At 39.9% G+C, this 144,179-nt stretch overlaps 1 protein-coding gene across 1 annotated transcript; it reads left to right on the top strand.

The window, feature by feature from the left end:
• The first annotated feature begins 67,286 nt into the window (after positions 1–67,286).
• Positions 67,287–130,226, top strand: pcdh17 (protocadherin 17). Its single transcript, XM_063474022.1, has 5 exons — positions 67,287–68,068; positions 68,837–71,633; positions 94,980–95,038; positions 95,430–95,602; positions 125,436–130,226. Exons 2-5 carry the CDS (start codon positions 69,138–69,140, stop codon positions 126,131–126,133), a joined length of 3,426 nt encoding a protein of 1,141 aa, XP_063330092.1. The 5' UTR covers positions 67,287–68,068; positions 68,837–69,137; the 3' UTR covers positions 126,134–130,226.
• The last annotated feature ends 13,953 nt before the right edge of the window (positions 130,227–144,179 follow it).

The following is a 144,179-nucleotide window of genomic DNA, read 5'->3' as shown; positions in this document are numbered from 1 at the left end:
TATGTGGAGCATATTTATTGTATAGTCATGAAAAGTGCGTCGCACAGAAGTTGTTCATACTCACAATTCTTTGAAATTGTTGCATGGAATCAGACTGATGGTTTCCAGACTGGATAATAATGATTAGAAGTTTCTTAGGGAGTTAGAGTTGCTCTCTCTCTTATCTAAAATGCTGATATTTAGGGTCTGGTGCTCTCTTTCCTACTGAGGGATGTGTTGTCATCATGCCAAATTATAAAAAGTGTTCTGTGGCATGCACAAAAAAGACTGCATAGATCTGGCAAAGGATTTAAAAAGAACTCCAAATTATTTGAGGTAAATCGCTTAACCGTCAGAAAAAATAATCTACAAGAGGCATGGTTTCCAAACATCGGCCAATTTGTCTGGGATTGGCTGCCTGAGCAGAGCAGATCATTTGATACAAAAAGTATTCAAGAACACCAAAGTCTCATCACACGATCTGCAGGTAACGCTTTATGAACCACAGAGATTGCAGAAATTTGATGTACTATAAAAGTCTTTTGCTGTCCAAAAGTAAGTACTTCAAACTGATTTACAAGGTACTGTAAATCAGATCTTTTGAAATATTGTCCTCTGAATAGACATATCAAAGCCAAGGAACTAATAGACTTTTCAGGAAATCTTCTGTTTTTAAGACAAAGAAAAATCTCATCGCACTTTGCTTCTTCATTGGTTAGGCAACTTGCCGTCACTTTCACATTATAGCAACTTGCTCATTAGTTACTGCTGCTAAAGGGCATGAGATGATGATAATAATAATAATTTATTGAACAAATGTGTTGTTCTGTTGACCAAATTTGTGTTATTTAAAAATATTACCTTTCTCTCTTGGAACAGTATCAAACAGGATGAAATATTTTTTTGGCCAAATACAGTATAGTTGAAGAGCTACTAATTTTCATGGGACTCACATGACTCTGAAGGTTTGGCATTATCTTTGAGTCTTTATATGGAACCCATTTTTAATCACCTCTCGGCTAATTGTTGTTTTTTATTTTAATTCACATAAAATCTCACTGTAAGTATAAAACCTGCTAATTTAAATGTTTTCACAGCTATAACTGCTGCTTTAAACCAGTGCTGACAGCAACAACCACGTAGCTCTTTTTATACACAGTTGTTGGTTTTAATTGAGCTTGAAAATCACAGATCATTCTCCATGTCCAGAAATAAAAATTGATTTGTGTACAGTATACAGTCTACACTACCATTAGGTAACCAACAATTGTTCTCAAAAATTGTTTGAAAAATCTACAGAATCAAACTGAATGAAGGTTAATAAAGAGAAAGTAATAATAATGTGTGTTCTCATAATGAATAGACATAAAAAGCCTCAGTCTCCCGTCACCATCCCTATTATTTACTTGGTAACTGAAAAGACCAGGCAGCCAATTACAGGGCCCGTCAAACTGTCAATCACTATGAAGCAATTCATAGAAATCAAACAGCAAACTGTCACAGCGATATTATCAGGTGCTGCGGAGAGAGAAAAGGGGATGTTCAAGCACCAATTAGAAGAGCAGGATGTGTTGCTAAGGAGGGATACAATCAATGCTGAGTCTGAAAATGGAAGAAGACTGAAAAGAAATATAACCTACACCCCTGCAATATTTTCCCCAAAACTGGCTGCTCATCTCTTGATTCCCAAAAGTCTAATATAATATTTACATGAAATATGTCACCGCAACATACCACTAGTCAATAGAAATGTACAGTTTCAGTAATATCTATTTAAAGCTGCCAACAACTAATTTTTCAGTTTCTGTGGTGAAAAACACAACCAGTGTAATCCAGTGCAAGCCTAGGCAGTTCACGACTGTTCATAATATTCTGGCCATGGGTAATGTTCTGGCTTGGTTCTCGTAGCTCAACAGACATTCAATGTCCCAGGCCAAAGACCATGAACGAAGAATTGGGCTTAAATGGGCTTAAAAGTTTAAAATTAGGGGCATGACCACATTGATTGACAACTTTGGCAACGCAGTCCTCTATAGCTGTCTACCTGCAGTAGGTCTCACTTCCACTAATTCAAGTCATTTAACTGTATGAGATATAAGAGTGTCCATAAGTGCACGTGGCACCAGGACGCTCTAGGCCGCAGGTCGATGATCGATTTTGTAATTGTATCACCAGACCTGCGACCATATGTTCTGGACACTCGGGTAAAGAGAGGGGCTGAGCTGTCAACTGATCACCACCTGGTGGTGAGTTGGATCAGGTGGCAGGGGAGGACGCTGGATAGACCCGGTGCACCTAATCGTGTAGTGAGGGTGTGCTGGGAACGCCTGGCAGAGGCCCCAATCCGTGAGATCTTCAACGCACACCTCCGGTAGAGCTTCAACAGCATTCCGAGGGAGACTGGGGACATTGAGTCCGAATGGTCCATGTTCAGCATCTCCATTGCCGAAGCTGCTGCATTGAGCTGCGACCGCAAGGTGGTTGGTGCCTGTCGTGGTGGTAATCCCTGAACCAAATGGTGGACACCAGAGGTGAAGGGAGTCACCAGGCTGAAGAAGGAGTCCTATCGGGCTTGGTTAGCCTGTGGGACTTCGGAGGCAGCTGACCGGTACCGACAGGCTAAGCGGAATGCGGCTCTGGCAGTGGCTGAAGCAAAAACTCGGGTGTGGGAGGAGTTCGGAGAGGCCATGGAAAAAGACTTTCGGACTGCCTCGAAGAGATTCTGGCAAACCGTCAGGCGTCTCAGGAGGGGAAAGCGGTGCTCTACCTGCACTGTGTATAGTGCTGGCGGAGCACTGCTGACTTCGACTGAGAAAATTGTCTGGCTGTGGAAGGAATACTTCGAGGACCTCCTTAATCCCACTGACACGTCTTCCGAGGGGGAAGCAGAGTCTGGGGATGAGGGGGATGACCCGCCAATTTCCGGGGGCGAGGTCACTGAGGCAGTTAAACAACTCCTTGATGGCAGAGCCCCTGGTGTGGATGAGGTCCGCCCCGAGTTCCTGAAGGCTCTGGACGTTGTAGGTCTGTCCTGGTTGACACTCCTCTACAATGTTGCATGGAGATCAGGGGCAGTACCCCTGGACTGGCAGACCGGGGTGGTGGCCCCCATCTTTAAGAAGGGGGACCGGAGGGTGTGTTCCAACTATAGGGGGATCACACTCCTCAGCCTCCCTGGGAAAGTCTATGCCAGGGTGCTGGAAAGGAGAGTTCATCCGCTAGTCGAACCTCAGATACAGGAGGAACAATGCGGTTATCGTGCTGGTCGCGGGACACTGGACCAGCTCTTTATCCTCTCAAGGATACTTGAGGGTGCATGGGAGTTTGCCCAACCAGTCTACATGTGTTTTGTGGACCTGGAGAAGGCATTCGACCGTGTCCCGCGGGGTGTCCTGTGGGAGGTGCTGCGGGAGTATGGGGTGTCTGGCCCATTCCTACGGGCCATTCGATCCCTATACAACCATTGCAAGAGCTTGGTTCGCATTGCCGGCAATAAGTCGGACTCGTTCCCGGTGGATGATAGGCTCCGCCAGGGCTGTCCTTTGTCACCGATTCTGTTCATAATTTTTATGGAAAGGATTTCTAGGCGCAGCCAAGTGGTGAAGGGCTTTCACTTCGGTGGCCTCAGAATCTCATCTCTGCTTTTCGCGGATGATGTGGTTTTGTTGGCTTCATCGGGTGATGGCCTTCAGCTCGCACTGGAACAGTTCGCAGCCGAGTGTGAAGCAGCGGGAATGAGGATCAACACCTCCAAATCTGAGGCCATGGTTCTCAGCCGGAAAAAGGGTGGAGTGCCCACTCCGGGTCGGGGATGAGTTCCTGCCCCAAGTGGAGGAGTTCAAGTATCTCGGGATCTTGTTCGCGAGTGATGGGAGAAGGGAGCCGGAGATCGACAGACGGATTGGTGCTGCGGCCGCAGTGATGCAGACGCTGCACTGGTCCGTCGTGGTGAAGAGAGAGCTGAGTGTAAAAGCGAAGCTCTCAATTTACCGGTCGATCTACATCCCTACCCTCACCTATGGCCACGAACTGTGGGTAGTGACCGAAAGAACGAGATCACGGATACAAGCGGCGGAAATGAGCTTCCTCCGAAGGGTGGCTGGCCTCTCCCTTAGAGATAGGGTGAGAAGTTCAGCCATCCGGGAGGGGCTCAGAGTAGAGCCGCTGCTCCTCCACATCAAAAGGAGCCAGCTGAGGTGGTTCGGGCATCTGACAAGGATGCCTCCTGGGCGCCTCCTGGGTGAGGTGTTCCGGGCATGTCCCACCGGGAGGAGGCCCCGGGGCAGACCCAGGACACACTGGAGAGATTATATCTGTCGGCTGGCCTGGGAACACCTTGGTGTTCCCCCAGATAAGCTAGAGGAGGTGGCTGGGGAGAGGGAGGTCTGGGCTTCTCTGCTTAGGCTGCTGCCCCCGCGACCCGGCCCCGGATAAAGCGGAAGAAGACAGATGGATGGATGGATTTGAGAAATAATGTGGCTCACTGTCCATCTGGATCCAACCAATCAGAAGTTTTACCAGTTTGGTGTCTATCTTGCAGCCGATAACTTACCTTTCTACCTTCTCGACTAAATATAATAAAATCTGCTTCCCCCCCAAAAAAGAGATCAGTGTCTACATGGATCGTTATCCTTCAGTCACACTAGATGACTGATTGGTCAGTTACAGTGACCAACTAGCTTCACTGAGGTTGTGTGTGCAACACCCTCAACCTCTAGCTACTGCTACTGATTGCAAGGCAATTGCACTGGTTACCTGGTGGGGGGCAACCTGTCTCCAAACATTTGTGATGGAAATTGGACTCACTGCAGTTATTCTCAGACATATTAGCAAGGATTTGAAAAAAATTACCTTACCGTCTATTTTTGCCTTATTTGCTGTGTTTCCATTTTCCATTTTCCCAGCCAAACATAAAGACATGAGTCATAGCTTTGCAAAGTGCTGTAGCTCATGTTTTCCTCGTGTGCTTTCCACCTGCTGCTCAAATAACTGTTCAACTCTTCTGTGATTACTTGGTCATAAGTGCTCTCATTGCTAGACTGTTGAATCACCTACCTGACATTCTGCATCTGATCATTGAGTTAAGGTCTTACTTAGTAGCTCACTTTTGCTTTTGATCATTTTCTGATAATTAGTCATTCTGCATCTGTTGACTACTCACATGCATCTGTTGGCTGCCATCATTGCTGGGGTGCTTTAGAAACATTACATATCCATTTAAGAGTTGACAGGTGCATTGTAATTGCAATCAAGCCTGTTTGTTTGTTGTTATTTACAAATGTAGAAATTATATTGGTTGCTGGCAAGTCCATGAGGCTTGCTGCTTTGTCCCAATCACCTACAGTATTAGATCAGTCTCATCGTTTTCCCTTAAATTGCTATTGCCTATGTGTTTCTGACTGAGAGCAGAGCTGTGTACTTCAGAAGATGAAGTAGCATGATCAAAAACTGCTGTTTGAAACTGCAGTGCAGTGATAATTAACCTTTCTATGTGTAAGGGAAACAACAGAAAAGCAAGAAGGCTGGGAAAAATGCACTGGAAATGGAAACATGGGTTTGCTTGGAAGCGGGCTGTACGTACATATTTGTGTTTATGTACATGTGTGTATTTGAGTAAGTGACTGCATACCCTAATGCTGTGCTGGCATCATGCTCCTCTCCAGTGTATGCACCCTGTTTACTTTGTTCTTTCCATCTTCTCCGTGCTGTGTTGGCTGCTTTCTCAACTGGTGCCTTTCCAAAAAGAACAGTTTCCAGTGTTAGTGTGCACACAGATCTATCTGTCTGTCCATATGATTCTTAGACAAAATAACAAAATAACAACAAAGTAGCTGTCTGGTAAAACTAACACTGGCTTGTGTGCAGACAGTTTCAGTTTTAGCAACTTTTTTCCCAACTTTTTGGAGTAAAGGGAAATAAATACAGCACTGTCCTGATATCGAAGGTAGTGCCAAATTTATTGCAAGATCTTTCAGTGCAAGGACAAACCTGCCACCGTCTGTGTAACATCTGTACTTGTGTTATTCCCGGTCCTGCCCTGCATATAGAGCCAGGGTTACAGTTTGCAATCCTCATGCAATGTTCATAAATATCTGAATATGAAGCTGAATAATATGGATGGCAATTGGGTGTCATGAAATTTGGATGCTTTTGTCCGGTGAAGATTGTAATGTATGCTGTGGCTGAGTTTTCTTCCAGAAAATGAGAATCCAAATCATTTGTGCAAGCCTGTGATACTATTACTTAAAAATGAAACAACCTCAGATGAGGGCCTGCAAAAAGTGTTCTGGCGTCAGATGTTGCCATTGCTCATTTGATTGAGCAGGTGACCAATGTACTGGGTCTTTGCTTCAGTGTTTCCTCCCCAGACATTTCTCTGCATGTCTCCCCTGTCCACTCTTCACCTTTCTATTCAAGAGAAAAGTTTATTTTAGAAACAGTGCTCTATGCTAGAAACCTAGCAAATGGTGCTATCTAACATTCAGTCAGTTCAGTTTTATTTCTGTAGCACGTATACACAGCAACAGTCACTTCAAGGCATTTTATATCATTGGAACCCCCCCCACCACCACCACCACCAACACCACCACCACCCCCACCACACACACACACACACTCAGCAGGCTAAGCCTAAAGTTTTAAGCCTAATCTTGAAAGTAGAGAGGGCGTCTGTCTCCCAAATTCAAACTGGGAGTTGGTTCCACAGAAGAGGGGCCTGAAAGCTGAAGGCTCTGCCTCCCATCCTGCTTTTAAATACCCCACCCAGAAAGCAGAAGAAAGCCGGCAGTATGGAAGCGAAGACAATAATGCGACCTGATTATTCAAGACCTTGTGAGGAGAAGGACTTTAAATTCAATTCAGAATTTATCAAGGAAACAATGAAGAGAAGCTAATATGGGAGAAATATGGTCTCCATTTTTAGTCGCAGTTATTACTCTCGCTGTAGCGCTCTGGATCAACTAGAGGTCTTTCAGGGAGCTTTTAGAGCAATCTGCTAATTATGAATTACATTAGTCCAGCCTAGAAGTAATAAATGCATGAACTAGCTTGTGTTTAACATTGTAAAAGGATTTGTTTTTAACCCAAACCAAAGAGAATAACTGCGTTCACTGATAAGATTCTGTTGTCCAACAATCAATAACTAAATGAGTACTCATGAGAGCGCGCTGGTATTCTGTTTGTTTTCATATTGCTTAATACAGAGCATATTGTTTAAGATTTGCAACTGAGTGGAGCGCTACTTTTCATTCTGGCTATTTCAGGCCAAGTCGTGATATGCTCTTAACCTTGACTAACGTGGTTCCATTTCATCCAGGCAGAAGACTGATTCATAAGAATTGCTGCTCCACGACTCAGACTTTAATCAAACTTACACAAAAATGATCACCTAATGGGTTTTCACCCAAATTGTGCTTAAGGTCAAGATCACCTTTGTTGTTTTATGGGCAATATCCATATGAACTGTGATGGACTGTGAGCTGGATGAGCTACTACGTCATTGACAGAATTAAATATTGCTATTGGCTTCTCTCAGCCAATAGTTTCTCTAAGCACTGTATTCCTGTGAGTTTCAAATGGACGATCACAGTTATGTTCATTGTTTCCCTTTTATACATTGTGTTGTTTCATGTGTGTGATTCTTTATTCACTTTTCTCTTGTTTCAGGTCCGTCTATCTCTACCTTCCTGTTCCTTCACAAGCTCATGTGCATCTAATTGTCTGTTCTGTGTAGTTAAGTGTTTAGCCTTAGTATTCTGCTATATTACTATATTGTCAGTAGTTGTTGTAGCATTCTCTTCTTAGCTTCCAAGTGGTTTTGAGTTCCTTCGTTTTTCCTCAAGTTAGCATTTTTCACTGATTACCGAGCTAAATCTTTCTCAGTTATAGCCTTTGAACTGCTCTTTCTCCTTGGAGTTGTGCTTTTGAGTCTTTAGTTGAGTATGCCTTTATATCACTTACCATCTAAATGCCAATCAGGTGGTTATTTAAAGTAGCATTTTTTACAACTGTACTAGGATGGTGTATATCACAGGTATTAACCATGGATGGCAGTGTTTATCTATACCAAATGCAATGCCACAATAAATGTGCTAAGGGCTGAAGCTGCTTTGCAACTTCATGACACAATACAGCCTGTGTTGTAATGGCACATCTGACAGAACATTTGCATGGATAGTGCATAACTGACACACCTGTGTGGGACGCCAGTATAAATGAGGCCATTTTACGGTTCTGAATGAGGTTCTGTGCTAATTACTGTACTTTTACATTTGTGTTATAACTATCTTATTTGTCTAGTTTTGTGTTTCCAGGGTTTTCCTGTATTACGTGGGGTGAGAGTTTGCTAATCAGATTGTGCTGGGATTGGTGTGTCAAGGCTACAGCTACAAATTATTGCTGGAGCCAAGATGGCTGCCATGCTTCCTTTTCACTCAACCAGTCATACCAGTGTTTCTGTAACCTGAAGTGTGATGTGTGTTTAGCACGAGTGAGAAGGGATGAGCTGCCATTTCTTTTTCTAACCGTTTTCTCGTGTCTTTCTTGTCTAGTGAGGAAGAGCATCTTGTGTTTTGGTTTGTTACTTCCGGGCAGAATATCTGAGCTCTTTTATTGTTAGATAGTTCTGTTTGTTTGTTATTCTGGCCCTAGCTCACCCCGATGTAATTTTTATTTTATACTTTTTTTGTGAATGTGCTGAACAGTAAATACAATATTAATTTTTTTACTTGGAAGGTTATTTCCTTGACTGCTTGGGACTTGGGGAAGTGTATCGGCTCCTTAGATTGGATGTAACAATTCAAATAAACCTTCATTTTTCAATTGTAAAGATTTTTTTTTGACATGTGGCGTAATCAAATATGCCAATCAAATATGTGGAGCCATCCACTCTGGTGACCCTTCTTAATGCATGCTGATGAAACTAAGATTAGCACTGTGGCTGAATGGGTGATTCTTTTTCTTCTTCAAAAAAAAAAAAACAAACCCTGATGTTTAAGCTCGTCAAAACTTATGACATCAGGGTCCAGTTTGACCTCAGGCAGGTGAATTAACTCAATAAACACCACCTAGTATTACAGCCGTTCCCTGTAATACCAGATTCTTATAACACTAGCACACTTTAGTTTCACTGGAAATAGTGAAAATCATGTATTAAACTGATTTGATTTTGAGTATTAATATAGCTCTTTTATTTTTTTTATTTCATGTTTAATATTGTTGCAGTTTTATGCCTCGTCAGCAAGTTCAGTCCTTGGTAAACCAAGAGAACCTGTTAGAGAATACCAGATCCTGGAAACTGAGGAAGTTGCCCCCTGAATCGAGATGGGAAAACAATCAGCTCACCAAATGTAGGTTCCCATGCTGTACATGTGAAGTCTAATAATAGGGGACTGACCAACATGATAGCAAACACGAAACTGGTGTTGTAGTTTCCATACAACAATGCTCACTGTGAAAGATTCTTTTTTCCCCTCCAGTTAGGAAGATTCACACAGATTGCTGAAAACATCTTAACACCGACACTCGACAGCCCTATTGCAATGGAAGATAAATACACACCCTTGCTGTGTAATTGCACCAACAGACAGGCAGCTCCAGATGGCTAAGAGGGAGGCTCATGAGTACAATCAGCAGCACATTTGTCAGTGTTGAATAATTGTGTTAATATATAATTCATTGTGTTGCAAATTCATAGACAGTAATCTTCTGTAATTTTCTGTGATTTCATGGATTTTTTTTTTCCAGGGGTTGGTATAACTGGGATCCAAACTTTTTTGTTTTTTACTGACAGGATCAATAAGTTGTGCATTTAGCAATACTCTGCTGCATACCTGGATTGCAAAAAATAATTATTCGAGTTACCGTGCCATTCTCCTATGATCTCTGGTATCATCAAGGCATTTTTACCCTGACGACTGCCGCTCACTGGATATTTTCTCTCTCCCCCCCTCCCTCTTTTCCCTCTGTAAACCCCAGAGATGGTTGTGTGGGAAAACCCCAGTAGATTAGCAGTTTCTGAGATACTCAAACCAGCCCATCTGGCACAAACAACCTTGCAGTGTTCAAAGTCATTTAAATCACCTTTTTGTCTCCATTCTGATACTCAGCTTAACCTTTAGTAATTCCTCTTGACCATGACTACATGTGTCAATGCCATATGATTGGCTGATTAGATGTTTGCATTAACTTAATTAAAAAGGGTATACCTAATGAAGTGACTGTGAGCAAGTGTTATAACCTGTGACATTTTAATATCTATACGCATCTACTTGAAAGGTTTCTTCTTCTCCTCTTTTCCTCTTTTCTTGTGTTTGATAGAAAAACCAGCTGGCAGACACTCTAAGAACCAGCAATGTGTTATTGTCAGAAGCAAAGAAATCTTCATGATAAGGATTGCTGCTTTTATCTCTTTTTAAACGTTTTTTTTTCTGCACAACAAATAAATAAGTTAAAAAATTTCCATGTTAAATAAATTGCCTTCAGATACTGTAACCTTTTTCTGTTATACACTTTAACTTTCTTTTACCTTGTCTTATTATCCTTCTTAATGTAATTGATTTATATAGTTTACATTACATATATGTCCATAGCACATCCCTTGCTGGAATAATAAGACAAGCCATCGCTGATATCAGACATAGCAAAGCCTACTTTAATGCAGAACATCCCCCTGTTAAACTATGCCAAAACCTCCCTTAGTCCCTGTCCAATAGTCTCAATACTGTACTCTTGGGGGGAAAATGTGGTTTGCAGAGCTGTCATTGTTAAATCACTACTGATAGAATGAACTGTAATACCCGTAAAAAGGTCTCTTATAGCAAAATGTTCAGCTTTCTTCAAATCCGCTGGAATTCTACCTCCTAAATTGGTATACCGAACAGACAGCACAGCTTTTGAGAAACAATTCCAAGAGGGGATTATATAACATTTGTTAAGGGTATTAATCATTTTCTTTAAACCCCTGTTGTGCGTGGCAATGATGGGAACCCTATCTTTTGGCAAGTAATAAGTGATGGCCTCTGTGCTCTGTGTGCGTCTTGGAGTTTCACAGCCCCAGAGGTACATTACAGTTTCTCTTCTACTCCCTTTGTAAAAATACGAAGATGACCTTTAAAGGAAGAGGGGTTTTTTCAGTTTAGTTTATGAACCTAAATTCTAAAGTGTGTATGTATATTGTTTAGTGTGAATGTTAATTCTAGCAACATGTAGGCAACATGATTGGACGTAAGAAGAAGAGTGTTTTGGAGATCAGCGTGGAGACTTTCACAACTTTGTGACAGTTCACACAGGCACACAGCTTAATAATTCAAAAATATTTAAAAAAAAATGCAATGAAAACACAGGATTTCATCATGTACATACATGACACCATAACAAGAATCAAGGAAATCTCTGTAAGCAAGGGACAAGCTAAAAAAGCAACACTGGCTTTAACTGATCTCCAGGCCCTCACTACCTTAAAAACTGACAAGAATCTACTGTAAGGAAACACTTTTAAACACCACTGTCAGTGAACATGTTTTGTTGCTGTAGAGAGGTTATTTTTTCTGGTTGGATCTCAGTAAAACAAAGTATGCTGTAATTTTCAGTGAGCTTGTATTGTTTGAAAAACATTTTCTCTGGGAAAACATCTACATTTTCTTTGTGTTGTTTTCATTTAAATGTAGGGTTTAAATGAGCCGCAAATCAGAAAAATATCTTTTTATCTACATTTTACACAGAATCACTGCTAGGAAAAGAAAGAGCTCCTGCAAAGACTCTGTATGGGTTCACACCAAACTGGGGATGACGATGAAAAAATAGATGCACTCAACACAGCCTGGCAGATTATTAGTGTTAGACAAGTTACTTGAACACTGTAATCAATTACTCAAGGAACTTGAATCCACACCCACACAACACATCTTTATTTAGGAATAGATACAGCACATTACATTTTAACGGACAGAAAATCCTACAATTTCATATAAATTACTAATATTCCTAAACTAGATTATTCTGTGATAACATGTGAGCACTGAGTTCATCAGACACACACTCCACAACTCACATGAATATGAATGCATTCATTTATTTAATTAATATTTGCCAGATCATCTATATAATAGACTGCTCTATCCACTCAACAAAGAATGACCAAACTGATGTCAGCACTACATCAAATTCCCAACAGGACAGAGATCAAGGCAACCCCCAAGTGTCAAACAGAGAGTTAGTGGGATTAGTCATGTAATCGCTGAATTTCATGCTGTAATCCCTCACATTACTCACTACTCAAAAAAGTAATTGTAACAAAGCCACAGCAGACCCGGGTGCACGTTCATGCTTTGCAGCATACTTTCATACTTTGGCGGTTGCTGTACATCCACACACAGAGCTGCAGCTCTCCCGCTGTCAGCTCAACATAACAACAACCACTATCACAGGACACGGTGCAATACTTAAGTTGGCGGGCCATGCAGGTGCGTCCGCCTTCCCTGCACGGCACCGCAGGCCACGCCCCACCACAGTAATACTATTACAACACAGTATTATTAAATGTCTTACTGCCCAACAGTTGCGCCAATACCATTTAGTCACACTTTATTGTCTCCGTGTGAGGATGGAGCAGAGGTTGCATCCAACATACAGCACAAGGGAGCAACGCATGGATTAACATGACCACCCAGCCTTTGGTTTTCAAGGTGAAGTGAGGAAGAGGTAAGATAACCATTTTGTGCAATAGATGTGCCACTATATACCCAATCGTATCTACCAGGAGCATACGTAGAAACTAACAGAGCTCTAACAAACACACAATAGAGATGTGCATGACACCAGAGAACCATTCAAGAAAAGCAAAGGAAAACTTCAAAGCTGAAATAGACCTAATCAGGTAAGGGTTCAGTCCTATGTCTGTGATACTATACTTATACTTAAATCTTTAATGGAATCAAAGGGAATAACAGCAGACTAGACCTAAAAGAAATCATGCAGTAGCTGACCTGAGCATGGTTGCCTGAAAAAAGCCAGGGTGTTGACCTGATCTTAAAAAAAATCAGCTGATGTTTCAAGCTATGAATAAGAGGTTCAGGCAGGTTAAAGGCACCTTTTGTAATGCCTAAACCGCTTATGTGGACTAGTAGAGTGCACAGATCACTTACTCACTTTCTTGCTTTGTCAAAGTCAGAGTTGGCAATAGGCTCTCTTTAAGGAGAACAACTTAAGGGAAAACTTTAATGAGATCATATGGCTCACAACAGTGAGACCTGAGCACCTCAAGGAACTCCCACTGGAGGCCAGAAGGTTGAACAGTTCTTTCACAGGCAGAAATCATTTATAGAAGGGGATGACTGAACAATGGCCTCTGACCAAAACCGCAATGGCTGAAAGAAAACGCTGATAGGTATGCCTTATAGATAGAAAGTGACAGGCCTCTATCGGTAAAAGCTGGATGAAAGACAATTTTTTTTTCGAGAATGCATAAATAACCTTAGAGGTAGACATGAGTGCTGTATATTTCTATAGCACACTTTTTTGCACTCTTTAGCTTTCATTATTTAATTTACATTTATGCTCAACTGAACAGACAGTATAATCTGAAATAAATCTTTTTCCATTAGGACAATGTCCATCCATCCATCCAGTTTACTGCTTATCCAATACTGGGCTGCAGTGGGGCTAGATCCTATGACAGTCTGTCACAGGGCACAAGAGAAATCCAATCATTCCACTCACATTCATATCTATGGTCAATTTAGAATTAGCATGCATATCTCCGGCAGGAACCCAGAGTAGCAAGAGAGAACCCACACAGACATGGGGAGAGCACAGTGATTCCACACAGAAAAGTAGCAGGAAGTCAGCGGACTCAAACCCTGTGAGGTGACAGTGATTCACTGTGCCACACTTGGACATAGCTTTTAAATTCTTAAAATATGAAGAAAGATCATTTCTTTTATGAAGATGGTTCTTAAAATTGAATAATAATACTGTCTTAGATATATTTGCATATGAAGGGACAGTCCTCTTGGAAAATATACACAAAATTTAAGCTGAGCACGTACAGCATCTGGGTACCGGTTCATAGAAAAGACCGTTTTGCATAGTAAACAAAGATAAAACAGTACCTGCTAGCATTGTTATTTATTGTCAAATCCTCCACCTGCAATGACTCACTTTTTAGCACAACGTGACCACTGTTTTCTTGGTGTTCGCATTTACAAAACAGCAGTATATTTGTTTTTGTGTTTTTTTAAATTACTATCATCTATGATTAAGTTCTACTTTATGTGGGTAGTCATGCTTTAACATGTCAGAAATGTATTGAAAAAATGCTATATTTGTACATTTTTATTAATTTCTTGGGATTCTTGCTACAAAAGAGGAATATTCTATAAAACGACAGTATGGTCAACTGCATTAAAGGATAAAGTGGAGTGTTAATAACCAGAAAATCGATACATAGAGTATGTATTGATCCTAATAAGGAACAAAAGAAATCATTACATATAATTGAAGTGCAATTATGATATGATAAACTTTTACTAAGCTCTTTTTCAGTGTTTAAGAGTCTCTTAAAATGTACAAATTTATTAACTTTATAAAGTCATTATTAACAAATATGTAATCTGCCAACAGAATGTATTGCTATGGCTCTCACAGTTGCTTTATTACATGTTAAAATATGCATATTACAAAAAACATTAACATAAATTACTATCCAATAGGAGTAGTAAAAAGTAAATACAGATTAATATATGGGGGTTTCTTTATGTTTAAGTTCAAAATGAGGATATGCAATAAATCTTTTGCTGCAATTATGTGTCTGTGAACCACTGACAGCCTAGGATGTAGGTGGTATGCTGGAACTTTATCACCAGTGCACCTTGAGCTGAAATGAATGAAATCCCTCAGTTGTGGCCTCAGGGCCTGAAAAACAATCTGGACCTCAGAGGTGACAGCCCATGGATAAATAATGTAAATACTGGGAGACAACCTTTTATTGAAGTTTTTTGTGTGAGGTGACTAAGAATGACTACAGTGAGCATCCCACTGCCATGGGATGCAGTGCTGTCACGGCACAGTGTGAAGGGCCTCGAGTGACATTTGTCACTGAGACTGACTAGCATTCCAAATGAAGCATATAACCTTTGTGAAATGATAATCAATCATGCTTCATCAACTTTTCCCAACACCAAACCACAACATAACACTGTGTAAACAGATGATTTATTCTAGTAAAGTCATAGCCGTCATCTTGGTTAACTTTGGGTTGTGTTCCATTACTTCGCCTTAAAGCTGCTGTGAACAAATTTGCTGAATCTAGAAACAATATTGGATGTATTCTTATTATTTATGTGACATACACGTACACGTCTGTTGAACGGTACTCAGGAGAGACAACTACAAATTCAACCTTTGCTCAATATAAAGATTGCTGAAGATTTGCAAAAGATTAATAGAGCAAAAACTTTTTTTCCAAACATTTACAAATGTTGACGCACAAGTACGAGCTAGAAAAGAACAACACTTTAAAACAACTGTGACTGTCATCGATGCTTGATTTCACAGTAAGTAACCTCTGCTAGTGCATTCACTTTGTGGGCGTCCACTGACTGCTTGTGGCACACTTTTTAAAAGATTTATGAGAGAATAGCTGCGCCTGTAGCACAAATACTGCAGCGACTAAGGACAAAAGCCACCTGGTTGGAAGTTTCTCTTTTGATGAAGTCCAAAGAAAATATTTTTTTGCAACCACTGACTATGAAAATAAAACAAACTGAATTATGTGTGATTCAAACGTTGCAGTGTTCCAAGTACATCGTTTCAGTATATAATTTGATATATGATTGGATATGTATATTGTTTTTAATGGTGGCTGTTAGTGTTCAGACAGTGCACGAGTACAAATTACAATGAATATCTGACTGACATTCTAAAATCAGGTTAAGCTTTAAGATAAAGTGAGTTTTAAAAATGCCACAGAGCTAAATCTGTTATTGGAAGTGAAATTATTGTTTCAGTCAAGATAAATCTAGTCAGATCTATTCCAGATCCGCATATTTAACCATATTTAAACAATGATCCACTATGAAAGAAGAGCCACTTATAATTCCCTGCATGGCAGCTTGGCATGTTGCTTTGTACAGCTACTCTGACGTATTATTTTTCATTCAGAATTTATCAACACGTCAGCCTTTTATCTTCTTTCAGAAGGGCCGATAAACATACCAACACAACATATAACAATTTTGCATCAAATGCATCTATAGACACATGTCATAAAAACATGACCAGTTTGATTAAGGAGCTTTGCCAGCCTCTGTGATTAACTATAAAATAACCAGCTTAACTTACTACTACCACAAATAAGAAGCCTGGTGTACTGATTGTTACTATTTAGTCTCATCATTAGGAGACAGCTAAACCATATCATTTCCCGTGCTGAGTCTAATCAGCGTCCATTCTCTCATTTTCCCTAGATGTTGCTGAACAAAAGCTTCAGAAGACACAGGTTCAAACAAGAAAGGACGTACCATTCTACCGCAGTTTATTATTGCCTATTCACACATCAATCCTGGAAGTCACCTTCAATACTTCAAAAAGGCCTCTAGTGAAAATGATGCTGTGCACAACTGAAAAAAAGAGATATATGTATATATGTATCATAAGAAATACTAAAGAATAACGAATGAAGCATCCGACTTGATAAATTGGCTTTGGCGAATTCCTCCCCAAGTAATTTTTCTGGAACGCTTATTGTTATACAGACTTGTTGAATAGGGATCTGGGCTCGCCTCTGGAGAGATCCCTGATTTAATTGAACTGCATTCAGTGGCTCTTTTTCATTTTTACTTTTTAGTCTGAGGTTATTCTGATGCTAGGTCATATGTGGCCATTTTGCTTTTTTTGTAATGTAATACAATGAGAAGTAATCGCGATTCAAGTGTATTCAGGTGTACGCAGAACTTCAATGTGACTGATTTTATAGCTCAAGGCTAGCATGCAGGTTAAATAATTCATGAACTTAATTTGCAGGCTGGAAAAGCTCACACACACTAATAACATCAGCCTTGTTTACAGAGTTATGAATCACTTTCTGTTTTTTTTGTTTGTTTTTAACATTCAGACACAGCGTTTTTTTCCCCAGCAATTTTTCACTGCTTAAATGCAGCATGCTAACATGCATAATTTGAAAACACTCAAATTTAATCTCTGGCCACAATTTTAAAGTGGCACAAAAAACAGAAAGTGTAAAACAGTTTTTTTTTTAATTTGTTTTTTTTTTGTATTTCAGTTCCAAACGCAGAATCTATGTATATATGTGTGTGTATATATATATATATATAAGTATCTTGTGCAACGCCAGCTGCAAAAAAAACTATAACAAATATACTACAAGCATAAAATAATTATTGGAAAGAGAGTACATTTTTTACTTACTCCCTAGCCAGCAGATGCATTTAAAGCAGCATAAACAATCAACATCTATTCTTTCCAAATCAGGAGCATCAGTAAGCCAGCCTGCATCGATCTTACTTGATTGAATTTCATTTAATTGCTGTAAATTAGTAGAAGTGATTCTTGGAGTATCGGTTGTCCACATCTGCTGTACTGTTCCTTCAGATTATTAGATTCCTGAAGCCCCTGAGTGCCGTGCCATTATGCATGGGTATCCATCGTGTTTACATTTTTGTAAATCACATGGAAATAACTTTAAGCTGCAACAAAGTAACCCCATTGAACATGTACGTTATGACTCAGTACTTTCTGATGTAGGAAAATGATGGATTACAATGGATCACCTATCCAGAATCTCACAGGTGTTCTGTCACATTTTACATCCTGATATTACTATTTGTGAAGAAAGCTGCAGTGGAAATAAAACTGAAACAGCTCACCTTGGTGCAGTTATGCACCAAGCTTAATCAGATCTGTACTTATATATTTCAGTCATAATGGTACAAATAGGAATACATGGCATCTACAGAATCTGCAGATCAGAGGTGTTTTATAAACAGGTGATTCAACATTTAAGCAATGACATGGTACTTTACATGCTACATTTTGTAATGTACAGTTGTAATCATGGTTTCATGATTGAGATAGCTGTTTTAAATAGCTAATGTCAGTGCCGCAACTAGCTAATAGGGAATTTATCCATCACCATATCCTAAAATTACTCCAAAGACTAAAATTGACACATTCTGCAAAAGGACGTTTTAGAATTCTAAACACTTTTTTTGTGAATCTATTTTAATGTATGGTAAAATATTCAATAAATGTACCAAAAAAATGCAAAACATAAAAATGTGAAAATGACTTAGTAGGTCAGTCGTTAAGATTGTTGCACAATTTAGCTCATGCTAGATTGTATTAGCCTATTCCCTGTTTGAAAGTTTTTGTATTACAGCTTTTCACCTGTTGTAACACACATACGTTTTACTGTTAATGCATAATGCAGTAAATGTTTTCATAAAGTATACAGTAACTAGCTAAAGTATTTTTGAGGGATAAACAATGTACATAGCTACCATGAGATCATAGATTGGGTTTTGAACTCTGATTTGAAGCCTGGAGATTAGCATTTATCATCTAACAAACAACAACTTTTCAAGCATAAATTATTAGCCAGTCAGCATACATGGATGATAATCTCCAATTCTGAAACATGGTATGATTTTATTTTTCATTAAATATGACCTAAAATGAGTAAACTCATAAACTTAGGTGAGAAAATGAAGGTGAGCTATACTTTTGTTACTATAAACACTATTCTTTTTCTCATCTGAAACAAATTATATAGTTTTTAAACATCACTAAAATCTTATCTTTCTCCTAACCATATCCTCCATCTAGCACAAATAATCCTTTGCAGTTTAAGAATAACATTAGAAGCAAACGCGGAGCTAAAATAGGGCTAAGGTTGTGATCACTGTGATCAAATCTATTTCAGGCCTGTTTATAAGCTAATCTAGTTTTTAGTGGGATTTTACTGTTATCAAGAACTGAATAGGAGATAAAAATAAGCATTATAAAACACTGAATTGGGGTCATTAAAAAACTATAAGACTATTTATCACATGCTGAATTTAATAAGTATGACAAAATGGTCAAAATCTCAACCTGATGTTGCATTTAGATTAGTGTAGGGGATGTGTCTGAACTGGCATGTTCTCATCAGCTCAGTTTTGTTACTGTGGTAATTCAATAGGTATTTAACCTCTGCAGTGGCTGATTGTATTTATGCCATTTGTTTTTGTGTACTGCTCAGAGATACTTTGCTTCAAAGCCTTTCAGATGCTCAAACACTGCCTGCATCATGAGAGCCAAAGGACACGATCACATGCAGCATGAATTCGACCCCAGGTAATTTTAGAATCTTTTATGATTTTTATAGAAAGGAGTGAGAAGACACAAGAGAACAATTGAAAGTCATTCAGATGACAGGGTAGTCACAGAATGATTGAAGATCTTTACTACTGATAGGTTTCTTGAAGATAATGAAAATGGGAGGAACATAAGTTCTGATTACTTGAACAGTCAAGAAAGACTATGAAAATCAACCTGGATTACATTGTCCAAATATTCCCAAATTTAACTGTATACGCATTTTATTTCATAAATGCACTTTTCCTGATTTTGGCTCTGAATACCACCAGCCAGCCCACACCTGTCCAAAAGCTTTTGAGTAAACTCTTCTGAAAATACGCCATTGGATACAATTGTACATGTAATAAGCTTCATGCTCTCTACTCTCTGTGGTGTCTGGTTACATTTTGCAAATGTGTTTTTTTCTTTCTGGCAGTAGCTATCCTAGCTACATTGTTAAATTAGGTTGTCAAATACTATGTTGCCTCCTAATGAAACACACATAACACTAGTTTCACTTTTGTTCGCCGTGTTCCTACAACACTTACAGCTGTGCTTAGCTTATGATAAAGAAGAGTCACATCTAATCCAGCGTTTACTTGCTTATGGTTGTGGTAAATTGCCGGAATAATCACATCAGTACTACACAGATAGAGCTGCAGTACACGTTAACTGTTCTTGGTCTGACAATACAGAATAACATTATAGGCATCAGTGCCAATTTTCAAACCTGGACTCAGTTATAACTGGTCACATACTGCTGCTTAGTCAGGACCTGCATGCATCACATTGCAAACACTGTATACCCCTTTAGCACCATTTTACAATGCATAGGTCTGAGAGACTTAAATACAGTGCAATCAGCATTTAAAATCATTACAACAATAGGAGAGGCAAATGTGGTACGCTAGCACTATCACGGTCATGTAGAAAGTGGAGTTGCCTTGGATTAGGTGCTTAACTTTGTGAAGGTTTGTGTTTTCATCCAAACCACAATCTATTTGTAAATCTAACTGAGTGGTTTTGGTTAAAACCAAACAGCAGCAGAACAAGGAAAGTAATAAAAAAAACTAAACTCAATTCAAAGTGTAAAATTACTCTGTGTGTCTCTGTAACACTCCTGTCTCTTGGCTGGAAGCACTATGACTGTGACACTGGAAATGCACTAATGCAGTACTCCCTATATTTAGACAGAGACTGAGAATTTGAATTCAATAAACGTCACATTTATTGACAATGTCATTCATACAAGTGCTTGAAAAAAGGCTTTATGGAACTTGGGTGGCAGCAGGTGACAGGTTTCTAGAAAACAGAAATAAAGAGGTAAATAATATTGTCATGTCAAAAAGTTATACCAGACAGACGGCAGGGTATGCAATAATCCTTATCTGTCATTTTTGTCCTTTATTTTTCACATAAAGATTTTAAACTTCCAAAAAGTAGAGCTCTTTCATGGATGTCTACTTGGATCTGTATGACTATATTAGAGTTTGATTTATTAAACACCAAATTTGTTATTGAAAAACAGTACATTTAACATAATTCTTGAAAAACTAGTAACTTTTATATGTTTTTCTGAAGCTTTTGTTGCTTTCTCCTTCTGGTGATTGAAAGATTGCATTGAAAACAGGAACATTAAAAATAAAATGGAGTCAGCTAAATTTACGTCTTTTTTATTAAACCAATTATAATTTAATTATTTTAGGAATTATGCATGATTAAAACATTTTTTAAATTAAGATTAAAACCTGAAGTAACCACTGCCATATCCCCAGGGGCTATTTCTACACCCGTTTCAGAAACACTGCACCTCTGTGCAAGACTTGCTGATAAACTTTAGGCAACAAACAATTATGACAGCAGAGGAACTTCAGAATGATGGATAGGCAGCATAGAAACAATGTGCCTTCTTCAATACAATATAAATGATTTGTACTGTACCATAATGAGAGAGAGCTCTGGCACACCAGAGGCCAAATAGTTTGGATTAAATGGAATCTAAAATAGGTCAGCTTTTGCCTCCGTGGTCAGATTTAATCAGAGTTAAACTTTTCATAAGATAGAGTGTAATGCCACCTTCAAAATCTATCTAATTTAAAGGAATTACTCATCAGGCCCTGGTCAATTATTTGCTTTTATCAATATCCGCTATCTAAGTTATACTGCATCAGCTTATTTGAATTTCATAACCAAACACTAATATTCTCCCTCATAAGATCATATGAATATTATGTAAAAGGCTTCAGGGAGATCGCACTGCAATGTGAGTTGCTTTCTCTGAAATGGCAGAACGCTTGGAAGGTGCAAATTTTCTTTCCCCAGAGGTGTAGAGGCCAGCAATCCTTTACCTTCATTATAGAGCCGATGCAATGATGAACTCTTTGTCTTGGAGGCAAGTCATTTAACCTCGTCTTACCCCAACCATTCACTTTGTCACTGCACACTCATGCCATGGAAATGCCAGAGGAGTGGTGGCGCAATGAATGTCATATGAAAGTCAGGGGACTGAGAGAAATTAAGTTGTCAGTTCAAGATAAATTTTCCATAATGGAGTTTGTGATTAGAAGGTATTACACAAAGCGCATGACCACTGGGGACTTAATCATATGGAAATGCAGTAGAAGATAATGAAGACAAAGTGGCAGAGGACAGAACAAAAAAAGAACAAGAAGATTCCTGGCTAATAATGACATAATGTTGAACACTGGCAAATGCTGAAAGGCTTTTTTTATTCCATTGTAACTTTAGCAATATTTGTTATTCACAAAGTAGTAACTGAAAAATACGGGCAGACACAAATAATACCCCGAGTAATGTTACAGCTACAGCTCTGATCTTACCTCTGAACAGCAAAACGGTACGTCTACAGAATAGCAAAATAGATAAATAAAATTATTAATGTGACATGAAATATAAAATCGCACTGAAGTGTTTTTGTGTGAATTACTACTTAAAAGTTTATCTGTAATAATAGCCTCAGTTCCCACTCGTGCAAAATTCAACAGATTTTCCAGAAAATGTAGCCGTGAGATTAAAGGGCGAGGTCAAGAGACCGAAGGGTTAAGCAGTCACCATGGTAACTTGGTCCGCTGAGTCAACAGAATGGTTGTAGCAACTGATAAAAAAAAAGGTGTTACTTCCTGCAGTGCCCCACACTGGCCAAATAATACCTTCCTTGATGATGTGACTTCTGGGACGATCTCAGGAAGGAGTACGTGCTAAGTCTATACACAAAAAAGTTGCTGATATATTCTGTGACTACACGTCTTGCTTGTCTGATGATACTTTTGAAATTTTGGTGATGATTGAAAAATATTCATGTTTTTCACAGCATTTTTCCAAAAATCAGCTGGAACCCTGGAGCTCATAACAGGGCTAACACACTTTTGAGAGCTCAACCATCCCCTAGTTGTCAAAAACCTTTTGAACTTCTTCAAAATGGGCACCTGAACTCAGGTACCAAGATATGACTTACCTATGACTCACTACTGGGCAACTTTCCTGCTGAACACTTTCAGAAATCAAAAACCCGCTAGATAACTATTGTGAATCTTAGTCATCTGTCAATTTTGGTAAAGATTGGAAAAAAATCACGTCCACTGAAAAATGTTCTGTGTTGTGCTTAAAACATCCCAGTGGAAAATAATGATGAGTTGCACTGAACTCAGGCATGTGGTTCAAAAGTTATGCACATAAAAGCACCTATATATAACCTTCACCCACTGGTGGCCCTTATACACTTAAACGAAACTTAGTTGAGAAAGAATTAGACTTTCATAGCATATGGTTGTCTCGGGGCCGCCAACGAAGAAGATAAAGAAAGAAATTAGGAAGAAAAAATGGAAATATGGCCGCTTAAGCTGTTTCACGCTTGACCTCCAATGGATGCATGTTTCCATCCACTTGTATAATGTGAATATAAGGAGTTGGCTGCACTGACATAATGAACTGTAAGCAATAAATCTCTATTTTTCTATTGCTGAAACCTTAGCAGAAGACGAAGGCACTGTGAAATTTATTTGTGTTATTTCAGCTATTGTTTGAATATTTTGAGTTTCTCATGCTTTTTTTGTGTGAATTGATGATTTCACAAGGGTATGGCTCCGTGTTATAAATATTTACATTTTTTGTCCGTGTAAGCACTTATTTTTCTATTAGCATAGCAAACAAAGAGGTCCTCACCTGCTGTCCTCTTTGTTGTATCAAATGAACTGCATCAACATTAAGAAAAAAAATATGTTCCATTAATTTTACTATTTTTTCATTTTTATTTGCATAGTGCAGTCAAATCTCAGTTGATGATTATCGCTTCCTTTTTGTTATAAATTTAAAGAGTTTTATACAAAGGTAAAATAGGGCAAAGGCAAAAACACAGGAGCCTGTTTATTCCAAGTAGATGACACATTTTAAAATCTTGAGCACATTTAACACTTTTCTTTTCTTCGTTTTTTTTAATACACCAAAGTCCTTTTGTCATTTGGATTGGCCATCTAAACATTTTCAGATTTCAGAAGGGTGGTATCAGCAACAAGCATTTATCAGTCTACTCAGAGTAGATGTGAGAGAATGAACACATTAATCATTGTTATCATGACTGCTACTAGTATCAGTCCACTACAGTATGTGGGCTGCATAAATGTGAGGAGGTGTAAAAAGAGATGCGCAGTGTAGCCTATTAAATAACCAGGTTCACAAGAGAAAAGCTGTACCTTTGTAGGTGTGTATTACCAGGTTATTCCATTATCACGAAATAATGTGTGCGAGAACAAAAGAGGGAAAAAAAGAGAGTTCATGGAGGTTATTATAAAAAATATAAATTGTCACGTTATTTGCCTTGATAATAGAGATGCAAGAGGGTTAGTCTGAAAACACTGCAAAGGAAAAAATACCCTTGCTGAGCATCTCAGTCTTTTCAACTCGCATGCTGAAATATACTTGCAAGGCAACTGGAATGAGATCAGCACTTACCCGAAAGAGTTAAAGCGGCGCCTGAGGCTATCCTTCTAAGAGAAGCTGAAGTGTTGTTTGAAGTCATTCCAAATAAGAATTGTCTCCTAATTTAATGTCTTCAAATCTTTTTATTTTGTCATCGTCCATTTTGCATCAGTATTTTGTTTTTTACACAAAATATAAAATCTTACAGAAAAAGATGTGTGCTATTTTCACTTGTTTTTGGGGTTTTTTGAATCTCTGGAATATGGCCCAGTCAAACTTGCCAAAGTGAATCCTTAATCCAGCATTTTTAATGAAATATCAACAAACTTCACCAAAAAAAGAAACGACAACAAATTGCTGGTTTTCTGATCTAAAATGCAGCAAAGAAAACAAACTTGCTTATGCTTGTTAGACGTTCTGCTTCGCATCAATTACTTGCACCACAGCCAAGATAACCTTTGTAAATCTTAATTTTAAGATCATGCTTGAGCACTGCTACACATTGTGTTTGGATGCACCTCACAGAGGTTGATTATGTACCTCTGTATCTGTTTGAATGTTGGTCTGTATGTTTTATTGTCTGCTTGATGGTCAGCTTGATGTCTTGCAGGTACAGTGGTGAACTCTTTTAATCCATTCAGAAGTGACTAGAAAACTGGAGAATGAGGGCATTCTGGTGGAGACTGGATGCTGGAACTGGTCCTTAAAATAAGGTAGGTACAGAGTGTGATGCAAATGTGTGAAGAGGCAAGTTCAAACCCTCCTTGAAGATCTTTCAGAAGAGCAATGTTAGTAAGCTAATAAAGGCTAATAACACTGATAAAAGCACCAATGCTTTTTAAAATTTATTTATTATTGAAAAACAACAAAATCATAATACACGATATGATGACATTATTTTTCAGAAAAACATGTAAACCTGTTTCAACTCATGACTACGTCATGATAATGAACAATGTGCAATGTTCTTCTTCTTTTAGCTGCTCCCCCCACATCTGATGATGCACCCACTGTCTTCATCTCACTCTATCCCTATTGAGGATGCTAGGGATAGAGTCAGGATAGGATAGAGTTTCTGTCCCACCAACACTCTGCATGTCCTCCTGAATCCACTCTGCGATCTTCCTCTTTTCCTTCTGCATGGCAGCTCCATCCAAATTCCTCCTTTTCTCTCACTGATTCCTAACACACCTTTTCCCTTTCTTCTTCCTTTCCAGCCAAACACAGAACAATCTCTACCAGCCCCCTGTTGGCCAACAGAACCAGAGGGCATTGTTATTAACCCAGGCCCTGACCAATCCAGTATGGAAATCCCATTCTTTATGATCAACATGTTTGTTTTGGCTAATATTTTATGCTGTTCCTCTCCATTTATACTAGTCCATTTATACTAGTACACTGGCTCGTGGCCCGCCGTGGCTGTGATGAACAATGTGGAACATGCACTCTGTTTATTCATTCACAAAAGAGACTAGAGGAACAAAATCAGACTGAGACTTCACACCTTGATCAAGGCTACAAATTCCCACCATGCCATGCATGAACCAGGTTTCCTGCATCCTGTAGGTTCTTGTAGATTAGTTTGTGACATATTTTTTGTATAGGTATGATGTTGACTGTCCAATTATGACTTGCAGTCATACAGAATCATTCAAGGCAAGCCCTAATGTGTGGGAAAATGTTCATGTACATCTGACTTTTTGAGTAATCCTGCTAACAAACAAGCAAAAAAAACCAAAAAGGAATACTGAATATATTTCAAGGGCAATTATTAAGGGAAGCTTGAAAAACTATAACAAATTCCAAGTTATACTATGAACACAAAAGTAGATCCTATATTCAAAGTAGTACATGGATAAAAGCACATGGATGAAAAATTAAAATACTCGTGGGTGAATTTAATTTATCTGCTTCAGTGTGTTTATGTGCATGTTAACATGTCACACACATTTCAAGTTTTCTTAGAAACATGTCAAAACAGGAGCAGTTGTGTTATTAGTGATGCAGTCTCTGATTTTATTGATGTGACAAGCCAAAATGTGTGATATGAAAAAAAAAATCTACACAGGTCTTATATTAGAGAGACGACTCAATAAAAGTTACATTGTAGATTAAAATCCAAAGTACAGTTGATGGATTTTCAAAAAAACAGGAAACATTCAATCACTTTAATTATACAAATGCTTTACGTGTAGATCAATATTATACAAACCTCCAGGCTGTAGCTGTCATGCCAAATCCATCATCTGGTAGATGTCACTAAGCCGAAACAAATGCTATAAAAAAGCATATGAGCATGGGGAAAAGTAAAAATGTAAAAATGCTCCATGCACAGCATTTCTCATTTCTTATGAATGAGCAGAAATCTGATTTGTAATGGTAACCAGAGTAAAACAGGTTACATGTTAAAATTCCCTCATTTTGTCTTTGAAAAGCCAAGTTTCCCAAGATGCACAAAAAGCCCTTTGAATATTAAGTGACTAATGTGTAATAAACACAAGCAATATCAATATAAATCTTATCAAGTCTGCTGAATAAGAAATGTGTTGTTTGCAAAATGTATTCATTAGGACTTGTGCTGCCTAAAGTGCTTAATGTAGCAGGCATGATGGCAAAAGCTTAGCATGGCTTAGGACACAATTTCAGCATTTATTGCGTCATTAAAATTTACTTGCTCGGGGCAAGGTCACTCCTTTTTAAAAATATTCTGGAGAGGTCATGAAAAAATAGTTAGGGTCATTAAAATTTAATCAGGTCTCCATTCCCACAGGTATTGCAAAAGTTTTATGAACAACCCCGTGCTATCAGATGTGCTATATATCACAAATAGCCTGAGGAAATATGACGCTGCGATGTACCTCATTCAAAACATACACCGACCAGCCACATTTTAAAAACCACTGAGAGGTGTAGTATATGGGAATAACATTGATTAGCTTACTAGAGTGGAAGCTACCAATTTTGGGGTTGCATTAGGCAACAAGTGAACAGTTGAAGTTGAATTTTTTAGAAGGTAGAAAAATGGGCAAATGTGTTAAGTGTTATCATGGCTAGAGAACTCTGTCAGAGCAAATTCAAAACTGATTGATACTGTGATGTGGGTTGTATTCAGTAGTTGAGAGGAGGTGGCAGAAACACTCAAAACCACACTGGTACTGGGAATTCCACAGTGCTTGTCCTTTAATAAACACACTCTTCGCCAACCTTACAAGGAACGGTTGAACAGCTGCTGTCTTAGCATGCATGAAGCGAGTAGTGTTCATACAACCTGTAATGTTACTTTGAGTTAGGGAGGTAAAGATATCTCAGTCCATGCGTCATTGTGCAAGCACGCTTCTCCCACACTCTACAGAGGGCAGTGGGGCATACTTGTGACATCACTAAACATTAAATTAGGTTGTCTTAAAGAGACACCACACAATAGCGACTGTTACAATACCTTACAAAAGTGGTCCAAAGAATCACAAAGCATGAACTGGTGAAATAATAATGGGCACCAAAGTCTCAGTTATGCAGCTGAAGAGCAAAACCTGGCTGCTGTGGTCCATTTCCTGAAATCCTTAATGTTGGCAATGGTATAAAGATGGCAGAACAAACATACCAGTGCAGGATGTTGCACAGAGGGCTACATAGCCAGAGTGCCCTGGATGACCGCTGCCCACTGCTGAAAATACCTACACATGAATGTCAGAACTGGAGCATGGAGCAATGCAAGAAGGTGTCTGTGTAATAAATCATGTTTTCTTCATGTGCATCATTTATCTCAGAAAGACAAAGAAGCAGATTCCACATAGAGAAAGTATGAGATCTGCAATGTTCTGCTAGAAAACCTGTCCATTGATCTTGATACTACACTGTGACACAAAGCACCTACATAAACACAGATTATACACAGCCCTTTATGGGAACAGTATTCCCTGATGACTGTGGCCGTGGTAATGCGCTGTACTACACTGCAAAACAGTTTGAGGAACAAAGAAATCAAAGTGTTGATGGCCTTCAAATTTCTCAGAACTCAGACTGAGCTCCTGCATGAAGCAGGGACAAAAAAGAAACTTAGAGGACTAAAATGATCTGCTTATAATGTCTTAGAGCGTTATAACACAGAACACCAAGGGCACAAATAGCTCATTCTAATAGTTTTAATTAATACTTGACATATGAACTATTTCAGCATTTGTATAGCAATGATGTAAATGTAAATATAAAAATGTAACTGAAAGAGAAGAGTACATGCCGCATGGATATATAGCCGTAATCCGCTACAGTATGTTATGTTAGTATGTTTTGTGCTGTTCTGTAGAATAGGACAAACATGTTCAGTATCGTATGCTAATCACTGTTTAAAAACGATGTGCAAGTGATGCTTAACTTTACTTTTGTATGCTTGTTGCTCAAGTCTAATTGGGTGAAATAATCTCACTGCAGATCCAGGGCATAATAAGATTAAACATTACCATCAGAAGTGGACTTTTCCAGACTATCAGATTTACACTCCAGTCCCATGCGACCTGTTTATTTTCAATTAGGTTTTGAAAATGAAAAATGTTCTGGCAGAGTGTGGGGGTGGAACAACACCTCTCTGAAAGTCTGCCATGGCCTGCTGCTCATGTTCACACTCATCCTCTGTAGGAACTCCCACTTCCCGAATACAAGCACACACACCAACTACATATTCTGGATTTGCATTTAATTTTATGAAAGACAGCAGTGAGATATGTACAGTCTATAAGCATACAGAAATAAATGGCATATACTTCAGTTAAGCTTGAGGTGGTATAGCTGATGTGGATGAGAGGTTAAAGGTGAGTGAATGAATATTTAACACTCTAAACACTAAATAAAAAAACTCTGAATCTCCCAAAGAACAAGGATGCCTGCAATCAAGTTAAATGTCTTAACATTTGCTGTCTGAACCAAAACATTAGCAGCAAAGAAAAGTACTTCACCAGAGCTGAATAAATGAGTATTATCAACTTGGCAATGTTTGCCACGTCACACAAAATAAACTAATGTGAAGTCTGTGGTGTCTGAACAAGAAAAAAAAAAGACAAAGAAAATTGTTTATCATTTCACAGTTTTGCTCCTCTTGCTGTGGGCATGGTCAGTTGAATTACTTGACTGACTCGATATAATTTAGAACTTGAAATACACTATACTGCCAAAAAATATTTGCTCATCTGCCTTCACATGTATGTGAATTTCAGTGACATCCCATTCTTAATCTATGCAACAGCTTCAACTCTTCTGAGAAGGTTTTCCACAAAGTTTAGGAGTGTTTATGGGAATTTTTGAGCATTCTTCCATAGGCACATTTGTGAGGTCAGACACTGATGTTGGACAAAAAGGCCTGCCTCACAGTGTCCGCTCTAACTCATCCCAAAGGTGTTCTGTCAGGTTGAGGTCAGGACTCTGTGCAGGAGAGTCAATTTCTTCTGCACCAAACTCACTCATCCATGTCTTTATGGGCCTTGCTTTGTGCTCTGGTGTGTAGTCATGTTGGAACAGTAAGGGACCATCCCCAAACTGTTTCCTATGTTGAAGCATTAAGAGTTGCTTTCACTGGAACTAAGGCTATGTTCACACTGCAGGTCTTAATGCTCAATTCCGATTTTTTGATCAAATCTGATATTTTGTCTGCTTGTTCACACTACAAATAAAATGTGACAGCAAACGCGCTCTAGTGTGAACCCTCAAAGCGGCCCGCATGCGCAAAAGAAGACGTCACACACAACGCGTTCTGTTTAGACCCAGACCCAACAGTATTGTTTGACCGATGGCCCTTAATATAAAGACTTGTTTCGGACTTTACGTTTCCCAATTTTGCTTTAAGTTATAAAGTTATTTTGTTATTTACATATGGCCTAATAATTATCCTTATTGCTGTTTTAGAGAGGAGCGGTGCTTCAAAGGATAGTTGCAGATTTCTGTAAGAATCTGCAGATTATACAGAACAAATAAAATGTTCACGTTTCTCCAACGTTGTCTTCCCAACAGTTTCACTGGATGGCCAAGAAGTGTTCACGATGTCTTATCGGGTGCTTCTCCGGCGCTGATAATTGGCGTCTGTCTTGTGTCAGTGACGTAGAAGACGGATTTAATGCGACATGACCATTCAAAAAGCAGTCGCCTTCTGAAACATCAGATATGTATCGGATTCAGTACCACATACGAAAGTGACCCAGATCGGATTTGAAAATATCGGATTTGTGCCGTTCACACTGTCATACCATGATCGGATATGGGTTGCACAGGGTCAAAAAAGTCGGATTTGATGCACTTTCGCCTGCAGTGTGAACGTAGCCTAAGGGTTCAAGCCTAACTCTTGAAGAATAGCCCCACACCATAATCCATCCCTCCACCAAACTTTACACCTGGCACAATAGAGCCAGAGAAGTACTCATGGCAACCACCAAACCCAGACTCATCTATTGGATTGCCAGATGGAGAAGCATGATTCACCACTCCATGATTCACCACTTTGTGTCTGAGTTGCTGTCCTTCCAAGTCACTTCCACTTTGTTAAAAATACCAGAAACAGTTGACTGTGGAATATCTAATAGTGTGGAAATTTCACAACTAGACTTGAACAGGTAGGATTTTATCACAGTACCACGATGGAATTCACTGATTCCTGAGAGCAACCAAACCTTTCACAGATGTTTGTAAGAAACAGACTGCGTGCCTAGGTTCTTGATTTTATATATCTGTGGCTGTGGATGTGACTGTAACACCTGACTTCAATGATTTGGATGGTTGAGTGAATACATTTGGCAAATATTAGCAATATGAGCTAAACTGAAGAAATCTAGCTATGTGGTTGCTGAAATGTTCTATCTATGGTCTATTTGGTATCCTAGAGTAAAATCAAGATTGTTTTATGTAACTGCATGTATGTCACTGACTGGGATTGATCAGTTGCCAGTGAAGGATCTCCATTTCTGTCGTAAAAGCTAGACCACAGGAGGTTACTGCAGCAAACAAAAAATGGCCACTAGGCATTTAAGAAAAGCTTAGTGGCCATTTGCTGCAGTTTAGTTTTGTATAGCTCATTCAGTTCTCATCGCTAAATGACTCGCATCAGAAATATCCAACATGACTGCAATAATTGTGTTTACTCAGGAAGAATTGTATCAGGGGAGCTAGGTAGGACTACTTAGAGCTGATTAGTGAACAGCTTCTGGTAGTATTCATTACATATTCTGAAATACCTTGACTGACTTCATGTTAGCAACATGCCCAACTGGTCAGGAAGGTATGAAACATATTTCCTCTCCTTTTTTTTTGAGAGCGAGCTTAAATCATTTCAATTGACGTAATTATTGAAACAAACTATTATAGCGGGCTGAATTAATGTGAACCACTGGAGGGTGTTTCAGATACCCTTTGGCAGCAGAGCAATGAAGTAGTTTCAGTTCAGTTCAGTTTCAATTAAAAGTTTGTGTTGTGTTGAAGCAAAGGATGAAAATAGTTCATAGGCAGATGGAAAATAACCAGAAAAATCAAAAGAAAACTAGAGAAATTAATGTATTTGGCGATTAGACTCCTATGACCAAGACTGAAACCACGCAGTGAGGAAGCTGATTGGCCTAAAGAACTTGGGTAAGAAGATGATTGGACTACAGTAATGATGACAGTATTGAGATTGACAGCGTGGGAAAGTGGTAGTGATGTAAAGAACAGAAAAGCAGCCTAACACCCAGGAAAGCAGGCAGATGAGTGATTACAGATCGTCCTTATTGAACTTGTCCATAAGCTTCATATAGTTCAAGTGTATAGTGTAAGTCTCTATAGGTCTGAGGTAAATAAGAACTAGCAAGTGTTATGCCTTATTCCCACTTTAGCTATTCATTTGATATCTATCCACTAGTGGTGGAGCAGAACCTGAATACGGTATTCGGAAAGGCACAAATAACGTGTTTTTTACAAATACTTATTTCGAACAAATACTTTAAAAAAATATTTGTATTCGGGAACAAGAAAAACTTAATATCAAAAAGCTGAGTTTCCTTATGAGACCGCAGTACATGACCGGATGAGTGAGTGACGTGTGAAAGAGGTGACTGACACGGGCTGCTCCACACAGCAACAGAGAAGGCTCGACTGAGCGTAAAAGACTGAACTTCATCACTATTTTTGTTGAATAGGTTTTTTTGTACCTTAACAATGATGAAGCAGTTTATAACTTTAGCAAAGATCGGGAGATTATTCCATTACGCTGCATTATTAACATCTGCAGTTGGGTGCTCTCATGTTCGTTCTGTTTACATAGCTTTGTTAGTTCGCTCATTTAGACAATAGGCTGTTGACAGAGTAACGTTAACGTTCAGTTTAAAAGGTTAAAACAATGCTTGTGTAGTTGTGGCGAGTTATAACTTGTGGGAGTTATATGGTACGTTTAAGTTACTCTGTCTTTTGCAGATAGCAAGATGTAGACTATAGGCTAGTTAACCTTAGCATAGCTTCCCGTCACTCATTAACTTAGCTGAAACTCCCCACATGGATTTGGGCAACCAATAGAAAAGAGTGTTGCTGCTGCTGAGCCACCTCTTGGTCCTCCACCAGCCAAAAAACTTCTCAAGTTCTGTGTGGAAGCATTTCACAGTCAGTGCTGCAGATGAAACCAAAGTGATATGTAATGCGTGCAAAAGTCAAATCAGCAGTAGCAGATATATCAAACATCTGTCAACATCTGCTATGCATAATCACATGCACTTAAAGCATCCTCTCCTGGTACTATCTGCCAACTCCCCCCACCAGCACCAATTCATAATCACAACCATGTTCTGCCCCTGCAAGTCAGTTTCGCTGTCTGTTCAGCGTTCTCCAACAAGGACGGGTGGTGGTGGGGTTCATAATGTTCACAATGGTATTTTATTAGTTGTTGGTTTCAACCATGGATGAGGCAATGGCTGTTATGTTATTTTCTTTTCAATGACGTTCCTTGTTACATGTTAATTGCTGGATTTATGGAAAAACATCAACTAATACTGCATATCCATAATTATTATAGTGGATATAATTAAAGAATACTTACACTATAACGTTAATTAGAAGTGTAAAGCCAAAAAACTGGATTTTTAAGCCTATTTTGAATTTTACTCGAATACAAATACAAATACAAATACTTTTCCCCCCTCAACAAATACAAATACAGATACAAATACCAGCTGCTTTGCACATCTCTACTATACACTTATGTTAACTAATTACATACAGTCGTTGCATGTCAGCGCGTAAATGTTTGTTCATGCTGGAACCAAAACTAAACTTCTGATGTGCATGAGTCTCTCTCTCCCTCATGCACTATTTTTCTGTGTTTGGGCCACACATTATAGAATAGAATAGCCCTTTATTGTCATTGTACATTGACAATGAAATTTATGTGTACAACAAAATTTATGGATTAAATTAAATTAAATTAAATTATGGAGGGTGGATAACCTCCTCTTCCGCCAGATGGCGATGCTATTGTTCATCAGGGGGGTGATAGGATAGTTGGGCTATAGAACAAATTGCTCAACCCTAATGTAGTCATTCGTGCATTACAGAACTCCTTCAATCATCTGTTCATTGGGCAGACAGATAAAAACAAAAATCAGCAACATGCCCTTTTCCTAGGGTGTAGGCATGTAGCCTAAGGTTCATATTATATGCTGATAAATACAGTATGGGACAATTCTTCTGAGGTCATCCTGCAGAGTAAAGCAAAAGTAATGTAACTAGTAGTGTAACAAATGACTTCACTTAATAAGCAGTACTTTTAAAAACACTAAATAATTGTCAGTGCTTAAATTTTTTTAGTAAAAGCTTCATGCTGGTTTTGATTGACAAGTTGGTACCATATGGGCATTTAGCGCCCTTCAGTTTTACAGTGCCATCTAACTCTCACTCACATGTAGGGTTGTCAAAAAAATAAACGTAGATATTAATCAAAACTACACATGAATATTGAATAGGATACACATTTGCAAAAGTATTGATGTCCTTGCTTCCTCTAGTCGACACACAGCTTCACACAGTGCCTGCAGACAACACTTTAGCAGGAAATTCAGAGGTCAGTAAAGCTCCCGTTTCAACAATACTTAAGTCTTGAACACTTTTCATAAATGTTAGTCTAGGTACTCATAACATTAGCTGTTAGCAATTACCTGATAGCCACATTAGCAATCTGTTAGCATTAACACAGTGGCTAGAAGACTATAGTTAGATAACAGATGAATAATTACGAAATACTGAGCTGTGACAGAGCGAATTACAGATGCACCGAGAACTGGTTGGGTTGCTGTACTAAGCAGCGGGGGAATCAAAGCTGAACTGAGCAGAGTGTCCAGAGTGTGGAGAACTAATCTGAGCAAATAAAGAGTGAAACGCGGAGCAGAGCAGCTGAAAAGGGTGGATTTCATGCCTGAGGGGCAGAGTTGAGGAGAAGAGCCGCAGACTGAGGCTGAGCAGTGGGAACGATGGATGAGAGAGAGGCTGCAGACAGACGCGGACAAGATGATCAACTTTAACTATTCTGCTCTTACAATAATTTATTAAAATGTGTTTCTTATTTTGTTGTAGCCAGCTGTGTGGTCAGTTTTAAAATGCAGGCGGTGACCAGTTTAGTCTTTCAGTATTTTTTTTATACCACACTTAATCCAAAATTAATGTTTAACTTGTTCATAATGCTGTTCTTCTTCACTAATTCAATTATTTAGATGTATTAGGTATTAGATTGGGTATTTAGATGTATTGTGTTGTCTTTTTTACCCTTTGTTTAGGTTCCAATAGAAACACTGCTCCAAAAATTGAAAGTAATGTCAGTGGTCGAGGTGTTCCTGCAGGTGATCAGGCTCCAAGGTGCGGGGCAGAGAGCACAAAAGGATGCCGAGCCTTCAGGCCAACCTCATGAAATCTGCTTCTGATTATTTGGTCAGAGACATTCACACCAATGGCCTGTTGGAGGTAATTTTCTAGAGCTCTGGCAGTGTTCATTATGCTCATCCTTGCACAAAGGAGCAGATAGCAGTCCTACTGATAGGTTAAGGACCTTTCCGGCCATCTCCATTCGTCCTAGAGTAACTGTCTATCCCTTGGAATCTGCTCCATGCTCTTGAGACTGTTCTGGGAGATGCAGCAAACCTTCTCCCAATGGCACATATTGCTGTGCCATCCTGGAGGAGTTGGACTACCTTTGCAACTTGTGTAAGGTACAGATATCACCTCATGCCCTAGCCAAATACAACACTAGTGAAAAAACAGTCAGAAAAAATGAGGAGAGGAAAAAATATCAGTTTACTCTACCTGTAAAAGCATTCCTGTTAACTTCATTAACACCAAAGCACCTAAAACTGATTAACAACCCTGTTCTACCAAACTAATGACATCAATGCCCTAAAAGATGAATTGACTTCCTTGGTATCAGTATCATGTTTGAAACTCTACTCACATGTCCAGTTTCAAAACACCACAATGGCAAAAACAGCCATATTTTAGATATAGATTCTGTTTTATTCTGGCAAGTTTAGTTTACTTCACTAACAAAATGACTGTATGTTGTAAAATGAGCATGATTTTTAAGTGCTTTTTAAAAAAAAGGGAAATAAAAGATGTGAACACTTTAATTTGTCCATCTAAGAGGTCTGAGACATTGCTAGACAAACGTATCAGTGTGCCTCAATTCCTGCATGCTCATGCAACCAAATCCACGTGAAAGTGGAAATCTCACTGAAAGAGCAATGCTTGGCCTCTCTCAGCCTCTATTGATCTGTTCCCTAGATGAGGGCAAGGTGAAGGACACAGCCCTCAATTGGGTACAAGGAAGATGGCAGAAAGAGGAAGAGGACGATGACAGATAGAGGTAAAGTGCTGCAGGAGAAAGAGAAGCAAGCAGACTGGAGAAAAGCTGTGGAGGTGGAGGAGAGAGAGAGAGAAAGGATCTGCAGGGGGCTGACTAACAATGGATGTGCAGCAAGGAATTTAGCGTAAAACAGACAGTGAGATGTATTTCAACTGGATTCAGTTTGCAGATTTAAGTAATGTTTCGTCTCTGCACCGCTTTATTCAATTCTGTACACGTCTTGTCTCACACACTGATCTACTAGTACGTCTACACCAACAAAAGTGTGTTTTATTGATGGCAAAAGCTCATCTCTACACTCTAGAGTGTCAGGGCATCAATGAAAATACATCACAGAGAGGAAGCAGTCAACTTCAGCCTCCACACTGACAATAAATCTGAGGGTGAGAGGGCCTTGTAGGATATGTGGAAAAAAAAAAATACCTCATTCTCGCTGATGAGAAAGGTATGTGACGCAAAAGGACACTCCATCTAAAATGGGCTTCTGTCAGCACAGAAATGAAGGAGTTGGAGCGACAGTAGAAAGGAGAGAGGGAGATTAGCAGTGGATATGAGAAGGACAACAGATGAGCGGTTGTCTCCGCAGCTGAATCATATTCTCCGAGCCTATCAACAAGACACTTGGAGAATATATAGTTGAGTCCAGTCTGGGGATTAAAAAAAGAAGGGGGTTGAACAACTGAGAAATAGATGTAAAAGGGAGAAATGTTGAAGAGGAAAATAACAGCTTCCATTGCAGACTGAGGGAGAAGGAGAGCACTGAAAATCAGCTGGAAGATGAATTTCTGTTGGCCTTGAGTTCCGCAGGCAATCCAACTCTGAGCCGACCTCTGCATGTCTTACCATTTTACTTACCTGTTTTATTTGTGGTAGCAATTTATGCATTTTCTGTTGTGGCCCATTTTCTGTTTCTCTGCTTCAAAGCAGTCAAAATGTCTCCAATGTAAACTGAAGGCTCAAACACCATTATTTTAGCACGTCCGACACACAGATTTGATTTAGCTTCCTTAAATGAATATATCAAAAAAAAAAAAAGGATTAAAAGTAGAGGTAATATTGTGCACCCTGCAATTTCTGGACGAAGGAAGAAAAAAAGATGCTTTTAGCTGTTGTGCTATTTAAATGTGTTGACTGCTGTATGCTTGCTGGGAACGAAGCATATTTTCACAAGTTTTGGTCTAATGTGGTGACACTTTATTTAATTCTATTCAGGTGCTACATGTACCTGGAACTGTCCAAGCCTGGGATTGCAAATGACTTCAAGCCTTTTTATCTAATGCATGGCTGACTGAAAGGAACAGGATTACAGGTTTATAAAAGTGTAGAGAATATGTTCCTTCTTTTCAGTCTAAAGAGTTTCGGATGTATGCACGTGTCACCAAAACTTGTTGGTGTACAAGGTCTCTTTTCAAACATTTACACTTTTAAACTGAAAAGCAAATAATGGATCATTCAGTTTGTGGAATTTATAAACATAACGTTTGGGTGCTGTCTGCTCTTGGGAAAGACATGCAATTAGTGGGGTTAGGCCAATTAATGATTCTAAATTGCCCACAGGTGTGAACCATCTGTTCAGGGTGTCTCGCCCTATGGCACCCTGGATTGGCTCCAGCCCTCCCACAACTCTTGAATTGGGTCAGCAGAAGAGGATGGATGAATAGTACTCCAGGAACTCGTCTTTATCAAAGCGTTGAGAGTAGGGACACACTGCTGGCGCTCTGCCATGATGGAAAATATCTGAGATCCTCAAGACCCATTTGGACATTACAACTGAATGCACAGTGCATAAACGTTCATGCTGCTGTTTGAGGTCATGATGTAGTGCATAAACAATGGAAACTCCAGAAGAAAATCACTTAAGTTTGGTGTGTGTTGAGATTGCTATGTCTTCTGCTAAGTTACTAGCACACTGTTCCAATAATTTCTTCCCTTTTATTCAGTTGAATCTACAACAAAAAAGCCAACAATGAAACAGTTTGAAATAAAATAGTATTTTTGCACCAAAAAGGTGATCCGAAAAGAGCTATTAGCAGAAAACCTGGCATTTTTCAGCATGATCCACAATATGTCCTTAAGAAATTGAGGAAAATAGACAAGAGGAAGACAAAAGAAGAAGTGGAAGAAAAAAAGAAAAGAAAAACATCTACAGGAGATGAACAGTATCTGAAAGAAATGAAAAGTCCTTAAAAAATAGGAAAACATCCAGCAAAAACCTGACACGGGACCTGAGAGATGCAATTAGCCCTTCACTTGATCCATCTACTATTCACTAAAGCCTCATCAGAAATGAGCTCAGTGGAAGAGTGGCTGTCATTCTTAAGGAAGGGAAACAGGAAGAAAAGGCTGAGCTATGTCAACAAAAAAAGAAGAGTGGCAACAGGTCTTACAAAGTGATGAATCCAAATCTGAAATTCCTCACAGAGAACAGAGCCAACATCCAAAGAAGAGCTTTGAATGTCCTCCAAGTAGGAGAACTATTGCTGATGCCTACTTAACAAAATTAGAAGAAAGCTTTAAAAACAGAGTTTAGGGTGCGTTGAAAAACAAAAGTGGTCAGACCAAATACAGCTCCTTAGAGCTGTGTTTCTTTTTAGCCTTATATAATGTATTTCTATTCATACTTGCAAATGTTTCAATAAATCGCCGCTCATTGCTTTTCCTGGCAAATCTAAAGAAATAAGAGTTGGATGAAGATTTTATGCACAGCCACTTACCTCAGATGAACTGCTTGGTAGTAAACATGTGAAAAGATGTTCATTTAGGGCAGCTCAGATAAAATTATTACACAATATAGTACAAGTGAAAAGGTGTTGCTTTATTAAAAGCCCTTCTTTCAGATCAGGCCTGCTAACTATAGTGCCAGAATATTACAACATATTAACATTCTCATTTAAGCCGTGTCCAATTTAATTAGATCAGAGCAAAGAACCTGAGAAGTGAAGTCCATAAATTAGACTCAAAACTCAAAACCATTTAAAAGCATTTCTTTTCCACCAAAGCGAGAAAAAGGAGTTGGCGAGCTGATCCTGTGCCTTAAACCATTTTACAGCAGCCATGTCACAAAGCTCCCTTGGCACACGGTGATTTGTAATTTGTAATTACAAGAATTGATTAAAATGACCTCACTGGGTTACAATTTTTTTTTTTTTTAAATCCAATTATTTAGACCGCTGAGGCCTTCAGTTGACAGATTGCAAATCTGCATTGCATATCTGGGAGAAGGGACACGCACACAGCCATCTCTTTGCAGGGGTCAAATGCTACAAATATACTGTCTCCCTTGTAGAAAACTGTCTCATCTCCATGCATGTCTGAAACCAGCTTTGACTTCCTCATATTCACTCATGATACCTGCCAAGTAAGGTATCGCCGTCCCTCTCCAAAGCCTCTCTTTAATATTCTATTCCTATCAAACAAAAAAGAGACCGGATAAAAAATTGATTCAGGCTGAACACAAAGGCAGAGGTGAGGGAGCTGTATCCATCACTGGCAGCCATTACATTTGTCACCAATTACTAATAGCTCTCAAAATGTCACTCTCCTTTGGTTTTAATCACATCCTGGAGTAACGCTACTCAATTTGTTTCTTAGTTTGTTGCCACAGACTCTCAGTTTGTCGACAGGCTGGCACGCTGTGAGTTATGTGACCCCATTTCAGAGCTGCGATAACTAATAGACTTGCATCAAAATTCATATCTCTTCTAAGGGCCTAAATTATTTGTGTAGCTTTTACCGCGCAAATTAAATCTTACAAAGATGTGTGTTTTGCTGCGTGGCTCCATCTATCTTAGTCCGCAGCAGTAATTAGATTATCACTCAGTTGATGAGCTTCTATCACACGGCCACCCATTTAGTCAACTACAGTATACACACGCACGCGCGCACACACACACACACACGCACAGTTATAAACACAAACACAAACAAAAATCCCACTCAGGCCCATGTTTAGATGATGAATAGTGAATCATATACATGTATGTGCCCAAGTTTTGTCTCCAAAAATAAACAATTGAGATGCTGATTTGTTGCCATGTAGCTTATGTTCTTTAATTAATTTGATCATTACCCAAAACCTAACTCAGGAAAGCCCTGAGCTGCACACAGTGTGACATGCACGGTATAATATGCATGAATTGAACTGTGCCTAGCGGTTGAGAGGGAAAAGAGAAAAGCAGATTGCAAGGGCGAAAGAAAAGTAAATGACAGAAATAAAGAGGAGGTGGCGTAGTTAGAGAAGTTATTGATGAATGTGGCTATTGATGAGTCACTCTGTTTCCAACCAGTCCGGCCATCCTTCAGACCGACTTTAATCAGACTAAGCTTAATTGATAATCAAAACAGCAGCAAAGAGTAAGAGACCGTTTAAGTCCCGGCTGTGTCATATTTTCAGGAACGCGGAATAATTGGGCAAAATTAAAGTTTAGGCAGCTCATTATAAGTATTGCAATTCTTCAGCACCATGAAAAAAAAAGAAAATCCTACTTCTGTGAATTCAAAAGCCTGTTTGGAAGGGAAATCGTGTTCGCAAATGTCAGTTTCCCTTTTATTTGATTGTATCAGAAGATTATCTAAAGCTTCCATAAGCAAAAGGAATATTCAGCAAAGACTTCACATTTGTGCCACATTAATATCTGAAAACACTCTGAAGACACAGTGTAGGTCAACACCGGGGATAATGAATAACAGAAATGTAACAAGGAAAAGAAAAAAAGATCTGCAGTTGAAAGGTTAGCGCTTGCAGATAAAACTTTAAAGTAAGATTTTATTCAGAGCAAAAGAAAGTAAAGAGCACTCAATGCCCCCCATCCCCTCCCCCCCAAAAAACCCTCCTCTAATCTAATCTACTTGGAAGCAAAAGAAGACGAAGGCTTGGATCACATCTTTCAGACAAGCACTGGGGTCTGATCTGAGTATGTAACTTATTCAGGGCGTCATCCCTGTTTCACAGCTGGCTTACAAAACAATCTATCTTCAAACACTGGACAATCTGCCTCGCCTTTTCATGCTGTTCTGTACACACGAGCGAAGAGAAATGCAGGGATGGGGATGGAGGGGGTGGAGGGGGTGACACATTAGAGGAAGAGATTAGAATGATGTTATCTACATCTGTGCATAGCCCTATCCAAACTATTAATCAAAGATTCATTTTCCTCCTTCATCATGAGGACTGTTAAATCCTTTAGGAGATGAGAGAATTACTACATCTTTACCTCTGTAAGCTCTTCAATTCTGCAGATTTAAAACAGCATAGTGTCAAAGCTTGCAACCGACCAGCAGCCTCACTTTGTTCTAAAAGCATTAGTCTCTTAATCTCTCCCTTCTTTTTGTGTGTGTGGCAACAGGAGTGTTGAAACTAAGCCACGACTACTCGCAAAGTTAAGATCGTGAATAAATCACATCCACTCAAGCAGCTTATAGCCGCTGCAAGATTGCAGCGAGCGCCATATGCGAAAGAGTCCACTTCATCTTGTTTATCAAATGTACAAAAGGATCCGGTTTTATGGATATTTTGCATAATGTTGTGAAAAGCCAAAACACCTGTCTGTGTTTACTGATCGCCAGGTTGTTAGAGTGATGGTAAAGCTTCCTATACACAAGACAAACAAGTGCTGCTGCCTTCCTGATTCCTGTGAGGCTGTTTTTATAGCAATTGTTGAACCAGTCTTAGCTGGAATAAATCCATAAATGTAGCTGCGCTGTTTCTACCATGCAGCAGTTTGTTAATAATGTTTGCAACAGTCTGTGTAGCCGAACCAATAATTGCCAATTGGAATATGTTGGTTGGGAGCACCTTGAAAGTGATTGTTTTAGTCACAAACTGTGATATGACTCTGTTAACATGTCAGCGCTACACACAAGGACAATTATTTCTATTGGCCATGCACATATGGGGTAGTTAGTCAGCCAATTACGAGCGGGCGCCTCTGTCCTAGATCTTGAAGGATAATAGAGGCAGTAATTATGATGTGTTCATTTTAATGTGGTTTTATTGACAAGCATGGTAGCAGCGCTGCCTTCGCCCCCAATTGCAGCTGCTTGTGAAAACAGCTTTGAGTCAAATACAATGTCATATCTAATTGAGTTGCAAACAGACACAGGTGTAAAAAAAGTGCAGAGGTATGCCGAAATGCAATTCAGCTGTATCAAATAAACTGTAATGGAGACGTTAAAAAGGCGCAGTAATACGATAAACAAATCAAATATCACACGCGTACATTAGAAAAACACTTTTTTTATGACCCTGGCAGACGCGAAAGAAAGAAGATGAAGGATCAAAGCTTCTTAGAGGAGAATTCACCCATTTATGTTTTTTTAAAAGCCGGTTTTCAAACGGTGTCCGTTATTTTGCTTTTTGATTTATTCACTTGTTTAAAATATTCAGTAGAAAGGGCCTTTAAGGTCAAATGGTCATATTCTGGTCATGTTCGTTTCAAAACAATGTAAGTAAACCAAAAAAGAAATGAAAGATGCGCTCTCAACTGTCTTTTCATTCACCGTTTTCCCTCTCCTTCCTTATGCTTCCTATTAACATCTTTATAGACACTATGATCAGTCTGACACTCTCTTTATCACTGCACTTCACTCTGGACAGTACGTCTTTAACATCCTTTTATATCACACGTCTTCATTTCCGTCCTTTTCTTGTCCCTTAAATCTTTTTATATCCATTCCTCCAGCTTCCTGACCCCCCCTCTCCACTTCCTCCTTTTGTTTTTCCCCTCCCTTCCCCCCCGAGACGTTAAGGTCACGGTCAACCATTTATAACCATGTGCTTTAAATGCTGCTAAGTCTTATCTCTGAATGCTTTATGGACGCTTCATGACTGACGGCATAAAGCCACAGTACTCTACTGCCAGAGCTACAGCTCTTTATATCTCTCCTTCTCTGTCGTCCTTTCTGTCTGTCTGTGCGACTGTGTCTTTCATTCTCTCTCTGGATGGTACTTGTGGTACGCAGTGCATCATGCATCAACCCCACTTCTCAGCACACAGGTAGGCGCGTTACAGCCGAGGCTCTGACAAATAGAGATAGGGATGGCCGATCACATGATTCAGCCAGCCCACATCCCGTGTGCTCCCTTTCGAAGGACACTGACGTCATGGGCAGAGTCAGAGCTGGTGCAATGGCTGTGTCAATGTCACCTTATGTTCTGCTTAGCTGTTAGCGTAGTGTGGTGGGAGCCGCCGTTGCTGTCGTTACTGGCCTGGCAGCCTTGAATGTAGCGCGGTGGAAGCAGCAGAGTGAGTGACAAGTCATCCTAAACTGCCACTTTAAAACCTGCTGTGGCTAATGATGTGTATCTACAAGTGACACGTGTGCGTGAGTCTGTGTGTGTGTGTCTGCACATGTTAAGTGCTTGTGCACCATTACGTCTATGGGTATCACTTTTAATGTGTTTTCATTTAGTTTAGCAATAAAGACATTGTCCATTAACCTCCTAATATAAATTTAATCTATTTTAACCCTTTGGTAAAGGTCAAACCACAAGAATAATCTAAATAATGACCACATAATGTTGTTTTGCCTGCAATTCTTCTTCCATTTCATGAGGATGCCATCCATTTATAATATATATTATAGTCAAGTACATGTTCATGCTGAACAAATATGTTTTTTAGCCTCAAGGAGTGAGTGTTTAGTTACCCATAAAAACTCGATTGTCTGATTGCGAACTGACAAAAGTAGTAAGAAAAAGAAATAGGTGATCTCCATCCTGTGTGTTTTGAATTACAGGTACTGTTTTTTCTTATAAAGTGTAACACTCTTTCTATATAGTATGTATTCATTCATTTTTTTGCGTGCATCTCTTGTATAGTAATGTGGAAGCATGTGTGTTTTAAAAACAAAAACAAAGGGTATCGTGTGAAGCCTAATTGCATCATTATCATTAGCAGTAGTACTAGTAGTAGCAGTATTATTACTATTATTAATAATGCTATTGTCAGGGACACACTCAACATCAAAAAGAAAGCAATCGATAGACGAGTACAGCATCTCTTTATGTCTGTGTGCATACGTGCACATGTGTTGGTAAGATGCGAAGATATATGGGCAGCACATGCACATTCATATACGCCTGTGCGTCTGTGTGGTGGGAATACTAAATAACTGTAGCGAAAAGCCCTCGAGCCACTGTCAAAATTATCTTCTGTAGCAAGTCCCTGTAGCGCTGCTTGGCTCTATCAAGGGCCTGTGGGTTGGACTCACAGTTGTGCCTCTGCTTGAAACTTGGACAATCTCACCCATAAACTTACCGCATCCATTGCAGGCAACACTGGTGCAAAACAAATAAGTAGATCAACAGTCCTGAAGTCAAATTTAACAAATCAGTTATGGCAGCTTGTATGGGCCTGTTTCTCCCTGTCTCTTTCTATTTCTGCTTCGCCATACCCAGTTGCCAGGATACCACTGTGTAATGCACAGTCCTAATTGTTTTGACTGAATAACAAGCTGTTTAATAAAGGCACCTTGTACAATGTTGTGATTCACGTCATGCACAAGCTCAGTGGATTAATTTGAGGAAGGAGTGTAGGTGCTAGTTGGTGGAGTCTCTATATGTTCCTCTAAGTCAAAACAGCTATACGCAAGAGACCATCTTGCGATAGGCTTACAGCAGCAGCAATGCCAATGAGCTGTCGGACCACGCTCATCATCAGGCACACACTTGTAAAGTTGTATGACTATGTAACCCTTCCCACACACACACACACACACGTACACACTGCAACCTTGAACTTTTCACAATGCTACATGAGAATGCAAATGTCCAAATCAGGGGGGACATCTTATAGATTTTACCCTACGAGTTCCCTTAAACAAAGTCAGCACAATGTCAGATCATTCCCAGGTGAAAGTAGCACAGGTAACTGTCCCATGAATTCACAGTGAGCAGTGGGCATCATGTGGGCTGTCTCATGTAAACTCTTCACACATACACAGCTCTCTTGTCTAAAGCAAGCACACTATCCTCAGTAGTGAGAATCTATCTAAGGTGGAGAATCCTCTGCTGTGTGCTACGTGTGGGAAAGGGCAAATGCTGACAATGTCCTGACTTGATTCTCCTGACATTGTCCCAAGATCGTGTTTGAAAGCAGTATTTTCTTTTTGCCGCTGTGTTGCTATTGTCTGTGTGTGTCCATGGACAGACAGACAGACCTATGACCACCTGCTAAAGTAATATTTCTGGGATATCTCCTTTGTGGTTCTTCCCACAGCAGACACACTGTTTTTTCACTCACAAGGTGAAAATAATGCCAGTCTCACTGCTGTGGCTGTTAATAAAAAGGTACGTCTGTTATGTTAGTCATCTCAAACCCAACATGAGTGCAGAACACTCCTAATGTGCACACATGCACTCTCTCATCTGTTCCACTTTTTGACTTGTCCTTTGTAAAGACATTGTCTCAAGCATTGTCTTATCTCATCTTATCCTATCTTATGCAAAAACAGTCACCTCGAGGCACTTTATGTTGTAAGGTAAAGACTCTAATGATACAGAGAAACAACAATCAAACGACCAACTGGGAGGAAGCACTCGGCGACAGTGGGGAGGAAAAATTCCCTTTCAACAGGAAGAAACCTCCAGGGAATCAGACTCAGGGAGGAGCAGCCATCTGCTCCTTAAAGCATTTTCCAATTAAAAACAACATTACATTTCTAGGAAACAAAAGTCCATATGTTTAGTCCATATGTCGATATTTTACATAGGTTTACTACAAAATTTCTACATGAAATTGAAGTAAAAAAAATAAATAAATAAAAAAAATCTATTTTTAGACATTGGACTTCATAAGTTATACCTTGCTAGTACCAGGTTAGAGCCCTTTTTTTCAGATGGCAGTATTACCAGGTCCTAAACTAGGTAAACTAGCCTAAATATTACCAGTCTGTACCACAGGCTGGAAGTAAATAAGGCCAGCCCACTTATAGCCCAGGGAGGACAGTGGCGAGCTGTCCTATGAAGGACAGGTCCCTTCTATCATTAAGATGTCATTAGCAGATGATAGCAGACCTTGGCTGCCAGTTGAAGTTCCCCAGAGAGACCACCATAACGTCACTGGGTCCAGATCATGTTCTAGTACATGGTCATCATTATGGCAGAGCTGACTGTTCTTCTAATAAATATTCCATTCAAATAAAATATTATTTGTACCTTATATATTTAAAAATGCAAAGATGAGAACCTCTATTCTTGTTTATAATGAAAACCTGCTGTTACTGTTGGCCTAGAAGATAATGTGGTTCTATTGTTTCTATGCAGTAACAAAAATTCTTATGATTAATTACAAATGCTTTCCTTTTTGTGGTGAATTGGGTCTCAGTGGTGCAAATACAACTTATGTATCATATGAAATCAAAGGGCATGAGGAAAGGCACTACTAGCCTTTCTTATTTTGTTGATGAAGAGCCAGCTAGCACAAGACAATGTGCATCCCGGTGTATTTATAAAACATTAAATGTTTTCACACAAAGGATTACACAGGCTAATTGTTAAGTTTCTCAATTTTACCAAATTATTGTGGCAGCAGGATAAAAGTATCTATAAAAATGTTCCTGTTTTGTTCAATTTTTGTCAAAAAAAAAAAATCACAGATGCTGACATATTTTACTGAATCATTCATTTATTGTTACTCTTTCCAATTGCTAATGGAAATAATAGTCTTTGGTGTAATTTTTAAGCAATGTCTTCTTAGAAAAAAAGTTTAACATTTTTTTAGAAGAGAAACATAAACAATGTGCATATTTATGTCTCTAATAAATAATGTAACCTTGTATTTAGAACACCATATGATTAAATTATAAAATAAGTGTAGTTGATTCACCCACTGGCAATTAACAGTGTGAAGTGACAAGAGCAGAGGCATTAACCGTTGCCACTGCACTTATAGTATGTCATCATTTTATAAAAAGCCTGATTAATTTGTCATATGAAAATTAAAACAAGGTTACATGGCAACGTTGAAATGTGACATGTTTGTATAAGCACATGCTATGTCACGACATCGGGTTGAGGAGGATGCTCCCTCAATAATAAGTAATAACTTAACCCTTCTAACCCTGTAACATTGTTTTTGAAAACAAAAAAAATAAACAAATATGCGAATTAACAGTAACCTAACAAATAAGTCACACAGAAATTTCAGCCTAAAGCTACTGAACATAACACTGGCATTTTGAGCAGCAGTGAGCAGCAGTGTAATCCAGAGCAACAGGATCGAAATCTGCAAACAGTTGATTACATCTACACAAAATGCACAACAATTAATAAGTTCAACAAATCTAAATGATATACCATTATAGACTCACACAGACAAAATTAAGGAAATCTGCCCTACAGTGAGTCTTTATATTGCAGAGACCCTATTAAGAATAAAATGGGTGTACAGTATAACCTTACTCGTGAGAAAATACAGAACTGAGGCTGTTGAGAGAATCACCATCCATACATCCATCCAGCCATTCATTCATTCTTTGTCTTGTGGTTCTTTGAAGTTTATTAATAGTGGCAGCAGGTTAAACAGGGAATTCCAGATGTCCTTCTACCAAGCAGCATTACAAAGTTCCAAGAGGAACTTTGTAATGCTGCTTTCTGAGGTGTTCCAGTTCCAGATAAGATATAAAATCTCTCCCAAGGTCTCCCCCTTGTTGGGCGTGCCTGGAAAACCTCCAAGTGGGCCTGGAGACTTTCTGAGATCCAAACCACCTCGTGGCTCTACTCCTAGCTCCCTCTGTATGTCTGGGCTCATTCTGTCTCTAAACTCAAACAAAAGGGAATCACCAACTGTGATGTGTAAGAACTTTTGTCATGTTCATTCATACATAAAGATGGAAAAGGGGATGGAGGGTAGAATTTATTACCAATACCAAGGATTATGATGTCACTATTTTATATGAATCATCCCTAAAAGCACATGTCTGAATAAGCAAGGATCAAAATTTCTGGTACCAGAAATGTCCTGGTTTCTTTTTTGCATTGTTATTTCAATTGACCAATGAGAAGGAGTAATGTGACTGAAGAAAAATGGTGTATATGGAGTGCAAAAAAGGGAACACGTTTGATAAAATGATATTGTAAAATTATCCCACTTTACTTGAGTAGTTAACCCTTAATTATACTTCATAAATGTGTTTTTATGATGTGGGATTGAGGATACTGTATGAGGCATTACCTTGCTGGGCATTTACACCAATAAAAGTACAATGCTTTAAATGTTTAATGCACTACATAAAGTAGTGCATTAAACTGCACTTGCTAATGGTGCTCAGTGTAGTGTGCTACATAAAGACAGAGCCACTGAAGAGATTGAAGTAAATCTGTATAGTGTTGCGCCAATGGAAAATTACTTCCTGTTTATATATGTCAGTAAGTTTGAGGCTGCAGATGCAAGTGCAAGTGCTGCATGCAAATGACCAGGGTGCCTCTGCCTGGGCTCCATGGGGGATGCTAATGTGAGCATCAAGCTTTCTTTAGAATGCAAGTCAGACTCAATTGACGTGCACGCAAACATGAACTTATACCTGAAGAGGGTAAAGCTGTTATTCAGATGAATCTGAACCAATCATCATGTGACGGGATTGCAGACTTTGCCCTTGCAGAGTCAGGTGCTTCCTACGGCAGCTTTAGAAAAAACAGCAACTTTCTAACTTGTCACTTTAAAGTCAGCTTCTTTGTATTTATTATGTTTGCACAAGAGTAGTTTTTGTTCATTAGAGCCGTGAGCAATATATTCTTTAACCCTCTTACACTGGCATCAATTTGAAAGTACACATATATATATATATATATATATATATATATATATATATATATATATATATATATATATATATATATATATACATATATATAGTGAGAGATAGATAGACAGACAGACAGATAGATAGATATGAAAAACGAGAAGAATTATCAATGTGACTCTCTTGTTAAACAGACTAGAGACTTCTTTATATAAAATGCAATAGTGGCAATGTAAAGTTCATGACAGGTAGTTCTGCAGCCATAGTTAATGTAGCCTTGGTGCTTTGACAGAATGTGTTTCTATTAGATATACTCCAGGGATTTTCAGTATCCTCTCTTTCTAATGAAATGTCTCGAAATGTTGAAGTCATAGTTTGTGAATCACTCCTCCACTCACAGTCCCACACTCACATTACATGGACTGTGGGACTGTACTGGAAGTAGCTACTGAGGCACTGCAGCACATTTTCTTCTTCTTCTTTTTTTTTTTTTTGTCTGTGTGTTTTTTTGTTACGATGCCATAAGGAAAGTGACTGAAATTATTTCACATTTTGCATTTTGTTGTTGCATTCACATTCACAGCAACAATTCTAGGATCTGAAAACTTAAAAAAAAAAAAACACTTCTTGTGGAGATTTTATGATTTTTTGCAAGAATGGGAAAAATAGATGCAAGCTTAAATAACTCTCCATCATTGTTCGGAATGCTAAAATGGACTTTCATTCTACCTCGGGTACACACAGACACAGAAACATGCACATCTATGTAGCCACACCAGAACCAGAGCCACTGTTTCACTGCTCTACTAAAATAGTTAAAACTGTTTCTGTAACCTTACTGATGCAGAATTCTTTACATCTTTGGTTTATTAAATTGTAACCAATAAAGTTTTTCCTGAGTGTAATTTTCACAGTGCTATATTTTTAAGATATATTTAAAAACTAGGAATATAAGTTAATAATTAAATCAGGGATGCATCTGCTTTTACAGTGTTAGAAATTCTGTTTTTACTAATAAAAACAATATTTATGATTTAAAGTCTGGAATCAAGGTGTGTTCTGTTGTGCTACAGTCACCAAAGGGAGAGCAGTGGTTGGGAACCAGGTCTGCATTCACTCATGATCAGGAGCTGTGTTTATAGCAACTTGGTGCATCATGACAGGGATGAAATAGCAATAAGATGAGGTCTGTCTGCCATCAATCTGCGACATTCATTAACTGTGTTTAACTGTAATAAAACTGTAAAAACTGTGAAACTGCTGCTTCACATTTAACAGAAATTCACATTAATTTAAGTCCAACTAGACTCTCATGGATTTGAAACAGAAATGTCTTCATAAAAAGCAAAAAGCTACTAATATAAGTATTTCCAATCGGTCTGTTGGGGTCTGACAGCAGAAGGACTGGAGGCCACTGATATGACCAAAGAACCAATTCTGATGTACATGATACATTTTAAAATGTTTTTATGATCAAAAAGATTTTGGGTAAGTTGTAGCCTTTTGGGTAAAGTATTGTTTTTTTCCTAAACAGCTTTGGCACATTTATTTACCGAGAATAACTAAATATTATTACGTATCACAGTGAATAGTGTTTATCTCAGTTGCTTTGGCATATTTATTTGAACATTTTTGAAGTTCTGAAGATACGTTTCCCAAAGCAGCTCGTTCATGCAGCGAAACACTAGACATAATCTGTAAAAGACTGTAAAACCTTAAACTTCAAATCCATTTGTCAAAAAGACATTTTTGCATCAGCGAATGCTTTTACTAACAAAATGACAAATTCCTTGAATGCTGTGTAAACTATAGTGGTCAAAATGTTTATGCATTCTGACAGAAAGAGTGGACTCCAGAAGTGTCCTCATCTTATTAAAATTTTCCAAATATTTTGTCCTGCATATTTTCTCTGACACTTTTTCCTCCAGCAAAACTATAATTACTGATATTGCATATCAAAGTGATTACTTTAAAGGGTAGAAGGTTTTATATTCTACTTTGATTCTTGCTCATTTCTTTTGTCTTTCTCTTGCTGCACTGCCACACATCCTTACTCCTCTTCCTCTTCGTGGGCAGACGTTTGGCCACATACAATGTTCATCTCAGCAGGCTGCTCTATGTTCCAATTTGTTAGAACTCTGTTGCACTCAAGTTCAATAAAGATGTTTTACTACTATGGCTTATACTTTTTACTTCACTTCATGATTTTAATGATTACATGGGCTATTGATACGTTGATATTGGCATATGATAACTAATTTGCACATGATAAATATAAATTAATGAACTGAAGGCATAGAAACTAACATTTGATCAATCCATAGACGGTTGTTCTTAGTCATTTGCCCAAATGGAACGACATAAAGAATAAACTGAGAAAACTTTTGGGTTTTTTTTTATTGCAAGTTTGAGCTGTTTGGGGAAATCTGTTTAGAACATTAAGCATGTTGCATCAAAGCAAGTGAAAGAAACTTTCTGCAAATGAGGCTTAATCTCTGACCTTTAAACATTTAACGGAGGAACCACTTCACATCTATATGTGCATTACACAAGAATGATGATGATGCACTGTGCATTATGCATCGCTGTGTGTAACACAGCACTTTGAAAGCAAAAATAGTCTAAGCTGAAGCGCATTCCTCTAATGTGCATTTAAAAATATCTCTGCAACACTGCAGGATGGATTTAGTTGCCCATTATAGTGCAGTGGATCCACAAAAGTCAAAATATCAAAACAGTGGGGAAAAAAACTCACAAAATACACATGAATCAAGTCTTAACTGAGATCAAACTCTTTTAGGGCTTCAATTCCATAACAGGAAAAAAAATATAACAACTTATTTCCTAGAGATTTTTTTTCCTAGATAACAATAGCCAAACGAGCTGATCTAAGAGCAGCAAAGCCAATATTGTCACAGTCATGGATAACCTATATTGAAGCTCTCAATAAGTCCTCTATTGATTTTTATTCTGTTCTCTGAAGATCTCAGAGTATCATGTGTCAGCCTGCACACTGAAAAGACAGCGAGACAATTTCTGTTCAGTTATTGCAGAGACAAAGGATAAAACCAAAGTTACCACAAGTACAAACAATGAATCACAACCCAACATGTACAAAATACCTGACAATGGCAGTAATTCTGTTTAAAAGCACAGGTAATCCAATAAGGGCCCAGGTGGGCTAAAAGGCATCTTTGCAGGAGTGTGCCTTTGCTTTGACAGAGAGACAAGGATTACAGCAGTCCAAACACCTGGCCTTTCAGTCCTGGAAGAGAAGCTATAAATCAAGTGAGGTCACCATTTACTCTGCTCTCTTGTTTTCATCCCTGTCATATATACCCATTCACTTTAGATTGGTGTACTGAGTTTGCACTTGTACTGAACCTGTTAAGTACGTACTGGGACTAAGGAGGGTATGCTTTTGTGATCTATCTATCTATCTATCTATCTATCTATCTATCTATCTATCTATCTATCTATCTATCTATCTATCTATCTATCTATCTATCTATCTATCTATCTATCTATCTATCTATCTAGCTATCTATCTAGCTATCTATCTATCTAGCTATCTAGCTATCTATCTATCTAGCTATCTATCTATCTAGCTATCTAGCTATCTATCTGTTGCATGATAGATAGATAGAGGTGTGGTCTTCTGCTGCTGTAACGCATCAGCTTCAGGGTTTGAAATATTGTGCATCCATAGATGCTCTTAAGTTACAAATGTTTTTTTGAGTTATTGCTATCTTCCTATCAAGCAGTCTGTCCATTCTATTCTCTTTGTATCAACAAAGCATTTTCACCCAGAGAACTGCTGCTCACAGGATATTTTCTCTTTTTTTGAACCATTCTCTGTAAACCCTAGTGGTGGTTGTGTGGGAAAACCACAGCAGATCAGCAGTTTCTGAAATACTGAGACTAGTGCATCTGGCACTGACCACCACACCACGTTCAAAGTCTCTTAAATCATCTTTCTAATTCTTGGTTTGAACTTAAACAGCTGCTTGATGATGTCTGAGATATTTGTATTAAGGAGAAATTGATCAGGTGTATCTAATTAAGTGGTTGGTAAGTGTGTTTGCTTAAATGTTTCTTTCTTTCTTCCTTCCTTTTTCTGTGGGTTGAATCTATTAAAATTTGATACAAGTCTTAATTTAGTTTACAAAGGTGAACTATTTTTGTTTATCTCAGTCATTTTGCATATGTACACACTATAATAACAATAATAGCCATCTGTGCAGAGTGCACCTGGATATGTCTTCAAAAGCATCTTTGGTGTCTCTCTTGTAACCAGCAGGAAACCTTTAAACAAAAAAGTGCATCTTATTTGCTTTTTAAATTTTCATTTTTGAATAAATTATTGCTGGATTTGTATAAAGCAGATAAATTCTTCCACATAAATATTTTATGCTTTACCTTACTGTTTATACAGTAGAAGCTGCTTTTTTAATTTTCTGTTTTGTTTGGACTTGTATGTTAGAAGTTAGAAATGTTAATTTTGAATAGAAGGATGTTTGGAGAAGACTTAGGAGTGTGGGAATAAAATTACACAAGCTTTGCAGACAGGGATTCTGAAAGACTGACTCACTCTAATGGAAGGCGGCCTTTAATGAGAAGTACTAGTGATTGTAGCTGGTAATATAAGGAAAGACAAAGGAGGATTGAAAAGTCAAGGGTCACACATGTTCATCTCTTTGGCTTCTATTTTTTATTAATATGGTGGTGTGCTGTGCTCTGGGAGCTATTTGCATTATGCTCCTGCATCAGAGAAGAGACTCATTTTCTGCCTCTTTTACGCAAGACCTGGGGAAACAGATGCTGAAGGGCTGCATCATGCGCATGTATTTTTGAGGACCGGGTTGGGAGTGTAAAGGATGATGCTGTCGAGGGATAATGTGTGTTTTCGGTTGCTAAGGAACTGTCTGGCAGACCGTCAGAATAAGAGAGAAAGATCAATATTTTTAAAAACAAAACATTTTTAGGATTTAAAAAGAGAAAGAAAAAATTCAGTAAAATCGATGATGATGACTCATTAGACTCCTCACAAAAGAATCTCAAATGAAAGACGGAAGTGAGACTGCGTTCTCTGATTTTGAATTTTCTGGTTTAAATCCCTTTTCATCAGTGTTCTTGTAAAAACAATGCTGTTATTTCTAGTTTGAGTAGAGCTGGAGAACTGTACACATCATACATTGCTGATTACAAATTCTACCTGTTACAGACGTCCTGTATTCTCAGTTTCTTTCTTTACACTTATTTGTTTTCTTAAGTTTTTTGTTGTCTTGTTGTTGAGGCTTAGTGCTCCAGTGTCCATTTAAAACACTGGACATAATGTATGCACACTACAATAGCATATATTATTAAAGAAAGAAAGAGCTATATGAAGAAAGGGCTCTTCTACTTTAAGTGTTTTGATGACATTTTAAAAAAGCTGTCTGTAATGTAACAGACAAAAGCACATAAACATTGCTCCTACAGATTGTGACAACTGAATGAATAAATGAATGAATGAGCTTTGTTATTATTATTTTATACATAGTACAATGAAATTTGGTTTGACTTCTCCCAGGACAAAAAACAGTAAATAAATAAAATGAATAAATAAAGAGAATAATTAAAAATAGGTAAGTAATTAGAGGTAAAAGATAAACTTAAACTTGGCAGCAAATCTAAAAGAAAGAAGTGACTTAAGCAGCAAACTTAACAAGCATCAACAACAGAGGAGAAAAACAGCGTCACTGTATATGATTTGGATGATGTAAAGTGGCACATCAAAAGAAAGAAAAGAAAGGCAGCAGGAGAAGAAGGTGCAATTAAAAAATAACACTTCGTTAAATTTGTGTTGGGTAAGTAGGTTTTTATTATTCTAATCCTTATTAAACAGCACTTAACTGCACAATGTAGGTGGCTATAGAATTATTGCTTAGATGGTTTACCTACAAGAATATGTAATTCTGTCCGCCAACAAATGCAAAATCTCCCAACGCAAACACAACCAAAACAGGAAGAAGATGTGTTTGTTCTCCACATGTAGCTTAAACGGTGACAAGAAAAAGTCCTACTGTCAAAAGAGGGAAAGAAGGCAAAAGGAGAAAGTGACAGAAACCTTGAGTAAAACAACAGAAAACTGTGGGGGGCATTCACCCAGTAGACAGAGCTCCAGGATTTGAGATAGCTCAAAGTTCAGCATTATTTCCATGTGATGGATAAATAACAAAACCTGCCCACTTATTAGTCTAATATACAAAAAAAAAAAAAATCTTTGCAGTTGCACGGGCAAAGGTGTGCAGGAGAAGTTGTGAGTTGCCAGAATAAGCACAATAAACCATCAGTATTTAGGTGGTGAAGTGATACTGCAACATTTTATGTGCTCGTCCATTTACTTTCACTGTTGTGTATCAAAATGCATATCATGCACCTTTGAGGGTAAAAAAAAAGATCATTTCCTAACAGAGTGACAAATCCGGTGCATCTCAATAAGAGAAAGGGAGTTTGGCAGCCACTGTTCGGTAATCACATGTAAATTATTTTTTAACAACACATCAGAAATATAACAAAACACTGCCAAAATGTCCTATAGGAGATCTGAATTGTCTCAGTGGTTCTGTTAATGAGTTTCTGTGCCATTCAACATTACTGATCATTTCCACCATCTTTTTAGCTAAATAACAAGGCTATAACTGGCTCAGTTAAGCAAATAAAATATATAAGGTTAAAGTATATGTGCTAAAAAAAAAAAAAAGTGGCTATGATCAAAAACAAAACCACACGGTCTCATATTTTTACAGTAATTCTGCCCATTGAACTATTCTGACCACCTTTTTATGAGCCTGTGGGAGGCTCTAATAAGGAGGTCACTGGTATCTTTAGTTTTGGTTTGGTTTTTTTTAAACGAGATGTGGTTTGTCACTAAAATGTAAAAGCAGGTAGTTTAAAATGTTTGATTCCTTAGTTTTTTTAAAAAAGAGAGAAAGTTAATAGCGTCATCCTGACATAGACACAAGGACAAGACAGGAGGCTGAATACCTGAATCCTGGCAAACGGAAACCACAACAACTAACGAGGCTGTGCTGAAAACAGCAGAACTGAGACGGGTAATTTCTGGCAGAGGGAGGCGTGAAAAGTGAACTAAAGACTCAGCAAACAGGAAACACTAACAGTCTGGCAACAAGTGAAGTCAGTGATTAGACATGATAAGTTATTGGCTGGAACCTCCAGCTGACTGCAGCCTTCACGCTGGCTTGGGCAAAGGAGAAAGAGAGAGAGAGCACACAGCAAGAGTAGCCTGTGAGCAAGATCAGCACCATGGAGAGAGCTAGAGTGCAGCGTGTTGACATGAGGTCTCTGTCTAAACTGGCTATGAAACTTCAAAGCAAAGACACACAGCAGCATATCACAGTAGCTCTTAAAGTTTCAAAAATAAAAACTGATAAAGACCTATACAGTTTGGTGTTTCTTGTTTAGATGTCATTCAATTTTATGGGAAGTCTCCTTATCAAAAGCATCTGTCCTGATTCATAATATACATATAGGAAAAATAAACTACTCTGGAGTATTCTGTGTCAGTGTGTTGGCTGAAAATGCAGCGTTTCAAACTGCAGAGATTAAAACAAAACCTTGTCTGTGAACAGAAACCAGCATCCCCATTAGGTTTGCCATACTTTCGTAAATTAATTTCTCGGAGTTACGGCTGTGTTTTCGACAAATAAGCTACCTAGGCCTCCAATAATTTGCAAATTCAGTTTTTTTTCAGTCTACATGTTTCCCTGCTTTCTCTCTTTGCCTTTTATCTCCTACTCTCTCCATGTGTGTCCATAATAAGACCCCAAAAAATATCACGCTGTGATTTCATGCCTCCTTCTTCCTTTTGTACTAGCAGAAGACTACAATTACATGCAGTGTCCTTAAATTGCTATGTTTACTCATGCTTCTAGCGTGGCCCTCATCAGAGGTCTTAGAGGACTAGAGATGAAAAAAAAAATGGTAGACTGAAAGAGAGAAATGAAAGGGGCACAGAAAAAGTAGTCAGTTCATCCAAATACATGTTGTGAGTTAGAACCACTTATATGTGTTGCTTTCTTATTCGTCTTCTATGTTTTACAACACAGACAGTCTTTCACATAGGATATTTTTTCCAGTTTTTGTAGCCATGTTTGCTTGTTAATAATTTTTAGTAGGAATAATTTCTAATATTATATTATATTTCTTATTAATTTAACCCAACAATAACCGACTGCACCAACATAGAGCAGTCAGATTCTTATATCAAGGAACTGTAATGCACAAATCTGAAAAGAATTTGAATAAGAAGTAATTACTGTTACTCAAATGTCAAATTATTCTTACAGTGTTGAGTTTTTAACACTTGGCAGTGAAAATGGACTTAAACGTGAAAGCTACCGAACAGAAATGGCAGTGAGGCGCTGGTTTTACAAGATCCCAGACAGATTCAATATTTAATCTGCTGAAGTTCAGTCTGCTGCTACCAATCCTGCGCTCAAAGAAACACAACCAAATTATAAGTCGGACCTTCCAAAAATGGAATTAGTTTTAAACATGGACACAAACATCCCCATCTTCATGAGCAACACAAACCAGAAAATTTCTGCTAATCATGGAAGGTGAGTGCCGTGGCATGTGCTCAGAAAAGCTGGTTATGTGCATTGACGTCTTTGATGGTCTGGAGATGGGTTCGTGACTTTTAGAAGAAAGGCTTATTAGCAGTCTCTAAATACCCCGGCAAATGGGTTCATCTATTATATAAACATGGAGTACTGGCAATTTCTAACAGGTAAAGGGGGATTTAAAAAGGACACATTTGAAGATAAATGCCTGAACACACTGGAAGTGAATTCATAATTTACTTGACATTCAGAATTCTTTATTATCTGGCTAATTAGCTCTAGTTTTTTCTTAATCACAGCACTTATCTGCAAGGCATGACGATAGTGTACCAGAATAGACAATTTAATTCATTTTCTGAGATCCTATTTTATCTCTGCTGATATACATTATGGTAGCACAGCTCATAATAACATACACTCACTGGTGACCTTGTTCGTAACACGTGAAATGTAAAGCAAAGTACAGCAACAGTCTTTTCGTGGCAGTTTTGCTTGATGGGTGATATTAAGTCGGGAGTGCTTTATGTTTTATTGAGGTCATATTCTCTGCAGTGTGGGGTGAAACTGTTCCTAATATTTTGACCAAAGGCAAAATAGAGAATGTGGTTGTGTTATTAAAGGTCTTCTAAATAAAGTGGCTGTCAGTGAAGCAGCGTAGCACTCATGTGTATTCATGCAGTTGGACACAAGAGGCTCAGAAAGGCTCTTCTAGGCTTACCACTAGATGGTGTTAATGTGTTTGCCTTTCCGCTCCTCTCGGCAGATGGATGTTCCATCTCTAATACTTGGGCCGTTAATGTTAAAGATGCAAATGAAACAGAATCGTTTAAAATGTCTGTAGTGAATGTGATGAAGGACGGAGAGAAAAGACATGACAGGGCTGTGTGAGCTGTGTGCATCTTCTGCATCCACAAAAGGAGGAAAAAGGGGAATGTGCGGTTGCCATAGACAACCAGATATTAAAGTAAAGGTGCAAAGTATAGAGTGCTTTGTTTTGTTTTTTTCCAGCTGATGAGGACTGTGTGGATGCTGAAAACACGGGGAATGGATAATGCAAACAGCATAAATTGAATCATTGTAAATAAGCTATTATTACTCAGTCCATTCATCTTAGGCGAGTGCGAGCAGCTCTGGTTCAGTAAATCACTCAGATGCTTGTGGGGAATGCACTGAATGTAAGCACCGCAGCTGATGCTAGTTTGTGTGTGAAACATCACATTTAAGTAGCACCTGTAGGCTCTTTATGAAGTCAAAAGGTTGTCTCCTGCTGTTGTTTACAGTTACTGATGATGAACACAACCCATATGCATACTTCAAGGCCTTGAGAGTGTACAAAGACTTGCAGCAGTTCAGAGGGAATCAGGTGGTGCACTTTAACTTGAGCGTGATGCACATCTAAGCGCGAGCGCCGGGCTGCTCCATCAGGGATGGGCAGCAATCTTTGTTTTGCTTTCAGGCCCTTTGATATCTCCTGGTGGGAAGGTGGAGGGGCAGGCGTTTGCAAGTAGAAGACAGAGGGGGAAAAAACACACATACAAGTGAGAGATGGGAAGGGAGACAAGGCGAGTGGGGGCTGGTATCACATCTTGCTTAACACGAAGCAAAAAAAAGAAAAGCCTCCTGTTTTGCCTTTACTGTCCAGGATCATAGCACAGAGCCACAGTGGATTACTCAGTACAAGTGTTAGCTTGCTGTTATTTATATACTGTGGAGAGTGAGATGATGAATGTAAAAAAGATGCAGTCTTGTAAACTCGGGTAGTGTACGTATAAAACATTTGACTCTGATACCAGTGAAGCCACGTTATGAACCTTAATGCAACTTTGCTTTTCCTCTGTTTATGGAACATTTCAACATATTTCAATCCTAAACTGCATAGAAAACACGGGTAACACCACCCATGGGTTTATGAGGTTCCATACTGAAGCCATCATTCAAGGATTATGACATTTTTTGGCCCGGTGCATGAATGACTAAGTTAGCAATCAGCGAGGAGCATCCATAACCTTTACGGTTGAAGCAGACTTTGACTCACCGAAACTGGAAAACAGACTCCTTGGGCAGTCGATATTGTCAGATATTTGCATTAAAAATGGCGTGAAAGCCACCGCTGTCACCAACACGGTCGAGAAGTCACAATCAGTGACTTGCTTTAGAAGATAGACGGCAGCTACACCTTTAATCACTACCTGTGCAGTTGTACCAGGCTGTCAACTGTTGTTCTGCTGTAACATTGGACCTTTTAACATGGGACTCTATGGGGACTGACTCTCCACTGAAGCCTACCCCAAGTGGCCAGTTCAGGAACTGTCTTATCTCTCACTTTATTTACTTTTTCAGGATAATTTTTAACAGCTATGACCCTTAAGACACAATCAAAAAATATTTAAAAATCGAAATGAATGATAACACTGCTTTGGATTTGTGGGGTATCCTATTAAGCAGATGTTTGCTGTTTGTTAACCAGCTGGCCTTTTGTATTTGAAATGGGAGAAAACATAAGTCTTCCTCTTTTTACTGCTGTCCCACATCACCTACAATGCTCCAGGTTATATTTGAAATCAGTAAAACTGCCTCATTGATGTATTCAAAAAATCAAATCAAACCACAAAAACAAAACAAAAAATGCCAAAAAAAATTCTTTTGTAGCTTCTATTTGATAAACATAAAGCTTTACCTATTTAAATTGTAAAGATGGTGAATACCTTTTCAGAGTGATTTGAGAATTCATTCTTTCAGCTGCTGTATATGCAATGAACTCCCTCCTGATTCCTCTTGAGAGCAAGGCAGCTTGATGTGTTGAAGGAACCAAGCTGAGTCACTCTGCATTAATCTCCATACAAGTTCACTGACAATAAAAAAAGAGGTTCCAGAAACATTTCAAAGGTCTGCAGAGCTTATCACTGACTCCACACTGCAGTGTTACCCCATCACCTTTAATGGTTGAGGGGGAGGTTACTCTATATGGGTGTTTGTCTGTGTGTCAAGCCACTGACATGCAAGCTGACCGAAGTGACTGCGGACCAGATGGACCCTGATGTGGATGGCTTGATCAAGTGGAGCATTATCAGACCACCCACTCCGGCTGACATAAGCTGTGAGGGATAAGCGTATTAGGAGGCAGGGGGTCCACGGGGACTATGGAGACACTTCAGAGTAATAAACTCATCAGGAGAGAGACAGATACACCTGTTCACTACAGGGTGACTGAGACAGAGGTCGCAGAGAGGGAAGCAGAGGTAGGAGTGGTCGCTGTAGTGCGCAGACAGGGGAAAAAAAGGAAGAAGCAAGAAGTAGCAGTTGAGACAGCGATAAAAAGGAAGAGACAGACATTCTTAGCTACAGAGGGTGATACTGTGAACATCCCTAGAGTCAAAATCGCCTTAGACAAGACAAATTGAGCTGGCCCAGTTGAGTCCAAGTCAAGCCAAACACCAAAGAGGAAATCTCAAATCCTGCCTGCAAATCCCCAATGTGTTAAAGTCAAAATGACAGCGCTACCCAGAAGTGGTGTTGAGTAAAATAGCACAATTAAGATATCTGGGCTTAATTCTGAGATCAGTCATTAGATATCCAGCATGATTAATAGTCACTGCACCTGAAACTGCTTGGTTGACACAAAACCGTGAGCCATTAAAACAAAATGTGAGCCATGTGAGATGTGCTTCTTTGTCTTAAATGAAAAGTTACGGCAATAATGCAGCAGCTCTGCTTTGACAGACATGGGCAGCTACACATACTGGCAGGCATGTAACAGCGAGAGAGAACAAAGATGATCAAGTCCAGATATGGTGAGATGAAATGTGAAATAGAGGGAGAGACAAATCCTCTCCCTCACGCCAATACAGTAAACCCTATTCACGACAAATATAGACACTCTACTGGGTCACCTATATAAAATTGGTTGGTAATTTTCAACAATCCTACAACACTTGTTCTGTCTGAATTTCCAGAAATAATGCAGTGACCCACATGATTCTATCTCGGCAGTAGAAAATCACTTTGACCTATTTTGATGTAAAGTAGTCCATGTTCTTATTTCTGTCCTTTACAATATAAATTAGATTAAGCGGATGAAATGGAGGAACAAGTCTGGACATATTCTTGAACAGTATAGACATTATTCAGTGTCACTGAGAAACACGTCTCCCTCCGAGCAAGAATCTAAGGAAACAACACCATCCCAAATTAGTATTATCTTAGACTGAGATAAGATGGTAAGATTGAGCATTAAACATATAAAGCTGTGCTGGCAAGTTTTTTTTAACACTGGCAGAAGTATCAGTATCGGTATATCAAATGATCTAGTTTATTGTTTCAGCACAGTGTATGAGTCAAGTGATAAAAAGCAGTCCATTTGTGCTGTGTGTATATATATTCCTGAAATACTTATGGTTCTTGAATGCACTCAAAGTTAGACTGAGAAAGTATAGTGACAGTCATTTTTCAACAGTGCTTGACATGATATGTGATACTAAGCTTGATGTTTTTAAACTTTTTTTGACTGATAGAGTCCTTTTAATGGCTCTATGGACTAAAATACAAAACTAAAACATGCATATTTTTGACTTTTTTTAATGTGTTACATTTAAGAGCAAGAAAGATAATAGGTTGAAAAAATAATCAGGATTTTCAGATCTGTATTCAACATCAATTTGTGCCTTTAAACAGCTTTAATTATAGACTACACACAGTATCACTTTCTTAAGGCCATTTTATGCATTATTTGCCAGATGCATCATTAGTGCGAACATTCGAATTGCTATCATTTGAATATCACCATCTTTATTGTGATGTCCTTGCTGTTGTGAAACAAACATGTGGGAATGATGGTTTATTAGAGTGAGCAGTTTTAAATTGTCAGCATTCCAGAAAAGAAAAGGAAAGAAAAAACTCAGTCCTGCTAATAAGTGTTGATGAAACGCTTTTGCCTGTGACTTGTTTCTCATGGGGCTACTCTGTCACATCGGTAAGCCCTTTATGCCGTCTAATAAACACACGATTGTTGCTTTAATTAATCTCTGCTAATATTAATAAGCAAAACCACAGCTTCCCAAGGTTGGAAGCTGTAAGTGGTTGTATCGGTTGTTTTGTTATGTATTCCACAAATTTTCTTTTCACTTTGAAGTGAATAAAAGTCATTGTGCAGGCGTGTGTATATAGGATCAAAGGTATATAGATATGCTGGGAGTAACTAGCTACATGTAGCATATACAAGCAAAATAAACTGTAATTGGTTGAAAACATATTAATTTGGGTTAGTAGTCCAAATACTCTTTGTTTGAAACTGGTTAATATGAGCATCCACCACTGTAACAGTATACATGGAGAGTCCATTTGAATGTCTGTGTTTGCAAATTTTGCCTTTGTGATCTTTAGCTTTTTTGTATGTTTGCCTCTACAGGCATGATATTTGAGCAAGAAAGGAGCTCGGCAAGAAAAACATGTTACGAGAATCATTTCTTCCACACATCATGCTGCTAACCAGAAGCTTTCTCTGCGTCTAGACAGTCCCCATTCACTGCCAGAGATTGCGTCTTTTGTTAAACTTGACTCGACTTTTCTCGGATAGTCAAATCTTTTTTCTTCTGTACAGGGCTCCTACATTACTGCCCGATTAAAGCCCGCCTGGCAAAACTGAAATGCTCAAAATTGAACTTGAGGAAACGTCAACAGGAGGAGGACATTTTGACTTTCTTACCCACATCCAAACACTTGTTAGACAAAATTATGAAAATGAATCACATGTACTCAGTTATTTGATGAAGTCTTTTAAATAGATGCAATGAAGATTACTCGTTAGAGTAACCCTGTTCAAATTCATAATAAGCGCACCAAGGTCTATAACTGTGGCCATTATTTTCATTAAGACCTGTCCAAACAATGAGCGTTGATTTTAGGAATCTATATTTAAAAAAAATCACATGTTCTGACAAACATTATTCCAATAAAACAGTGGTTATAGCTAATGTAAAATTACAGAGCATCTGTGTTATTTTCCTATCAGAAAAAAACAAACAAAAAACCCCCTGAGAACTCATTGTTGTTTTTCAAGCTGCTTCACAAGTGAAAATCTCAAAACAAACAAAAAAGCTTTTTCACTGATAAGGCAGAATCATTTACGAGCATTGATCAGGAAATATTTCTCGACACGTACAAACACTGAACATTTGGTCGACAAACACATTAAACCAAAGAGAAAACAGGCACACAAACAGATTCAGATTGTGCTCAACCACAGTAAAAGAAGCGTTTGTTACACACCGCCCATTTACTGATGAATTAGAAATCAGTAATTAGAAATTCACTATTTTTGTCTATGATCTCGTTTGCATAAATCACTGCTTTGCTTCAGGTTTGATGATACTCCAGGTCAGGGAGCTGCTCTTGCAAGGTGAACAAACAGAAACAGTGTTTCCCGTGGCCCAAGCATTACAGAAGTGAGTTAAGCCCACATTGTCCATCTTGCTGAATGGATCAATGGTATCTGACACTGCCGTCCCGCTCTCCTCATGACACGGTTGTAGAACATGGGTTGGACGAGGCACAGCTTTGGTATCTAAAATGAACTTCTTACATCAGGGCTGAGCTTTAAATTACATTTATTAAGACTCAGTGACTCACTGTGAATTTAAAAATGTTATCTCCTTTTCAAAATTCATGGTGTCCTTTTCTTTGACTTTTTCACCCTGCTTTTTCAATACGGCCAGAATTTACCTTAAAAATAACAACGTGTGCATTGCCTGTTTCATTTGAAGCATACACACACTTTACCTTTAGATACCAAGGTATTGAGAAAAAACTGCCTGTAGACAGAGAATAAATAGACAAAAACAAATGAAGCTGAAAGGGTATTATTTTATGTTGCGCATTTTTTTTATAGTTTTTTTGCTGTTCAATTTGAGGATATGTTGTGCCGTTAAAGTGCAGAGAGCTACCGCTTCAACAGCCTCTTTTAGACACTCAGGGATTAACTTGTAAAATATACAGTATTTGGGGTCAAATGCAGGTTGAACTAACTTTCAGTAAAGCGGATCTCATGCAAGCGACCTGTTGGAAAGAGATTAATATTTATAGAGCAGCAAGACTGGGTGGGTGCTGTAGCTAATGTACAGTGCCGAAGGCTTATCTCTTTGAAAAACAAAGGAGACACATTTCCTTAAAAAACATCATCAGTGCGAAGCTCTAAGCTTTCATACCGTCATGTGAGTAAAAACAAAGCCTTACTGATAGAGCGTTCACCCAATATGGCCATACAGTGGGCTGATAGATACACAGGAAACCAGCTTTTCTCTCCTGCTGAACCCCAGCAAAGTCATGTAAACACCCCCTCTCCCTTATATGTGGCGAACCAGATGAACAGCGTAAAGAAGAAAAAGAAGAAGAGAGACATAGATACAGATGGCAACATGGCAAGAATTTATGTGGGAGACAAACAACAGCCGAGTAAAAAGTAGCAGTGACAGAGGTGACAGTTTGCTGCTGGAAAAAACTCTCCATGTGTAAAAGTCAGCTCTGATTTTTTTTCTCCATTCTTCTTCTGACAGAGGTAGCAGAGAAAAAGAACAAACTCTGGCTTCATGCGCTCCATTTTCATGGTTTAAATTTCTTTGTAGTGGTAGGAGTGTAAAACTTTTCATTGTTGGGGGGGGGAGAAGAGAGGTGAATCAGACTATAGGAAAAGGAGGAAAAGGGAATTTAAAAAAATGGGTTAAACAGTGTGGCAGGAAGAGGCCTTCTTCCTCTTATTATCACCTGAAGAAAGGCTATTGCCATTAGATTGAAATTTAATTTACAAAATAGGGTTTTAATGCAGCTGTTCACCAGCAGCCCATTCCAAATACGGTTTCTGTCAGTGCATTTCCTGAGGGCCATTTAATTGGGCTAATGAAGAAAGCTGCTAATGGCTGGGTTTATCTCTGGCAGCACTGGCGACATTTCATCAAGGCAGGTGATTTTCCAGACATTGTTCGAGCTCACTACGTAGCATTTCATAGCTGAAAAGCAAAATAAAGCAATCATTTTATTTAGGAAAATTATGAAAAACCCAACGGTGAAGACAATGCGGTCTTGAGGAAAACAACTAATTCGACTTCAGTTCAAAAGCAGGCTGAATTATGTAGAAATTATTTCAGAGAATGCTGCTAATCAATCGACTTTAAAGAAGAAGAAGAAGAAAAAAACTGGCTTGGTACAAGTCCACCACGTCAACTCTTAATTCTGTGAACACCCACATGAGAAAGTTTAAAGGAGGCCACAGTGAGGGAGTGAAAATATGCACCACAGATCCACACACACACACAAACACACACAGCGCACAGATAGAGACAATGATGTGACATTTACCTTCATCAGTTATCAACATCTTGACATTAGTACATCAAACCTGCTGTTTAATAATGAGCTTTGGTCGCCATCTGACTGAACGTATCTGACACTTTTGTCATTCCCCCCGTCAGGGAGAAAGGTCAGCGGGAAAGTCAAAGAGGTTGAGACCCATGTATATACATGATTATATTGAGCAAAGCTGACGTGTTGAAATAGCAACACCAAATGAAAGGTTTAGTAAAGCCCTGGCGAAGCAGAAGCTCTGCTGGCGCTGAAGTGATGATGAAGCGATAGTTGAGCCAAAAGTACCACTGAAAATTCTTGACCTGTAATCTGCCGTTTTTGCAGATACACACCAGTTACTAACCGTGGGACGGATGATGACGAGCAACAGTGTGACACAGTGGGTTGGTTGGAAAACTTTTTATTACTTTTTTCTAATCAGTTTTTCTGAATGCATGTCCTGAACCAGCTAAGGTGGAAGTGTCTCTGAGTTAGCCTGCAGTTAAAAACTAATTGTATTATTAATATTGTTGAATCTGAATATTGCCTGAGTTAGTTGTCTGGGATGCTGCTAGGGAGAAAGGCTTTAAAAAAATAATAATGCACATCACATTTTCCTAAAGTCTGAAATGATTTATTTAAATTCCTTATTTTGTCTAGCACACATTTAAAAGCACAGATAGTCAACATACTCTTACTTATGACTGAACAGCTTAGCCCTTGTTCCACTGCTTAGGGGACATTTACTGTTAATTCTTCTCGTTAGAAACAGCCATGACAGTTCACTGTCACTATCGAATAGGCTGCCTGCTGCAGTTCTTAATTCAAAATGTATCATAAATTCCCATCATACAGTTGCCTAGACATTTAGCAGCTTTAATTACATAGGAAATGATTAAGGCAATCTCTGCTGCTTCTCAGGTGGCACGGCAAATAAAGCCTCTAGCTAGAACTTTAAATAAAAACCGCGAAAGTAGACCGGTAATTGCGAAGTGTAGTAAGTAGCTCCTAAAACGTGCACTTCCCAAACACTCACAATCCCTCTTAAGAAAACTAAGACAGTTGTGCACCAAAGAAGTAAACTGGCGCTTTTACGTCGGGATCAGGGAGGTCTCTGCTCTCTGTACCAGAGAAATTTACTTCCACTGGATTCAAATCTGTCGTCTTGTTATTTTTTGATGCTCTAACGGACACTTCCAACCACTTCATCCTGGCCCCAGTGCATATGTCGGCGAGCCTGCCCGCCCCCAACGCACCGTTTCCTTTATTGTAAACAACAATGAAGTGCGGTTTGAAAAAAAACCCATCCGCCACCGGTGAACTGCAAGCCACCAATCATTTGTAGTCAGTACCCACAGCGGCTTTTGAATCCCCTCCTTCTCTTCCCACCTCTTCAAATTCATTGGCTGCCAGAGGAGTAGCGACAATGTTTAATGCACCATGCGGTGTCCGGAGTTCAGTCAGTGAGAGGAAGCGCTCCGTGGGCTTAGGGCTGTGCTGCGTGCGCGAAATAGTAAATAACGACTGTGCGTGCGTGCTGAAGGAAATCACACATTTTCTGACAGATATAGGGGAGACTTGTGCCGGAATGCGGCGTTGTTGCTGACCACCTCCTCAGCAGCTGTCTCTCTGTGTATCTGTGTATATATATATATGTGTGTGTGTGTGCATGTGTGTGTGCGTGGACTTTGACGGGGACGACGGGCAAGGACAAAAATGCCACTACGGGAATCAGTAACTCTGTGCTGTCTCGAACGGCGGAAAAAACACTGACTACCTTTCAAATATTCACTTTGGATCTACCTTACCACACATCTGGATTTTTCCCCTCCTTTCTTCTTCTTCTTCTTCTTCTTCTTCGTAGAGTATTTCTCAGTTTCCCTTCCTGAAGAACGGTGACTCACTGCAGGCAGAAGGCGAGCCGCTGCATCCTAATCAGACAGCGGAGAGGACTTCAGCTCATTGACATTACAGTCATACTTTTCTGGAGCACTTTTTTTTTTTTATTTCCACTGCGCTGCACTGTAGCCTGCGTGTGCATTGGAGGCTTGTGGCTTTCCCCCCTCTCTCCCTCTTCACAAAGAGGAGAAGGAGGATACGGGTGGCACCTACCGAAGTGGGCTAAGGAGACGAAACTCTCCCTAAACCCTGCTGGAACTGACTGCTTTTAATTTTTGTCTTTCTCCTTTTGTTGTTATTATCTTTTTTTCTTTTTTTGTACAGTTCTATCCTTGGACTATTTGCGCAGTTTCTTTTGGTAAGTTATATATTTGACATCATTTGACATCTCTTCTCTTATTTTTCCACTGTCTGTTGCTCGTTTCCAAACCTTATCTCGCAACCATCCCCATGCATGCGGATGCAACAGCTTCTTCTTCGTCTTCTTCCAAGGAGCGATGAATCTCTCTCACAGAAAGAGGGAGAAAGAGAGGCAGAGAGCACGAGTGGAGAGAATTACACGGCTGTGCTGAGATGTTGGCAGCTCATTTCTGAATTTTTATAAGGCTCATTTTAAATATCCGGATTATGCGGATTTGTTAATGCGTGTAAGAGGCTCATTTTATACACACTTATTCAAATAGCCGCCACAATAGGCCGTGTTCAGTTGTACGCCTGCAGTGATACCACATTATTAAAGTTGCCCTATTGCAGTTTGAGTTCTCCTAATGTGTGAATGGGCCATTATTGCGCTCGGGTCAGGTAGTCCATTGTACATTAGAGATAGATTGAAAAAAATGCACTGAGGATGTGGTATTTATGGAGTAAATAAGCTACAAGGAGAATCATTATTTGCCCATGTATTTTATGCTGCGTGGAGTGTCTTCCCAAGGTTAACTAATTGACAAGCTTCCTCCGTAAATGTGGAGATGAATTACACATGAGCTTTGTTTCATTTTTGGCTCAGAGGTGGATCTGATTTCTTACTGGCAGAATGGCCAGTGCGGCTCAGTGTCTTTTCATTTGAGTGGCTAATTGATTCATGTATATTATAACATCTATATCTTGTTTCTGTTTTCCTTCTTAGGTGGTTTTTGAACACTTTGCAGTGACTATTCTGTTTGGAGACTGGATCCCGATTATTGCTCAGATGAGTCTGGATGCTCAGCTGAATATAAATTAGGTGCTCAGCGCCACAGATTGCTCGCAGAGGAAGAGAGCGACAGAGCAAAAACAATCCACAAAGACAAATGTCAAGGCCTCGCATGATGAACAGAACTCTTTATTTTGTCCTGGATAACAGAAATACCACATTTGAGCAAAATATCAACAGTTAAAAGGAGGGGCTAATCTCAACACAGATCATAGCAGCTTTTAACTGAGTGGAGATGTATCTTTCTATTTTCTTTTTCCTGCTCTTGTGGGCTCAAGCCCTGACATTGAAAAACTTGAATTACTCTGTCCCAGAGGAGCAGGGTCCGGGTACAGTGATTGGGAACATTGCCAAAGATGCCAGACTTGGAATTGAACAGACTGGGCAGGGAGGACAGGGTAAGAAAGCCAACTTCAGAGTGCTGGAGAACTCAGCCCCGCATCTCATCGACGTGGACCCACAAAGCGGATTGCTGTATACGAAACAGCGCATCGACAGGGAAACATTGTGTAAGAGAAACCCCAAGTGCCAGCTCTCAATGGAAGTGTTTGCCAACGACAAGGAGATATGCATGATCAAGATAGATATTCAGGACATCAATGACAACTCACCTACGTTTCCTTCGGATCAGATTGATATTGACATTTCTGAAAATGCAGTCCCAGGGACACGCTTTCCCCTGACCAGTGCACATGACCCAGATGCAGGGGAAAACGGCCTGAAAACCTATCAAATAACACGCGATGACTACAATCTCTTTTCTTTGGAGGTAAAATCCCGTGGTGACGGGACTAAATTCCCAGAATTAGTTATTCAACGACCACTAGACCGGGAAGAAAGAAGCCATCACACCCTTATATTGTCAGCCACTGATGGGGGTGAATATCCTAGGTCAGGCACCATGCAGATAAATGTTAAAGTTATTGATTCCAATGATAACAGCCCTGTGTTTGATCAGCCCTCGTATGTTGTGGAAATTCCTGAAAATTCACCTCCTGGAAAAGTCTTGATTGATCTAAATGCCACCGATCCTGATGAGGGGAACAATGGACAAGTAGTCTATTCCTTTAGTGGCTATGCTCCAGAGAGAATCCGGGAGCTTTTCTCCATAGATTCAAGAACAGGAGTCATAAAGATTCAGGGTGAAATTGACTATGAAGAAAGCCCAGTTATTGAGATTGACGTCCAGGCAAAGGATCTAGGTCCCAATCCAATCCCAGGCCATTGTAAAGTGACCGTTAAAGTGCTTGACAGGAATGATAACTGGCCATCTATAGGCTTTGTGTCTGTGAGACAGGGGGCCATCAGTGAGGCAGCTCCTCCAGGCACTGTCATTGCTCTGGTCCGTGTCACAGACAAGGACTCGGGCAGGAATGGGCAGCTTCAATGCAGAGTCCTAGGTAATGTACCTTTTAAACTCGAAGAGAACTATGACAACTTTTACACAGTGGTGACAGACAGGCCCTTGGATAGAGAGATGCAGGATGAATACAATGTCACCATTGTGGCCAAAGACAACGGCATACCTCCTCTGAACTCCACAAAATCCTTCACAGTAAAGATCCTGGATGAGAATGACAATACTCCTCGCTTTACCAAGTCAGTCTACCTTCTTCAGATTCCTGAGAACAACATACCTGGGGAATACCTGGGGTCAGTTCTGGCACATGACCCAGACCTTGGGCAAAATGGCACCGTGTACTACAGCATAATTAACTCCAATGTTAGTGGGGGTGATGTCAACACCTATGTTAATGTGAATGCTGCTAATGGAGCCATCTATGCTGTCCGATCTTTTAACTATGAGCAAATAAAATATTTTGACTTCAAGGTTCTGGCTAAGGATTCGGGATCTCCGCACTTGGAGAGCAATGCTACAGTGCGCATCAGTGTTCTGGATGTCAATGACAACATCCCTGTCATAGTTTTGCCGCTTCTTCAGAATGATACCGCTGAAATCCACGTGCCACGTAATGTTGGCGTTGGCTACATTGTCACCACAGTGAGGGCGGTAGACAATGACTACGGTGAAAGTGGGCGGCTTACCTATGAGATATCAGATGGCAATGAGGAGCATCTCTTTGAGATTGATCCAGTGACCGGTGAGGTACGAACGGCCCACCCATTCTGGGACGACGTGAGCCCCATTGTTGAGCTGATCATTCGAGTATCAGACCATGGCAAGCCGACTCTGACCGCTGCCGCCAGGCTCATCATCAAGGCCTCCAATGGACGACCTCCTGATGGACTGCCGCACATGAAGGACAATCAGAACTGGGACATGTCTTTGCCTCTTATTGTAACTCTTAGCATCATATCTATCATGCTTTTGGCTGCCATGGTGACCATAGCTATCAAGTGCAAGCGGGAAAACAAGGAGATTCGCACTTACAATTGTCGCATTGCAGAGTACTCGCACCCTCAGCTGGGGAAAGGGAAGAAGAAGAAGATTAACAAGAACGACATCATGCTGGTGCAGAGCGAGGTGGAGGAGCGGGATGCCATGAATGTGATGAATGTGGTAAGCAGCCCTTCCTTGGCCACCTCTCCCATGTACTTTGACTACCAGACACGCCTGCCACTCAGCTCACCAAGGTCAGAGGTCATGTACCTCAAGCCCACTGCCAATAACCTCAGCGTGCCCCAAGGCCACGTGGGATGCCACACCAGCTTCACAGGCCCAGTCACCAGCACCACAGACACACCTACTAACCGCATGTCCATCATACAGGTAAGAGAAATTGCACTCCTTCACTGTTGTGCCACCATTTTTACGTCACAGGACTCACAAAGGTCCCACTTCCTGTATCAGCCCCTCACCCCTTGTTTTATAAAATGAAAGAAAAAAAAAAGACAAGGACAGGCAGAGAGGCCCAGAAGCACTGAGACAAAGACAAGAAAGGAAGAGGGGGGGTGAGCATTAGAAGGATTAAACAGTCATTCTGGTGCTCTCATAGAACAGAGCCAGTGACATCAACACAAATCGGTTGTGCTTGGAATATGTCACGGCAGGCTTTTGAAATCAGTTTTCAGTCGCTGTCATCTCATTGCTGTGGAGTCAAGAGCTTAGCGTGTGTTATAAGCAGGTATATATCCTATTTTGGACCATTGTCATAATTCCAAAGAAATGTTCTTGCTTTAATCCAAAAAATTGCATCTAGATCCGTTTTGTTTAAATGATTTTTACCTGAATATTTTCTAAATTTAAACATATACAGAGTGACAGCAACAGATGTCTTAAAGTGATAGTGAAGCTCCTCCAAGCAGTGACTGATGCTTTTTCTTTTTTTCTTTTCTCCCTTTTCTTTTGGTGAGACATGAAATTCTATAGCTATATGAGGTTTATTCTAGTGGGTTTTAATTCCTAGAGATTAGGAGATTGTACCTATTTTCACAGCTACTTTATAAGTATTTGAGCGGAGTACTGGGTGTATAAGCCTCTAATGTGATAACTTCTCTGTGTCTTTGGCCTTAAGCCCATTAAAAGTCTGTCGTGTCAGACAAGGATTAGAGCCTGCTTAAGACATTGGTATGTAATGCTGGGGATAATGGGCAGTCGTGGCACAGTTTACCCTTATTACGATATTTACCCGTTATTCTGGCCAAAGCGGCCGCCCACCCTGATTCTGGTTCTGTAAGTTTCTTCCTGCTAAAAGAACCTTCCCCACTCTCTCCAAGTGCTTGTTGGTTTTTCAGCTGACAATGCTATGCTCTGGTGCCATGACCTTAATGTGTTAAGTGCCTTGAGAGAACATATGCTATGATTTGACACTGAATTTTATATCATAGTCTTATACTGCTTGACACTGTTAGGGCATGACATTTTTGCCAGTTGCACTTTATTAATTTTTAGCTTTTTTTTTTATTTTATTTTTTTTTACATTTTTTGCTTCCCCGCTGCTTTCAGTGGACGAGGACTTGATCGTGACGGTGATCAGATGTGACATATTCCCACCAGGGAGGAAGACCACTGTCTGTTGTTCTCACTCTCAGCCTCATCCCTGCTTCTATTATGAACCAGCTGCACAGGGCAAGGGTCAGCAAAAAGATCGTTAAGGCTTCCTAATCAGAGAGAGAGAATAATTGCTGGGCCTTTCTGCAGGCTGTTTCTCTGCTAATGTAGTGATGATGAATTGGACAACACGAGGCTGTCTCACACACAGACACACACACACACACACAGTTTGAGAGCTTCCTTTTCGCTCTTTATTCAGACTGTCAAAGGGGAAACTAGCAGGAAAGGCAACAACACATTCCTTGGTGTCTTGTTTACAGACGGTCCCCTTCGACGCATCAGGCGTTCAGGGTGCTCTATTGTATTATTCAACAGAAACCTGTGTAGAGGGAGATGGCCTGAGGCATTAAGTTTCTTCAGAGGCTTTACAGAAGCGTATCTCATTCCTCCCTCCTCCCTACTCTATCCTCACTTCTCCCTGCGCGTGGACAGTAAGTAACCTGAGTCGGCTAGCGTGGCTATGCGAAAAATGTCAGGAAACAAAGACAGAATTCCCCTTCTATCGATCCCAAGGCCTCTCAGCCCATCTGTCACTACAGTTGTCACAAGTGAGAGGCTATATGGGAAAAAAATAAATAAGGAGATGGATTAACTTGGTGAGCATATCGCATGGTCAATCACTTTCACAAGGGCACCTCAGTGCCGCTGTCTTCATCTGTACATACAGGTTTACCAAACTTGTTCCAAGTAGAGCCGCTGTAGTTGTCTTCAACTTCCAGTCTTTCTCCATACTCCTGTTGGCCTCTAATGATGTTTTATAGCAGTGAGCTGGCAGAAAGGCTAGGGTTGGTTTCTAGCTGGGAGAAGGGAATAATATGAACACATCAGCAGAGCTCTGCTGACCTTATCATTGTCACCACAGTGCCAGATTCATTTGTAGAGAGAATTCCTGGAATAAGAAGATGGATGATATGTAATGATGCCTAATTTTGCTTAAGGCGTTGAAGGGAATTACTTTGCGTAGAATCAAGGTTAAGACCAGTCTGCAGCAAATTGTCTCAGTGTTCGGGAAGAAGGAATTACTTTCCATCACTTCACAGTTAGCCCAAGTCCAATCTGTCACGAACATGCTTTAGGCAGCCATGTGCACCTAGTATGCACGTTCCTCTTTTCTTTTCATTTCTTTTACTTTTTTGAACAGCTGACATCATCACTGTAACCAAACAGTTAAAGACACCCTGTGTCATGGCGTTTAAACGGCCCATATTTTATCATATTGATTTGTTTTGAGTTTTGACTGTTTCTAATTAGATTCACCACAAAACTCTAATTAAACAGATTCTTGTCTTAGTGGGAGACCGTTCGCGTTAATAAGGTACAAGTAATACAAAGGCAAAAAAAAAAGAAAAGAAAAGAAAAGGGGGTGTCAGGAAGGCTATAAGAGCTGCCTTTAGGTGGCGGCATTCTGCCTTGTGTGGGGTGACGGGGAGTAACGGGGCTCCAATCTCTGCTGACTTGACATTGTCACTTGTCATTTGCAAAGAAGACTCCCTGCTGCTCTAATAAGAAATGCCAGCCATTCATACACATGAAACATAGCATAATTTTTTTTCCTTGTGGATTTGCCAGGCGAGCAGCCGCACTTCTTTGAGTGACAATATCTGAATTTATGGAATTTTGGGATTGAGTTCACACACAATAAAAAGATCCAAAATCCTATTCGGTGAATTAAATATTCCTGGAATAAAAACAAACGCCAAGTGTGGTGACTGTGATCATTTGAAAAGCGTACTTACTAAGAAGAAGAAACAAACAAATAAAATAAAAAATCACTGTTTTCATCTGTTTAGACTGAGCACATACCTGCCAGCAATGTAGCCGGAGCAGATGTTGAAAATTGATGCTTCGAGGAATGGTCTTACTCTGCATAATTTAGGGAGATTGTGTGAGTGTGTGTGGATGTGTGTGGGTTTAACATCATTGTGTATTCCAGGCGTGTGATTTAAGCCTTTAGCTGGCAGGCTCCGTGACAGAGCCCCTACTCTTTTATGAGCGTGACAATCTTGTATTTGTCCGAACGTTGAAACGCCCTTCCTCCAAGAAACGCGCGCGCTCGTGCACCCAAACACACAGATGCACGTGTGAGGACTGTTTTTGAGGATTCCGCTGAAAAGTCTTATCAAAGCCTCCGCTGTGCATTGTATTGAAATTGCTCCCACACCTCAGTGGCCACTGAGGCAGTGAATAGAAAAGCACTCTTTATTTCATTTCTCTCCCTTCATCTTTAGATAACTACTTTCCTCCGGAGCTTTCTGTTGGAACAAGTTTGGTAAACCTGTACGCACTGAAACCTTGATCGACAGCATAGCAACCGGATGCGCAGGCAGTCATTTCAGGAATGGGAGACAGTTAAAAAAAAAAAAAACTTTTTGCAATTTGTGTGCATTTGTCCCCCAGTTGAGCCTCTGAGTCACTGGGCAAGATTAGTTTTATTTGAGCTTGCCAGTCCTTAAAAAATATCAGCTTACCTCAGGGTGTATCTTCATATTTCCTCAAATAAACCTGCTGTTACTGTACATAACGCTACACACTGAAAATCTGAATTATTAATAAGTGGTTTTATTTTTTTTCTTCATCTCCCCAAAGCTCATATGATAGATACCAGTAGAGCGTTGCCTGAGGGAAGAGCTGTAAATTAGGACATCTCTCTTAAGCCAAAACACAGAAACGCTTTTGTTTATTAGTTGCCATTATTGGCATTTTCATCTGTGGTGTTTGCAAAGGTGCGCGCTTCAACAGCGTTGCTGTAGCAGCTCTTGTAATGCACAGAACAGCAGCTATGTTTGCATCCTCTTTCATTAATAAATCATTTAACAAATCAGAGGAAAGCGGAAGATGTCACGATAAGCATCGACGGTCTCTGGCTACGTATTTGTGGAACTGGGCGGAAGACGGTGGGCAAGAACGCCGGCCAAGATGGAAACAGAAGACGCAGACTTTCTGACAGAAGCAGAATTTGAGCGTTCGTTCGCTTCGTTCCTGTCCTTACGGTGCGTTTCGTTTTCCCCTCTGCTTGTGGGGCTGTGACGCTTTTAGATTTTTAGAAAAGTTACCTGAAAGACTTTAGAAAAGTCCGGTGTGGTAGTAACGCACACATCTGATGTCTTTGTCTTCCTCGCTCACTGTTAATGTTATCTTTAGACACAGAAAACATCACACAGACTCACAGGCATAAAACTTCCATTCGTGTAATTAACAGTTCATTGCAAATATAGATGCTACGAGTATCCGGTGAATTTGCTTGAGATTTCACTGCAGCTGTAGAAGTCAATGTTTTATTTATTGCAAGTTTTCAAAAATCCAAGTAACCCTGCTGAATAATTGAAATGCTGGCCCCTGACTATATGCTCACCGCTACACACACGCACTCCTTCTCTGTAACTTAAACTCAAGTCAAATCAAACTGTGGATCAAACTGAAATGGATATAGAAGAGACAAAAACAATGTGCTGTATGTAAAGAGTGCCATGTTTTGGTGTTATTTAGATGTCCTTTTAGCCAGCTGCTGTGCCTGTGCGCTGCGTAATTTCATTATTTTTAACAGACCCAGCGGGGTGACAGTGCAAGGCAATGGAAGAATTGTATTCTCTTTTTTTTTGCGAGGGTAGAGAAAGAGACAGGATATGAAAACACAAGTTGAGCTCTGTGATAGCCAAATTGGCCGGACACATTAAACCAATTTGCTTGGTTCAGTAGGAAGCAGCCTATTGGAGATGACATGGGCATGATAATAAGACTGTGGCCTGTCAGTAGACATCCACTCCTTAGTTATTGTGTGTTTGTGTGTGCCTCTATGTGTGTTTGTGTGTAATAGAGGTGGAGTGGATGAGCAGCACTCTTCTGCCTAATTCCCTGACACCAGAGCTTCATCTTATCATGTCATTCCATTGAGCAGCAAGTGCCGTTGATTAGCTTGGTTTACTTTTCATATGCGGGCTGGCGAGTCCTTTGCGACTTATTAATTACTCTGCTGTTCTGTAATTACAAGGCTGCTGAGACCATGAGCTGATGTTGGCTGCCGTTGTGTCTTATTTTCCTGACCACGCTGACACTGGCAGATGCACGCCTACACCGTGGATGCTGTCACTTTACAATCTTTCTACTGTAAGGTGTTCTTTTTTTAAAGAGAATACCCTCCGATGTGTCATATTTCATAAAAGGAGGGGGAGAAAAAAAAGGATGACGGAAGATTGCGATAAATAAACATTTGTGCATGTCCCTAGTTACCTTGTTGCTGCTGGCATTGTGCTCAAACAAGTCAGGCACAAGGAGCCAACCAGGTATTAACAGAGCTCCCAAACAAACGAGAACACAACATAAAGCATAACCTTCACAGTGGAGGAATCTAGCATTCAGCTACCATGTGTCTACCTGTGTTTGTGGGGGGGTTTGTGTGCGTGCACACACATACCCTCAGAGCTACCACCGGCTGTGCTCTGAAGCACCGGTCTTGCTGGTTCCCTCAGATTGGAATGGGCTTCCCTGTAGTGGCCGCCTGCCCCCTGAAGACTCTTAGATCCCTCCTGGGGTCTTTAGACTTAACGTTTTAGGCAGCGGGGAGTCTCAGCCGCAGCAATAGATGGGTATAGATAAAAGTGACCACACAGTAATGCGCGCTAACATACACAAGCACACCGACGGCTGCGTGCTGCACACGGCGTGGCAATGCATTCTTTGAGCTGCCAGCAGCTGGGTCTCCTTGCTGTAAATCAAACACTTTCAAAGTCAAACAAAGTAGAACTCGCTCGCTCCGCTGTGTCTTGGCGCCGGTCCAACCGGAGAGAGCTTTTATTTCTGCCACATCTTCCTTCACCGTGCCCCCTAGGCATGTGCTGCAGAAACAACACGCAGCCGAAAGAATGAGTTATGCGAATCTGTTCTCACCTTCTATCTCATTAGTATTAGAGGAGTGATTTATCCCGCTCGCCTCTCTCCTTCTCTCTCTCTCTCCCCATGTCCTTGCCTTTTACAGTTCAGCACTTCCACAGCTACATTAGTAATGAGATTAATTGATTGGAGGGATACACAATGAGTACCGTTTTATTTCCTCTAAATTCACCTAACTGCGTGTCAAAAACAATCTGTTTCCAAACAACTTCTTTCCCTTTACGCAATCACTACTGATTGGGAGAGTACATTACACTCTTCCCAATCAGGAAATTACAATTTGCTGCAATATGAGGAGCATCTTTTTTGTTTTTTGTTTCCTCACTCTGCCAGTCTCTGTTTTTTGCGTGCACGTGCTGTGAATGTCTCTGCGAACGTCTGACGCTCTAATAAGAGCGATCCAGAGATCCCACTGTCTCTTCTGTTCCAGCTTATCTGTAGCGCAGTTTGAAATCTGACTCCCATGTCTAAAGCCCTGCGCGCGTCTGAAGGGAATTGACAGCCGCTGTGTTTTGCAGTGGCTGTTATGTGTTTGTGGCAACAGAGGCGAATGAGTCGGCGCTCTCAGATGTTATTGTCTAAACAAAAGGCCCTTTAAGTGGTGGGCACACAAGATTTGTTGTCAGACGTCGCCTCTGCCTGCTCTTCGGGGTAGCGACGGCGATGCAGAGTGCTAATGGTGTATTGAAAATGGGATATTTGGCCGGTCTCATCTTTTTCTATTGTACTACACAGATGTACTCAATTGGCCCCCCTCTCTGGGTTTATGTCTTAGAGAGAAATCTTTTTGGGGCCTTTAGCATACAGATCAATTGCTGGTTTGCTCCATTTCTTATTGATTTTTGCTCTGTTTGGTACTGAAATACTGTTTTTCATTATCTATTGCTCTGAGCATTGTTTAGTAAAAGAAGAACTTGCGCTCGCTCTTCCCTGGCTTTCCCGTGCTTTCTTTCTCTCCCCATTTTAGGGTTCCCTTTCTTTCTGCTCTTGTCATCTCTGATAAGCGTCCCGATTGCTCATGTTACTGACGACCCAAGCCAAATTCATAATGATGAGATTATCTTGTCAACAGTACAGGGTGTATATGTCTGGCGTATTGATCTGCGCACTGTCCTAATAAATGAAGTACCACGATGGAAGCGTTGGCTCAGTGATGACTCTGAATGCGTCTTGCTTTTTATACATTCTCAACGCTGCTGAGATGATAAATGGAACTTTGTCTCCTTTTCTCCTGTTTCCTCTCTTCTCCTTCTCCCTCTCCCCTCGTCTCTACTCCCTGGATTGATGGGGTAAAACGTCTCTCTTCACACACACACACACACATGCACATACACACTGTCTAAAAATGCGTCCTCTTCTGAGGTCACGTTGACACGCTGAGTCGATGTACTCCCAGGTGGAGAGACATGGGTGCAGCCGTGGGAGAAACCAATCAGGTAGTCTGCAAGGGAGGGTGAGAGCGGGGAGGAAACAAATTACCAGCGCTGGTGCCAGGGCCTATGAGAGTGTGTGTGCGTGTGTGTGTGTGCGCTTGCCTCTGCGTGTGTCTTTAAATGACTGTGGTTTGAAGGGGAGTTCATCTATGCATTTGAAGAGAAGGTCAGTGGGGTTTAGAGCGCGAGATTATGTGCGATTGTTTCTTCTGTGGGCTAGCTGATTAATACTAAAGCTGCTCTGACAGATTCTTAATGCACCATAGACACACTTAAAAGAGAGCGAGAGAAACCAGCGTCCGGAGCTTTGACAACGGAGCATTATCCTAAAGCCTTTTCTGTCAGCCTTTACCCAGGTGCACGGACAGTATCCTTTCTGTCTTCCACTTCTTCCTTGGCTAAGCTGCCTTACCCCCGCTTACCCGATACATGTACAGTAGATAGGTCACCTTGAAGTGAAACATAGTCCATCTGCAGCAGACAGGGAGAACCCAGGTGTGTGTATGTGCACTTGTGCATGTATTGATATTAGACATATGCAGGCGTTCTGTGCCTTTTTTTCTGTGTGTGTATTTATGAATCTGCGTCTGGCCTTGGTTTGGTGCTTTGGGGAAATATCTAAAATCCTTTCATCCACAGAATGGCTCTTCCTCCATCAATTCAAACGGAATAATTTGCTCTTTAATGATTTTGTTCACAAGCACTCAGCTTCTGTCTTGTTAACCCACAAACAAGACCACAATTTGTGATGGCTTGTTTTAGCACTAAATTACAAAAAAAGCTTTTTCTTTCTTTCTTTTTTTTCCCTAAACAAAAATAGAATACATGTTGGATAAGTACAAGATGAGCGGGTTTAATAATATTAGTTGGAAAATGTGAACATAAGCTGAAGTCAAACACTAGCTTATTACAAATGACTCCAAAAGCTGAAGGATACAGACTTGGTGAGTTTATTTTATGAATGCCTTTTATGTATTCTTGAGTGTTTGCCCTACTCTGCAGATATTTCTAGTTACTTGTGTAAATCCCCATTATTTAATTATATTAAAGATATTAAAGAAGAATTATTTTCTTCCCCCTTTAGAATGAATTTTGCATAATAATTGCAGCAGTTCCTGACAATATTACCAAAATATTAGCTGGAGCCTCATTTTGACTGTGTGCCATATACAAGTATTTTAACTAGGGCTAGGTGATATGCCTAAAAAACTGCTTTTGTCATTGTCATATGAAACATGCGGGTGAGGGTGGGGCTATCCTGGGGCAGTTTACAGTTTCAATGTGGTCACTTTAAACATAAACACATGGAGATGGTAACTTACATAGCCTTTGTCTCTGGCTGTTGCTATTTGCTAGCTATTTCTTGCTATAGCAAACAGACTGTTTGCTTAACTTAGCTTAACAACTGTGCTTGGCTGGACTGGCTCTGTGCATCCCTTTCAATGTTATCACCCCTTTAATAGTTATTATCAGTAATCATACACTCAAAAGCAAACTTTTTAGGTACACTTTGGTAGTACCGGGTTGGGGACAATTTTGCCTTCAGGCCTGCCTTAAATTCGTTATGGCACAGATTCCAAAAAGTGCTAGAAGCACACTTCAGAGAGATTTCTGTTCGTATTGACATGCTGCAGATTTGTCAGCTGCACATCCATGATATCAGTCTCCTGTTCCACCACATCCCAAAGGTGCTCTATTGGATTGAGATCTGATGACTGTGGAGGCAATTTGAGTGCAGTGAACTCATTGTCATGTTCAGGAAACCAGTTTGAGATGATTTGAGCTTTGTGACATTTTGTGTTATGCTGTTTGAAGCAGCCATCTGAAGACTGGTCCACTGTGGTTATAGTGGGATGGACTAAACCACCAACAACGCTCATTTGGTACTAAGGGACCCAAAGTGTAGCAAAAAAAACAAAAACAAAACAATCCCTGCAAACATTACACAACAAACACCAATCTGAACTGCAAGACAGGTTAGATCCATGCTTTCATGCTCTTTACACCAAATCCAACTTTCTGTTGTCTAATTTTGGTGAGCCGGTGTGGTCTTTTGCTGCCGATGCTCATTTGCTTCAAGTTTCAACATGTTGTGTTTTCAGAGATGCTTTTCTGCACACCTTGGTTATATCAAGTGGATTTTTGAGTTAATGTTGCCTTCCTATCACCTCCAAGCAGCCTGGCTATTCTCCTCTGATCTCTGATATCAACAAGGCATTTTCACCCAGAGAACTCACTGCTCACTGGATATTTTCTCTTTTCACAACCTTTTTCTTCAAACCCAAGACATGGTGGTGTGGAGAAAGTCTCAGTAGATCAGCAGTTTCTGAGGTACTCAGACCAGCCATATCCAGAATTGCTTAAATCACCTTTCTTCCCCATTCTGATGCTCAAGTTGAGCTTCAGGAGACCAGGCTGCAGGCCTAAATGCACTGAATTGCCGTGATTGGTTGATTCGATAGCTGAACATTCGAGTCTTGTTGTCACCATAAAGTTCATATTTAGTGAACAGACATTAGGGGGCTGTCAGTCTTCTGAACCAAAACAAACAAGCATATTTATCAAGCTGTCAGACTTTTTACTTCAAATTGAAAAGTGCTTAGTGCTCAAATACTATATTCCTGCTCTTTCCTACACTTACATATGAACAGTGTGTTACCTCTGCTTTAGATTTTCGGGCTGACTTGGCGTTGGAATAATGAGTTAAGGAAGGTCAAAGCTGACTCATGACTTCAGTTAACTGCAGAGCTTTTGTAACTATTGATGAGTAAGTACTGAATGATTAGTATCTAGTGCATAAAGATCATCATACACTACACACCTTTTCTTTTTTCCATGCTTTCCCTTCACTTTCAAAGGTGTATAAATAATGTAGCTTTAGCTAAAGTCCTCTATCTCCCATTCCTCATTCACTTTTCTTTTACCCCAAGTTCACATATTTTCCTTTATCAATAATAATAAGACTGGTCCCAGCTGTAAGCTTCCCAGACCAGCTGGTTAGTCTACATAAAATGTCTCAAGCATTGAGGGAAAACAACACTGCTATTTTAGAAAGCTGGCAAACTGCTGCGTTAAGGGTTTTTGTGTGTTGGAATAAATATGTATGCCAAAAGCCACATTTATCATTTACTCCTGAGGCTAAACTGCCACAGATGTGGATTGTGTTGATAGAAGAACAAACATGCCGTGTTGTGACGCCCCTCCTCTTCAGAAAAGTTTTCTGCGAGCTGGCTGCAGAGATGGCAGCTGAGACTGAATTGCCTGCTGAATTGTTGCCATTGTTGTTGTATTTATAAACAGCAGTGCTGGTAGGAACTCCATCCATACAGTAATACTGCAGAAGATGACTGCAAATTTAACAAGGCCGTTAATTTTTGAGTAAGATTAGAACGAGGCGTACTTTTTGGAAAATAGAGATATGGTCACAACATGTTCCAGTCTGCCTCTTTTTTTTTTTTTCAGGGAGGCTGTAATTTAGGGCAATTTTATTTAATTTCCAGGTCCTATATAATTATTTTTGGCTTGGTATTTGACTGCCAACTACCGAACAGGCTGCCTCATTATACTGCTCTGCACATAACTGCGAGTGCACTTCATTATTCTGGCTCCAGAATAGTATATGAATACACACTTGTCTCAGTCACCACTTCATTCACATACATTCACTGCACACTTTATTAGGGGAACCTGTTGAGCTGCTCGTTAATGCAAATATCTAATCAGCCAATCACATGATAGCAACTGAGCATCAGAATGGGGAAGAAAGGTGATTTAAGAGACTCTGAACCTGCCTGTTGGTAACAGATGGGCTGGTCTGAGTATTTCACAAACCGCTGATCTACTGGGATTTTCCTGCACAGCCATCTCTAGGTTTTACAGAGAATGGTCTAAAAGAAATAAAACGATACAATATCACAGAGCTGATACAAATGCAGCATTAACTCAAATAACCACTCAATACAACCATGGTGTGCAGAAGAGCATCTTGATACAGAAGACCACACTGGGTGCCACTCATGTCAGCTAAGACCAGGAAAACTGAGGCTACAGGTCATAGTGGCTCACCAAAAACGTCCTATTATTTTATCTTTTCCACGGCAAAATACAGTAAAGACTATAAAAACTGAGATGAGAAAACAATTTAATCTCAAACCTCCTCAGCCTACACTTAGAATACCAGATCAAGGATATAAACATACTCAGAAATGACTGATATGTTTTCTCAGTAATATATAAAAATAAGCTGTCATTTTGTCTAATACACCGAGTACACTAATAACATTGGGGTTATGTGTTAATAAGCTGCCATACGGTTAACAAAGGATATAAATGGTTGCTAGGTAGCATAGCATAGAATTTCCCAACAGATCCTCTAATGGTGTATCTGATCTTTTGAAATGACACATTATTTATCTGATCAGATGAATGGAGTATTGTTGGTGCTGAGTCTCAGATTCTGCAGTTTTCTGCATTTGGATGGCACGTTTTAGAATTTGGTGTAAACTATGTGAAAGCATGAATCAATCCTGACTCCCGCCAACAGGCTGGTGGTGTTTTAATGGCACTTTGGGCCCCTTAGTACCAACTGAGGATTGTTTAAACACTACAGTCTCACCACAGTATTGTTGCTGAGCAAACTCATCACTCTGTGATCGCAGTTTACCCATCTTCTTATGGGCTCACATCAGGCAATGGAGGCAATTAAATCAGGAGGAATCGTGGCAGTTCAGAAGAAAAAATTGGGTATATCCCAGTATGAGCAAGATGTACCTTATTCCTAAATGTATATGACATGATATGATAATGCAATTAAATAAACATGCTGAAAATTGGTGTTTGTTTTTGGAATGACATCACTAAAGGCACACTTACTGGTTAATAAATGTATTCCTTCACTAGATTCACTGTATTCCACACAGACACAGACACGCACACATTTTCCCACAGTGGGACATTTATACTGACTTAGATTCATTTTTGGCAGACCTACCCTACTCGCCTAATCATAACTTCTGTGGACCTTTGAGACACAGTGTGCCAGCAACACCACTGAGCTCTGAAACCAATAATTTTAAATGGCTTAAGCTACACCACAACAGTTTGTCGCTGTGTTGACCAAAGCACACCTGCAGCAAGCGTTGTCATGAGGTTGTGCACTCACAGTGGTCAGCGCTCAAATTGCTTGAACTTTGACCTCTGTGCATGGTGTCCAATACTTCAGGGCCATTTAAAACAATGGCAAAAGTGGAGTAAAAGCTGATATGAAAGCCTTCAGTTATGAGTTTGTGTTTGTATCAAAACAGTGGTAGGAAAATCCAAGTTTCAGTCCATGTGGGCATATCAAGCAAACACAATCTGTTGGCTAGTAACAGCTTGGATTTATTATATAGTTTATAATACAATAATCTACCTATATAGGTCTGAGTTTCTCAACTTGAGTTAAAGATATGCAGTTTTCATATGGACTATTTTATTGAATTTGTTACTTAGGTGCCCTAGACCTTTGTAAATATAGCCTTAAACTGAATTTTGCACTTTAAAAGTGAATTCATTTAAGTTAAGTTTATGCTAACCTGCTTTTGTCCCCAAAAGATTGGTAGGTACTCATAATGTGGCTGTGTAAACAGTCTTATGTCCTCACAACATGAATAATACAATGACACACACACACATGCACAGATGAACACATACACTGATACCCTGACACATGTAGAGACCAATTCCCCGGTCTGGTAGAAGAGGATTATGGCAGACTTCTCACTCAATTCCAAAACCCCACGGTCAGTCATAGGAATTCACTCAATTTGAATTTAGTTTGCAGCTTGTTAGGATGTGAATTGTGCCAATGCCACCCTTATGAAACTGGAATTAATTTTACTGCTTGAATATCCCACTTGCATGGCATTTCAGCAATCCCACATTTGGTTTGCCTAAAGACAAATGTACAGCAGCTGGTGAGCAGGCAGTGCAATTTTACAATATTGCATTCTTAGGGTTTCTTTTTTGTTTCTTATGTTTGAAAAATATGTCTAGAATGATTCTGTTTTGGGGGGATGTTATAGGTAAAAAAAAAAAAAGATTAAAAAAATGACAAAACTGTCGTACCTCTGATTGGCAGCATTTGCTAATGCCTAATAGAGTAACTACCCCACATGGTATTATAGTACTACTAGTATCGCACTACTGCCTTTTAAGGTGTGCACCTGTATACACAAAACCTCCAGTGTCTGGATTTCAAGATTTCTAACATGTATAGAAAGAGGATGCTTTTATTAAACATTAAATATTTATTAAGAGTCATTTGCATTTCCCTCATTGATGGTCTGATCAGATCAATCTTCTTTATGAATGGAGCATTTTTGCATCTTCTATTCTGCAATACATGCATGTTTTTTATAGATTTTTTTTTCTGTAACACTCATCTTGAATTCCTGTGATTTGATTTCATACCACAGATGCATCATAAAGTGGGTCACATTCAAATTGGTTTCATTTACTTTCATTTAGGAAAAGGAATGAAAAAAAAGAGACGCTGACAGTTTGCCATAGTACAGAGCATCTGTCGTGTGTTGCCAGTGTGACAGATAATTTTAATCTTTCCCCAAGGGGATGTTGGTCAGCATTATTGTTGTTTATGAGAAATGTTGTTCTTTTTAGTTAGATAAGGATGATTCACTCAGTAAGGGCTTAATCAGCCAATTAATAAAACAATTACATGCAAAGGAATTAAAAACTGGTAATTATATTTATATATATGTATTATAATTTTGCGGTAAACAGATTGTTCTCTATCACTGCGTATTAAGACAAGCCGTCTGTGGCGTTTTGTTTATGCAGGATGTAGTTTACCCTATCGTTTGATTTTTCATGCATTATAAAACAGGCTGGGTTGTCAGATCTCCTGTACCTGTGAGAGTGTGTGTGTGAAGTTTGTGTGTAAGTGCGAGCCGGGGAAACAAGTTCAAGGATATGCACTCTCTCCAGAGGTTTGCATTTTCTTATTGTGCGTGAGTTGATTCTCAAGATGATAATGACAGGCTTAAGAATAAGATTTTAACAATGCTTTGTTGACCATCTCTTAGACTCGGGCTGTGTTTATCCCCCAGAGTGTTCTTTTCATGCTCTTTAAAAGTAATTTAGTCTGGAAAATTAAACGACAAACATTATTACAAATAGATGAATGTGCTTTACAAAAGCAGCTCTTAGAACTGATAGACTCTTTCATAGCTGTTACTCTTAAAGGCAGATGCAGCAATCCCAGTTGCACATAAAGATCCTACCTTAGAAATGCTACCAAAGTAGTCATTTGTAGACAGAAGAGAAAATTATATATATTATGTACTTGCTGAGGCTCTTCTTCAAATGGAATGATATATCATCAGTAATAACACAGGCTGTCTTTCTATTTTTCTTCTCACCTATCGTTGATTTTAGTCTTTTATACTATGGTGTGGTTTGAATAACAATTCATCTCTTTCTTTTCTGTTTTCTGATTTCTTTTCAGTGCAGCGTTTCTTAAATAAAGACTAAGAATAATAATTTAAAAAAGCCCTTGTGCCAGTTGGGCGACTCCGTGCACTCTGCTGGGCCCCTAATAGTTTCTCTAATGCTGCTGTATGGTCAACCAAAAATAATAGACAATCAATCAGAGTGGTTGCATACAAATTATGAATATTGTGTGTTTGCTGGCGAGGAATGAATATGCAAGGGAGAGGTCACGCTGTTTATGCGACTATACATAAAAGCCTCTAAAGTGCTACTTAGCCCTATTTAATGAAGAAAAGCCCCCACTCCCACTAAATGAATATGAACAATAAATATAAAAATATATAAATGATAAGAATAAAAAGAAATGCATTTGTTATGAATAATGAATTGCGGCAAACCATGATTAATAAGATGAGACTATTGAGTTGGATTAGAGCTGTCTGAGTCACCAGCTACATAATAAACCAGCAATTTTACAAAAAGCCCTGTAGTAGTTTTAATAAAACACAGTCACAGTATTTCAAGGCAGTGGCACCTTTAACACAGTGGCCAAGTTTATTCAGCCCGAGTTTATTAGATTCATGGTACCGAAGTGGAGTTCAGTACAAGAGATTGGAAGGCTGTTGGTAAAGATGCTTTAAATGACAAATCACTACAAGTGGGACAAATAATCAATATATTCTGAGATAAGCCCCACTGATATGTTTTCGTTGTGCTGCCACTGATTTCACAAGATGTACTCTGCTTTCTTCTCTTCCTTTAGAATTTCTGAAAAAAAAATCAAATAAAATGAAACCTCTTTCATAATGCGTGGTCAAAAAGGATGCAGCATTGTGAATGCAGGAAATACATATAGTAATGTTCAAAATTCTTCAGTCAACCTTCATTTCTTTATGATTTGATAGAAAAATGGGAAATAGCTGCTGTGATTTATTGAAATACACGCAAACATAGATGTTAATACAGCATATAAGACAAAAACAGAGCCTGTACAATTGTTACGAGCTTGACAGTCAATATTTGGTATGACCACATTTATTCTTCAACACAGCCTGAACTCTCTTAGGTATGCTTTCTTGTAATTTCTATAAGTAGTCTTCAGGAATAGTTAGTAGTAGTAGTACTTTTCTGCATTCATATTTGTCAATCCAGCCATCCAGTGGTCCAACACCACTGGTTGAAATGCAGCCCCAAACCAGTCTCCACCATGTTTTACAGATACCCGTAGATGCTTACTGTTGATCTCTTCTGTGCATATTGTTTAAACCGAAAACTTTAAATTTGGATTCGGCCTCCATAAGACTTGCCACTGATTCTCAGACCAGTTCTTGTGTAATTTGGTATACCTCAGCCTTCTATCAGTTGCTTCTTGACACTCCCCTCCCAATGAGACAATTTCTGATGAGACTTTTTTGAAAGAGTAGATGGATAAACTGAAGGGCCAGATGCATTTCTCAGGTCCTGAGTCAGGTCTAGGGCTGTGCGATATGACTAAAATCTCATATCCCAATATAAGACGATAACGATATATCTCAAAATTGTGCATTTTTGTTCCTTCTCATCCGTAAACTCTCTCCATACGCTTTCACGCGATTCTTGTGTAGGTAGTTGAAGAGGTTTGTCGTGTTTGAACCTGTGGTGGGGATCAGTTTGTGGCAAAATTTGCATAGTACAGTTTTCTGTCCAAACCATGTCCATGCTACAGAAGTAGCCCCTCGTTTAGGAATAAGGTCCTCGATTTGTTGTGACTGGTCCTTCTGTTTGGAGCTACCTGGTTCTGCCTCATCTTCACTGTCCATGCTGGTATTCTCTGTGCCTGCATCCACGTGGTGACCATCTAAACGATGAAAAAATATTGCGATACCATGAAACAAACAATAGTGTATAATACGAAACGATAGATGTTTTAATTTTGTCATCCGATATATTTCGTCATATCGCACAGCCCTAGTCAGGTCTTTGTTGTTTTTTCCCCCCTGTTTTTTTTAAGGCTGCGGTTTTCAGATACTATTCATCTGCTGTGCGTAGTTTTCAGGGTCACCACTTCTTCTTTTGTCTTTCACTGCTCCACTTTTCTCAAATGCACACCATAATGAGACATGCCACATTTTTAGCTAATAGCTCTTTGAGAATTACCTTGTTGGAGCAGAAATACTGTTTTATGTCTGTGACACTGTGTTATCTTTGGCTTTTTTTAAAATAGATTTTTATCAAGTCAACTAAACAAATTGCCTTTTCGCAACGTTTCTACTGGTAACAAAGTGGTTAAAGATACAATTTAAAACTGGTTCTTTGCTAATGTGTCTGCTTTGTGTAGACAAAACACTGATTCTTTTCTTCACTTAGGTGCCCTTTTTTGTACTTGAATGATTCATAGGTCAGTGTTGTGGCTTAAACAAAATGGTCAGGTACAAGGACTGAGCTGAAGTTAGTGAAAAAGCAGCTAGTGTCAAAAGAAATAACTTTGAAAAGACCTTCAGAAAGTCTTTAAAATGTTGGCTCCTTGGAAGCAAAATATCAAACCTGCTTCCCAATATATTCTGATAATCGATGTGTTTTTGTTTTCATAAGAAAAGACAACCACAGGGCTTCTTTTCATGTGTACACATAATCAGCATATCTGTAAAATTAAAGTAGCTGAATTCAAGGGTTGCTGTACTAGAGGTGTGGCAAAATAAACAACAACAGGCTAGGTGTGAATGCCCCTTCCTGATGATTCACAGCACTGCATAAAGAAACCTTTTTTTAGCCTTTTCTCTGCTTTATACAGAGGGCTGCTGAGCACGCATGCTTGATTTTAGCTGTGCCTCGTGTCATTTATACAGCTGCACTCGCTCACACTTGGGAGACACCAGTTTAACTACTGCTTTGAACTTCTGTCAACAGCACGGCTCACCCGGGCACCTTAGAATTATGCTAGAGGTTGTATTTAAGTGTTTGAGTGCCGCTGACATGTGGTAGAAATGCAACCAGCGGAGAAATTTACAGAGTTTTTTCCTTTTTGCTTGTTATTCTGAGGTAGAGCGACTTCAAAATAATTGCAAAGGATTTTTCTTTTGTACCCGTATACATGAGATGATTTGAGACCTCCATATAAGTGTGATTTCCCCTCCCCAAAAGAACTAAATCAATGGCACATATTTTTAATTTGATACAATTTAATTAATAATTACATTATTACAATTACATTTTTTTAGGTCAGAAGGTTAAATAAAAACTCAGGTTTCCCCCCCAAATTTAAATTTTCTAGCAATTATTTCATGGTTGAGGCTTTACGGGGCTAAATCAAAGCCAAACTAAAAGCACTTACATTTAAAAAAAGATGTAGAGTTGAAGAGTGGAATCAGATAGGTCCGTGTGCAACATACCATAAAACGTTGCAAAAGATGTTTTCCCTTAGAGAAAGCCTTCATAGTCATATCGAAAGGCATATTTTCAGCCTGCGTATCGTGCCTACGCCACATATGTCTAAAGAATGCCATGTCACCTTGAAATCCAAAATTGTCTTAATGTGAAAAATTCTTCTTTCAAAGACTATTTTATGATGATGTTTATACATTAGAGCAGCCCAATACCAGGGGGGAGGGAGGGTATGACATTTTGCGTAGTAATGTGTAAAACTATAAGAAGCTTCTCTGTATAACTGAAGGAGCGCTATTAGTAAAGATTTAATCGTTCTGACTATATTAATGAGGGCGGTTTTGTAGATGACTGTATCTGCATACAAAATGCATCTCGTTTCATCTGGAATTGTAATTTTTTACTGAAATTTTTTTTGAATGCAGTGCCTCATTTCTTCAGACATAATGCTGTAAATGACTTTAAAGCACCAAACTCTGGAGACAAAGCCCCTCTGTGCCTCTGGCTGAGGGACTGTCATTATTGCTTCCTTACTCAGGAGTGAAGCTATTTCCTCCTCCACTGCCAGTCTCTGTGGTGTCGAGGGAAGAGCGGCACGCAGAATGCTGTCGAAAAAGGTGGAAGCTTTGTGGCAGAGTTGTAATGCGTAGCACTCGCACAACGTGCTTGTGGAAGGGGGATGCTGCAGATACGCACCCCTCTCTGATGCTGCGTACGCTGCTTCTTCTGTCTGTGGTGGAGAAACCTGCAACCTGAACTCTAGTGTAAAATAACCTGAGTCTGATATGGTAAAAGGCTCTGCCATCGTTGGTGTACTATGATTGTTTTTATTCTCTCTTGTTCCTTGTTCATTAGACTATGTACACACAGAGCCTGCATGTCACTCACCATTCCCTGTGTGTTTGGTTGTCAAAGTTAAAAAACAAATAGAAAAACTGTATCAAAAAACCTTTAAATTTGCAATGTTATATCGGGCGACCTTCTCTTGGAGATTAGTCACAGAAAGTAACAGTCCAGTGTTTTTTTTTTTTTGTATTGGTTGATTGTCTCTAGGAAGATATTTGGATGTTAAGTTGATCTGACCCCTTGTGCATCTGAGCCAGTTGATTATCATTGCAGTGTAATTATTGTCTCCACCCCTTTCTTAGGATGTTTTTCACTTTGCTTTTATGCCTTTCGTTTTCAGTTTTTAGCCAAAGGAGTGATGGGCGAGGCGTCCACCGTCTGCCTGTTCCTGTCACTTTACCTCCTGGGTAAAGTTAAGATGTTGGTGAAACTTGCACACAATGATCAACTAATTAGCCTTTATCACTCAAGGTTGCATTTGTTGCTTCCAAGGAATCACTGCTCCCCTACAGGATTGGTCAGATTTTAGTGAAATGAGATAAGTTTGTTGTGGACATTGCTGTTTGCCAGCCTCCTTGACTTCTCGCTGGATTTTAGTTCTTATTGGTGGGCGCAATAGAGCCAAAAGACAACAAAACCTGTAACTCTGTGTTTGCACTTTACACATTGCAATAACCTCTAAATTGTGATGAGTCATGAACCGAAAGAGCTACTATGTTACTGACGTTCTGGGTTTTTTTTGTGTGTTTTGTTTTCATGTATTTCCAGCTTCCACTGCACAAAAATGATCTGTTCCTTTAATTTTCTCTGTTTTACATGTTTTTTTTCTGTATAGCTTTAGCTAATCCGCTCTAAGTTTTCCAGTAGGAATGATGTCACTCAGATACATAGCAACGCACAATAACAGAGGGTTTATCTTTTAGCTTACAGAGAAGGGGTTGAGTAGGAGCCACTCGCACTGCCTGATGTGAAGAAATGCATGTGCTCACAAGCATACACTGAATGAGAATAATGTGTGTTTGTGTGTGCGTGTGTGCGTGTGTGTGTTTTTCTGGCAGACAGTAAAGGACAAATGCATGTATCATACCTAACAGGGTAGGTGGAGGGAGGGGGTGTACTCTTGTTCCTGTGAATAAAAGAGAGCAATCCAGTGATGTGTGAAAGAGAATCTGCAATTTGTCCTCGTTCACCATTCCTACCTAAGATATCAAATACACACGCAAACACACACAAAGGCCGATATGCACAAATATAGCCCCATAGAAATGAAGAGTGCCCCAAAATGCACCAGCATGCCCTGAGAATAGAATAGCACTCCAATATGCTCGTCCCATTTGTCTCAATCGGCCGGCTGTCTGAGCGGTCAGTCTTGGGACCTCAATGGGAATACAGAATAGAGTGCAGCTTTTTACACTTACTCAGCCTCACTGTACTCAGTATCTTTCTGACCTCTGTGGCCTTGCTACATGGAGCAGATACAACGCATCATTCACTACAAATCGACAACATGCTTTTGCAATTTTCATCCACGCTACCAAACAACCTAACCTCTGATCATATCTGCACAAAGTAGATCGACCCAGAACTACTGAATTCATCTCGCGTTAAATGGGTTCAGTGCTTCTCTGAGCCTTTAAGGTGTAAAACTCATATTTTAGGCCAGTAAATGAGTCAGATTTTTAACCCTCATAGGCCAAATATACAGATACTGCAGTTTTGGTCAGTTTAGTTCCACTCAATTTACTTTGATTTTTTTTCCTTTTTATTCAGTTCACTTCAGATCACTTTCACTAGGTTTCACATTTGGGAAACACGCAGTATGAAACAGTCAGCTGCATTTGTAATGTTAAACTAATTAATTAACTCTTTGATACAGCGTTTAATAATACTACTAGAAATCATAACAGTAAGATAACAGACATGATCCACTTTTTATCACCTTCCCTCAGATTATCCTGTATTCATTGCGGGCGCTGACCGGCTCAGTACAAAGCATCTCGTGCCGGCTATTATCGACCCATTAATTGGAAAGGGGCCCATTGTAGTGAAAGGGTTGGGCAGTACAGACAGACAGGAAGAGATGGAGCCTTAAGATCAGCCTGGAATAGTTGGCAGGAAACAGGGTCCTATGAAGTGGCTTAATGTGCTTTTTATTGGCTCGTGCGGGGTGGAGCATGTACTTTAGGTGTGAAATGTCTCTTTTCCCTTTTTGATAACAAACAAAACAAAATACTATCGTATTTACCGTGCAATGGGGATGTGCATTTCCATTCATCATGCTAATCAAAGCAAATTTAATGCTAATGTACAACAGACCGTTGACATTTCAAGGTTTTTTGGTTCATGTGGATGACAAAAAAGAACTTTTTGATTCTGTTGTAATAATGAAAAAGTAAAAGTTCTGTTCACAAGGATATTATTTGTTTTGTGTGCACAGGTGTGGAAAGTAAATTAAACCATATAACCGGCAGGAAAACTATTTTCTGTTAATGTCCTTTCCTCCTGCTCAGTGCTAACAGAGCTGAGTTGATTGAAAAATATGCCCAAGGTTGATACCCTGGTCATAAAAGTACAGAAGGGGCACATCAATATAAAAACTCCCAACTCTCTTTTCCAAAAAAAAGAAAGAAAAAAGAAACGCAGGCTGTTATCATTTCAATGCCAAACGATTTCATTCATTCTTCTCCTTACTTCGTGGTCAGATTCCAGTCTTTGATATATTCTGTGGGTGTTTTCTTTTAGTATTGGTTGAAGGCTGAGGCGGAATAAAGTGTTTAGGTAGAGATAAAGGTGCTGGTGAAAGCATGGAAGGTCAAAGAACTGAGGTGGCCCGCCTGACCTTCACACACCCTTTTTCATACCGAGCCACCGCTGCGCACGGATGACATTGAAATACTCTATCGACTGTGAGTCAAGCTGTGCATGTGAAAAACTCTGGCACAAGTAGACATTACTCACTAAACATGACATTTAACCGCCACGAATTCAAGACACAGAGAGTTGTGCACAACACAGGGTAATTATTTGTGTTGCTGTGATGAATACAGCTACAACACTATGAAAGCTATATCTCTCAAAGACATTTGTTTCCGCCATTCCTCCCTACCTGAGCATTGCAGGGACTTTGTTTATATCCTCGCAATAATTTTGCCTAAATATAAGCACATAACTTTCCCTCTCCCTGTGTTTTTGCTGAGAAGTCTATATATCTTGCAAGTTTTTTTTCATCTTTTGTAAGGTTGTTAGCTATTTCTGGAAATTCCAGAAAACACATGAAGATTTTCCTTTAACATGATCAAAACCACGACACTGATCTACCCTGTAAAACTTCAAATCATACGGTGCTTTATCCTGTTTATGCAGTAGGGCTTCTACCAGTATTTCATTATACCGCTATGCTTTATCACAGACGTCATTCTGTTTCTTTGCATCCATGTGCGTAAGAGCATGTGCATGTGTTTTAGTTTCCTATTGATTCACGTTAGTAGAAGGCCCCTGTGTACGATCGGGTTACCCATATGAAATAAAGCACCACAGGGTCCAGCGTATGCAAGATGCGGTTCCTCACAAACAATTTATTTTTGTGCACAAAAATAGAAAAGACAAAAAAAAGTGCAGGATATTCTTAGAGTGTCAGCAGATTCCCGTGGAGATGTTGTTAAAGGAACAAGGAGCAAATAGCATTTTAAATTCTGCACAAGCAGTCCGACTAGGACTCCAGAACCGTATCGGCAATGTTCTCTATTTTCATCAAGACTGTTGTCCTAGCGCTCATTGATTATATGATGTCTGCCAGATTTGATGTTCAGCTCTGTGGTTTACTCTCAAATGGCTAATTAGCCTGCCTTATGTGGTTAATGAAATGCTCAAACCTTGGCCATGAAGGGCTCCCTTTTTTTAATTTTATAGCTTTTATCACCCCTAATCTGTCCTCTGCCTTATTTTTTTATGCATAATTAATCATATGTCACTAGGAATTCTTGTTTCACAGCAGGACTCATTTCTTTCGTGCTTACAACATACTTTTGTCTCTCTCTCTTCTCCACAGACGGACAATTTCCCCACGGAGCCTAATTATATGGGTAGCAGACAACAGTTTGTTCAAAGGTAAGAGTTGGGATCTGTGGCCTTGACTAGACATCAGACCCTTGTTTTTGTTTTTTTCAGCTTTATTTTATTCCCCACAAACTACTTTAACATTAACTATGCTGAAAATGAACTGTAGTGAGTAATAAAAGGAAGAAGATGGTCGTGTACATTTAATTAGCTTGAAAGTCGGTCACTAAAAATATTCTGTGTTACTAGCAAAGCTAGTGCAGTATTTTTAGAAGCGTTTTATTACATCCTAAATCCTTAAATCATTATAATAATGTTCCTTGCTTGGCATTCAAGAATGGTGTCTCTAAACTTCCTTGGAGGGTTAAAAAACACCCACTAAGAAATCCTCCACCACACTCAGCACTCACAGTCCTTTTTTTTTATTTGTTTGTTTGTGTAGTAGTTCAACATTCAAAGACCCTGAGCGAGCAAGCCTCAGAGACAGCGGTCATGGTGACAGCGACCAGGCTGACAGTGACCAGGACACCAACAAAGGCTCCTGCTGTGATATGTCTGCAAAAGAAGCCCTCAAGCTGAAGGCTGCAGGCGTGAAACCACCACCTCTGGAGCAAGGTGAGCCCTTACCAGAAAAAAATGTGATTACACGAGAAATAAAGGAGCGTCGTGCAGGCCAACACACTTGAATGAGAAAAAAAAAAAAAGGACTCTCAATTCGTTTTCTGTGCTCAGCTCAAGTTATTTGTATTAATGGTTGAGCTTTTGACTTGCCTGAGCGCTCCCAATCTGAACTTATACTTGGCTACTTTATTTCCCCTACTTTGTTCTCTGCACTTTTCACATTTAAAGTGCATGGGGGTGTGCGGTTGTATCGGAGGGTGTGAGCGAGTGTGCATTCTATACACGTCCTCAGTTTATCAAAGCAGACAAGCCCATTATGTTTTTATAAGCCCAACTACTTCAGCTTCTCCATTTAGTCCCCCTTCCTCGAGCACCCGTCTCTGAAACTTTGATAATGTAACATGGAAAATGACTTAGTGAGCGGCAGGCGATGTAGCTTTGTAGTGCGGTGATTAAATATGAATAATTATTCTAAGCGCTGCGGGTCAGGCAGATTACACATGACATGTGTAGAACAATAACTCCCCAGATATGAGTTGTTGCGGTCCCTCGCACCCCAGCGACCTCGCATGATTCGTGCAGGGTCAGGGGAAGGAAGCAGGAAGTAAAGATCACACACGGGTGTGGAGTAAGTTGATAGGGTGGGAGGTGAAATTCTCCCTGCAGTTTCAGCCAGTCGTGTACATCGGCGTGCATCATTACCTGCTAGGAAAAACACAGATTCCCACAGAGATACAAATTTCCCAAGTCTGGCTGACAGGATCCAGAAGTACAGTCCTGTATCCTGAACATGGATTCTCAATAATGACGCTATTAATCCAGGGAACAGACGGGCTGTTTTTACTTCTTGCGGAAGGACAATGACAATTTGTGCAACACTCTGTGCTGCAATATGCATGTCTCACTAGATAGCGTTTTTTTTTTCCTTTTCACTGGTTTTTAGAATGGGAAAAAAAGCCCACACATGTTGGCAAGAGAAATTGGCCAATTAAAAAGCTCCATATGTTTCTCATTTTGAAAATGTTCTCATTTAATTGTCCAAGAGGGACTAAATGGATCGCATTTCTACACACAAGACACATGACAAAGGGAGACGAGAGAGTTTGGGGCATTAGTCGGCGTGCAAAAGCTGTTGCTGGTGGTGTCGGGCGAATGCGCGCTGGCCCGGTCGGCCTTTGCGCCAGCTGCGACCCGTCCTTCCGCCCTTCCTGCGTGTTGCTTCGATCAGGAATGTCTTGTTCTCGTACAAAAGATCATCGCATCAATACGCACATATACGCGCGAAGGCCAGCGGTGCTGGAAGCTTCTCGCTCACTTTATTCTCACCCTCTGCTCTGTTTTCAGCCCCGCTCCATGACTTTCGTTACACTTCTCTACCGCTCCTTGTTTGGGGAAATCGATTGATGTGAGATTAGACAGTTAACTGGCTGCAGCTGGCTGTGTTTTGCCAATAACATGCAGGCTTAGCTAGGCTTGTGGGGGAGGGCTGGAGCAGGAGGCCAAGCCCTGGTGCTGGAGTGGTAGTGAGAAGTGAGGTGTGGTAAACATCGCTCTGGCGGTGTTCCAGCTTGTCTTTATTAACATGCAAAAATACCAGTTGAATGCTGAAAGGCCTCGCTGTGAGTTAAACCGCACCTAAATATTACACGATGCAGTCATGGTCAGTCACTCTCAGTGCTACTGTTGTCTTTATTGGTACTGAATCATTTTATGCCTAACTGATGAGACTTTCTTTTTAAAAAATAACAAAAAATCAAAGAATAAAGGCAATAGAGGAAACTCAAACGTGAACTATTAAAAGGGAATATGATGTGGCTACATTCAGGTACTGCCTAATATTTAAATAAAACTGTGTGCGTGTGTGTGTGTGTGCACACTCTCGTGCTCCACATGGAAGGACACAGGTCTGTCTATTATCAGATGGGAGAAAAAAAGAAGAAAGAAAAGGGAGATTGTCATTGGTCACTGTCTCTGGGGTCGTATTCCTGCAGGCTTATTTTCTTCAGATCTCAGCACTTAGCATCTCCTTCATAGGTCTCTCTCTCTCCCTCTCTGCCCCCCTCCTCTCCTTCCCTCGTTCATCCCATCTTAAGTCCTCTGTTTCCCTCTAAGCGTAGCCCTCCCAATTACTCTCTGTAGCTCTCTCTGCTTTCCTGCCAGAACACTGCGGCCTCATTCACTGGCTCCGTATAAACAGAACTACAAGTGCACAAAGCATGTAGTTCAAGTCCCAATCAATTCCCAACCCTGTTTTAGTCATAGCCCCTATACTTGCTAGGTTGTAGCCTACAGCGTATCTACAACTGTGTCTTTGTTTTTTATTTTAATTTCTATTTTTAACATTCTCGTTGGCTTTTTTCCTCCTTTCTCCTCTTTTTCAGTAACAGCCACGAGTAACATACATTAACCTCGTACCGTGCGTGCAATCCATCGCCTCCTCTGATGCTCAGTGTTCAGCAGTATCCTGCTAGACAACATAATCTGGACATCTTCGCACCACAGATCACTCTCAAATTGATTAATTAGCTCCGCAAAAGTGGTAACAATGTATTAATTAAGCTTAAGTATATTAAATGCATTTTTTGCCAGTTTTAAACGCCGATTAATTGATGCTCCAGCGTGCCTGCAGCAGACATTAATGTGGGCTTGTCTGGCTCTAGCGGAGTGGCTGGCAGCACATCGCTCGCCTCTGTGGAGATGACTGCCACAGTCGCTATCACGAACAGACAGGCGGCAGTGGTGTTGGGAGATGTTACCCACTGATATAGCTGTCCGAGCAAATGGAGAAAGAGAGAGAGAGAGAGCTGATGATGGAGGAAGAGCAGAAAGAATAGAAGGGGACGGATGCTGTTTAACTGTACCAGCTGACCTATCCTAATTAGCTGCGACTGGATTATGATAATCAAAACGCCTCCTGCCTTGTTTTAAAGAGAGAAACTCGAGTGTGACAGAAGAGGAGGGGGTGGGGGGCAGGGGGAGGATATGATACTACAAGGACAGTGTGGGTACAGTGAGGGAAGACAGCGAGAGACGTGTTTCTGTGACGGCATGGTAGAAAGCGATGAAATGTACTTTCCTCTGTTATTTGTTGAGGGGTGATAAAAAATCCCCACCCCCACAGCATCCCACAGCTCGTGAATGTCTCAGAATAAGGGGAAATGTCAGACTTTTGTCAATTTTTCGCACGCACACAAACTCCTGGCACAAATATGACTAAACAGTGATGTAAGTGCACGCACAGATCTGCTACATAAATAAATGATGATGCCGTATTTAGCTCTTCGTTTCCAAGATGGTTGTCTTCTCTGTAGGTGTTCAGCAATTTATGGTGATGAGAAGAGAGTGAGTCCTGGGAGCTGGGAGGCGAACAGTTTATATGTATATATATATAATGGGTACATTTTATGAAATTGGATTACCTCCCTGGTGGATTTTAAACATTTTCCTTGCCTAAAAAGTTGGTAAGGGATCAAGAACGTTACAATTAGAACCCAAGAAATTTGAAGTTGGTCAGCATTGGCTTCAGATTGACTTCATCTTTATTGTCAGTACTCATACTATGTCTTGGTCAAGGTATTTGCTGCTACAGTGGCTTAGTAGATGGCTAAATAGACAGTTGAATAGGTAAAAACATACTCTGTTATGTTATGTGAACATAATGTGCAGTATGCGGGGAATATCTGCGATATCAGAATAAAAGTATAAAATGAATTCCTTACTTTTATACATATAGGATATCATACTATATAACTATGCCTCCTTGTCTATAAAGCACATTATACATCACTTATTTTAATCATTAAAAAAACTGAGTCCTCACTATGGCCTTGCAACACTTTGGAGATAAAAAATAAAAGAGGGCATGACTTTACATTTTTACGTCCGAAACAATCAGGAGAAAATGAAGTCTTTTAAAAGTTATGTTGTCGAATAATAAGCTTTCTCTTCCATTGCACACTGGGAACAAACTAACTATTCAGACTTCAATCCATCTTAAATATTCACCCATCTTCCCCCCGTGGCAGCCTTAATCTTAAGACTCCTGCGTTACTGTATTTTTTCAAAGGGTCTTGATTCCCCACAATCTCAGCCTTTTTCCTTTTTTTTTTCCTTTTTATTCGGAGCAATTAATTTTGAATCGCGAGTGAACCTTTTGATAAAAGAAAATGCAATTCCAAGATTAATTGACTGGTCAGAAGTCTGATCAGATGCCCTTTTCACACTTGTAGCCATGGCAACCTCTATCCTTCTCACTCTGGCCTTCAATAAACCTTTATCTGACTCGTGGAAAAGGCCGTTCCATTCAGCATCATTCATATTTCATGGACAGATAAATGCAGACATGTTTTTCATAGGGTGGGTAGATGTGTATTACATCTCTAATTTGAATCCTTCTGAAATTGTATTCAGAATGCAGCTCAGTAAGAACACTATCTGTTCGCTATGTGCACGTACATTATTGATACAAATAGTGAACTTTGGCTAGTAAACAGCGCTTATTGTGCTTAATCATGATCACAGTGTTTATGTCATTTGAAGATATTCATATTTAGCCTTTATTGTGGCCAACTAATTCTACAAGGAACAAAAACACTGCGCACACATATTACTGAGATGTCATTGTTTTCTTGGTTGTATTTGTTAGTGCAAAATTTTATTATAAACAGTTATGGTGAATTACGGTTTGTCACAGATGAGTTCATGCCACTCTTTTTTTAAAATAATAATTCTTTTGTGGGTTTCCTTTTAGGGATGAATTATTGCTTAGAATAAAAGTAAAGTTTTCAGTCAAAGTAAGAGAAAGACGGAGCAATCAGAAAGAAAAAAAAAGTTCAGACGCTGTGCAATAAAAAAAAAAAGTCAAACTGCTGAAAGACAAGCTGCTTGAAGATGCATCCTTCTTCTTGAAACATTTCCGCCGGGCATTGAATCCAAATTGGAGTCTTGATGAAATCACGGCACAGCCAGAATGTGACTCCGATTTATCGGATGAAACTAAAAAGCAACAGAAACGAGGGAGCTGAAAAATGATGACTCAGTATCAGAAAACGTGGTTAATGGTTCACATTCCTATTACTAGATCCTCCATACCTGTGATATTTCTACACAGTGTAGCCTGCACTTAACTTAGAACCCTCGCCCAGTACTCTGTTTGTCCTGCATGAGCTGCTCATTAAAGGTTTAACAGGCAAAGGGAAAAATGAATATTACAATTGGATATACTCACACAAAGGGCAGCTGTAATCCTTCTGGCCTGTCAAATAGTGGGCTGCTTAGGTGTGAGGGGTTTCGGGCTATCCTATAACCTTCACTGCCATTATGCTCAGAATAAATATTTGAGCTTTAGAACTCGCTGGTTTTCAAACCTGCTCTTAATATCACAACTTAATGTGGATCAAATTTTTCTGCAAATTCATCTTCATACCTCTTATAAGTCTTAACGTGCAGTCAGAACATTTGTACATAATCAGCTACAACAAATGCAGTATAATAGTTTCAATATGCAGTACTGTGCAGAAGCATTAAGCTTTCTGCACAGTACTGCTACTGCTGAGCCTTTCATGTATGTTTCATTTTTTCTGCCTTTTAACTCATTTTCAGTCCAGTTCTTGTATCTGACCTTTGTTTAAAGCAATTACCACCGAGCTATAAATCATTTTGAATAAAAAAAGTACCTAATTCAATGAATGAACTAGTGTTGTGTCTATATAAAATAGACAACTTAGCAAGAACCAATTTTAAATTGTATCTTTAGACACATTGTTACCAGCAGCCTGTCACAAAAGCACATATTTTCCTCCCATGTCTTTAGCTGAATGAAAAATGCCAGTTTGACAGGCACAAAATAGCATTTGTCAACCAACAAGGTGATTCCCAAAGAGCTATTAACTGGAAACTTGGCATCTCTCAGCGTGGCGTCCAGTGTGTCATAAAAAATTGAGAAAACTGGACCAGTGGAGGATGAAAAAAAAGTAGTGGAAGGCCTAAAAAATATCTTCCACATTTGATCAGTACCTGAAAACCAGAAGAAACAGGGAAAAAAAGTCACCAAGGACCTGACATAGGACCTGAGAGATGCAAATGGCCTTTCACTCGATCCATTTAGTACTGTTCAGTGAAGCCTCATCAGATTGTCTCAGTACAAGTTTGGCAGTCAACAAGCCATTCTTAGGGAGAAAAGGGAGAAAAGGCTGAGGTGTGACAAGTTACACAAGAACTGGACTAAAGTGCTAAATCTAAATTAGAAGCCTTTGATTCAAATCATCATATGTTTGTACGATGGAGGTCAGGAGAGATACAGCAGTGACTGTTGGGAGCTGCATTATAGCCAGTGGTGCTGGAGATCTTGTCAAAATTGATGAAATTGCAGATGCAGAAAAGTACCATCAGATTTTGATCCACCATGCAATACCATCTGGAAAGCATCTGATCAGCAACAGCTTCATTTTTAAGCATGGCAATGATCCCAAACACACTGCAAGTGCAGTAAAAAAACATATGTGACTAGAAAAATACACAATTGAACACCATCAGTGATGGACTGGCCTCCCCACAACCAACATTATAGAAACAGTTTGGCTTTTGTAGGCTTTAAGAAGCATGAAGAATACTCCTGAAGACTGATTTTGCATCATATTCTGTATTTCAATGTATGTTTGCACATATATGTGTTTCAGTAAATGAAAATGGAAACGCATATATATACATAAAGCAAAACTTTAGTGTGTACCCTGAGAGAAAGGGCATTGTTAATATGTTATTCTTCACACGATGTTAAAGTCTTTTTTCCTGCAGGTTAATGGACAAACATCTGCTGAGAGAGAGGCTTCGTCTGAGACTGTTGTAATTAGTCAGTTTGCAAACATTACTCCAAACAGGTAGCATATGGAGGAGTCATAGTTTCGTGTGATGCCGTCACATCTGTCTTTTTAAACATGATTAATTGAGGCCATCAAGGTATGTTTACACCCAGTGCTTTGTGTCTACACCAGCAGAGACATGCATGTACATGGTTCTGATGAACTCTTGCAGCGTGAGAGCTCTTTTTTATGCCTGTTGGCTCTTTTCGTGAGTAATCAGTAATTTAAAAAATAACAACAACAAAAAAACAAGCAGAGTTTTAGTTTCTCCTTATTAAGTATCTGTCCTGTCTTAGTATCAGACCACTAGAGAATCCATTTATAAGTGTGTAGCATGGCCTTGGGTAGTAGATTAGAAAATCGACCGTCATCTGAAAACAGCAGATGCTCGTGTTTCTTCTTACTGTTTGTGCAAGCCATTGAGAAGCGAGGATTTGTCTTTCATCTTCTCGTGCTCCTCGTCTTCTCAGCTTTCTGTGTCCTGTCCCTGACTGGGCTGATAGTCTGATTCATGGCAGCATCACCAGCTACTTCCCTGGTGGGGAAAATGAGAACCATCAGCAATCTGGACTTCTCACTCAAAGTCAAATAAGATTTGTGAGTGTTTGTGTGCTCATACACATGTGCCAGATCCTGTGTTCACCCCGTTCTTAGAGGATGTGGCGGTATCGCACAGCAGTGAGGCGATTTGCAGCTAAGCTAGTGGAATCCTGTTGAAAGCCTAAAATCTTGTGGGGTGAAGGGGGGGGGGAATATCACAGTCTTAGGATTTCTTCTCTCTCATTACGGGAGATTGAAAGGGATTATTCTATTTTCCTCAATACACAAAGTTTTATTAAATTCCACTGTTATGATTGCAGTTCACGAAGGGTAATGTCCGTTCTTGTGTCCTTCCTCTCGAGCTGGAGCTGATGAGCTTGGCTGCAGGAGTGCGAGTTCCACCTCTAAACCTGGGCCCGACTGCATGGCGCATCACCCCCTGATCCTCATTCAGCTAGTGAAGCCTCTCTCAAGCACTGTGGCACCACAGTGTTGGAGAGGATTGATGAATATCTCAGACTCTTACCATTCGGGCCGTAAATCTCTGACATTATCCCTTTCCCCTGGTAGCCGCAATGAATAATTACGGCATGTTTATGGAAGCAGTGAGTAAAAATATGTCTTATTTCATTCTAAGCACCATTATAACCTCTCGACATAGCATGATTGGACTTCTGATCTTAAAAACTCTGCAGGAAAAAAAGAAAAGAAAAACAACACAGGGAATGCGTTTCTCCCACTGAACCTGAATGCTTACAGGTGCCCCGGCCCCTCTCTCCTCGCACCGCCGTGTAATGAGAACATGACAGGGCATTAATCCAAGTGTGTGCCCGCTCATAATACATCGAGAGGACACACAAAGCCGTTAAACACTGTGAGAATGTTACTGGAAGCTTGATGAAAAAAATGTAGGTGCCCTAAGTATAGGGATTAGAGTCATGGAGATTTAAACATAATCACACTTCAACCATATTGTTAGGGCTTCATCCACTGTCAGGCCAACTGCAAAACCTCAGGGATGATACCGAGTATTAAAACACTCATCTGTTAACCCAGAACTGCTTCTATCTTCTTTGTTTTGTATCAGACGCCACACCTGGCAGATGAATTTGTATGCGTTTGTTTTACTGCCTCATTTGAGCGTAATAGAGCTCAGAAAGCTGGGCTGGGCGGTTTGAATAGTTTGCATGTTTCATATTTACAGTTTATACACGCACACAGTCTTGCTTGCTGTAAACACACTAGTAGTTCATATCATCATCGTCGTGGTCACCATCCAGGGAGGGTAGGCTTCCATTCTGCAAACGTAACAAAAAAAATAACTGCCACACGTGTTTGCACTCTACACACCATCACTCACCCTGTGTGCGTGCACGAGAGAGAGAGACGCAATCCAGTTATTTATCAGTTCCATCATCGTGACAGACGTGTCTCCTCTCCTAGTTGTTCTCTTTGTAATCACATGAACAACAACCTTGTAGATGTAGTGTCTGTACTGTAAATTAAATTAACATTGTGTGCCTGAGCCCCATGGCTGTGCAGCTCTTTTCTTTTTTTCTTTTTTTTTTCCAGGCGATAACCTCTCCCTGGAAATTAAATTTGCGATTACAACAAACACAATTAGGGTATTATCTTTTCTAACTTTTGATTCAAAGATATTTTAAGATAGAAGATCTCGCACACTAAATTTCAGGGGTTCTGGGGTTTTTTCAGCTCCTGGGTGGCACGTGGAGTATACATTTAGCGAAAAACATCCGACAGGCTAAACGGTTATTCGGAAGTGGTGTGTGTCTGTTAGATGCACAGACTGAAGGGCAGCAATAACTCCTGTCACCCTGGTTTGTAAAAGGCTGATTTAGTGGGTTTTAGAGCGGGCAGTGTATTACAGTCGGACCGTCCTTGTGGCTTTCTTTTTCTGCATTAAAAACAAAATCATCGATCATTGTGTGACACTGAATTGTGGGCTGCGAAATGACCATTTTTTCCCTCCACTCCCCCAACTATCCAAAAGTTAAACAAAAGAACAGTTACGAGGCAAGTTTGTTGTCACAGCGCCACTCTTGGATATGTGCTGCAGAGCAGCAGCAGAATTGTTCCAGTATCTGCTCTCAGTGGGTGAAACATGTTGTCCAGCACAGCAGTAGGGAGGATACTACGGAGCAGATTATAATGATACAGAACATCGTCACTCCCTGGACCAGAGCCACTCCGCGGCCATCTGTCCTCTTTCCATGGACAGCCGGGCATTTGTGCTTTTGTGTGTGTGTGCGTGTGTGTGTGTTAGAGAGTTTCCGATGTAATTCTAGACATTAACCAAGCTCTTTTACATATGCTTTGATAGCCTCTGCTTCCCCCCTATCATTTTTCAGCCGTATACATGACCATCTTTTCATCTCTCTCTCTCTCTCTCAGCGCTCTCTCGCGTACACCTCTGGGTTTCCAGTTTTGAGGCACGCTAGGGTTTTACAAAGTAAAAATATCTAACTTGTACTGTTAATGAGCAAGGCGCTGCTTGTTTTGCTGCTCTTCAAATCATTATACATTAGATTCAAATGCAAATTAATTAACTGACTAATTGACGGTTGTCATTCTTTGCAGTGCTTACAGGCAAAAGATGAGTTTGTTAGTGGGGGAAAAACAGTCCTTGAAGGTTCACTGCTGTTGCAGATATCTGTTGCTATCTTGGCACTCAGAGCAGTGCTGGCCTCGGGAGTTTTTGCCTTTTCGTTTTTGTGGTAATTTATGACCTACTTCCACTTTGGAAACATTTTTACGCCGGTGAAATATCCAGATTTGATTTGATTTATTTTTTATTTTTTGAGGCCAAAGTTAAATCTTTTATATGCCATTTTACAATAGCTTCCTTTAACTCTTTCTAAGTCAGCAAGCACCTGCAAAGAAGTATAAAAACCCCAAACAGTTATTTATGAAAGTAAATCTGACCTTACCTGTCATTAAAGAAAGCTCCTAAACTTCAGGAACATCCTGTATAACTAGTATTAACCCTACATGCTGTTACCTGTCAGTCGTTATGCTCTTAAATGCACTGCACACGAACTTAATGATAGGGCTTAATATAATTTCTACTGTGCTGTTCCTTTGCTAGGGACAACACAAGGTGAAAGTAAAAACTCGCTCTCTGCAGCTGCGGCATGGCCAGACAGTGAGTCGCAAACACCAAATGAAAAGCAATTGTTTGCACGGAGATAATGATAATGTCCAGAGCTGTTGTAAAAAAAAATACAGTTGAAGGCCTCAGCGGAGTATATGTGAATAGAATATGATAGTGAGTGACAAAGTAAAGGTTATGTTTTTACCTTAAGTTAACATCTATCAGACTGCTTAAAAAGAATACTGATTTGATTAAACTCCCACCTCCAGCGAGCGTGATCGCTTTCAAATCACGAGGAGCTAAAGAGCTGAGAGGATAAAGGCTATAAAATTTGAGACACATTACAAAGGTCACAGGAAGTGACATGTGACAGTTCATATTTTAGTTTTTACAATAATTTTAATTGTATTTACATGCTGTGTTTTTGCACTTTTTTTTGTCTTCAGTAAAATACTAGAAATTGGAAGTTTTGCCTTTGATAGCGTGTCGCAACAGCAAGAGTTGCCCGTTCTGGGTACAGTTCATATTTTTAATGGGCTGAGGATTATTCTATGCTTTACTCTAGCCCAACTTTATGCTATGGCTTTAAATGAAGCACATATAACATCTGCCTTCGTTACAGAGTGACTGACGGAAAGACACAGCTTTTACCTTTAAGCGGGGCCGTATTACATATGTCAAATTCACACCTCTAGCCAGTTCACACAAGTAGAGATGCCCGTTCTCTTGTCAGCTTTAACAATATCGTGGGAGGTGAAGCTATGGGTTGCAGAGATCTTTCTTTTTTTCCACATGACTTTGTTTCTGATCTCACCATCCTGCCATCTCTTAATGAATTCTTGTCTTATTTAAGGCAGAAGCTCCGGTGCTGGATTCAGAGACTGCAGATATTGCTGCATTTTTTTTTTCTACAGTGATATCTGCTTTTACTGACAATAATAGTCTGAACACTGAATCCCTCATTTCTAACAGGTGCATAGTTTATTTGAGGTTCCTGGTCTGAGTTGGTGTATGTTTTGCATGTTTCATGTCCTCTGAAACGTAATCATTACAGCGGATATCTTGTCTTCTGAAAGTATTTAACTTAAAAACACAGACCCGGCTTAAAGAGGGCATCTAAACATCATGTTATAGTACCAGTGGTTTTGTGCGTGTGTGATTTAATAGGGTGGTCACAATCAGTTGACTAAAATGTTTTGTGAGATTTGGATGCCACAGTGCTATATAGTTGGACTTGTATTGTGCTCAGTTATAAAATATTGAGTGGAGTACCAATATAAATTATGAAAACAACAAATGACAGATTGTTTGATCAATTCTGTGCAGTCGGCTACAAAGTGGGCGAATTACTCCGCTTTGATTATGTGAAAATTCCTGCAGTGAATTCTGCACATCTTCCTCTGAATCACTGAGATGCGAGTGCGAGTGCCCCTCTGTCTGGGCTATTTTCTTGGCTGATGTAAATGAATATCTGTGGTGCCCTGGGGCATTGTTTCCCCATGTTACACAGCATCAGGAACCAGGGAGATAAATGGGCTTGGCCTGTCCAAGGCATCGGGACTTCTTCTCTGCTCAACCATAACTAGTAATGTCCTTTCATCCTCTGCCTGCAGTGCTATAGATAATGGAGTATTTGAAGAAGAGGAAATGCTAAAACAAACAGACGAGATGTGGTTTATGTGATGGCAGTGGATGGGAAAATCAAAAATGTCAGAGGAGAAGCAAATGTGATATAATATAGAGAAATAGCACTGGGGTTTGAATGCATGAAATATATATATATAGAGAGAGACATATTTAAATGGATTAAAATATAGGAAATCTAAGAAACAGCTGCAGAAAAGGAAGGAAGAATATCTCAGGCAGTTGTAAATAATCAGAGGATGAGAAAATCTCATGGGTGGTTGGATGGAAAGATGGATGAAGAGGGGCGGGACAGCAGGCAGGCTCCATGGGAGATTGGCTTAAGTAGCATGGTGCCTGGCTCCCCTGCAGTCACTGAGCCTCAAGTTCAAATTCAAAAGAAAGAAAACCTGTCAAAGCAAACACATGCCCTTCTAACACACGCCTAAACCCAATCACATGCACACAAAATCAGGAAGTTCTTTGGTGTCACTGTAGCAGCATAAAAAGAAAGAGCCCTGATAAATGTGGGATGAACCATTTGTAACATAAATGTAACTTTGTGCTGTTTGCCCTAGTAGCCACAAGAATTTCATCAAATATCTTTTTCACATGCTTGACGGCGCTCTATAGCTTTCCCTTACCGAAGGAGATCGAGAGCATGTGTATATGTGTCTCTTTGCGAGCATGTGAGGATGGCGACTGGGAGTGTTTTTCTCCGATAACCTCAGTTTGTTACTTTTTGATCCTGCTAAATTAAGATAAGGGGCTTGGTTAATTAAACTGTCACATGGCAATACCTTGAGGAATTGCGAGGCCAACGCAGATTTAATTGGGTGGCTGCAAATGTCCCCGCGTTGCCTCTCTTTTTCGCGAAGCAGCCCCACAGATGGGGGAGAAACACCCTCATGGCTACTGGCAAAAGACTCACGAATGACAGACATGAACATTTTAATAAAGAGGGGTGGAGCCAACGAAAGGTTGATCTGATTGCTAATGTGCTACTGTAAATGCTGTTCCCATAGCTTCCTCCTTTACAGGGTTAACGCTAGGTTAGACTTAACGGGACGAATTTTAATTGCTACTTGAGTATGCGCGAGTGAGATTTGTGTAATTCTTCTGTACATTGCAGGTGTCTCCTCAGTGCATTAGCTGCAAGGGTCTCCAAAGCCCGGTGGACAATGTCAGCAAGCTTAAGATGCATCTGTAATCACCAGCAGCCAATTAACAAGCTGACCTCACCTTCCCACCTCAAACCACAACAAAGATCTATTATGGAGATTTGGAAGGCTTGCAGTGTAAACAACTAAGTGTGATGGATCTTCCTACAGTGCTTATGGGTGTTTGCATACACGTGCTTCATTGAAATTCAGAGCCACGGTGAGGTAGACGGATGGATGTTTTGCTGATGTGTAGGTTTTTCTGTAACAGGTTTAAAGAAAGCATTTGATCAAAGCACATATCCCCCAGATCCATTCAAGTTTTGCTTTTACTGTAGGAAACTAAAAGTATTTACCAGAGTGTCCTATCACGCATAAACACACTGCGTGTTTTAACTCAGTGTTACTCATTTTAAAGGAAAGTGGCAGCAATTTGCGGACACACAATGAGTGACGTTAATTGAAATGTTTTAATCTGATGCAGTTTTTAGAAAATCAGCACCACTGAGATTAGTGTAGGCTCTTTAGCGGCGTTGTGGGGTTAGTGTTGCTGGAGAACATTTCCTTGATAGCGTAGCGCCCATTCAGTGGCGATGTTTTGAAAACAGTTGTCCATCTGCCCCTGGAGGTGATCAAAATCTGCCTTGATTAACAAGTGGGAAATCTCGGTAATGGTCCCTTGTGCTGACTCTCATCCCCTCCCAAGTGGGGATCAAAGAGGATGAAGTTTTGAGCCCAGGGATAATCTAGTTCCCTAGATTGTGATAATGCTGCTCGGGATGATCGTGTGGATGAGAGCGGGTTGGGGCGTGCTCATGCCTGTGGGTTTTATGCTTGCATGTACTTGTGCGCCAATGTGTTAGTGCTCAAAAGAGAAGAGGCAGACAATAGCAGAGTGAGCCACTGAAATAGTACACATAGGCTGATGGAAAATAGGCTGTTGCTGTATCTAGGCAACCACATCAGAATTCAAGACATATCAAACAACAGGTGATCGCCACCATCTTCCTTTTTAGTTTTAGGCGGATTAATTGTGATCAGATATTAATTGATGGTTTGCAACAATGCAGCTGTTTACAAACAAATTGCAGTTTGACATATTTAGACAGGCAGACATACGTGGGTACTGCTCTTTGATACAGTACCTACAGATGAAGGTGACTTGCTTGAAGGACAAGGACAGTTATCATTTTTTCATTTATTCCACAAAATTTCAATAGATGATGTGTTACTATGTGGATACAATTAATAGATCCTTTTCGAGAAATGACTTCTTTAAAGCATTTTTCATCAGTCTCTACAAGTCTCTGACATTGACTGTGCTTCACTTGTGAGATGTTAGCAGGTGCTGCCTCTTTCAAAAGCATTTAATTGGAATTGAAAACTTGGCCATTCATAGCCATCATTTCTTTTGTTCTTGAGCCATTACTTAGGATCATTACATTGTCTAAAGTCAGCTTACGATTCAACAAAGGATGACCCCAGGTTAAATTTAGCACTCATAACATAATTTCTAGTTGAATCAAATGACTGCAAGTTTTAAAAGTCTGTGATGCTGCCTGTGCGAAGATTCAGAGTTGGTCTAAAGCGGCTCAATTTTGACAAAAAACTATTGTGATCAGTATCTTCATCTTGATTTTTTCACATGATTATTCATTTACCTAACAAGCAATATGGGGTTACTAAACTTTAAAGTATGCATTTTCATGTGCTTCATTTCCCCCTAACTTTTAACTTAAATGAAGTGCACGAATGAAAAAAAAGGTTCACGTTATATCGAGTTTAACACCTGCCAAGCACTCATTGCCCCCTGCAACTATCTTTGATTCATCTGTCCAGAACACATTATTTTAAAAACGCCTGGTTTGCTTTATTCCAATCTGTAATTTAGCTCTAATGTTTTTTTTGGCCAACAAAAGCCATTTTTGTGGCACATGTCCCAAATACATCAGATTTGCCAAATTATTTTCTGACTTTAGACTTGTGTGCCTTGACATCATCGACTAAAAGAGTTAGCAGCAGATCCAATCGTTTGAATTTTGGGGGATTCTTATGAGCTTCTTGGATCATCACATGGTCTTGGAGTTTCAGTGTCTCTCCAGTAGAGCTGAATAACAAAGTCTTAGCTGTGCTTTGGCTGGTTGGTTGGTTTGTTGGTCTTGTTGAATTTACAGAGAGGACCAATACCGGATCAGATTGGCAGATATTTGAAATCTGCCTCTTGCTGGTCTCAAGGATCACAAACTTCTGAAGATCTTAGTGATTATTTGAAGTGTTTGGGATTAGACTGGATGACTGAATTATCATCAGGTTCTCTGGCTATTCTAGTTACGACTGCAGCAAGTTCAGCATTTAAACCCATTTAGCAAAAAACATAGATTTTAATTTGAAATGATGGAAAGCTGCTAGTGCTAGCAAACGCTCACTTTACAAACCAATCTGTTGTTGTGTGAAGCTTTAAATTGTGCTCAATTTTATTTTGAGTTTTCGAAGTGTTTTCTCAGTTTTACATTCGATTTTTTTTCTTTTTCTTTCTTTGGAAATAAGTTGGCAGGAAAATCACTAAAACAGAGAGCTCTTCTTCTTCTGCCACGATGGCACCACATGCTTTAAACCAAAAGAGATTTAAAGCAGCCAGGCTGTATCTGTCAGATCCTAAGGAGGTATTTATTAGTTGCCCTAATATGAAACACATAATTGTAATCTTTATGGCTTTAAAGGTATGCAAAATTTATAACAATTCATTTTTAAAAATTTATTTAAATAATGAAGATGGTGCAATTTGCTCAGGAGCATCACTGTTATTTCTTGCCATTGTTTTAAAAAAGTTGCAGTGTTTGCTTGTTCAAGTCTGTTGAAAAATTCAACAGTTTATGAGATGTTATTTTCATCCAGTGCACCTTTTTTGGTAGAAAAAAACCCAACATTTGCAGTGTGAAACAGCAACAAACTGGGACTTTGTTTATGAGTTTGTTTGTTTGTTGTTGTTTTTTTTGCTTTTCTTTGCGACTTACAGTTTGCAAAATGACAGTAAGCTTAAGCTCTGCTGAATCTCATTTAGGTCTTAACTTCCCTGTTGTTCTGCATGGTCTCCTCCCACCCTGATCTGTGTCTGGTGTTGGTGTCCAGCTGTTCCATCAGCACGACAAGTGGTTCAGGAAACTCCCTCATTGTTCACTGACCAATCGCAAACACACCAGAATGCTGTCAACGAGCATTTTCCACCCAGTGGTTTGCATTTGCCTGCACCTGTGGTTTCGGCCCAGAGGGCATGGGTTGCATGAAGGGGGTGGGGGGCAAAATAGGAAGAGACTGGGCACTGGTGTGGAAAGGAAGTCAGATTTCGGATTAGACTGTCTTTCTGTCTGTCGAGATTAAACGTAATAGATTCATTCTGAGTTTCCCTCTTTTTGTTGTGTTTTCCTCAAAATGGATCAGAGGCCAGCTAAGCCTTACTACCCACCCGTATTTGCATTTTCGCAATTTGCATGAACTCATTGGAGCTCGGAGGCAACTTACGGTTGTGTGTGCACATGTGCAGGCATGCGTGCGTTCCTGGCATGCGCTTTGTAATTTGACAAGCAAAATAAAGAACTAGTCCAAACAATCTAATAAACATGGCCGAAAGAAGCTGCGCCGCATTCCCTGGGTTCTTGGCCCCAAATCACCTGGAAATACAAAGCGTTTATTTTCCAACATTTACTGGAATGTTAAGAAATTACATTCACCGCCCCTCGCTGACTTATCACATGTTGTAACACTGTATCACACTGCAGCTGAGAGCCTACTGAGGAGAGTTACTAGGATAGATACTCAGTCTGCACTGCAGTGCTTTGCTAGCCTGGGTTGTGAATCTTATCAGGCAGAGTTGTGGTAGTGGATTTTGTGTGTGTGTGTGTGTTTGTGAGTTTGTGTGCCTGCGTGTGTGTGTCCAGGCCCCTCTGGAGTCCATTAATCCCAAATCTAACAGACTTACTGCAGAGGCAGCCTTTGATGTGTGCTGAATCCCTCTCTGGAATATTGGATGCTGCTTCCATAATACCCACTTCCCTCTCTCTTGTCAGGAATACATTGTTTTGTTTTTCCCCCCACGACGCTGATATTGTCCGGCAGGACAGGTGGCTGCCGTGTTATGAGTTTGTTTACAATTCAGGTGTGTTTTTAGTGGTTCTCTGATCTGTAATTTTACATCTCTGAGCTCCTTTAATCCCATTCTTATCTTGTGTAAGCCTTCTAATCTTTGACCCTAATCTTAAAGTGTCACATAGAATGGGGCAGTGCAGATTGACAAGAGTTGTTTTTCTCACCTTCAAATTCAATGCATACATTTGTCAGTGAGAGCTGGGGTCCTCCAGCCTTGGGGTTTTCTGTCTTGTGAGTTGAGTCTGAAAGGTATTTATTGTTATATATTTCTATTTATTTGTGTTTTATTGCGGTGACTTGGACTTGAACCCAGCCTATTTTAAAGCCTCGCGCTTATAACCCTCTAGTCTCAGGAGTGAAACAGATGGAGAGGCAAAGAAAGTATAAATTAGATAGTGAGATGGAAAACACATTTCTATTTGAAATGATTATCCTCCCTGACGGCTATACTAATAGACTGTTATTGCATTTCCGTCAGTTTCTTTTAATCTAATCATGCTTATAAACAGATGAGTGAGAGTGTTAGTGTTTGCGTATATTCATCCATACAGAGACATAAGCAACCAGTGTCTAGACGGCAAACACCAATTTGGCTGGCGCATGGAGGAACATCAATGCTAAAGCAATGCTGCTGAAACACTAGGCATGTTCTTCTGCATGGAGAGGAGATTGCAGTGACAGACAGAGAGCGATAGGAGGAGGAGGAGGTGGCGCAGCAGAAATAGAGAGGCTGGCAGAGCTCGCTGTTGCTAATACATCCAAAGTGTGTCAGTTAGCTCTCTAAATGTGTTAGGCCCCGGGGCTGAGAAAGCCAACACCATCGACTCAACCTACCGCACTTCACCTTTCCACTTAGCCTCTGTTCAACACCCGCCAATATCCTTGGAGGGGGTGGGTGGGGTGGGATGGTTGGGGGTGTGGGGTTTTTCCAGTGCTGCTCATTGGCACGACTGATCAGATGACTCGGTGCTAAAGTATACAGTTTTCCTATTACACATATTAGTCTCATGAGTACACGTCCTGAAGTGCTGAATTTAGAGAAGGTAGGTGGTATGCAGCGTGGCAGGTAGCTTTACAGTTGGTGTGCTTTCACACTTACTTCCCTCCTTTGGCAGCTTCGCTCCAGTGTTCAGCAGGCAGTCGGGGTGTGGGTGATCCCATTTTATGACAGTAAGTCATCATACTATTTTTTATATGACAGATCATGCATACAGAAAAAGTAATTTTAACTTGAATATATGCCATTTATTGTGTAGCTAGTATTAACTTGTGCCATAATATTTAAAAATACATGTAAATGGTGTACATTCCTGAAAAAAAATTATATATTTTATATATATATATATATATATTGCGCATGATCTGATATTCTCATGTTGCTGTTCTCCCTAGGTCATCATAGTAATGTTAGTCAAGCATCAACATCGCAAGTGACCAATGATGTTGTTAGCCAGGAAGTTATCACAAGCAAACCCAGCATTTACTGCATTTTATTAATGAATAAAGGAAAAGCTTAAAGTGTTGATCATTTCTTCTAAAAGATTTTTTATATAAATGAGGGCCTTTTTCTCTGTGACATCACAACAACATGACTAATGTTGGTCCTGGACCAACATTATTATGATGATGCAGGAACAACAACAACAACACGGCGATATCAGATACTCCGTATGAAGTAACAGCTGATCTATCCCTTATTTATTTCATCATTTACTCCAACATTTTTGCACTCTGGACCTTTGCGCGTATAAATAGACAATAACAATATGTAGAGCATATGTCACGCTGATATTGTCCGTATCCGGAGGCAAGTTCCCTGTATGTGTGCGCGTACTTTGCCAGTAAAGCCGATTCTGATTAAAGGAATTGTGATTACACTCGATTAATGTAGACAGACTGACTTTCTGTGCTCCAGTGAGTCAAAGTGGAAGAAAAATGAAAATATTATGCACACTCTAACAAGCAGGCTTGGTCTGTCAGATTAGTCTGTTTGAAAACATCTGAGTGGTGTCATGTCAGGTACGTGATTAAATTCACAATTATTTTTTTTTGTGGGGCGTTTTTTCACCCAGGGGATGCTTTTAGTTCAGCCGAAGTAATGTAAGAGAAATACACATTTTTAAAAGTGTCACTAAGAAATGCGAAATGCTCTGGTTGGTTGGTTTTTCAATTCTGTAGAATTCAGTCTGAGAAAAACAAATGTCATAGCAAATCACAAGGGTTTGTCCTCCATCGTCATCCAGTAATATTTAAGGCTTCTTGCAAAAATTACGATTAAAAAAATTGTGATTTGCAACACCGATACTGATACTTGGTAATTGAAAAATCTGATAGATTGCACAAGATTTTCTTCTTTCACACACATTAAACAAATTTCCAAAATATTTATCAAGTATAATTATTCATGAGTTCTTGCTATGACAACATAACAATGTGGTTCATCTAATATATAATATGTACTGCTGATATTATTGATCAGGCTCTGCTGTTTTACTTGCTAAGGAAACAGTATTGCTAGTGGCAACAACCTGTCGAATATCCACAAGGCTTGCAGAATTTTCCTTTTTCCCTTCTTTTGTATGATAATGCATTTTATCTCAGACTTCAGTTGCAAAGCAGAATAGTGCTATCATTTGATATGAGGGAACCATGTCCTAATGCAATAGTAAGGATAGTACTATTCTGCTTTATGCTGTGTGTGTAAGTGTTGTATTACAGTGATGGTTCTGTGGAGACAGAGCGTCAGAAGCACTTTCCCTAATCCTGCTAAAGCAGCACACATGGGAATGATTACTTGCACAAAGCCATGACACTCTGAGTTGTTCAAATCCTTTTGTTCAAAAGAGAGCGACAAACAGAGGGGTAGACAGAGAGCGGGAGACAATAAAAGAAAGTGATTTAATTCAGTAAATGTGACATCATTTTATGTCTAGTTGATCTTCTTGTTGTATGGGTTGCCCAAATGAAGCCTCCACAGTTCTCCATGTTGTTTTGGGTCGGTTATCAGGACAGGGCCGCTGCGCTTTATTTTTAGGCAACAAATCGAGTCAGTTTAAGAAAAGATCCCCCAATTCTAGAGCAATGGAAGTGGATCATTAACGCAGCATGGTTAAAATGTAAAAATTTGTCGGAGGGAAGCACTTCAAAAGACGACCCTATGTGAATTAGAAACAAAAGGTTTCCTTTCATTCTTTCTTTAATAGGGTGTTTTAAACCTGTTTTCTCCTTGGATAGAAACAGGATTTCTGTAATGAGCTGGTGAGTCACTGATTCTCTCGGCTTAATTTTTTTTTTAATTCCCTGCCTCCTCCCTCTTTTTTTCCCTCTTTCTCTCTCTCACTTTATTTCTTGTGCTCACTGTCTCTCTAAATGGGCCAAGGCAACTTTCTTTGCCGTCTACTGGGGGAAGGAAGTAGATTAAGGCTGTTAACAGGCAGAAGGATGCTGATCAGCCTTTCTGGTCTCTGCTCTAGTGCTCGGTCCATACTGTGCTCTCCTCCTCCTGAGGATCCTGGGCTATAGGCTCCCTTTGAACACATTGCGTTTGTTTTGAACTGGCATGCGGTGGAAGAAGTGCTGTTTAACTGAAAAGCCCATTTGATTCGCACAAATATACCCCAAAACGATTTAAAAGTGTCATGCAGAGACGAAGGCAAAAGAAGAGAAAAAATAGAGTGCACTGTCTTCACATCTGCAAACAGTAAGTAGTAGTGAGTAGAAATAAAGCATTGTGCAGACCTGCTGTGTCTATTTGTGTTGCTTATGAGTGAACATGCTGTGATGCGCACACTCTAAAGACAAGGCACACACAAGTACGCTATATTTAGATGACAAACTGCCATAAACCCAGGCTAAAGGGGGAAGAAATAAACAAAAGAGAGAGGGGGGGGGGGAGAAGCAAGGCGGTCCAGAAGCATCCCCTGTCACGGTGCAATCCCCCATGTCCTAATTACACAGGCTTAGAGGAAACGGAGGATTAGCCACTGATTCACCACGCTTCTCGCCTCATCTTCTAATAAGTTCCTTTCTTGTCTCCTTGCCACCCTTTGTGCCACCCTCCATGTCTTTCTCTCCAGGTAAAGGTAGCAAGATATTATTGACTTGCGGCTTTCTCTCTTTCTTTGTTACATCTTGTCGACATGCCCGGCTCAGAGAACATGAGCATGTTTTACTTTCAAACACGTCACCATAAAGAGTCTTAAAGAGGTGTTTGAAACTATTACTCACCTGTGGACCTGTTTTTGAACATTTATGTAGTTCTACATGCTTTCAATATAAGAGAAAACATTTAAAGATTATTGATAGTACAATTTCTATATTTCTTTTTACAGATATTTAAAATATTTTTTGTAATCCTGTATTTATATGACTTTATACGGCTAATGCCAAATGCATATTTATAACCCATTGCAGGATGTTTGTGAGGAATTGTCTTTAAAGTCATCTGGACTCTGGCAACATTAAGATTTTGTTAAATTAAGTTATGATAAACAAATTGTATTGGAGCTGATTAGTGCAGAGTTGTTGTAGAGTTACCCTGTATAAACAATGGCTAATGTTCTTCAATGCTATAGATTTTTCAGATTTATTGTTTGCTAGGTATAAATAGCTTAATGACAGTAGGATAGATGTCTGAGGGCTGTTCCTCTCAGACATCTATATCTAATAGCTTCCCTGTGGCTACTCTCCTGAAATTGCTCCACCATTAAAACACTTACAGGGTGAAAGAAAGAGGAGCGATCTATTGCCAGAGGAAATGTGAATTATACAAGGTCTTAAGTCACAGGTTGGAAAGGAAGACTTTTTTTTCAGGGGGTTGGGAGGATTGTCCGTGGAAAGAATCTGTCTTGACTGACCATACAATATTTAGTGAGTGTCTCTGACTGCTGTGAACACCGAATACTCAGAGCTGCTGCATGCGCGATAATATATATATATATTTTTTTCTTTGTTTATTCTGCGGTTAGCCTTCTTTTCCTTTGTTTCTGTGTCTCCAGCATTGAAAATCTCTTATTGAAGAGCATGCAGAACTTGGCTGAGCAGGTATCTCAAACACAACAGTGGGAACTTTGTCACATGTCAAAGATGTGGTTACAGATAAACAACAGTTTGCCTGTTCTCAGCTCTTTTTTGGCTTTGAATAGGTTCCCATGGCCGTTTATTACTGTGGAACCTGTTCTTCTAGTCTGAGATTTGCCTGTCAACAAACAGAGAAATGCTGACATTCACCTCTTTTTTATCGCATTTGTGCCTAGGCTGACCTTTGCTAACAATTAAGCGGGTGGAAATCTTCAGTAATTGATATTTTTGTCAGGGAGCTCATGGATTGTGTGTGAATTGCAAGTCTAAAACGTGTTCTCAAAATGCACTAAATTCAGGGAAGGCTATTCATATTCGAACTGGGTATATTAATCGAGGTTCATTAAAAACCAATCGATATGTCCTCAAGTTGCCTGCACACTGGCACGGGAAAACTCTAAGTGGTCACTCCGCAAGGACGTCAACAGGCACACACATGTGCGCTCACAAGCAGCAGCGGTTATAAAACCACGTAAATCATTTGCAAACAAATTTGTATTTATAAGGACTGCATCCCACGTTTTACTGCCCTCATTTCTGCTTTGTGTTAAAGGAAAAGTGCTGTTTGAGCACACCGTGTCATTTAAGCTAAGGAGCATCCGCCTGCCCTCATCTACACAACCCACAGACCCTTCTTGCCACCCACTGCACACAGCAGTGCTTGCTCATCATTGATTGGGCTTTGTGTGTTTGTTTTTGTTTGAATATGAGCTTATGCTCCTCTTCCTCTTCCTCTTGGGTTTTTATCCCTCTCTCTCCTATGCATAAAGACTCTTTCCCCAAGGTGTTCTTTGAACAACTTAGCCAGGCATTAGCTGACGGAGGGACTTGTAGCTCATGAGGGAACGCCTGAAGAGAGGACGTGTTTGATCCTAAGATATCTGCCCTTGATTCTGTCTCTCCTGTGCCAGCCACCCAGTGCTCCCCACCGCCGCTGCCAAGCATTTCTGCCTATAAGTCGGCATTCTTATGCCTCCAACTGAGATAAAATCTATCACGCTGGAGAGGACTACCCTTCTCATTGTGCAAAGTCACCCACTGCACATGAAAAATAAAATCTACTCACTCAACATCTCTAAGGTATGCTTTACATCGACTCCACAATTTAGCAGGAACATAAGTTAAAAAGGAGCAAAAAAGTCTATTTAAACATTCAGCTTGCTCCAAATTACCAATTTATATCACATCACAGGCAAAATTTAGTGTTGTTTTTGGTTTCAAGCAGAGCAGTAGACCGGCGTAAAATGCTGGTCCCCTAGCAAACTGTGATGAGTACACCAAAGCAGCAGTTTCATGGAAATACTATTGTTTTCCAGCCTCTTGAAATTAAGTTGGCAAAATATACTGGCCAACTGTAGAGAACAGCCAACGTTCCCAGCACAGCTTTGTTTTAGATTCATAACAGTATCAGATGCAGTAATTCACTTGAGTAATGTCCTCATTTTCAACACAGCAAAACTGTGCAGCTAAAAAGAAATATAGACTGACTTTAATCTGGAAGAAACTAAAGCATAACAGGTCTGTCAGCAACTTAATGACAGAGGCAGCATAAAACCACTTCCACAGATTTTAAATGCATTTACATTAAAAACTATTTCATTAATAATCATTAATTAATACTGCTTTCTTTTATATATAATTTTTTTTCTTGTGTGGCCCCTCCTGTCTACCTTGTCAACTGAATTCTTGACAAGATAATGTAGCACAGTCGGCGCACTAAGACCCAAAGTTTGAAATACTCTATTTAAGTACTGTTTTTGGTCGAGCGGCGACCTGAGAAGTCAGATATTTAGCAAACATTAGGCTCAGTCAGAGTGGAGACTCTCTCATCTGTGCAGTCCAAATATTTAGTTACCCTGATTGGCTGAGAATGTGGGAATGTGTGTGCGTGTGGGGTGGGTGGGTGTGTACGGATGGATCAGCTGGGCTAGATAGCAGTAGGTGAGGAGATTAAAAGGAAAATGACACACACACATGCACACCTAAACCCACACTGCGAGCTCCCCCAGGTGAACAGGTGCAGTCATGGTCTGTCACAGATGCTCTGCGCGATTCGTCAGCTGCCATTCCTCCTGTCCACCTTGGGTGGTATGGGAGAAATTCACCACAACACAACCACAAATATACACAAATGCACTGACATTATAACAGATTTTTTTTTTTAGCCTCATAGGCTACTTCTGTAGCTTATAGAGCTGTCTAAAGACTCCCCAGGTGTGACTGAGAGGAAAATGACTGATGAAATTTATGATTTGTAACTTTTTAACAAGTTCTTGAACTTAGGGAGCACTCTAACATGCTATGGATTTTCCCAGTGTTATGTTTTTGCTAGCCGCAGCCTGTGAGTACACCTCCCTCTTGGTTCACCCCTCCCTTCTCAGGAACCACAGTGTGTGACAGTGGGACATTAATCACAGGGCTGGGTAATAAAGCGAGGAGGGATGGGCATGTAGGGCCAGGGGGGCAGGCGTCTGGAGGGAGAAAAGGCTGTTTAGGGAAATCACACCATGCTTTATGACACACACTGATACACAGGCACACTTTTACACTCACAGGTTTCGTTGCACACCCTGTGCACATCATATTGAAAGCATCCAGCCTAAAACTTTGAAAAATTAGTTGAAAAGGAGAAAAAAAAAACAACTCATTATTTAGAGAGATGTGACCATTACCTCTCTATTAGTCACTGCTTTGCCTGCTTGTGTCATGTCATGTGGCCCGGTCCTTGTTAATGAAGTGTTAATTTAGAAAGACTTTCTTTTTGTGAGCAAATGAGAGGGAGTTTTTTTTTTTTTTTGTAATTTAGAAAGACGCGATAGGTGTTTGCGGCTCATTAAAGAATAACACCTTAACTGCTGCTGTGCTGCTGAGGTGAATGGAAATTTCTGTTAAGCTGAAAATGTGAAACAGTAAAAGAGTGTGAATGTATATGATCACTTACTAAATGATAGCATGAGACAGTTCTTTAATCCACTGGTTGTGTAACTTTTCAACCTCTTTTTTTTTTGGGTAACATCATCTTCATTCTTTCTTGGCTTTTAACTCTGGAAATTCAATTGTTATTCATGTAGTAGGTTTATAAAAGGTTCCTGATTATAGATCCTACACTTCTGTGGAACACAGCTTCAGCCTGGTAGATCCTTAAGATCGACCTATTGAACTGACTGAAAGCAGAAAACAATGTAAACCAAACTTTTGGACTATGTAAAGACTCTAATTCAACCATTACTAATATATCAGCTTTAAATCTTCCTCAAAAGACGTATTTTTCTGCGATAATCCTTAAATTCTTAAAAAGTATTTACAGTACATGGATTTCCTTGGAAAACAAGGCCAAGGACAACATCACAGAGGAATTCAAATTGGTGTTAATAAGTATAAGTCATATACAAAAAGTTCTGTTCTAAATTTGATCAAATTTAGCATAACAAAAAAGGGTAATGGCTAGCTTTCAGTTTAGCTAGCTCTCAGAGAGATTTAATGATGTTGTGGGTTACATGGTGTTACTACTGATCATTAGGTCATTTTAAAGAAAATAAAGTTCCTTCATTCAGCTATGTTTTTTTTCTTTTCACCAAACTTATTATCTTATTCTGGCTCATCTCACAAGACTGATGTTGACAAATAAAACAGTGAACATGAATCATGTACTTATTTGCTTTCTTTTGACACATTGTGTCCTTTTGCTATTGCTGAAATATTTCTTAGAGCAGCTTTCTGACTTTTATATCCATTTTAATGTGCTTTTAGCATTGAAGATAACTGGCAGCTACAGAGATGTCCTATCAAAGTCATTGTCGCGCATTCTTGAAATTTTGCCCGTAAGCAAGGCAATTAACCCTGCTAAACGTAGCAGCTCTGTTTCTCTGTTAAGAAAGTATTCACAAGTTTAAAAAAAAAGGTGTGTGTGGAATTAAACCTTTTTGCTGGCAATAGAGGTATAATAAATATCTGATTTCAATAAAGGATTCAGGTCAAGAGTCTACATTATGGCTACAAAGATACAAAAATCAACCCTGCCTGACTCTTGACTTGAAATTTTGATAAGTGTCACAGTCCCACTTTCCCTTGAAGCTGCAGCTGAATCTTACCTCTTCTTTCTAATGATAAGATGTTCTAGTCATCCTACACACTGAGAAATCGCACATTTTTTGCTAAATATGAGTGGATCATCCTCCTGCCTTTCATGGGTTCCCATTTATTTCACAGACACTGTGATTATAAGCTGTACTGGCCTTTTCGAGACTTGAATGTAAGATGAAGTCTAAAAATATATATCTCTTTATAATATCAGTGCCTGGTGTTTAGACCAGTTTTGCAAATGAGTGAACAAAGAAAGATAAAAAAAATTGTCTGTGAATGGTGTAAATATGGATTAATATCTTCATTTTCATCTCAAGGTTTTGATTTTACAACAAATATCTAGAATACCGACTTCAAATTGAGGATGCCAAACGAGTGCAGGTATAAAGTGGTGGAGATATAATTCAGGTAATGTGCTTCCTCGATGATTGGCTAATATAAATAGGAAATATTTATGCTGCAGTATCAGTTCAGATGAGCAGATTTTCAGTCAATCGGTGTAGCTTATATTGAACCACATAATCGCAAGAGAGAACTTGCTGAGCATGCCCCTGGTGGCCATATCAACACAGGCAAATGTGTCCTTGATCCGGACATCTACTGCCCATCCCAGAGAGCTGGTGAAGCCTAGGTGAAGAAGGTGAGAGAAGGAGAGAGAGAGGGAGTGCGAGATGAATGTCACCTCTGCTCTCATATGTCATATTGGTAGTCATAGATATGAGGAGAACGCCTCAAGGTTGAACGTGCAGCTGAGACATGAATAATCTATCAGAGGTTTCCTCCAACTAAACAGAGGGAAATATGTCAAAATGGATTATTTATACTTTAATATACAGGTGTTGAATGGACAATCACGAGACATTGCTGAGGCCAGATGAATTGTTTGTGTCTGGAATTCACGCACTGGTTTGTTAACCAAGCGTGGTTACTTGTATTCCCTGTACGCCGTAGCTTGGTGATGGATCACAATAACAGCGCGTTGTCGTTAGAAAGTGCATTCAGGTTTGTTTTTTTGTTTTTCATGCACAAGCTTTGGACCGAATCATCGATCTTTGCGCTTTGACATGTTGTTTATACTTTCTTACCCAAATCACTTTTTGCACAAAACACAGGCACACACTCTCCCATTTCTCAGTGCGTGCAGACGCATGCACTCACCCCCACACTATTTAAATGTAGTCCGTCTCGTACTGGTCTGGCCTCTGCTTTCCAGCTCACCTTATTTCCTCTTCAGATGACTGCTTCGGCATGGGAAATGTCAAGCTCTCTTTGCCAGCACTGTTTGGCTTCTTCAAACATTTGTGAAGTGTTAAGCTCATCTCTACAGCTTAGGAGGGCAGTCTCTTAGGAATCTAGACTGCTGACCCGCAACACAGCAAAGACAGCCTAGCCAAGTGCACTCAAGCACATCCACTCTGCCTGCTCATTCGCATCAACCAAAGATTGTATTAGTCCCAAGTTTGTGGTCTCTAAAGCAGCACTCTCACCGTGCTGCAGAGGTTCATGCATTGCATAATGGAATTGATGGGGGTAGCGTCGCAGCTCTTAACAGCAATGTTGTCTTTTCACATTTAGTTGGAAATAATAGTGGAATGCTGCTCTTAGTAGCCTCATTTTAACTGCAATTAATGTCGCCTTTAAAACAAAGCCAAAGCAAACACTCTCCTTGGTAACAAATTCATCTAAATTCCACCTACCGATTTGCGTTTCAAGAGCTGAAACCACAACAGGCTTGTTGGACGAAGATAAATTACGCTGATTTTTAAAATGTGCTTTGGTTCCAAACTTAGTGTGCAACAATGAAGAAATCAAGGTTTAAATCATTAACAGTCAGCCAGAGAGGTGAAAGAGGTGACAAGCTGTAATGAAAATGAGCAAGAGAGATGGCTATGTTCAATTATTTCTGTCTGCCACCTGTTCTGCTCTCACTTTTACTGGGCTGTATAAACAGATATGAAAATCCTGTGACTAGAACTGCCTTGCTTCTCTCCCTGGAGACAGCTGCCTTAGTGTTGCATTTCTGCAAGAAATTGGAAATATGGTGTTTACCATATATGGTTCCACAAACAGAAAGAGGCGCATGGCGTATCTCAAAAGTAATATGCAATTAGCTTGAGCTCTTTAGACGTCTGTGCAAATAACCTTTGTATTATACCGGAGACGGCTGTTAAATTTTCCTGTGTGTTATAACATTTGTGAGATTGCCCCAACCTGTCCCTTTTTAAGTTTATGCGTCTTTAACTAATGGCGTGATAATGTTTTTCAGTCACATTTACAGTATATTTCACGGTCACATCTCATGATGATGGGAAACAAGGACCTATTTGTGTTCATTTTATTTGTGCTCTTGGAACTGTTCAGATATTGTCTTTCTGTGTGTCCTCTTGATTTCGTCCCACCCAGCCAATGGAGAAATTCCATTTATTATGGGACAACAGATGCTTTTTTTTGGTTGTTTGTTTTGTTTCATTTTTCACATTTTTTTTTCACTTATGCCCAAAAGGAGGAAAAAAAGTGCTTCTTCTTTTATTATTATTCTTTTTAAAACCAAGTTCTGGATCCGTTTGACACAGGCATGAACACTCCCATAATCAGCCAGAGTGTGCATCCTTCTGAATAGAGATGAAAGCAGGGAACACACACACACTTATACACACATGCGTGCACACGCCAGCAACAAGAGCACACAAATAAACAGGCACAAACACACAGGGAAGAAGCACAAGCCATTTGGCACAGCCTCTCTGTCTAGGGAGGGCTTCAAAGCCCACTGACATGAATTTATGATAACGGCACTATGCCTTTGCCAAACCTCAACTGTTGTTGTTTTTCCTCTTGCTCCCTCCCCATCCTTTCTGTATGCTTTGCCATCCCCTTGATCAGAGCTTTGGAAATTGCTAGCAGGTGTCCCCCAGTCCCCTTGAAAAGCTATGTGCACGTACTATATGTGCATAAGTGCATGTGTTCATAAATATAAGTGTGTGTGCATGTGTGTTTTGATAGGGGGAGCCTGATCGGGCACTTCCTTTTTTGCATCATTTCATTAGGACTGGCTCTAGTTCTAAGACTTAAGGCTCCAACTTCCTGTGCAGCTCAGTTCCATGATACTTCTATGAATCTGCTACCCTCTCCCTGTGTGGTTGTACTCAATTCTGTGCTCACTACTGACATAAATATCACTTTCTTCTCCGTCCACTCCCTCCTTCTCCCTTTTTTTCTCTCTGCAGATGAGGATTGTCTGAACTGTACAGAGGAGTGCCGGGTACTCGGTCATTCTGACCGCTGCTGGATGCCCCAGTTCCCCACTGGAGGAAACCAGGCAGAGGGTATCGACTACCGCAACAATATGTTTGTGCCAGCAGGGATGGAGACTGTGCCAGAGACAGAGACCTACGAGACTGTCAACCCCAATGGCAAGAAAACGTTCTGTACTTTTGGCAAGGAGAGACGTGACCACACCATCCTGGTTGCCAACGTCAAGCCCTACTTGAAGGCGAAACGTGCTCTCAGCCCACTGCTCCAAGAGGTACCCTCAGCCTCCAGCAGTCCTACTAAGGGCTGCTTCACCATGTCTCCCTGCTCCTCAGTCAAAAGCCCCGCCGACGGGGCCGAAGGCAAACCACCTCCGGCCACCTGCTCTGGTCACTATGGGCCTCCTGATGGTCAGTACCTGTCACCCACCAAACAAACCAGAGAACAGGGGGTCTACCCATCCTTGCCTCCTTCAGACCCAGTGGCCAAGGTGCTCGCAGAGGCTCGCTCTAGGATCAGCCAAGAGGCAGCAGGTGAAATGGAGTGTGTCCTGGAGCAGGTGGAGCCAGATGCAAGCCGTGACGGAATGGACGCTGACCAGGTGGTGAGAGACATCGACAAACTATTGCAGGACTGCAGGGGAAGTGAAGCCACTGGCACGCTCAGGAAGTGACACAAAGAACTGCAGCAAAAAGAAGTCAAGACGGTAGAGAGAGGAGTAGGGTGCTATTCCACAAACTCTCTTACCAAAACTCTCACCAAAACAAACTGAAAAAAGCTTAAATGGCTCTTATGACAGGAGCTCTTTTCACTGTATTTGTTGTAAGAAAACACTGAACATTTAATATATCAGTCATTCAGCACCAGTTTCGGTGCTGAGATCCCTACCAACAGAAAGGAACTTGGGAACAAACATCTGAATTCTTCTGAATTTATAAACTCTTATGTTTTGGATTCCTAAGCAAATTGCAGAGGTTCTCGCCTCAGGCACCTCGCAAGCTTATTATCTAAGTGCCCACCAGCTCATAAGTGTGTTGTTCATGGTCTCGTGAAATCCTACACATTTAAGTGTGTAGGTGGATTTCTGTTATGTGTGATGGACATCAAAAACGATCGAAAAAGGACTATTTATGGTCAGAAGCGACAATCGACGCGGACGCAGAAACAAATTCTAATCTGTTTGGGGCAGTCAAAAGACCGAAATCCACAAGCCGACCTTATCCTTTTTGAATTTAATCTAAGTGTTTGGATCCTGTGTCTGAAAAGATTGGTTAATCAGGGGTGTGTTCGCAGGGGTCTGTTATGAACTCGGGGGTCGGAGTGGCTTCAGTGTCCCGCTGAAGGTGAATTATTACCAGTGTAACCATGCTTCACCTGTCATTTGTAGCTACATGTGTAAGCTGTGTCTGTCTCACACCTCTATTTAAATGTTCACGTTGCTGACCGGTGTAGCTGCACGCACACAAGTTTACACACGTGCACTACACTTTGCGCAAACATACGCTGACACACGCACTGATGCCTCACCACACTCAAACAAACACACACACGCACACATAGACACAAATGCTTAAACATAACTGTCCATCTGTGGAATTGTCCTATACATGTACGTCATCAGCTTTCAGTCCCTTGTGTACGGTGAATTATCATGTGTGTGACTCTGCCTTAAGGCAAGTTGTAAAAAAAAAAAAGGGACATTTTTCCTCAACTGTGAAAAGATGATATCTATATGATTATATAGATGACTGTATGTATGAATCCATGTATAGTGTCCAAATATTAACAAAAATATTTATACATTTTGTAAGAAAACGAAAAAAAAAAGAAGACGAAATGAGGAAACTAAACGAAATGTGTCCTGGCGTTAAGGTCGAGAGCGGCGTATTAACTGAAAGAACTACAAAGGACACTGCCATTGTTTCGAAGACAAATATCCAAAAATATAAGCGAAGAAGAAAATGTCCCTTCACATTCTCACTATACATAATATCATTATATGTGTAAATGTATCCAATTTAGATGTGTTTACATCAAAAAAATTGACATATTTTTTATTGATTTTACTGCAATTTCTGTGCATTTGAGCCAAATTGTTATGTGTACAAAAGCTATATTGTGTATTTTATTAAATTAATATATAGTTGTGTTGCAATATACTTGGGCTTATATTGTATTTGGCAAAAGTTGCCTTAGTAGCTGTCGAACTCTGTGAGTTTGCTTTAGTTTGGGTTTTATGTTGGTGTTTTCTCTTTTGTTTTGTTTTTTTCCATCTCTATTCTGCATCTTTGCAGGCTGGCTTCAGTGCTTTTGAGATGTCGCCTCTTTTTACCCTGAGATCCAGCTGGATCAGATACAATAACTGTTGAAAGCTTCATGAGCCAGCTGATCTAGAATACGGTTCGAACCAACGACAAAAAGCAACAACCACAAGAAAAAAACAGTTCAAATATTTTTACTGAGCAGATTTTTACAGGGCAGCTATTTTCTTTAACTAGTATGCGTATTTTCTGTTCATTATGTTTTTACTTTATCTCCAAAAAAAGAAACCTGCCATATGGAAAGTGGAGTGGTTTCCTTGGTGATCATAAAACTGCCTTACTGTCTCTGCAGAGAGCTTGTTGTATCTGTGGAGCTTGTGACTGCTTATAAAGCCCTGGTCCACCAGAATGTGCATTTTCTATAAAGGACCAAACGAGGTTCTTTTTTCAGCAGTCTGTGTTGTTTATGTATGTACTCAATACCTGTTAGAATTATCATACTTTGCAGAGAAACTTGACATCTAAAATTCTATCTGAAGTTCTCTTTTTTTTCCTTTTTTTTGATGTCTTTGCTGTTTAGGTACATGGTTTTATAGAGCCATGTGACTTCGCATTCAGGCTTTCTTAAGAGGAATAAAAAAGATACAGACATTTATTTTTGAAAAGATTTTGGCACATTTCGGCCACTCTCTGAAATAATAGCGGGAGGTGCTTTTTCTAATATTCTCTGGCGGTAAAATACACAGAACAGTAGGCTACTAGATTAGATGTGTTTTGGAAAAATGTGACCACAATCACCAAATGTATGTGGAGATGCAGCCATGAGAGGGAACAGTGACTTCAGATCCATACAACTCCTGGTGCGTTTAACACCGGGAAGAGCTGAATGGGAATCTCAACAGCAGATATAACACCCTCGGTCCTGTGAACACATCACATCCGAGTTCTTTTGCTTCCTTTTTCTTAATTGAGATGCATGTTTGGACATTCTCTTGTCAGTCTGCCATTTTGTTGTACCTACTTGCCATGTTTTTTTTACATTTTGTGCATTCTACCCTTCATTTGCTTACTTTTCTCCTCCTAAGCCACTGGCTTTCTCGCCTCTGTGGAGCAAAGTATGCGTTGCCTTTTTCTCCTCTCTTTCATCTGTAGAGTATTTGGTTTCGTCTTACCCTTGCTCTTTTTCCTGGGAGATGGCAGAGGCTGTTTTTAGAGAGGGCTTGGAGGATTTTGACGGAGGAAGAAAATATTTATGGCTCTTTTTAAATGAGTTTTTTTCCTCTCTCCTTGTTGTTATCTCTCTCAAATATCTGGATAAATCAAGCAAACCTGACATTCACAACATACAAACAGTTAAAATGTGCTGTTCTACGAGCACGCTACAACTGTGATCCATAAAAAAAGTCTTGTTACACACACATACACAAAAACAACACCGAGGCACTTCAGCTACACACTGCCTTTTATTTAAATGCTAGCCCCTTGGAGGTAAAGGCTCAAAGAGAGGGCAAAACACTACCCAGACAAATGTGACACTTCCACACTTGTCTTCATGCTTTATTTTTCTTTTTATCTCTTTGTGCTCAGTCTTCATGCTCGAACAAGCATTCTGTGCGTGTGTGTGCGCGTGCAGAATTCACTTTCATGCCTTCATATTTTGACTAAACACTCCCTTTCTTCCTTGATTTCTGTTCCTTCTTTTCGAGAGGTTTAATTCACCCTTAAATTAAACCTGTTTTGTTGCACTGTCTCTTTCTTTTTTTTCTTCTTTTTTTTTTACTTTGACATTCACTCAACAGCAAAGGTCAGAGGTCATCCCAGGATTCTTGAGCCCGGCTGCTGAAAGTGCTGTCCCCTCTAATGGCGTTCCACAGGCCCAGCCACTGTCTGTGCGCTCCCAAACGTGAGGGCAAATGGGGAAATGAGCTGGGTTCAGTGGACAGAAGGTATTCTTTAAAGCCATGGCCCCTCTCAGGCTTTTTGCTGTTTAATAAAGCAGAGGCTGCTGCTGAGGTCAACACATAGTGGGAGGTGGAGCACAATGTAAGGCCTTTCATTGTTGTCTAATTACACACTGTTGGCATCGTACACTGTTAGCAGTGCATTACTGAACTCTAGAGTGGGTTATTTTTGCCCACTTGAGACTGTTGGTTTTATCAAGTGATTAGGACAGGGCCTTGTTGAATGTGGCTAACCACCTCTGGTCTCTGACTCACACCGACGCAGGTGCACATGGACTCAGACAGCCACTGCTTCACACACACAGACAACATGCCTTTTTTTTTTTTGGTAGTAACAGCAAGCACCCAATGTTTGTCAGTGTTGTCCCCTCACCCTCCAGGCCCGCACTGATAGCATAGGACTCCACGCTACAATGGGCAGCTGGTGAAAAGACCAGAGACATTCATTTGTATGGATTATTTCAACTGCTATTGTCTAAAGGCTGTGTTCATTGTGATCTATCTGGAAAAAAAAAGAAAAAAAAAGATGAAAAGTTCAAATAAAAAAAGCAATTACTAATAACGTTTGCTCTTGTCCTTTTATGAGCCGGTTGAGGATTGGTTAGTCGCAGCTTTGTTTTGATTTCCCTTCGTCTCCCGAGCGATAACCTCGCACGTGCGTCCACGGGAGCCAATCTTTTTCTTGTCAAATAGAAATGCATTGTTTACTCAGCGAGTGCCAGATTAGTTTGGAACAGATAAAAGACTTCAGAAATATTTCCAATTGTGTTCTTCAACGTTAAATTCACATGCGCAGAGCAAATCCTACCAAAGTACACACACATAGAAACTTGCTGTGGGCAAATGATCCTCGATTCATTACATTAGTTCACATTTTCACCACATAAAGATTACTGCTCATGCCTCTTTTTCTTTTTTTTTCTTAAATTGCTTAGAGGCAAATAAATTGGCGGTTGAAATTATGTCTACTACTGCTTCTCAAATAAGATTTTGTATTCTACCCTTCAGCTAGATTTTCATTCAGAGGCCAATTTGAAGCCTTTTCAACACTGGTCTGGTTAGATATACCACATTGCTCCCAAATCTGGTTTGCTTAATTCCTAATTTGTTTGTGTGTTATGTTAGAGATGCTCCGAGTGGCAGGTTTGACCTTCTTTTTAGTGTTTAGTGTAGACAAACTTTTTTCTTTCTTTTGAACTGCTGACTGGTGCTTAAAGTATTATTGCTTTGAAATGGGTTTTTAATGTCTTATTTCAGTGTTTCCCAATACAAAATGACAGACCATGGGAGCTAATGATACACCATTACATTTATCTAAGGAAACTATTCCATCATTACTGTTTAATTGCAGAAGTACATATGGCTCTTTGTGTTTGCGACTCCACGGATCCATCAGCGTACTGCTGTCTAAGGATTCGAGTCAGTAATTTTCCAGACTGCGGTACTTCTAAGCATTCACACGGAGATGTCCTACAACCTGAAAGTGGATCATTTCTCAATGCTGACGTGATAAAATATCATGATTTTTTTCCCCACATGCTTGCTTTTTGTATTCTAAATACGCTAAAATGAATTGTATCAGTAATATCGATGTGTGCAACATTTCAATAACAAAAAAAAACTTTTTTGAATTGGACTCAAACAAACTCTTTTTATTTTGGCCACAGAGAGAGTGTTTTACTCCAGCCTGGATTTACAGACCATTGGTATGCACCAAGGCTTTTTTTATGTTTTTCATCTAACTAGTTGCCTCGAGGCAGATATTAATTAAAAAGATAGTCGAGGCGCTCACACACAGCTTGTAGGACTGCAGTGGCTGTACACGCATCGCATGGTTGTCTCATTTGGCCCAGTGATAAGAGTTTCCTTTCAACCTAAAGTGTACCTTCAAGCCAATCATAGCATTATATTATATATGCCAATCGTTTCTAATCAGAATTTTTCCGAACTCACACAAGTTGTTATTGAAACTGCAGTAAAGTGCGAAACAGTAATGATGTGATGGAATACGCGATAGGTAGAAGCCACAAGTGCGCAATGTGACCGTTACTGAGCTAAAAGACACCTTTCAGTGTCTGTTAGTACATTGTGTACACTGTATTTCACAGCATGCATGAGTAAAAAAAAAAACTGATGTCAAAGTGAGGACAGAATCATAAATTCTATTTATAGCTTCAGTTCTAAGAACAGGAACATGGTGTTTCTATTTGTTTGATTGTTTGCTCATTTAGTTATATATAGTGACTGCAGTCACTAAAATGAGTTTGTGATTTAAGCCTAACACAAGATAGCAAACTCATATTTCAGCATTTTAATCAAGGTCCTTGATTCAAATAACTGTGCTGATGGGATTTAATCAAGTGCTGTTCTGTACTGAGCTGGCTAAAAGGGCAAATGGAGAGAAGATCTTTTCAACATGAAGAAAAGAAAATATTCATCATATTCTATTGTTAAAGGACAAGGATCCTCCTTTCATTTGTGGTCAGGAAGGTACTGCAAATTGAAAATATGTGCGTTATGTGTATGGCTGTAACTGTGTGTGTGTGGTTTCATAAAAGAGACGTGAGGGACACTGGCAATATAAATGCATGCCTCACAACACAACCCTGTCACCTAAAAATGATGTTCCTATACAGTTAAACTGCTTTCCTTTCTTGTGCTTTCCCAGCTTCAGCTTTACTGGAGTCAGCCAGAGAAGGTTGTGTTGGAGGGCAGGTTTACAAAGTACAACACCTTTACCCCTTAAATAACAGTAATTGTGGACTCTTTTTTTTTAAAACCAGATGACCTTTTTCTAACTTTCCTTATTTCCATTATATAACCTAGCAAAAACCAGCGCTACAGGCTGTTTCTGCATTAAACTCAGTTACAGCTGAGAAAAAGAAAATGTTTATTTACTAACAATTTGGAAACGTTAGAAATGCAGTAGGAATGTGTAACTTAGGAGAAAAGAAGGAATGGCAATGGCCCCATTCTGTATGTGTATATCATCATTAGCTATTTACGCTGATTGTTATACATTTCTTTTCTGTTATTCGGAAGCATCAATGTACCTATAAATCATTAGCCTTAATAGCTTCATTGCCACCAAATTACTACTAAATATGATTTAAACATGACTTCATTTGAATACTTTTGGAACTGCTCACGATTCTTTGACCATAGCATGCAAATGTCCGGAAAAATTCCCGTTTCTCTGCCATCTGTTGTGACCGTTTTTCATCCTCAGTTAATGTTAAAAGTGTGGCAGATGAGAAAAATAAAACTTGCCAATTGTTAAAACTTAAACCCTTTGGTGCCCAAACATGTTTGTTCACTATCTGGCCTCGATCGCGCCGTTCTATATACAAATACACAGGAAAAAGAAACTGCACTTTTTATTTGAAGTAAATATTTTAATCAGCCACCATATGTTACAAACCTAGGACAGTGACACAATTTTTCAAATTTTGTCTCTCTACATCCCAAAGTGATTTTAAATGAAGTGCAGACTTTCAGTTTTAATTCAAGGGGTTTAACAGAAGTATTGCATTCACATTTTAATTTATTTTGTCCCACTTTCAGAGGCTGAAAACTAACATAATTTTAAATATGAGCGTTTGTTTTTACCACTTGGATAAAAATCCAATGACCGCCTGACGTCTAGAATCCACGGGTATCACCAAAATCTGTTTTTTCTCCAGTTGCTGCCTGCTTGTTTGTCTCGCTGCCTTCGTTTTTGTCTTCAGTAACTGAAAAGCATGCTCTATTGGGTTGAGATTAGCTGGCTGCCTGGGTCACTGAAGAATATCCCATGTCTTTGCCTTGAGAAAATTTGGGGTTGGTTTTGCAGTATGCTTTGGCTCATTATCCATTTATACTGTGAAGTGCCATTCCATTTTTGTACACTTTAGGAGTCAACCTGTTACTTTTGTCATCAATAAACATTAGTGAGCCGGTTCCCCTGGCAGCCATACATGCCTGTACCATAACGCTGCCTCCACAATGTTTGACGGTAATGTGGTAGGGTTCACATCATGAGCAGAATCTCTCCTTCTTATCAGTCCCAATCATTCTGGTACAAATTATATCAAGCTGATTCTTTCCAAATGTTTTTCCAGAACTGTGCAGCCTCTTATTGATCCTTTCTGGCAAAGTCTAATCTGGCCTTCCTGATCTTGAGTATAACCAGTTGGTAAACCCTCTTTATTAGCATTCATGATGAAGTATCCTGATTGGAGAATGATACCCCTACCTCCTTGAAAATGCTCCCAACTTGGCTAAAAAAATAAAGGGGTTTCCTTGACCAAAGAAAGATTTCTGTGATCCTCTGCTTTTATTGTTTTGGGGGGGGGGGGGGGGGGGGGGTGGTAGCCTTGTGATGGCCTCCTTAATTTGCTTCAACATCTATTTGGACCTCATTCCAGTGAACAGCTCCCAAAATGCAAGTTCACCAACTGGAGTTTTTTATCTGCTTAATTTGTCATGAAATAATGAGGGAACAGGCCTCAACTGGCTATGAAACTGCTGTCAGTCAAATGTACAATTAGTTTTGAGCCTCTGAAAATGGGAATATGCATGAAAATAACTGTAATCCATTCACATTTTGCAAAACCCCTGCAATTAAAGGTAACAGTCTGCACTTCAATCAGATCTTGATTGTTTGATTTAAAATCCACCGTGGTGTCGTCCAGAGACAAAATTACAAAGACTGCAACATTGTGTAAATACTTATGGACCTGACTGTACTTATTACTGCACCCAGCACCTTAGACTGTCGGTTCTCTACACATGAAAACCCTCCTTTCAAGTGTGTAAGTGTCCAAGTGTTTCTTACCCGGAGCAGAATCGAAAGCAGCAAAATAATGGCTCTAGACAGCTTCTGTGAAGGGGCCAGCTCACATCAGTGAGGGAAAATGCTAGATGAAAAGGTCAATAAGCAACACGGGAAACTTAATATGAAGTAGACATATGAATTCCATCACATGGATTAGCGCCCCTGGCAAAGTGCAGGACTGACTGACACTGCTGAATCAATTCATAAATATCCAATGTCTCATGTGTAAGACACTCAAGTGTTAAGAGGACCTTTCACTAAATGCCACCTAGACTTTTAAAGCAATGCTGTTCACCTATTTTGTTTCCCATTATGGGTATTATGATTACTTCTTTTACTTCATTTTATCTCATTTATTTATTTATTTTACTTTTTGGTGTTTCAGCTCAGGTTTGAGAACTCTGAAGTTGTTGGAGTCTCTGAATTTCTTGCAGTTTCACTACCTACTACTGTACATATGGATGTTTGAACATGTGATCTTTCATGTTTGTTCACATTTATAGCAGATAGAAAATGGTGCGTTCCACTAAACACCTGCAGTATACTGCTGCCTGTAATCTGTAAATCTGTGGACATGATGACAATTTCCTTTCACTTCCCTATTGCATTATGCTCGAACCGTTATTTTAACAGTCGACAAGCAAGCAATTCGGTTGTTAGGCTTTGCGGCTTTGTTGATAGCTTGCCACAGAGGCCATCACAGAAAGGATGTATTGGATGAAAGAGAAGACAGATACCTAAATGGCTGGATGATAACAACAGGATGTGATTTGGACAGAATGTCAGGAGGGAACAGGAAGGTCAATATTACAGTAACAGAATATGACCTTCGGGATATTCTTCTTACTACTGAAGCTTTTCTCCTTTGGCAGAGCTGCACCATTGATCCTATGCTCTAATATCAATTAGCCATGCCATCATTAACTGAGCCTTACCACAATGTCATTTTGACAATGTTCCTTGGAATATATCCTGAGCTACCTACTCAGTGAACTCTATATTTAAACTTTCTTTGTCCAAGAGTCATCTTTGTGAAATAAGTTCCCGGGTAGGGCTTAAAGGCAAGGTTAGAAAACTTTAAAAAGAACAGGCATCATCCAATCTGAGGTCAGCGCAACACAAAAAACAAAGCGTGCACAACGCTGAGTTAAATTTCACTCAAATATGTATGCAGGCAGAAAAGCAAACACACACACGCATACTGAAGTGATTCCGTACAAACTCCAATTATGTTTTGTTGCACAATAAATCTCATGATAAGGAAAATAAATTAGTGGGGCAGATAATTAATTTTAACTAGCTTGTGCTCTTTATCTGCCATATTGACTCTCTTTGTTAAAAGTAAGAACATGAATGACATTTCCAAGCAATTATACAAATCAGTGCTACGAGTTCTGTCTGGTCTGTGGGCTTTTTCCTCGCCGGCACTGCTGCTGTCCTGAAGTGGCCTACGCAGGGTAGTTGGTAGAGGGTGTGGTAGAGAAATACATGGCAAACCATTGAACAGAGATCCACTGATCCAGTGAAAATATGCTTTGCAGTTTTAAACAAAATGTTACACATTTCCTGTCATCTATAGAGTGGAGAATTTATGGCAGCTCATTGAAAGTCTATCTGCATGAACTGCATGATGAATGGTTCTACCAGGAAAATTCTTCACTGTGTTGGCTTAAGGCTTTGGCCTTGAAACCCAACTGTCCGCTGAAAATCTGTGAGACATTTGTCTGTTGGCACATTTTCAATTGTTCTATTTCAGTCAAACCACTGGCTTTGGTATGCTATAGCGTAAACAACAATGGCAACTGGCAACTTTTAGTCGGATGAAAGCCCCATTCCTCTGCCTTGCACCATTGTTTTCAAAGTTTATGTATATCCAGTATGAGCACAGCAGTGGGTATCATGCAGGGATGTCGGCCCCTCTCTGAACTCAGAGGCATGGCTGACAAAGGCGATTAAAGCCTCTGACAGCATGCCTGCATATGATTAGACCATCCTTTAGAGCTTTGAACCCCCCCCAACTCCACCATCAACTATTCCCCAAACTTATACAATGAAACACAATGAATACGCAGTCCACATCTAGGAGTGAGAAACTGAACGATCAAATAAGAATCAGCAAGGGAAAAACAAACAAAGAGTTGCTAAATAAGCAGCGCGACAGACAGAGGCCTTTTCCTCGGCTAATGGCTATTGCAAATAGAATGGGCCTTGTGGGATTTAAAGGGCTGCGGCTGACAGTTAAAGCAGTCTAAAGCTGATCTACAACAAAGTGAGAATGTGATGAATCCGCACAGCACCAACCTCGACAGGATGAGAGGGTGTAAATAACAGGCACTCCCCAGAGATGTGTGCCACATAGCACAAAGGCTCCCTGGTTTGGGTGTTTGATTTGTTTGACTGCTATCTGACATTTACTTAACCAGTTGCACGGAAATTATCTTAAAAGATTCTCAGTTTGGCTCAACAATAGTAAAAGCATTTTACCATTTGCCTATCTGTGTTTGAGGTGCCACTGCACAAATATCTGCACTGCATATTAAAATATCTTGCACATAACAGGTAATGCACTGCACATACAGTATTTTGCCTGTATTTGGGCGGGGGTAGTAATTCAACTTTATATGAAAGCGCAATTTAACACTGAAGCACTGCTGCGAGCTGCGCATTAGGAGTCACAGTTAAGTCATGTTACCCTTAGGTTATCCGTGAAAAAAACATTAGTGCATCTCCATTTATGTCTCTTTCTGTTCTTATCTGGTCAAACATCCTTGCCATCACATCTCCGTTACCTTAATGGAAAACATTAGAGATGCCCTTCTAATGTTTCACCCTTCAGATATACTGCTCTTTTCCTGCCTCTCTTTGTCTCTCTCCTCCTCCAGACCACCCAGCGAGCGAGTTACGTTGAGTGTGTAACTGTGCATGTGTTGTGCATCTGGGCTAGTGTTACAGCTCAGATCACAGCCCAGTGCACATCTGAACACCCTGTTTTCGAGTGTCAGTTGAGTGGCAGGAGGATAGTGACAGTGCTGTCTCAGATCCTCTGCCTGTGTGACACAATGTGCCTGACACCCGTTTACAATAAGGTGACACACTGTGTGTCAAAGCATGCGAACGGGGATAAATTAATCAAGCCAAATGGCTCATTTTGAGTCTAGAACTCATGTGTAGTTCTAAGTTGATTAATGTATCAATTTATTGACCAGATGACTGCTCAACAGATGGCACTATTGATAAAACTATTGATTGCTTTCACACTAGATTCACATACCCAAGCTGCTTAGCCCATATTTGCTAATGAGACACATCAATATCTCATACCAGTGTTTTGCACATAAACATATTTCTACAGAAAAGGAAATAAATTCCTTCTAAAGGAGAAACTAGAAACAAAGAAGCATTGGAAAACATTATCATGACCTTGTTTTTCTGCCTCTACGGTTTGTATAGCAAGTCTTATATGCATATACTGTATTATGTAAATGCATATAACATGTATTTCTTCTAACCATAGAGTGATCAGTCTTACTTGTCAGTAATTACCATAATGAAGTAGCTTTATATCTTAATCATAGAGGTGGCAGATTAGACCACACAAAAATGACCACTTCATTTGTATTCATATGACACCTAATCATAATCATAAGTCATTTCAGTGCAGTTTACCTACAAAGGTCAACAATACAGTACGAGACAATATTATAGGAGAAATACGATTATTCCCCTTTGAGCATGCACTTGGAAACAGTGGGGAGGAAAAATATCCTTTTAACAGGAAGCAATCCTCAGCAGAACCAGCCACAGGGAGGGTAACCATCTGCCTTCACCAGTTGGGGTGAGAGAGACGCAGAGTGAGAAAAGATGAAAACTTGAGAAACAACAAACAATGAACACTTGGCAGGGTGGTGGAGCCAGTAACCACATATCAGAAACATGCAGTTCTGGAGGCAGAGATACCTGCAGAAAGAGACAGGGAGAGGGCGAGCAGAGAAGCAAGAACTACTTCAGAGAGAGGAAACAAAGGTGCAATAGAGGATCACTGGGTCATTGAACTGACAGCAAATCTTATTTGATTTATAGATATGTGAACTGAAACTCAAATATGATGTTTTAGAACAGTTCTAATAGAGATGAAAGAAATAAAAAATTGTAAAAAATATGTTAAGATGAACTTGGAAAAGCAAATAGCCTAAAAAGGTGACAAGTTGGGTCTGTGTAACATGTCCAGTGACAGGGATTCAGATTTCGTGAAGCACAGAAGGACAGATATGACGTATAATTATATTTAAAAATAAAAGTGTGGCATACATTTAAACGACAACACCCTTTTTAATTTTAGTGTGACAAACTGAACCATGTGATCAAGAAGCATAAATTATAAAATAAAAAAGGGGAATTTTGCGCTGATCATGTTGTCCATTCATCACCTCCAAGGTCATTTTGACATGCAAAAACTCTTTAGAGGGCCAGATGGTTCAGACCTGATGTACATGAACCGTTAAATTTTCAAAGGTTGAGATGGTGCCACGAGTGGCAAAGCTGCATCTGGCATGGTAGTGAGAGGCCTGTGTGGTATCTAGACCACATCCATTCCTGATGGCACCAACCACAGGGGTACAGACTGATGCCCAGTGATGACTAACAGGGTCATTTAAAGCATTTCCCAATGCCTGCCTGTATGTATGGTTATATATATGTCCAGTGCTTATCTGTCATAAAAACAAAATACAAATATTTTAGAAATCTATCAAAAACTTCTTTGAAACTATAAATTGTAGTTTTTTTGTTTTGTTTGCTTTTTAAAGAAAATAACTAATCAAATTCAAAACTTTACACCCAAATTTGCACCGGCATACTGGACTTCTTTAAAAAAAAAAAGTCATAAATTAATCAAGCATAACATTCAACCACTAAAAATATTTTTTTTCTGTTCTGAAATGCAAGTATATAACCAATTTAGCGTATTAATTAAAAGAATAATCATGTGTTTTACTATTTTGTCTGCTTTTCTTTGGGTGAAACAGTTAATATGAAAATTAATGGATAACAACAACAATAATTATATTTTAGCATTATAAAAATCATTTTTATCAAAGAGTTTGAACATGCTGGTAGATTAATGATTATAGAAACAAATATACTTTTGGTAATTACCAGCACTGTTAATTTAGGGCAGCTGTGACATAAAGTTTACATGAGGTGGTAGTTTGTAGCGTTGTATGCATGAATTTGTAGGAATAATGTATGTAACACTACCAATCAAAAGTTTAGACACACCTTCTTTAATGGTTTTTCTTTATTTTTAGCAAGATATATGGACTTATATAGCAAAGGAAAAATTGATAAATAACTCTAAATATGTCTTATATTTTCCTCAAATTCCTCAAAGTAGCCGCCCTTTCCTTTGTTGACAGCACTGTAAACCTTTGACCTTCTCTCACTTCACAGATGTACCTCGTTAGGGTTCATTTGTGGAATTTCTTGCCTTCTTAATGGGGTTGGGACCATCAGTTATGTTGTGCAGAAGTCAGGTTGGTACACAGCTGACAGCCCTATTTGACAAATGTTAGAATTCATATTATGGCAAGAACCAGTCAGCTAAGTGCATGATGACCACCCCAGGAAAGGAAGACTGAGAGTCACCTCTGCTGCTGACGAGTCACCAGCCTCAGAAATGGCGAGTTAACAGGACGTCAGATTAGAGCCCAAATAAATGCCACACAGAGTTCCAGTAGTAGACACAGTAGTAGTAGACACATCTCTACATGAACTGTTCAGAGGAGACTGCATGAATCAGGCCTTTATGGTCAAATAACTGCTACGAAACCACTACTAAGGAAAACCAGCAAGCACAAGAGATTTGTTTAGGCCAAAAAACACAAGGAATTGACATTAGACCAGTGGAAATCTGTGCTTTGGCCTAATGATTCCAAATTTGAGATCTTTGGTTCCATCCGCCGTATCTTTGTGCGATACAGAAAAGGTGAACGGATGGTCTCTACATGCGTTGTTCCACACCGTGAAGCATGGAGGTGAAGGAGTGATGGTTTGGGGGTGTTTTGCTGGTGACACTGAACCACCATGGCTACCACAGCATCCTTCAGTGAAATGCCATCCCGTTAGGTTTGCATTTAGTTGGACCATCATTTATTTTTTGACATGACAATGACTCCAAACACACCTCCAGGCTGTGTAAGGACTATTTGACCAAGAAGGAGAGTGATGGAGTGGTGCACCAGATAACCTACAGTTTCCTAAATCCAGTCAACATGGTTTGGGATGAGACGGACCGCAGAGTGAAGGCAAAAGGGCCAACAAATGCTCAGCATCTCTGGGAAATCCTTCAAGACTGTTGGAAAACCATTTCAGGTGACTACCTCATGAAGCTCATGGAGAGAATGTCAAGAGTGTGCAAAGCAGTAATCAAAGCAAAGGGTGGCTATTTTGAAGAATCTAAAATATAAAAAATGTTTTGAGTTATTTCACACTTTTTTGTTTACTACATAATTCCTGTGTTTTCATTCATAGTTTTGATGCCTTCAGTGAGAATCTACAATGTAAATAGTCATGAAAATAAAGAAGAACCATCAAAAGAAAGTGTGTGTCCAAACTTTTGACTTTTTTTGACAAACTTTTTTGGTAGTGTATGTGTGTAGCTTTGTTTTAAGCTATATTCATACTGGGATGATCATATTGATTAAAAACAAATAATTTCAAAATACCTTGTAATAGTGAAAGTAATAACCAGATACAATTAACTAAGGCAAGGTAAAAAGGTTATAATAGCCAATGGAAATATCTGGATAATATTAGAAAGCAAGGTAAAATCAATACCAATAGTATTACAAGAAGTTAATAACATTGTGGGGATGTTTCTAATAATTAAAATGCTTTATTAGTACAAAATTTGGATTCCAAAATGGTATCATGATGACATATTACAGTGATTTTTTAAAAATTGAATTTATTTTTTATTTTTTTTATTTTTTTACATTATAGACTTTTAATCTGAATAATACTGCAACTTCGTACCTGGAAATACTTGTGGTAGCCTTTCATAAATCAAGCCTGTAAATTGGTAAATATTAAATTACATTATGGGGAACCAAAAATCAAAAGTCCTAAGGCAAATTGCTTCTTTAATTAGCACAGCCCTTTTTGGTTATGCTGGCATAATTGGATTTTTTTTAAAAATAATCAGTCAGCCTTTTAACACGATATACTTGAGTTAACAACACACTATGGTGCTTGAAAATGGGTCTTTATTTGTGTCAGGGTTCTGGGTCTGTGCGACCCAGGATCCCTGGGCAGTCATGGACCTGTGATATTGTATGTATATTTTGTATTGCTGTCCCTCGTTTTCCCTGCGTGTAGATATATGTGTGTATATGTAGGTGTGGGTGTGGCCCTGGCAGGTGATTGGTCACGCCTGGAGACCGTGACACACCTGCAGCTGATCAGGCCTCGTCGGAGGAGCTACTTGAGAGTGTGGTGGAGCTCTCTCCGACGCGGGATCATTTCGTGAGACTTCCCAAGGATTGCTGGACGAGAGGGCAGCAGGCACAGTATACACGGGCACGAGGGAGCGGACACACGGAGCACAAACACTGGGAGAAGACACGGAGTGGAAGTCGGGGACACACGGGAATGTATTGTTGTGTATCAGTTTCGTCACTGTAAATAAACGGACTGTTTACACACAGAGCACCGCGACTGGGTCCTCCTTTCTCACTTCCCCACGGTTTGCCCTACCAAACCGTGACAATTTGTATTATTGTAGGGTCTTTACCTTACAATATAAAGCGCCTTGAGGCCACTGCTTTTGTGATTTGGTGCGATGTGAATAAAACTGAATTGAATAACTACCAATTTCAACATTTCTGGTCATTCTAACTTTAAATGCACAATTACATTCCACTGACCTCAATTAAAAGTAACTCTTATCATCACACTTTCAGAACCTTGGCATTTTACACCCAAAACTGTCTGTGTAGATCGTCCTTGGAGAAGCTAAATATTATGATCGCAGTGAAGTGGCATTTCACTCTGTACCTATAGCTCAATGAATAGGTATTTTGCACATTAAATTGCATGAGCTGCCAGTGTGTATGGAACACAAAACTTTCCCTTGGAGAGCACACAGCACTCAACAGACGACTGCTTGTTGTCACACATAGGTTATGTAGGCCAGGATATGTAGACTGGAGAGTACACAGAGTGAGAGAGCACTCAGTACCTCCCCCTAAAAACTGTTCATAAATACTGCAGCGTGACGCTTTGTCTTGCTGCTGCACTAAACCTACCCTCACTTACAAGACAGCTGTGCTTTGGCAATGTTCTTCCCAGCCAAATACAGCATACAGCCTGACAGCCACCATATATTCAGTTGTATAGTTGTTAAAGTTTAAACGCTTTTACTGTCACGCCAATACAAAAACACGGTAATGTACTTCCCCACAAGCATGAGATGTAGAAATGGAAAAAATAGGGTGTGTGAAGCCCTTGGAGATGAGAGTTTGAATATGACTGATGAGACTGCACAGACCCACAAATCTGACATCTTTACTTGTGGAATTGCAGCATTTCGCCGGCATTATTTATCTAGTTTGCACAGGTGACAGCATAAAGCTTTACATGCAGAGTACAGCTCCGTGGCGGAAGCGGAGATGTTGTGCTAAGCTCTTTAAGGTCACAGCAGTTTCAAATAGCAAAGAAGGTGAATCACACAGCAGACACACCTGATTAAAAACTTAAACCTCTCTGCCTGCAGGAGATGTTGCTTCGTTAGAAAAGGTGTAATTTAGAGAGGTGGGAGAAAAAAAAAGTCTGCTTTTGACAGGCGAATGTTGGTGAGGTTTGCTTTTCAGCACGAAGCCTGACACTTGTTTACGCAGTAAATTCAAAACTGTCCAGCTTAGAACGTGATACAGCTGCTTATTTGGATGGAAAGTACCCCATAAAAACATTTATTTGCATAAAACCTTTGATTTAACACAGATGAATGCGCAGAAGAAAGCAACAGCCGCTTTGTTGAGATTAGAAGACTTTATTTGTCACATTAGTCAGAATTACCTGTGTTGGTGTCAGCTGTGTGGAGAAGGAGCAGCGCAGGAGGTATGGGGAGAGGAAAGGTGAGAGAGAAGCACTGTAGGGAAAGTACACAAGGGGGGGGAAAATGAAGAAAGAAAAAAGAAAAGGAAGAAAAAGGTGCAATCATTCAGCGCCTCATTGCCTTATAAGGTGCTCCCTCACCTTCTCCTACTGATAATAACTATCTTTGCACACTGTGAGCCACAGGAAAGAGGAAAAGCTCCCTTTGCTCCTGCTTCCTACTTCCTAGGAGGGCTTGATGTGTTGGAGAGCATCTCTGCTGGACTCAACCTCTTCTCTCCACAGTGTGGTGGCTGGAAAGATGTCTACTACAGCAGCTGGAAGTCTGTTGTGATGAGGGAGGGCTGTGGAGTTAGATAAACTACCCACTGATGTCTGCTTCAGAAGGCAGCAGGCTCTGTGATACAGCCACTCACACTAACAGACTGAACTCGACTGAGAGACAGACAAAAAGATTAAAGAGGTGGCGTGTGTGGAAAGGAGCCTGTTGACTATAATATCTGTTTGTCATCTGGTGCATCTTCTAACTTCACTTTTTGATTGAGGCGCTCGTGAGGTTCTGTGCCAGAA

This window comes from Pelmatolapia mariae, linkage group LG1, assembly GCF_036321145.2.
Source record: "Pelmatolapia mariae isolate MD_Pm_ZW linkage group LG1, Pm_UMD_F_2, whole genome shotgun sequence".
In the NCBI taxonomy this organism is placed as follows: domain Eukaryota; kingdom Metazoa; phylum Chordata; class Actinopteri; order Cichliformes; family Cichlidae; genus Pelmatolapia; species Pelmatolapia mariae.
Note: the sequence above shows the minus strand (reverse complement) of the source record. Positions and strands in the feature narration are given on the sequence as shown.

Coding starts and splice junctions, on each gene's coding strand:
- pcdh17 (XM_063474022.1), top strand. CDS start 69,138: ATGTATCTTTCTATTTTCTTTTTCCTGCTCTTGTGGGCTCAAGCCCTG. Junction 71,634..94,979: donor ACCGCATGTCCATCATACAG/GTAAGAGAAATT, acceptor TCTTCTCCACAG/ACGGACAATTTCCCCACGGA. Junction 95,603..125,435: donor ACCACCACCTCTGGAGCAAG/GTGAGCCCTTAC, acceptor TTCTCTCTGCAG/ATGAGGATTGTCTGAACTGT.